Here is a 134234-nt window from a genome sequence, read left to right on the forward strand (position 1 = left end):
ATAATATCTGTCATTACTTTCTTTAAAAAAATATGTCAAAAAGTATAAAAAAAAATGCATTCACTTTATTGCATTATAAAAACTGCATTATAATAGTTATACAAATAAATTAACTGCACTATAAATTATTTACTATAACACTTATTTAGTAGATTAACAATTAACTAAATAAGTGCTTTTTAGTTACACAAAATTCCATGTGTTGCCATAAGTGCTTTGTTCCATTTTTTGATTTTCCAACTAAATATTTCTTACAATAATTGCATTGAGCTTTGTCTTCTCCATTAACTTTAACTTTTGTAAAATGCTTCCAACCCTCACATTTAAGCCTATTTGCCCTTGTTTGTGTACTTGTCTATTCCATATTATCACCTGTTATATCTTTTGAGGTTGAGGTTCAATTGTTTGAGTAGTACCAACACTTGAAGAATCACAATTTCCTTATGGAATATTGATTGAGGTATACTTTCTGGTGTCATATTAATATCTGTCATTACTTTCTTTAAAAAAATCTGTCAAAAAGTATAAAAAAAATGCATTCATTATAAAAATTGCACTATAATAGTTATACAAATAAATTAACTGCACTATAAATTATTTACTATAACACTTATTTAGCAGATCAACAATTAACTAGAATGTGAGGCATTCCTATTATTGGATGTAGTAGGTATAATAAAATAAAAATAGTTTGTCTTTATCCATCTAAGAGAACCATTTTTATGAGAAAATAAAATAAAAATAATCCCAAAAAACTATATTTCTAAGAATTTTTTTTAAAAAATAACTACTAAATATGAGAAATCAAATATGACAAAGACAAAAAGGGGGAAACAAATATCTTAAAATAAAAAAAATGGAACAAGAAAACTGGAGGCGTTTCTCATGCGTGCAACAAGCCGAACATAATATGAATTTTGTACATAACATAACATGTGTGCAACAAATATGCACTACCAACATCATTTTCAATGTAAAGATTTTAAAATGTCAAAGATTTGAAGTCAAGATTCTGATATGCAAGTCAAGATTCTGATATGCATATTTTATCAAAGATAAGGAAAGATTAAAAAACAACCTAAACGGACAAAATTCAAGATACTCTCACATGGCCTGTTTGACTAACCCAACAACAGAGTACCAGCACCAAATAAAAATGTTCTCAACCTACAAAATGAGTTAATATATATTATTCATCACGTAATTTTAAGATCCCGCACACAACCTCCTACAAATAAATTGGGAGTGCAAATTCTGCTATGCTTACCTTTAAATTTGATATAAGAGGAAGTATGTAATTAATTGAAGCAGCCCAATATTCACCTTCACACGTGGGATGAGCTCTTTGAAATAACTACAATGTGGAGCTTTCCAGAATGAACGATAGGGTAAAAGCAACTGATCTGTGGCAAGTCACGAAGATTCATTTTCTAAACAGGAAAAAATAGAGGAATCAAGCAAAAGAACAACTTTAATATCACAAAAATATGGCAATAATGGCAGCAATTTATCCAAACACACCCAATCTCACTTGAGCCCGGATGAAGAGATGAAAAAGAGAGAGTTGTGGCCTGCGTTTGTGACTCTAAGAAAGATGAAGAGATGAAGAGATTAAGAGGTGAGAGTTGTCGGCCTACTGTCGCATGAGGTGAACTTCGTGACTAAAAATGAAGCTAGAGTTTTTAATTTTGGTTTATATATATATAAAAGGGTAGTTTTGTAATTATATTATTAAGTGTGAGTAGAGACAGGGACGGGTACGAGTATGAGTGTGGGGGCGGGACGGGTTCCGCCCCGTCCCCAATTTTTCCAAGCAGAAAAAAACCCAAATCTAAACCCAGTCAATACAGATTTTCTTTGTTTAAATTAGGGCGGAATCGAACGGGTACCCACATGCATGTTCATGGTAACGTATTAATTTTATCATTCATAGTACATTAAGTTCGTACGTTATTTATTTATATACATTAAGATATTTTTATAAACCATAAATTATCTTATTAATTTTATATCTATTAGCATGTGTTCTTCTAAATAATAATTTGGCTATATTAATTTTAGTATAAAAACATGAAGAAAAATGGTCATGATTACATTACTGGAAGCCCAACAAAGAGAAAGATGGGATATAAAGCGCTTAAAAGTGAATATTTTGATGTTGGTTAAAGTGAATTTTTTTTTATATACACAGTGCAATAAAGATTCACTGAAAATGACTTTAACTGAACAAACATTTTGAAATGTAATAATTGTCACTTGAAAATATTTTTAACACCTAAAATAAAACTCTGCACTTAAGTCCAAACTTGCGCTTCAGCTGCAAATACAATTTTCTTAGAAAATTAATTAATCCTATAATGGAGAAATTAGACTTGTTGGTGTATTCAATTCAATGTAGAGCAATCTATAATGTTTTTGACTTCTCTTTTATTTCTCTTTTATCAGTGAGGTGCTAAAGTAAAGGAATTTGGATCATCTCTTGCAATTTTCTCTCTCCAGCCTCTTTCCTGTAACATTAATAACCATTAAATATATCTAATAGTCCAAATTTAATCTTATAATTAATGTAACTTCTTAAATGATTAAATTTGAGCTATTAGATATATCTGATGGTTATTAATATTGCAGGAGAGGGGCTAGAGAGAGAAAATTGCAGGAAAGGATCCAAATTGAAAGTAAAGAGACTAGTTTCAACCTTTACATAAGCTCCCAAGTAAATGGGTTGGATGAGATCAGATTGGCCCACACACAAGCCCATAATATAAATTACCAAATGCGCCTTGCATTAGCTGCAGGTTGGGAGGTTAGTTTGTGAACCCAAATAATTTTTTTAAATTTTTTTTTGAATAAATATCAAAAAGAATATGTAAAAAGTCACGTAGAAATATAGCATTTTTCAGATATTAAATAATGACAATATTTAAGAAAATACAGTTTTGATCATTTAAACATCTATATAATTAGCTTTTTTAGGGGAAATTAGTTTATCAGGACTAAGGGATAGTGAGTTGCATGAAAAGCATATTTTGTAACAAAGAAAATCGACCTAGCAACATTTTGGCTAGATTCAATATATGCATCAGGTCACAGATAATTTACATCCCATTTCCATTTTGTAATGTGAAAATAAATAAATTTAGGAAATGCTAACAACTCTCTCTAGTATTTTTTTTCAATTACTTTTTATTATTAACTAAAAATTATTTAAAAATACAAATTACTCTCTTTCTATCGCTCTTTTTTTATCATTAACTAAAATTACTATAAAACACAAATTTTGTCAATCTCACATTTTATTTATTGAATTTATTTTAATTTAGTGACAAGATTCACCAAAATTTATGATTTTTAACAAATAAAAAAATGTATATTAATAAGACAGCGGTAACATTATAAAAGGTGTAATTAACATTTCTCATAAATTTATTAATCGTTTAGTCTTTTTGAAGGAAAGCAAATTAGAAAATGTAGATAATATACTGTAGCCTTTCAGATTATCCAGATTTGGAAAGTTGCTTCAAAACATTAGCTATGTTTTCGGGTGTTATTTCATTGATGTATGCAACAAGAGGACTCTCATTAGGGACAATATCATCTCTTTGGTAGCTTCCTGGACCTCTGAGTAACTCTTCAGAACCCTTAGACACCACTCCCTTCATGATTATGGTCTTGTGAGTTCCAGAAATCATTTCTTCATAATCAGTGTCCCCGGTTTCTCCAAGGATCACATACATGTTTGCAACATTCAATCTCCAACGTACGAACAGATACCTAACATTTACACGATAAGCATTCAATTACTTAATAAGAACTGTTTGCAAATATTTATTAGAAAGCATCAAGTGTTAATTATATATATATATATATACCTTAGTGCCTGGGCTCTAGATGCAAGAAGTGGAATAACATGCATTCTAGATGATCCCCTGCAGTACATAGCATGACAACGTAGACCTCGCATCCTAAGCTTCTGCCTCAATTCATCAACCTTTTTTGCCTGAAATTAGTACACAATTAACTAACAGGGTTACAAGTATCGCCAACCATTATATGTACATTAATATAGGTTAAACTATTCACTTAGTCCTTATCATTATTTTTATTTTTCAGTGTTACCGTTAGTTCTCATACAAGAAAATTGTAAGTTTTAGTTCCTATTTAGAATGGGGTCAAATATATATAGTGACCAAGTGTTAGTAAATGTCACGTGTATATATAAATATACCTTGGTATGATCCTTTATTTTGTAAGAGATGCAATGAGAATTGCTGGATTTCGGATCTTCCTCAATGGGGTAGGAAGGTTTTTCAGCATTTTCTTCACCATTCATAAGTTTCCAAATGGTTTTCTTAAGACCTTCACACCCCCAACGATAGTCAATATGCACCTCATAATCTGGATCAGGCAAGAGCTTTCCTTCGTCTGTATTGATACCAGGTCCTGCAGGGTAGTAAACTTGACTCCCACTACTGCAAATTAAAGCATCAAACTCATTTACTGGAACATTGCCTGATGTAAGGAACTCTATTGTTTCCACCACTGGCATAGCAGTTGATAAAGCAAACCCTGTAACTCTAGCAGTTTGAGGGTCTAACTGAACAGCTTTAACTATCTTTTGCATTATCTCAATCATCTTATTCTCTGGAGCTCCATTTTTGTCATACAAATCAAGTGTTATAACAATCAACCTACGCCTTCTCCTCAATAGAGGATATTTGCTACTGCTAGTGCTGGTGCTAGTTGCATTGTCAAGAACCATGTTGATATTTCCACCACCGCCATTACCATTTGAACCAGAATCTGGCTTCCTTATCTTGCTTAGAATGCGTTTCACTTGGTCTTGCACATCTAGACCGCCACTTGCTGCAGCCAAGTCACCATCAATTGAGAGCCTTAGGGACATGTCATGTTCATCCTTGAGAGAATCATTAAGTGACTCTTCTTCTTCAACAGCTTTATCATCCTCTGGAGTGTTGGTTTGCCATTGTGGATGCCTCATCCGGCATGCAGCCACCCGGGTCAAGTAAGTGCGGCAGTGTTCAGGCCATGAGAAAAGGTGTATGTTCTTCCAACCATTTTTCCTGCACTCATGCCACAGGTTTTTCTCTGACAGCAACTTCACCAATGCATCAGCAATTGCTTTTTCATCATGAGGGTCCACAAGTAAACCGTTGTTCAGGGCCTAACATCACAATTGACCATATAATAAGGTGTTGATCACGTTTTTTTTTCTCTAAAATAAATAAACCACGAAAATACAAATTTTGACAACTAAGGATCTTATAGTGTAAACTTCTCCAAAAGTACTTCTAGAAAAGAAAAATAAAATAAATTTCTTCGTAAGTTAAAATTATCTTATGCATATCATATACTATTTTGTAGAAGCTATCTCCTATTAACTTCTCCATAATCTTATTTTTAACTCATGTATTAGTTAGTTTTAGTTTATAGAAAAACTTATTTTGATTTTCTTTCTTATTTTTATCTCCTATAAGTGCTTATAGAGAAACTTATCCAAACAGATCCTAATATCCAAATCACTATATATTGTTGCATTTTCTTATGACATCCTCATTCTGAGATAATCTTATTCGAAACTCACTTGGACATTAAATGTAAACACCTCTCCTGACAGAAATTTAAACTTTTGTTTGCATGACTAAGTTCTATGTTTACTTTTTCCAATGCCTTGATCCATATAACAAAATAATTCATGAACTTCTGGCATGCATCATGTAACTAACAAGAAAAACTCAATTCTTGAATTACCCGATGAATGTCCACAGGCCCCCCATTTTTAGTGGCCACCATTGGAAGTCCATGAGCAGCTGCCTGCATGAGTTTAAGCATATTCAATAATAACTTTGGCATTAAAATAAGAACAATATTACAAAAGTGTCTAGTTAGTTAGTTAGTTAAAAAACCTACCTCAATTAAAGTAAGACCAAAGGGTTCCACCAAAGCCGGATTTATGAAAACACCCTGAGAGAAATTTCAAATTAGTTAGCCAAGTTAGATCTCTAATATATATTAAAACTTGAATGAATTATATACCTTTGTTTTTGCAGCAAATCTATATATCTCCGGAACATCATATTGCTTGTGATGTTTTGGGTATGCCACTTGCCCGTAAAGGTCATACTTATCAATCAATTTCAACACTGTTGTGAGCACACTAGCATTCCCAGAGGACATTTCATCTATGTCATCCCTGTTTCCCATTATAAGCGTCTGTTTGAAAATATATTAGTTCTTTTACAAGTTCTCAACCAACCAAGTGAGCAGTTGAAGTATGTCAACTTACAAGATTAGCTAATTCTCTTAAGGGACGGCATTCTCCAAAAGCTTTAAGCAGAGTGGTTATGTTCTTTTTTGGATCTGGCCTTGACAAGGCTAAGATCATAGGTTTATGAGGATTTGTGAAGAAACGCATCACCTGTACAAAGTTATTAGTTGCAACTTGCTAGTCATGGTAGTTAAAATACGTAAGTTAATTTTGACTTATAGAAAAAGTTTAAAATTCTTTGACTTATAGACATGTTAGTTACTCACTTCTAACCAGATTGAAGGTAGAGCCTTCGGTGAAGACCCATCAGCACCACTAGTAAGCTGTGTGAGCTCGCCATCAACTTCAGGGCCATCTTCTTGTATCACAACATTGCTAAAGTCCATTCCAGGCGGGATAACCTATACAAGTTTGAACCATTAGTACTTCATATACAACATTCAAAGTTGGTACTTGTTAGAGTTGTTTCCTTCTCCAAAAGATGTTTCACCAAGGCTTAAAAAAAAAAAAAAAAAAACATTATGACTTTCCAGGATTGAGTAAATTGCATTCTTACCGCCATCCTAGGCATGTATCGACCATGACAATTGACACCACGTCTGACACGAGCACGCAAAACTTTCTCAAGCTTGACATCAAACCCATCATAAAGACCCCATTGCTCCTCAATTTCTTGTTTTGTACTAGTGATAACAAGTTCAGCAGCATCAAGGGAAAGTTCTTCTGCTTCTATTCTCCTCATTATCTTATATGTTGAATTAATATCCTCCTTTGATTGACGCCCTTGCTTAAGAAGCTGTTCTAGCTTGTTCCGTCCAAGTGAATGACCCGTGAGCACCATTGGCACATTCAAGGCACCTGAAAGAAGAGCAGCACTATCTCCAGCATCTGCATAGTGTCCATGAATCACGTGTGGCCACACAGGTTGTCCCCCACCAACTTGTTCACCCAATACTTTTGACATGTTGAGAATGTGAGCTAGAGCTCCATCCACAAACTCTTGAATATGGGGCCAAAGAAGTTCTTTCTGTAGATATTTATCTCGCGGACCAAAGGGTATTCTTATGATATATGCACCACTGCTCTCTCCAATGTTATTATCATCATCATCTGTGCCTGCTGTTAACATTTCTGTAGGCTCTCCGTAGCTCCAATCAATTTCGGGAGATGAGATTTGGCGTGTGAAGAGATCCACTCTATACACTCCCGGCATTTTTGCTAGTGCACGAGCAAGTTCTACCACATATTTAATCTGGTAATGCATTGATTGAATCATTCAAATTAAAAACCAATTAAATGGAGAAAAAACGTAGATACAGTACTACAGAAATTTTACTTTCATAATATAGGTTGACACATTTATTACTCATATTACTAAGTAAAACTCTAATACAAATAGTAGTAACGCTCTTATAGTATTGCATGAAAGTTTTATCATTAAATTGGAGGGTCAGAATCAGCTTATTCAGGTAAGAATGTCAAATAACTATTATAGTGGAGGTTGAAGTTGTATGATCAGTGTTTTAGTTTCAAATCCTGTTGCAATCATTGTAATTCCTATATATAATATAAAAGAAATCTAAGAATGTTAAATACCTGTCCACCAGTATCAGAATCTCGACCAAGCTCCATGTTTTCTCCTCGAACTAAACCATGCAAACTATCAAAGGGCAAGGGTCATAGTAAGGTAATTCATTTACCTTATTCATATACCTTGGTAAAACAATCAAGAAATTTGGCTAAACACATTTTCATTCAATGCAAAATGAATATGTGGATGTTAAGAATTGATGTTATTACCTTAAGAGGACAATGTAAAGCCTCTTTTCCTTTTTATCATCAGACCAAACTTCCAAGTTGGAAATCTGCTTATGGAGATTTTTCTTTGGCGTCTCAATTGGCATCTCTCCAATGCCATCCCCCTTTTCCCCTTCTGACAAATCTTCAGACATGTCTTCTGTTGCGTCCCTGCGTCCTTGTTCCCTCTCCCATCTCCGGTTTGCTAGTCTCTGCAGTTCCTCCCCTTCCAACTACACATTGTGCCCCCATTAACATTACTCACAATTCATAACTACATAGAGTCTGTTTGGATACAGAAGTATTTTTCAGAACTTCTCTACCAAAGAAAGCTCTCTATTTTCAGTAAAGAAGTTCTCAAAAGTTTTTCTAAACTTGTATCCAAACAAAATGATAATCAATCAATTAGGCATACGTGATAGTCATTTCAGTAAAGAAATTATCAAAAACTGTTTTAAACTTGTATCTAAACAGAGTGAAAGTCACTCAATTAGGCATACATGACTCAATGATGTGATGAAAAACAAAAGGGTGTTACTGATACCTGTTTCTTCTTGCGGGCAAGGTGCCAAATGCGCCAGCACATGTTCTCCAACCTTGAGCTACGTTCCCTGGTGTTACGAGTGGCAACCACCTTGATCCAAGTCCGGTGAAGATCAGACTCGTCAACACTGGTCACCACTTCTTCCACAAAGTACTTGGTGGGACTAAAATGTCCACTTTCTTTTGGAGTCACCGTTTTTCGCTCATCAACGGTGCCAGCCCCAGTGGATAGTATAGCCTCAAGGTACCCATTAATCCATTCATTGCCAGCCATAGCTGTACCGTCCAGCAAGCCGAGCTGACCTCCTGCGAATTCCGGTAACAACAATAACGATATCTACAAAGTTTCCTTTGATGTAATACTAGTGCAGTGCACAACACTCTCCACAAACACTCCTCAAATATTAGTCAGAACGTGGAGAGTTTCTTGAGTTTTACGTGAAGAGTTGTGCATATTTTATTAAGACATGTTCGGGAGAGAAAGAATGAAAGAGAACCACATGGTTGGTGCGGAACGGTGAGACCAGCATATTCTTCATGCTTTTGTTCATATTTGTGTCTTCCGTTGTCTTGTGTGGTTCATGATTTGCATTCTTTAATATTATTAAACTCAGATTTACGTGAGTCTCATTCATTAAAAAATACCATTCACAAGATTTAGTATGTTCTAATAGTCTGTTACTGCTCTGCTTACTCGGATTATTACTTCAACGTGGTTTTGTCGTATTGTTGCTATTCCTTATGATTTCTTCGATAATGATATGTGTAACAAATGTTTAGAATAAGTTAGGTAATATCACTAATATGATATGAATTGAGTGTGAGGTTAAATTTCCACTATTTTTTTCATTCTCTAATTTCCTTCATCTTTTATTATAAGTTCTGGCATCAGCTTTTCCTTGAAAAAAACAAAAAAAACAGAAAATTACTGGTTAGCTCAACAGCATTCACTAGCACCAATTGTTTTAGGTTTCACAATCTATCTTTTTCATTGCTCCATGTTCATATGCAACTTATACAACTCCACTTGCTTCTAACAAGATAAAGTATACTTGGTTATATTCAGTTTTTTACTCTTTACTTTTCATTTGACAAATGGCAATCAACACACAATGCCTATTTCTCTCTCACATCAAAACTTAAAGGGTAGAAAATAAATTTAAATTCATTATTAACAAGTAAAGTTTTGCAATATCATCTGATGATATGTTATCAAATGATGTAATAAATTCGTATCTTAAGCTTAATAAATAAATGAGATGTGATGACAATTTATTGCATAAAATTCATACTTTTTATTTAGAAAAATGCCACTGTTGTCAGGCACTGACCGAAGGTTAAAAAAGAAGACGTGGCCATTCTGTGTTTGATGCAAAAGTTTGTGGCAAGTGAGCCATCATCCCTCAAAGTGGTAACCACTATCAACCAAACTTTATCTCCTGACATATTTCCCTTCATTGTTTTTGAGCCATTTACAAAACATGCCTTCCTTAATAGTAATGCATTGATTGCACCAAATTTTAGTTTCAATTGATTTCATTGACAAGTCCCCTACTAAGGAATCAAACAAACAACGTAGCTACTTGGGTAAGAGTTGGCAAAAGCAGACAAACTAGTGTTTGTGTCACTTCGTCATGCTTATCCTTTTGTTTTAGACTCATTCACTGAATCTGATTCCAATTAATAATTCAAAAGAAAGAAAGAAAAAAATGTTGCTTGTTGTCCCATTTCTTCTTTGTTATCCTTAATAAAATTTGGGATCTGTTAATGACATGAATATATTAATAACATTAAATTTGATGACATTATCCTAAAATTTATCCACGTTTATATGTGAAATATGTGAGAAATTTGTTTACGTAAATTGTAACTAACATTTATTATTTTGAAGAAAAAAAAGTTTCTCCTACAAGATGGCTAAAAGCTTGTAAACTAGTTGTGTTTGGTATTGATTTTGATGTAGTTATCTATGTCAAAATTGAAACTACTAGTTATAACTTTCACATTAAGGATGTGAAATTTTAGTTTAATTCACACACTAACTTATTCCATCTTGAGACTTAAACATGATTACACTCATAAATAATTAAATATTCATTCTCATCAACAATTTCTTAACACAAACTCAATATTAGGCATGTCAAATGAACTCGTTCGTGGGTATTCTTAATGAGTAAAACCTATGTTAACCATATTTGAATTTTTTTTATTGTTAAAGTTAAGGTAGGGGTTAGGATGTTAATATCTATCACACACCCACTCCTCTATTGTAATATATATAATTACAAGAATAATCTTATATACAATACAGTAATTTTGGAGACATTTTAACTAAGAAAGGAACTTATAGGTGACAAGTTTTTTTTTTTTTTTTTTTTACTTCTACTCCAACTTAGTTGCAAGTTGTTGCTAGACTTCATTTATTTATTTATTTTGTGTCTCTTTTCACCCTTTAAAAAAAAAAAGACGAACCTTGACGAGAGTTAAATAGAGATGATATCGAAATTGTAGCTGTAGAGAGAATTGAAGGCAGATATGGTTTAAAAGGTTGAGGTGGAAGTGGGCAACGTAAAAGCTGCCCCGTTTTCATGCCTATTTAATATGACACATTTTCTTTTTTGTCAAAATTTCCGCCCATTAAAACAATTGATATTGTTTATTTCCTCTAATTTTTTTTTTTTTTGTTTTTGTGTTGGTACAGCCTGTAAATACATAAATAAGACAGCCCATATATATGTACTAAAAAAATATAGGCTCATGATGTATACACTTCCTTTTTTTTTATATAAATACACCTCCTTTATTTTTTTTTAAATTATAAAATATTGTAATTTTTTTTTAAAATTTTACACCTTCAATTTTTAATTTGTTACTTTCTTCTTCTTTTTCATACACTTTTTTTCCCTTTCAATTTTTACATGCTACCAAAATAGGTGGGGTGAAAGAAAGGTAAGAGAGTACATGTAAAAATTGAAAAAAAGAGAGAAGATGTATAAAAAAAAGTACTAAATTAAATATTGTGGATGTAAATTAAAAAATAAAAATTAAAAATTAAAAATATTTTAAAATTTTAATTATTTTTTTAAAAAAGGAGGTGTACTCATAGATAAAAGGTGTATACATCATAAACTAAAAATATATATATACAACCCATAACAGTGAACAGCGTATTCTGGAAGCCCATTTCTGTTGGTAAGGCCCGCATTCCCAATGAAAAAATGGACTACTTTACTAATATATAGTTGCCTAAGCAGCACGCATTTCTTAAGATTGTAAACGAAATATTAATAACAAGTAACATTCTTTTTTGGCTCCTTCTTCTCCAAAATTTATTTGTACTTATCTTACTTTATAAATATTTATAAATATATTTGAATAAACTTATAAAAATGAGTAATTTATAAAATATTTTATAAGATGTTTAATATAACTTATTACTTATTTTATGTGAAAACTTATTAAAAAATACTTAAGTTTGAATTCTATCATCGATATAAATATTTTTTTCCATTCTTTCACTTAAAATCAATTATATATTTTTTTATTATTGTCTCCAAAGGTTTTCGTTTCTCCCTCCAAAAGTATAACACTTATGTTTAGTAGAGAGTGTGAGGCTTGTGTGAGGGACCTCTTTTTCTTCTCCTTGGCTGAGACCTCCCTCTTCCTTTTCTTTTATGTGAAGCTATCTAGTGATAGAAGAAGGTTTTTGGAGCTAGTGAAGCTTATATGACTCAATCCTCTTTTTTTTTTGCAGGTTTTGGCTCTCTAAAAAGGTAAGGGAAGCTCGCATTTTGGTTGTGACTTGCGCATTTTTTGATTTGGTACCCTTCTAAACCCCTAATTTTTGTGTTGTATTGTTGAAATTGTGATGGCTGAATAGTGGGTTATGGGAGTACCGAGTTGTACTCTTTGACTTGAGGTGACTCTCTAAATTAGGGGATGCATGTTGCTTGATTGGTGAAATTGTGAGGTGTAAATATGGTATAATTGTGGTATGTTGCAAATTGTTGGTTGTTAAGTTGCTAAGTTGCTAAGTGCAGGTTTTTTTTTGGCAAAAAATCAATTTTGCATAAGTGCAAAGTTAATGTGATGTTGGGCATGTCTTTATCGCGTCGAACGCAGTTCAACTAGAGAGGTTCTTTTTTCCCCACACCATGTGTGAGAAGAAGGAGTGGACTTAGGTTGGACTAGTGTCGAGCGTGATTAGAAAGGCACTAGATGTGAGAAGAGAAACTCGTCTCTACCTGGGTCCATGTCGGACACTAATGGATGTGACGTTGGGCTTAAGATAGGTTGAGAGCCCTCTACCTAATTAGGGTTGGGCATGGTTTTTGTTATGCTAGGTGCAAGAGGATGGGGCACTCTCTATTTTCAATCATGCAAGTGAGGCAACACCAGGCGTGGATGAGACAAGGAGTTCCCTGCCTTGATGGCGTTGAACACCATTTGAGTAACATCGAGTGCGACTTACATGCTGTATTTTGGTTGTTTCTTGATGAATTGTAGTTGAACATGGATGATTAAGTTGTATGTGTGTTGGTATACAATGAATACCTATATGGTTAATGGCTAGATAGATTTAATGGAGATATGTGTAAGTTGAAAGTTGTAAATTTGTATGATGTATAAAGTGATAAAACTGTGGACATGTGGTTGAGATACATGTCTAAGTTGAAATACATAAATGCTAAAGGTGAATTAAGTTGTTTTAAAAGTTGATTTCCTTTAGGGTCCATGTAATTTTGGTACGAAAATAGTCAAACCATACCTTAGCTAAATGACTAATCAAGTAAAATATTGAAATCAGGGGTTAAGATCTCTAACTTAGTATTATAGGGTTATGATATTTGGATAATATAGTCAGTGAACTAATATCACAGACAACTTAATTAAGTTGTCTATTGTTGATGTAGTCAGTCATGAGCAACACATGAAATACTTTTTTAAAAACATTTAAACATTTTAAAATATGAGGGATTATGGACTTATTTGGTAATAGGTAAAGATCATACCAATATAGTATATCGGTAAGTCTTTGTTGACAAATAATTTTCACCCTTAATTTTATGATAGGGGATTTAATTCATTTGAATTTGTGTGTATTAAAAAATATCTATAAATAATTTTCAATTCTCTTAAATAAATTCTAGCTTTAAATAGTTAATCTTTGACTTCTAATTAAATATATATGATTAAAAAAATAAAATCAAATTCATTTATTCAAATAATTAAATAAAATTAAGATAATAAACATCCAATCAAAATTGCTTAACTCTTCTTTTTTTTTTTGGCTATGACACCACTTTGACCAGCGAAACAATTAACATTAGTTGATTTTCACACTAATTTTTTATAAAATTAACTTCTATATGTTAAATAATAATTTTTATCTTACACTAAAATATTTTTTTTTTAAATTTTTATGATTTTTTTTAATTTTTTAATTTAATTTAATTTTTATTTATTATAATTATTTATAAATTAAATTTTAATAATTTAAAAACAATTTATTATTAAAAATAATATTTTATTACAATATAAATTTATTTATTATAAATCTAAAATATTATTTATATATTTAAAAATATTTATTCATAATTTTTTTTAATATATATATATATATATATATATATAAACATAATATTTATACATATAATTTATTATAAATTTAAATTATACACAATAAATATTTAATCTAGGCATCCACATAATAAAATACTAATTTAGAATAAATGTCAAAGAAATTATTAGAAAAAGAAAAAGAGTAACAAAATATTTATAGTGCCAAATGGCAAATGTCGTGTATCTTGCTACTTTTTTTGAAACGGTCATCTCGAAAAAGGTTTGTTTATAATATATATATTTATTTGTTAATGAAGTTATATATTTAATGGTATACTAGCCGTTATGCAATTACAAATTGACACATGTAGTAGTTGGATAACAAGTAAGCAACTTTATGGGACATGCCCCACCCCTTTTGGAGGGACCCTACCAAAGTGAAATTAGGGAACCAATGAAATAATCTCAAATTTTCTTTTTCTTCTTTTTCAACACACTGCAATGAGAAGAAAAAAAAATTGCTGAAAATTCAAGAGAAAATGACTTGGTGGATAAATAATTGACAAAGGTAGAAGGGGTATCCAACACATAACATGTATCTTGCACAATGTTGTTTCGATGAAAATAACACCCATGTCATCTACTGCTAATAATAATAATAACTACAGGAATGTTCTTGTACTTTACACGAAGAACAAAAGAAAAATATTCCAATCAATAATTCTAATTCTCAATACAAAAAAAAAAAAAACAAAGAGATGAAAAGAAACATCAAGTTTTAATGAAAAGAATGAAATCTGTCTATTTTATATATATCGAGATCGAGATAACATATAAAAGTAATAATGATCCAAAGATATTAATTAGATTTAATTTTTTAAAAATTTTATTTAATAGACTCACTTAATCATGTATTATTATTTCATTAAAAAAAAATCTTTCAGAACTATTATTTCAAAATATTGTTTTATATAATAATCTATATGACACTATGAGTAATTGATAATAAAAGTTTTTGCACCAAGTCGGTTGAAAAAAAACTCGGAGATATTTTATATAGATATTTTAAGATTTTTCTCAAGAAAGGACGTCATTGGGTTTTCTTTTTCTTTTTCTTTTGAGAATTAGATATTTTCTGAAAACATTACTATCTTTATTATAATAGTTATTTATTAATTCATAATATAAGGAGTATTTAGAAGAGCTAATTAAATTTACAAAAACATGTCATCATTTGTTTAAGTTCCTTTTAACTTATTTTAATGGTTTTTTAGTGTATCTTGTTAAAAAATATTTCAATAAATTTCATAGTTAAATTTATAGCAAAACTCTAATATAATAAAAGCTTATTGTTATTATTTCTACATAGAATAGACCGAGGGAGTGTTGATGACTACGTTAACAAACGATATATTATTAAAGGTACGTAAAAGATCAATAATATAACGATAACAACTATTTGGAATGATGAATTAAATATTAAGAATGCATGTTTTATTTTATCACATTGGTCACTTATTTCAATTTTGTAGGATAATATCCAATAAGCTCAAAGCGCGGAAGTGACCAAACTGTTGTGGCTATAGCTTTTGACAATCATTCTCCTATTTTGTATTAGTGATTAACATTAATCTCAGAATTTGATAAATAAAAAAAATGCAATATTTACGAGGATCGATAACTTTTTTAAAATGTAAATTTCAGCCCAACTGAAAATTATAAATACTCTTTGGTTAAAATGAATTCATGCATCTTATTTTATTTTATTTTATATTTTTAGATGTTGGATGAGTTATTAAAAAAAAATACATAAATTAATTTTAGTTAATAAAAAATATTTCATTTATTTTACCTTTTCAAGTTAATTTTTTTCAAACTCAGCCATAATGACAATTAAATTTGCAATTAATTCCGGTGAAGAATTTTAATCGCCATTGATCGGATTATGAGGCTCTAGCCTCTAGTCACGTCTTTCAAATGTCAAATTATATCAACCTCTAGTTGAGTAGAAGTAGGAACAATTTAACAAGGAATTAAGATATGCATTTGAGTAGTTTAAGAAGAAAAGATATTCATATTAGTACGTAATCCTAATTTAAGAATTGTTTAATAAAAGACGAAAGTTTTAGCATATACAGATGAGTTTTCTTATATTTCGTAAGATCATTGATCATAAAAAATAATCGGTCCATTATGTATTTTAATTTCTTGTTCTTGTCGTTGGATTTTTGTTTTGAGACTTCTCTGCAGGTATCCAAAACTGAAAGAGTGTGACAGGAATAAAGAGAAAATTACACAAAGAAAGATGAAAGCCTAGTTAGCTATGGTGTAATTTTCTTGATTACTCACTCCAACGTCATGATTAAAAGATAGGATGAAAAGAAAATGAACGAACAAAGTCTTATCATCATGCATTGCACTATCGACAACAATGCGAAAAACCAGGTGCTCCACGCAACTCAAAATCACTCACTCATTGATGTGGATGAACTATATATAAATTAATTAAATATCTTTGCAAAATGTTTTCTCCTAACAAATTTGTCTTAATTTATAAACAATTCATTTATACAAAAATACAGGGTTGAAGGATTTCATGTCTAAATAAATAAATTCATAAAGTAATAATATGTAGGCATAATAAATTCTATATTGGTGACATTTGCTGGAAAGATAACATTGCTTTCGGTTTTTGCAAGGGTTTGCTGGAAAGATCACATGTAATTTAGAGAGAGAGAGAGGGATCAAGTTATAAACATAACTTAATGTAATTTGAATCACTTCATATTCATTTATCAACCTCTCTATATATATAGTATAAATTTAAATCCCCCCCTTTTTTTTGTAAAGCGTGACTTAATCATTATTTAATATTTTTTCAAATATTAATTATTTTAAAATTTTGCTTTCATATTGATAGTTTTTCTCTTCCAATCTCAACTTTAATTACTACGGGTAATATGTACGTCTACAGTCTAATTTTTCTTTAAAAAAAATGTATCATGCATGTTCAAAGCTTGTATATGAGGAAACAAAATTCATTGAGTTAAGTCCAACACTCTACCATGCTGTCATGTCATGCTTACTTACCGTGCAAGATATTTATGATTAATTTGGACCCAAAATCTCAACTTCAATATTTTCAAATATTCATTTTTATATTAAATTCTTCCTTTTCATCTCAAACATTATTTATAATTACTTATATTCTAACATTTTTTTTTACAACAAAATAAAAACGTATGATTTCATATATGCTACTCAACTCCTCTACTTCTAATTTTGATATAGAATTAGTTATTCAAGAAAAGAAGAGTGTTACTATGTTATAATTATTTTAGATAGTAATTAAATTTCTTGAATTACATGTAACAAAAAAAGAAAATATGGAAAGCAACAACTCCACTCTTTTTTTCAAGATTCTCAACGTTTTTTAACGAAAAGCAAATATCTCATAGACCTTTCACATACCTTCCCAATTTTAAAATGTAGTAATCTACGATTATAACGGAAACTAGAAAAATGTGGAAGAAGATTGGTGCAACGTTGAATGATTGAGAGAGAGAGCAAAGAAGTGTCCATATATAACATAGAAAATGAAAAAAAGTGCAATGTTTTTAGGGTTGAACGGTCCAACCTATTGATGGGCCAGCCAGTAACCAGTAACCAGTAAGAACATCAACATGGTTGTCTTTTGAAGTATCCAAAGCAAAGCATGCCATGCCAACCTATCTCACCTCAGTATTCTATATATAAACAACACCTCATACCCCATTTGGCGTGTCCAAATTACATAGATAGAGTGAGAGAGAGAGAAAAGAGTTTTCAGTTAGTTTGATGGAAAAGATTGAGAAGAAGAAGAAGAAGAGCAAGTTGTGGCTGAAGAAGGTGTTTCGGTGGAAAAGATTGGACCTTCAAACGACCATCATGGACACCGTGGTTTTCAAGATACTCTCCGTAGCTGAGGCTCTAGTCCTTGTCTCCACCCTCTGTTTCTTCTACCTTTGTTGTGGCTGCCACTTCTGAATTCATCATCAATCTATATATACCCTTTATTTCATTTATTCTTTCTCCTTACTACTCTCTTACTAATTCATAACCCAATTAATAATTATATATACCTTCAAAGATTATGTTTCTAATCACTTCTTTTCTGCTTACTTTCTTATATATATATTTGAAGAGCATATATAGTCATACATGATGAATTCTGATGAATAGATTTCCCTAGCATGCATTACAATTTCGCCTCTTTCCTGCAACTTGTATTTATTTATTGATTTGGAAATTAATATGAAACACTGTTTGTTGAACAACTATAATTGGAGCGGTTTCACTTTTTTTTTTTTTTTTTTTTTATAAATTTATTTGGATGCCATGCGAGGAGAGGACTGGTTTCCTTTAAGCATTTTAACATCTTTTTTAATTGAAGACGGACGGGGTTTGAAAAATGGAAGTGCATTACAGTAGGGAGACAGTGATACTTTGTTTGGATTAGAAATTAATAAACAAAAATGAAATAAGAAGGAAGGAACTGAATGAAAGCAATAGAAATAAAAAAGAAATGGATCGAAAGATATATATTGTTTGAATAGATAAAAGTAAGAAGAAAATGAATGAAAAAATTTGTCTTCACTTGTTCGGATATATATATATAAAAAAAAAAAGAGAGTGGAAAAAATAAATAATTTATATCAAAGATATTTTTACATAAATTTTTATTTTTATCATAATTTGCAAGTATTTAAGTAAGCTGAAAAAAATGATTTCTTCTCCACAACTTTGGTAATAAAGATATTTATAAACGAAACTCTAACATCTAATGAATAATGAGTTAGGTTAAAATCTGTACTTGTTTATATAAGAAAAATATTCACATAGTGAGCTCCATTATGTGATCTATGAAGTTGGCCAAAGGATTTGTACCTTGATGCGAGCAAATACCAAGTCAAAGAAGCACTTAGGTGATCATGCTCATAACTCTCCTAACACCAAATTTATAATCTCTTCCCAAGACATCATTTAAAGGATAAATATGTGAAAGTCCAATGAGTGATTAAACATGTAAAATTTTAGAGACAGTAATATCTTAACATTATAAACAAATTTGAAATCGTTATTAATAAATTTGAGGTCAAAATAATTTATAGCTCAATGATGTTAATCTTGAGACCATTAGTTAAATTATAACACCTCATACTAATTAACATGTATACCTAATAAACACCTAAAATCAAGACTATCGGTTAGATTAAAACAATCTTAAAATTTTTTAATTGTTATTATTATAATCAACTTATTCAATTTTTAACTATTTTACAATTAAGTTTTTTCCTTCTTTTTTTTTTACTTAAAATTATCAAATTCTTATTTATATTTTCAATTTTTTTATATAATCTGAATTCATTAAATCACTTTAAACTTAATTTCACTTAAAAACCCACTAATAAAAACACCATACTCTATCTAAAATTAAAAGATTCTAAACATTTCATCTTCCAAACTGAATTCCACATCCAACAAAACCATATAGGACAATTAAAAATTTAGGAAACAAAATTCAAATAGAAACCATTAGAAAAAAAAATAAAAATCACATGGGAATGGTAAGTAACCAGTAACCAAGGAGCACAAATAATAATTATATTAAAAGAAAATAATTAGACACAACAGAGGGAAGAAGTTAATAATCAGAAAAACACACATGACACAAGGAAGCAGTTACATAAACAAAAGAAGGGGTGGAGACTAACGAAACTAAGTATCCGAGTGAATCGAAAATGACAATGGCGTCACCAGCGGCGGCAAGGTCGCCGGTCTCCGCCAGCGCTTCACCGATCCAACGGCTCTCCACCTTCAAGAACCCTCCCTCCACGGCTAGCGCCGCCACCCCCACGTCCTCCGCACTGGACTCGCTGGCCTCGGACCCCATCTTCTCGGCCTTCCTCTCCCCGTCCTTCTCCTCCACCTCATTCTCCTCCGCCGCCCTCTCCTCCGGCTCCCCCGCCTCCACCGCGGAGAAGCTCCACCACGCGATCCGCCTCCTGGAGAACCAGCTCCGGTCGGAGGTTCTCTCCCGGCACCACGACCTCCTCTCGCAGCTCTCCTCCCTCCACCACGCCGACCACGCCCTCTCCACCCTCCGATCCGCCCTCTCCTCGCTCCAGTCCTCCGTCCGCCGCCTCCGATCGGAGCTCTCCGACCCCCACCGCTCCGTCGCCGCCAAGACCGCGCAGCTCTCCAACCTCCACCGCACGACGGAGCTCCTCCAGCACTCCATCCGCGCCCTCCGCCTCTCCAAGAAGCTCCGCGACCTCATGGCCGCCGACCCCGAGAAGCTCGACCTCGCCAAGGCCGCGCAGCTCCACTTCGAGATCCTCAGCCTCTGCTCCGAGTACGACCTCGCCGGCATCGACGTCGTGGACGAGGAGGTCGCTTGGGTCAGGGACACCGGCGATTTGCTCCGGAGCGAGGCCATGAAGCTTCTCGAACGCGGAATGGAAGGCTTGAATCAGGCCGAAGTTGGGACCGGCTTGCAGGTTTTCTACAATCTCGGAGAATTGAGGGTTACTGTGGAACAGGTGGTCAACAAGTACAAGGGTTTGGGTGCTAAGAGTGTGAGTGTGGCGTTGGATATGAAGGCCATTTCCGGCGGTGGTGGAGGGTTCGGTCCCGGCGGGATTAGGGGCGCTGCCACGCCGCACATTGGCGGAGGGGCTAAGGCTAGAGAGGCTCTCTGGCATAGACTGGGGAATTGCATGGATCAGTTGCATTCCATTGCTGTTGCCGTGTGGCATTTGCAGAGAGTGCTCTCTAAGAAACGGGATCCATTTACCCATGTTTTGTTGCTTGATGAGGTCATTCAGGTGAGGCCTTGTTTTTGTTGTTTGTTTGCATCAGAAGGAGATTATGTTGTTGCTTGCCTTGGATTCATATATGCTCATCTGCATCCATTGCATAACACTAGAAATTATTGTCTGTCCTCTGAATATGGAGATAGGTAGATGCTATTGTGATTATATTGGGTTGGTTCTCCCCTGGAATCGATTTACCAATATAATTGTGTAACAAATACCTTGTGGCTTAGGTAATTGGCGAGCCAAATCTTGGTGGTTGAATTGGAGTTTGGAATTTGTAGAAGTTGTTATCTCAAATAAGTTACTTTATTTTCATTTTTTCAATCCTGGTGATTTGATTAGTTTATTGGGTGCTATTCTTTTCCTAAACAGATGGATGAAATAGAGGATTATGTTAAAACTTTGTATTGAGTCTAGGTTATTCTTAATTTCTGCATGCATATATGTTAATTGTGTTCCAAAGAAACTGCCATGACTAGATCTACGAATCTATTGCACTGGTGTAATAGATCTATAAATTTTAAGAGACCCTGGAATGCAATTTTTTTTTTTTTCTCAATCAAAGAATTTGCTGTGCAATACAAATCATTTGCCAGACTTCTAAATCTCTTTTTGTTGTCTTCTTTTAACCTGGTATGCTGTGAACTGTAAAGTGATGGTTAACATATGCCAAGGGGCAGGGGGTAACTTGTGCTATATTGTACTACAAATATATCAGTTAAGAGAGTGTGAGGAGATCATGGTTAATTTCTTGTTGTTTCTCTTTTGTGTAGAATTATTTAAATAGGCTTCTAGCTTTTCTGCAACATTATACTGTCAAAGGCGATTCTCTCTTCAGTGTGCTGTATGGGATGCAGGGTAGAGAAATTGTAAAATTTCTTGCCTAACCATACTCTTCTGATGCATCAAACACCGCTAAATGGATTGCATTGAATTGGATGAGATCAATATGCAATCTTTTAAAAATCTAATCATCTGTATGTATTCAGAGTGGAATAAAGTGATCAATGAGTTGGATGTATGGAGAAGTTGCCATTTTTTTAGTAAGGTCTGTTGTCCTAGGTTTAAAAAATGATATGATCTTATACATGTGCAAATAAACAGATTCAATGGACTTCTTAGGGGGTTTGGTGTTTTCATGACCCATTATACTTTACAGTATTGAGCTTTCTTACTGAGGAACATCTGTTGTTTGCACTTTTTTCTTTTCTACGGGACTTCTTTTCTCATTTTCTGACTATGACTGCTGCTGATAGGAAGGTGATGCCATGCTAACAGATCGTGTGTGGGAGGCCATTACGAAGTCTTTTGCAAGCCAAATGAAGTCTGCTTTCACTGCATCAAGTTTTGTTAAAGAGATTTTTACAATGGGATATCCAAAGCTTTACTCCATGATAGAGAATTTACTTGAAAGAATTTCACATGACACAGATGTCAAAGGAATGTTACCAGCTATCAATTCATCTGGAAAAGAGCAGATAATTTCAGCTGTCGAAATATTTCAGAATGCATTTTTGGCACATTGCTTGAGTCGCCTGTCAGATCTGGTGAATTCTGTATTCCCAATGTCCAGTCGTGGTAGTGTTCCCTCCAAGGAACAAATATCAAGAATCATATCACGCATCCAGGAAGAAATAGAAGCTGTTCAGATGGATGCCCGGTTAACTCTTCTTGTTTTGCGTGAAATTGGCAAGGTTTTAATTCTTCTTGCAGAACGAGCTGAATACCAGGTAAGCAGAGATGTTATTATATTGAAGGTGTTGTATGCTTTGTATTAGATGTTTTAGCGCTATGTTTATTGACTTAGAAATGAATTCAATGCTATCTAGTTCATAGGTTTTCAGGAAGGCTATCAAGTTAGTTGTTATATACCTTTTATACTTTTTGATAAAAGGATATTTTATTACAAGGAAAGAATGGACACACAGAAGGGGGAAAATCATGTTGACTGCTGTTAATCATGACATTGTTTAACTGCATGCACATATTAATGAATAACAATTGTGTGTTCTGTCATTGAGGAAGGAGTTTATATGTGTATTGTATTATTGGTCTTATACTCTGTCACGTTTCAGTGATCAGCAATCATTGGATTGTTTAACTTGCTTGTTCATTTTTCTTTTTCAGTGTATTGAATACTTAATGTTTTGCCTAGACTTATATGATATTTTACTGGTATTACTAACTGAAGTGTTGTCACTTGTCATGATATGGTCAGACATAATGTCTTAAGATAGGTAATTACTAACATAGTCATGTTTAAATGGTAGAAATTTGAAGTTATAGAGGTTTTCAATTGGTTCTTTGATGTGATATCTGAACTCAGTTGATCAGGGATCTAGCGAGTTCGTTTGGCCTGGGCCTTATTGTTTTAGTCTTGTGATTAAATTTTTAATATCTGAAGATTTGTTAAGTTACAAAGAAGATAACTGCTAGGCCAGTGCTCTGTCGGTATTTTGGCTTTGACCTTTGAGGGTTTGATTTTAAGAGATGCACACTTCGAGGCTCTGGAACATGTTTGTCAGGTTCATTCCTGGGGAGGAGAGCCTTAATATTTTTTTCCTTTCTGATTTCTGTTTGTCAGTTTCGTAATTTTAAAGTGCTGTCGCTGTATGTTTTCTCTGTAACCTAATTCGTGTTCTTTGTGTATCAGTTTTGCATTATTTAGAATTCCAAAATCCTTTTTAGTCAATAGAAGGAAGGGAGGACTACAAATAATAGAAGCATAGTTTCTAATCATTAAATTTTTCATTTGCATTGTAATGGCAGATATCCACTGGTCCTGAATCACGGCAAGTAAGTGGTCCTGCAACATCGGCACAGCTCAAGAACTTTACATTGTGTCAGCATCTGCAAGATGTTCATGCACGAATATCATCTATGCTAAAAGGAATGCCCAGTATTGCTGCAGATGTGTTGTCTGCTTCATTAGGTGCAATATATGGTGTTGCCTGTGATTCTGTAACATCTTTATTCCAGGCAATGCTGGATCGTCTCGAGTCTTGCATATTGCAAATACATGATCACAACTTTGGAGTTCATGGAATGGATGCTGCTATGGACAATAATGCATCACCTTACATGGAGGAGCTCCAAAAGTGTATTCTTCATTTTCGCAGCGAGTTTCTATCTAGGTTGTTACCTTCCAGAAATTCTACAGCTCCAGGGACAGAGAACATATGCACCAGGCTTGTCCAGAGTATGGCATCACGGGTTCTAGTATTCTTCATCCGACATGCATCTCTTGTGAGACCCCTTTCAGAGTCAGGCAAGTTGAGGATGGCTAGGGATATGGCTGAATTGGAGCTAGCTGTGGGCCAAAATTTGTTCCCTGTGGAGCAACTTGGTGCACCATATCGAGCACTTAGAGCATTTCGTCCACTTATTTTCTTGGAAACATCCCAGCTTGCATCATCTCCTCTTCTTCAAGATCTGCCACCAAATGTCGTACTTCATCATCTGTATACCCGCGCCCCTGAAGAATTGCAGTCACCCCTGCAAAGAAACAAACTAACACCATTGCAGTATTCATTGTGGCTGGATTCTCAATGGGAGGATCAAATCTGGAAGGGCATCAAAGCAACACTTGATGATTATGCTGCAAATGTGAGGAGCAGGGGAGATAAGGAGTTTAGCCCTGTTTATCCTCTTATGCTTCAGTTGGGTTCATCTTTGACTGAAAAGGTTCAGAATTCCTCGAAGTCTTGATCCGGTAAATAATTTGTAGCCTAGCGAATTACATCAGCGACTTCTCATATTGTTTCTCGAAAGTTGTTGAAAAGGATTTGGTTGCGGAAACATGACGAAGAGGCCTGCTAGTTCTGCTGGCATGAGGTATAAACGTTTTAAATGATTTTATAATTTTTTTTATATCTTATCGTCTTTTTTGAATGGAATTACTGTTGTTGATTAATCTTGGTTTTCCTGATTAATTGTTGTTATATTCAATGTAGAGATATATAGCTTTTTGATGGAAGATAGAAACAAATGCTGTAATACACTCCCCACAATTAATGGACATGTAATCGATTATTTCATCATGTCTTACGTAGGTCTGCGAATATATTAATGTATAGTGCAATCTTTATTTATCTAATTATTCATCAGTTTATTTTTCTCAATAAGTTTGTGGCTGATTAATGCAACAATTCACGTTATAAACTTTATTTTTGTTGTTAAAATATACGTTATTATCTTTAATCTAAACTAGTAGATCCTGTCAAAGTATTGGTAATATATACAACTGCTATGATGTCTAATAATATAGGCAAAATAAATGGATCTTAAGATTTATATCAATAAAATTGCCAATAATCATATAGAAAATTCGAGTACCTCAGTATGTGAAAGTGAAAGATTATTTTTGAGACTTCAGTTGTTTTTCAACTAAAAAAAGTATTAGCAAAATAAGTTGTGTTTGTACAATGGTTGAAATTTGTAAATAAAAATAAAAATAAATAAACTGTTTGCATTTAAAATTTAAAGCTTATGATTATTTTTTCAATTTTTTTTAAAACCGATTTATTATGTAATTTTTTTTTGTATTATTATCTAAATAAAATTAAATATCTTAGAATTGATTTTTGACAAATTACTTAAACAAAATTTTATTTTAATTATAATTAATTATTAAAATAATATAATTTTCAGTTTATCCTAAGATTCTTATTTGGTTGTTAGAATAATGGAGTTCAATATTGACCGGCATTTCTTTTGTAATCGTTTTTTTTGTTTTTTAATAAATTTTCACACATGGTCTAAACAGCGGCAACGGAGTTGTGAAGAACAGTTTTGCCTTTTCATTTGGGAAATACTAAGTCCACGATTGGATTAGAGTTTGGAAACAGAAGTTTGTTAATTGGGTTTGTAAAGGCAATCGCCCTTTACATTTTAAGCATTAAACAAAATAAGTGGTTACTAAAAAAAAGCATAACACAATAAGTTAGAAAATTAAATTAAAAACTAATACTGAAGTAATACACTTTAAATAAAATCAAAGGATGAAAATAACATTAATATTTGAAAACGTGAAGGAGGCCCGTTTAACATTAAAGGGAAATCACGTTGAGATTAAACGCACAATAATTAAATGTTTTGTTCATTCTACACTATAATATATATTCATCAAACATAGTGACTATCTTACATGAAAGTATTTTTAAGAATTTTTCAATGAGACAATTTTTATGAATTTTTTAAAATTTTTATTAGATTCATTTTTTATTTATTTTAATTATTTATAAATTAAATTTCAATATTTTAATAAATAAAAATAATTTTGTGTTATAATATAAATTATTTATCATAAATCTAAAATATAATTTATATGTTAATAAATATATACTTATATATTTATAAAATTTAAATATAATTTATATATTTAAATTCAATATTTACTTATATATAATTTATTATAAATTTTAATTAAATATAATAAATATTTAATAAGCTATAGACAATTCTATTTATCTTTACAAGGTAAAATAGTAGTTAGATATAAATAGTTATTTTGCACGTTTCATTAAGAAAAATGCTATAAACACTTCTATTTAATGGGAAAATTTTTATGGAATTTTTTTTTTTATAAACATAAACTCACATTATTTTTTTCTAAGTTAAATTTAATAATTTTAAAATAAATTACAAATAATTATGTACGATATTTATTTATACATATAATTCGTTAGAGATTTGCACATTCGTTGTCTACTTTTTAAACAATAAAAATTACAATAACAATTTTTTTTATATATATACTGTACTAACCGTACTTCGTACCCGGGCTCCGAGCCCGGATTAGCAATACAAAATAACCCCGGGCACGCGCTGCATGATGTTAGCCCGGTATTTGAGCAAATCATATCGGATTCCGAGGATCTCGTCCCAGACCGGATCCGCCCTCCAATTATATCATATCATGATATATCTTATCTCAAGCCCAAAAGCCCAAGGCAAACCTAGATCACCTCAAAGTACGTGCATTATATATATGAGACTATTACTCTTGCAAACCCTAACTTTGGCATCGGAGTCTCTTTTGCAGGTACCTCCCCCATCTTGGAGCACCAATACATCAGGCAAAGGAGGCTCACCGATCTTACTGGACGGATCACCTCTACGACCAAATTCCGGTAAGAACATTTGGCACCCACCGTGGGGCCGATCGAGACAGCCCTCATCAGCCACCTGTATGGTTTCTACTAGAAGCCACATTAGACGAGCAACAGAAGACGCTGCACACTCAGCCACCATGGACAGCGACGCTGCGACCTTGAGAAGGCTAATCGACCAAGTCGAACAGATGCGCCAGCAGCATGACGCTGACCTGCGCAACACGCGTGCCCAGCACGAAAGTGACATAGTGGCGATACGGACCGCCAATGAAGCAAACCTCGCAGCATTACGAGCCGAGAATGAGTACATCCGCGCCTAGCTCCCTCGACACCTTGGTAACGTCTCCGACTCTCAGCTCAACCTCAGCGGAGCAGCGCGGAGTGGGGCAAGTCGGGAACCCGGATCAACCCTCTCACGGGAGGTAATCGGTGCGATCGCAGGAGGCTTCGCAGGAGGGGGAGCCAGCAACTCGGCCCGCAAGAAACACCTGCGTAAGGTTAATCGCGTACACTCCGCCACCTGCGCTTTACGCCGGAACCCGCTAGTGATAACTTTCACCGACGACGACTATGTCGGGGTCAGCCGAAATCAAGACGATCCCATGGTCATAGCTGTGGCATTGGCCAATTGGGAAGTTCGCAAGACCTTGGTCGACCAAGGAAGCTCGGCCGACATCCTATACTGGCCAACATTCCTCAGGTTAGACATCCCCCACTCTCTCATACAACCTCATACCGAACCTCTAGTCGGTTTTGCAGGAAAAAGCATTCATACTCGGGGATATGTAGACCTACTGACAACTTTCGGAGCACCCCCGGTTTCCAGACAGGTCCTGATACGATACCTACTTGTGGAAGCCGACACCTCCTATAATGTTATCATTGGCAGACCAACCCTAAATCAGCTCGGGGCGGTGGTGTCCACCCCACACCTCACCATGAAATTTCTAGGGCACGATGGGAAGATCATCTCCATCAGAGCAAACCAACAGGTAGCGCGACAATGCTACGCAGAAAGCTTGGAAATCGCCTCACCGAGCGAACAGCGCAAGAACGACCTTACCGCCCTGGCTCACACTGACCACGAAAAAATCACCGATCTCGACCCGAGATCCGACACTCATGACGAACGACCAAGCCCCGTCGATGAGCTTGACGACCTTCAAATCGGTAAACTCCCCGGACAAACCACGAAGATCAGCCGACAATTAACCCCCGAACTACGATAGCAACTCTAAGCGGAGATCCTCAAGAACCCTGACCTCTTCACCTGGTCTAGCGCTGACATGCCCGGTATAGACGCAGACTTCATCTGCCACAGATTAGCAATACATAAGGAAGCAAAACCAGTCGCCCAGATAAAGAGGAAGGTTGACGGCGAAAGACGGGAAGCCGTCATTGCTGAAACGTAAAAGTTGCTCAACGCTGGCTTCATCCGTGAAGTCAGGTACACCACATGGCTGGAAAACGTGGTCCTAGTAAAGAAGCACTCGGGAAAGTGGCGTATGTGCGTTGACTATACCGACCTCAACAAAGCATGCCCTAAGGACTCATACCCCTTGCCGAGCATCGACAGGTTAGTCGATGGAGCCTCCGGACATGCCCTCCTTAGCTTCCTTGACGCTTACTCTGGGTACAACCAGATAATGATGTACCCACCTAATGAAGTGCACACGTCCTTCATCACTGACCACGCCAACTACTGTTACCGGGTGATGCCCTTCGGCCTCAAAAATGCGGGAGCAACATACCAGCGGCTGATGGACAAAGTATTCCACCACCAAATTGGGCGAAACTTGGAAGTTTATGTGGACGACATGGTGGTTAAAACCATCTCAGCAACGGACCACGCCTCCGACCTCGCCGAGGTGTTCGCCCAGATCAGGAAGCACAACATGCGCCTCAACCCGGAGAAGTGTGTCTTCGGTGTTCAGGGGGTAAGTTCCTCGGCTTCATGATCACCAGCAGAGGAATCGAGGCCAACCCCGAGAAGTGCCAAGCCATCATACAAATGCAAAGCCCACAAACGGTAAAAGAGGTTCAACGCCTGTCCGGACGGCTAGTCTCGCTATCCCGCTTCATCCCCAAACTTGCGGAGAAAGCAGGGCCAATCTTTACCCTGCTAAAAAATCCAAAAAACTTCATTTGGACAGATCAATGCGAAGAAGCTTTTCAAAGCTTCAAAAACTTCCTCACAACTCTGCCAGTCTTACAGAGGCTGGATAACAATACCGACCTCTTTCTCTACCTGGCGGTAGCAGAAAATGTCATCAGCGTTGTCATCGTACAAGAACACCAAAAGACACAGACGCCTATCTACTTCATCAGCCGAGTCCTCCAAGACGCGGAAAAAAGATACTAGATGATCGAGAAGCTGGTGTTGGCACTGGTCACCGCAGCCCGGCGACTCCGACCCTACTTCCAGAGCCATCAGGTGGTAGTCAAAACTGACTACCCCATCAAACAAATTCTACGAAAACCTGAGCTCGTCGGACGTATGATTGCCTGGTCGATAGAACTGTCCGAGTTCGGCATCCAGTACGAAAACCGTGGACCCCTGAAAGCCCAGTGCTTAGCCGATTTCGTAGTCGAGCTCACGCCAGCTACTACTGAGGAATCCCAGGCATGGACCCTGCATGTTGAAGGGTCCTCCAACTCCAAAGGTGGGGGTGCAGGCATCATTCTGGAAGGGCCAAACCAAGTCACCCTGGAGCAATCCCTCAAGTTCGGTTTCAAAGTAACCAACAACCAGGCAGAGTACGAGGCGCTCCTTGCCGGTCTGAGGCTAGCCCACGACCTCGGAGCTCGAAGAGTGAACTGCAACAGCGACTCGAAGCTCATGGTAGAACAACTCAGTGAAACATACCAGGCAAAAGACACCATCCTACAGCGGTACTTCCACATTGCATCCCGCCAGATCTCGTCTTTCGACGAATTCTCTATAAAACATGTACCACGAGAGCAAAACGCCAGAGCAGACCTCCTACCAAAACTCGCCAATACTAAACGGTCAGGTCAACACCGAACCATCATCCAGGAAACCCTGCACTCACCTAGCCTAGACGACAAAATCGTCAATGTCAACGACATTGAAGAACGGGGATGGATGGCAGACATCTGGAACCACCTGAAAGAGGGGACCCTGCCCAAAGACAAAGACGAAACACGAAATGTGAGAATGAGATCAGCCAAATTCATCATCATCGATGATGAATTATTCAAACGTGGGATTTCCACTCCACTGCTCAAATGCCTGACCACATCTCAAGCAACCTACGTCAAGGAAATCCATCAGGGGATATGCGGAATGCACTCCGGAGCGCGCTCAATGGCAGCCAGGGTACTCCGAGCTGGATACTACTGGCCCACTCTGAAGTTGGACTGCCAAAACTACATCCAAAAATGTAAAGACTGCCAGCAATTTGGCAACGCACACCAACAACCCCCTGAAGCCCTTCACCACATGATGTCAGCGTGACCTTTCTCCTAGTGGGGAATGGACATCCTCGGGCCATTCCCCCCCGTGAAGGGTCAGCTAAAATTCCTCCTAGTGGCAATCGACTATTTCACCAAGTGGATTGAGGCGTGCCCACTCGCCAAAATCACCACCGAGAACGTGCAAAAATTCACCTGGAAAAACATAGTCTGCAGGTTCGGGATCCCCCACATCATCATTACCGACAATGGACGACAGTTCATCACAGAAGAATTCGAGAACTTCCTCCAAGAACTCGGAATCAAGCATCTCCCAACCTCAGTTGAGCACCCCCAAACCAACGGCCAGGCCGAGGCAGCCAACAAGGTCATCCTCCGAGAGCTTAAAAAACGGCTCGGGAACGCAAAAGGGCAGTGGCCCGACATGCTCCCCAGCATCCTCTGGGCATATCACTGTACCCCCCAGTCGACCACGCAAGAAACACCCTACAGGCTAACTTACGGAGCCGACGCAATGATCCCTGTTGAAGTCGGAGAAGCGTCCCACCGACGCCAAGTCTTCAATAGCGAACAGAACACCCAAGAGCTGGCAGCCGACCTCGACTTGGTGGACGAACTTAGAGACGAGGCCCAAATCCATGAAGAGGCCTGCAAGCTCCGAGCTTCCCGGCGATATAACTCCCGGGTGAAACCCCGCTCCTTCCGAGCAGGCAACCTGGTATGGCGACTATTAGGAGAAGCACGGAAAGACATGTCAGATGGGAAACTCGCACCTACTTGGGGCGGCCCTTTCCGAGTCACAGAAGACTTGGAAAATGGAGCATATAGGTTGGAAGAACTCAGCGGGAAACCCATACCGCGAACTTGGAATGCTACGCATCTCAAGTTCTATTTCAGTTGAACTTTGTACCAATGAGCCGTGCACTCTTTTCCCGCCTCAGTCTTTGGCTGAGAGGGTTTTTAACGAGGCACACATTTTCATCAATAAAATGACCGTCCCCTTTTATTCATACTCTTACTTTCATCATTTTGTCCACGATTACTAGAGGTCGAGTACGAACCTCGCCACGATTATTAGAGGTCGAGAACGAACCTTTTCGTGATTACTAGAGGTCGAGAACGAACCTCATCGTGATTACTAGAGGTCGAATACGAACCTCGCCACGATTATTAGAGTTCGAGAACGAACCTTGTCGTGATTACTAGAGGTCGAGAACGAACCTCGCCGTGGTTACTAGAGGTCGAGTACGAACCTCGCCACGATTATTAGAGGTCGAGAACGAACCTTGTCGTGACTATTAGAGGTCGAGAACGAACCTCACAGTGATTATTAGAGCACGAATACGAGCCTCGTCGCGATAACTAGAGGTCAAAAACGAACCTCATCATACCTATACTCAATTAGAGGTCGAAAACGAACATCGTTACGTTCATTAGAGGTCGAAAACGAACCTCGTTACGATCATTAGAGGACCTCGTCACGCTTATTAGAGGTCGAATTCGAACCCCGGCATTGCAAAAGATAAGCTCGAACCCTCGCAACACGCCATCAAACAAAGAGCCGAAGCCGACTTCGAGTCTCGATACAATAAATTCAAAATAAAACCACCTACGCAACGGGCACCGAACGCACGCCCTAAACCTTGAGAAAAAACCAAAACCAAACACTAGTGCAGAACAAAACTCGTATACAAAGGTCACGATCCATACATAAACACGAATACAAAAATGTATACACAACAAAACTATCCTATACGGAGATGTCGTCGCTAGAACTCTCCTCGACATTGTCCTCCCGGACTAACCGCCCGAAGCGAACAACCTTTTCCAAATGCATACCGGAAAAGTCGCACCCTGGCGCGAGGAGCCTAGCCTGCCGAGCAGCCTTGAGGAAGCCCTTTTTATGTTCCATTACCACAGAACGTTCAACTTCCTCAAGCCTCCTCTTCAACACCGCATTCTCGGCCTCCAAAGCCGAAAGACTTACCCTCTGGGCAGCCACCTCCTCCTCCTTACTACTGAGGACCACCTCGTCGCAGAGACGCTCCTCGGTTACGGACACCAGCTCGCCCTTCAAAAAAGTCACCTCCTCTTCCAAGGAGCGAACCTGGCTAGCGTAACCCTCATTAGTGCCCAAGGCGGCCTCCAGCGATTTTCGGGTCTCGGCGAGATCCCCCCGGACCGCCTGGAGCTCAGCCCCCTGCATCTTCGCCTCAGACAGGGTGGTGGCCAAAACCTTGTTCTCCTCCACCAAAGGCCGCACTTGGCCCTTCAGCTTCACCAGATCTTCCTACTGCCGCGACCACTTGTGCTTCCATTAATCCACAATGGTCGTGCCCCTCTGCAGGAAGATCTGAGCAGCATCAAAACTTCCCATAGGCCCGGCGGACTCGAACATCGCCTGGTCGGCCGCGCTCAATGACCCCCTCGAAAAAAATTTCTTGGGCGTCAACGAAGCACTCCACAGTGAATCAATCTCCTCCGACGCGCTCAGGTGCTCCAATCGCGTCGGGGCGCCCTCCTGCGCGTAGCGGTACGCAAGATAGGGACGTTTTGGAGGCCCCCCTCGCCGCAGGTGCAGAGGCTAGGACCCCAGAGCTAGGACCTTCCCCACGAGGATCGGCCGAAGTAGCAGCAGAAGCCCCCGGCTCTGCCCCAGGGACATCGGCCCCCGCCGCCGTCGACCTCGGAACCTTCAGAACCCCGAGGGGCCTGCCCGCCTGCAGAAGAGATATGAGAAAAGGTCTAAGCCCCGCCAGACAACAAACAACCCGGGGAATAACAAATCAAGAGATCGCAAACACACGTTGCTTACCTCAACAACACGGGTAACTCGCCCGACGGTCAGAACTTCCGCTCTAGAAGTCGTACTGACCTGGCCAGCAGCCCGGGAAGTCGACTCGATGGCAGCCTCCACCTACAATAAACAATCGCAACTCAGGGAGCTAAAAGAGAACGTACAAAGAAAGAGCAAGTCATCGACAAGCAATCCCAACCGCTCGTTCAGAAGCCCGGATAGATACCTCGGCAGGACGGACGAAAGGCTCGACAGCCAACGCTGCCCCCTCAGAAACCACCCGAGCTCCCCCCTGGGGCAGGAGACTCCCGGACAAACCCGCCACCCCAACAACCTCCTCCGCCTCGCGAGGAACAGAGGCTCCCCCAACCTCCCTCGGGACCCTCTTCCTTTTCCGATTGATCTTCAGGGGAGAGACCTCTACATCCCCCTGAGCCTTAGAAGCCTCAAGCTCAACAACATTGTAGCAATGGTACTACTTCCAGTCACACCACAAGTCCTTTCCCACAATACCTGACAGCAAAGGACAAAGCACGTTAGCAAGCATAAAACCCTAACACATAAACAAAGTTACCAAAGACTCACCCTCCAAATCTCTTTCTCTGTGCGCCGAACGCTCGAGCGACAGAATGAGCTTGCAGTCTAGCAGGCGAGGAAGCGCCTTCAAAGCATTGACAGCAGCCGTCTCCGACGGCGTCAGCTGCGAGGGGTCCACCCCATGAAACCCAGACGAGTCACGGCACCAGTAGAAGGGAAACCTCGGCAGCCCGCCAAAATAGAACCTTCCATCCTCTAGAGGGTCGACATCGACAAGAGTAACCCGGAAAAACTCTTGCCTATAGTTTTTATACGATTGGGAATAAGGAGTAAATAAACCCCCTTCCTTACCCCCATTCAAAGAAAGAGTCCCGTACGGCGGGGCGCCCGCCTTCAATTGGTAGAAAGAGAGAAAAACCCGAAGGGACACCTCCACCCCTAGAACCGTGCATAATGTAACGACCCGCCATGATCTCTACACTTAGTGGAATCGCACTACTACTAGTGAACTAAGGAAAATATTAAATTGGATAACTCATACATACAGGTATAGATAAGAATAAAAATAACCAAATTCTTTAAATACAAAATAAAATGTCATATATGTACAGTCATCCCAAAAATAATATTCCCTAGTGCCGGTCAAACAGACAAAAATCGCTACCCAAAATGGTAACCCTAACACGAGGATCAAACTCCCCGTCTCGCAGCGGTCACCTCAACTCCAAGCTAGCCCTGACCTGCTCCCATACCAAGTATGATCATCGCAGTTCCACCACATGGAAACAGAAGGGTAAGCTAGAATTCACAAATGAATCATAACAATCTATACTACACAATCATATTCATAGAGTCACACCATACACTCTATCCAATACTACTCATGCATAAAATACAATCCACCAATCATGAAGTCAAACACCACACTTCATCATATTAATAGTCATGCAATAAATGCATCTCATGACAGATATCAATGCATATCAATCATCTAATGCGTCGTCACGCATACACCTAGGAGATCTCCACAACAATAGAGCTGTATAAGTGACATTCCATCCTACCGAAACCACCCCAACCGTTTTCACGCCCAATGCGCCCGCTCGGTCACAGCTAAATAGGATATATAATCCTCCCTCGGGTTTACTCGGATGATGTCACTTACACAATTGGAAGTCCAGATCCACCGTCAGGTATAGCACAGCTGGGTACGGGCTTACCACGACCTTGGCATGCATTAACCAAGTCAATTGTGGAGTTCGCCCACCAACTATCCGCAAGGATCCACGCACCTTCGGGGAGTACTTGGTTAAGGGAATAACCCTCGACCTCATACCCCGCTCCAACACTAGCTAAGGACTTAGAGGAGACTCACCCAACCCAGTGGCCTATCTGAGCACCACTCTCCCAAATCCAGTAGCCTCCCAGAGCACCACTCTCATATATCAGTGGCCTATCCAAGCACCACTCTCAAGAGACTCTGTGTGAGCTCTTCCAGTTCGAAAACATTTTTCCTCTCCTCAAGTCCTAGGCTAGACTCATGCCATAAGGCATCACATGCAATAATGCATCATACATCATAATGGTCTGCCCACCATCATGATCAACAATCATACACATGTCATAAGACATCACATGCAATATTGCATCATACATCATATATGGTCTACCCACCATTATGATCAACAATCATACTCATATTCAAACATTCATACGTATCATCACAAAGCATACATATGAATCACACCGCACCCTACATCATATATCACACATATATGATCTAACATTTTAACTTTTAACATATTTACGCTCGGCGTAGCCTGAGCTCGCCCAGCCTAATCCCAACCTGAGAGCCCTAAGCTCTTCCATGTCTGACGCACTCAACCTGCGCCTAGTCTAATCCCAGTCAGAGAGTTCAGAAACTTTCATCCAAACCAACAAATCCAGTCACATGCAAACACAAAACACAATACATAGGCTCCATACAACTTAAATAAACCTAGAATCAACATGCACCCATCTGATGCATCAAATTCACCAGAAACCCCATTTTTTTCCAAGACTTTGAACAATTAGCGAATTCTCCGATCCAGCCATGGATCCTCAACTTTCATGCATCAATTGAGTTTCTAAACTCACATGCAACTTAAATAACAAACATTCTAGCTTCCCTTACCTGAAGATTGGCTCAGATAGCCAAAGACTGAACAAAAGTATAATTTCCCCTCGAGGCTCAACTCGGAACTTCAGTCCTCCCAAAACAAGCTTTCTAATCTGAATTTCAAGAAAAGTCAGAAGGAGTTAGTGATCTAGAGGAGAAAAGGAGTCAAACAGAGAAATTTGGGAGAGAAAGGAGCTCACTGACCCAGAGACCTTCTCTCTAAAACTTCTCTCTAAAAACTCCAAAACTCCTGAAGGCCCCCAACCCCCTATTTATAGACTTTCAGATTGGCCTAGAACGGCCCGTACCGAGTTCGGAACGGCCCGTTCCGAACTCCCAAATCGATCACAACATTAACGCCCAGAACGGCCGGTTTTGAAATCAGAACGGCCCGTTCCGGGATTCATCCGGAACGGCCCGTTCTCCCTCCGGAACGGCCCGTTCTCTCTCCGGAATGGCCCGTTCTCCCTCCAGAACGGCCCGTTCTCCCTCCAGAACGGTCCGTTCTCCTTCCCAGAACGGCCCGTTCTCAACTACAATATGTAGTTCAACTCAGTAGCTTGGAACGGCCCGTTCCAGTTTGGGAACGGCCCGTTCTGGGCTACTGAATCAGCCTCTTTTTTTTTTTTTTTTTTTAACAATGTTACACATAAAACCTCGAACGCCCTCAAAAAACCCCAACTGTTGAGATGCAACTGACTGGGGGCCGCATTAACGTAGTTCAAAAAGTCGCATTCAAACTGCGTCAAAGGAAGGCAGACACCCAAGTCCCTGAAAAAACTCTGATACATCTAGAAGGAGGGGGAACCAACGGACCTCTTCATATACACACCTTCACTAGCCGAACAAGGCTCCAATCGGATCATCTGAGAAATAGAGGGGTCACAAATCCTATGCGTCTCCCAGAGCACATCAACCTCCAAACTCGAGTCAAAAACGCTTGCAAACTTGGCCATTTCGCGTTTTACCCATTCGTAGCCAGGGACACCCAACTCTAAGTCCCCGGGCGGAGGCACCTCCTTTCCCTCAGCGACGCCCTTTCCGGTAACCACCGCCTTACCGCGTGCTTTGCCCCTAGCAGGGGCAGTAGAACCAACGCCATGACCACCAGCCATCAAGAAAACTCAAAGAAACACAAGAAAGACAAAGAAAGCAGAAATAGGGAGCAAACGAAGACGAAGCGTGCATAAGAAGCTGAGGGGCCAAGAAAGAGTAAAGCGAAAACGAGAAGAGGCGCGGGAAAAGGAAAAAACCTCTTCCCAAAGTTCAAAACGGCCAGGCCACGTGTCGACCAAGGGGCACGCTTGATGACACATTAATTGCAACCCATCATTGCATAACCGTCATTTCCCTTAATGCGCCACTTGCACGTTCCCGGGAAATGAACAGTCGCGACACATTGCAGACCCTCAGGTGGTGCACGTGGAAAGCTACTACTCATTGGCGAGCCCGGTCTCAGCTCCTCGACCTACGATCTTCAAAGCTCGGGGGGCTAGTGTACTAACCATACTTCGCATCCGGGCTCCGAGCCCGGATTACAACCCCGGGCACGCGGTGCATGACGTCAGCTCGGTATTTGAGCAAATCATACCAGATTCCGAGGATCTCGTCCCAGACCGGATCCGCCCTCCAATTATATCATATCATGATATATCTTATCTCAAGCCCAAAAGCCCAAGGCAAACCTAGATCACCTCAAAGTACGTGCATTATATATATGAGACTATTACTCCTGCAAACCCTAACTTTGGCATCAGAGTCTCTTTTGCAGGTACCTCCCTCATCTTGAAGCACCAATACATCAGGCAAAGGAGACTCACCGATCTTACTGGACGGATCACCTCTACGACCAAATTCCGGTAAGAACATATACTATTTAACTTCACACCACTATTTCTATATTGCTACTTAAATTCATATAAATCAAAATTCAAATACATTTTCCAATTGCATTATTTATTATTAAAGCATATATTCCCTTAATGAAACATGATACCATCCCGTGTAAATCTAAGTAACACAAGTAAAGAGAAAAATAAAAAATGACAGAGAATAGATTAAAAGATTAAATAAAAAAAAAGGTGAAAAGTTGAAGTAGAATGTAAAACATAATTAAAGGATAAAAATTCTAGAGTAGTCTAAAAAAAGTGATAAAAGTTTTTGCCCAAATCCACACATTGAATACACTGGTTAGATAGGTTATTGGATGAACTAAGAATTCACGCAATTGTAATATTTAATTAATTAATCGTGAACCCTAGCTTAATGGAGGGTTATATATAGCAAGTTTGATTGTTGGCGCAGTTGTATCGGTGGCGCCGTGTGAGAACTGAGAAGAAGGTATGATAGTGTAACAAGTCCCACATCGGGGAGGTCTCCTTACCAGGGAGGCCTTATAAGGCGGGAGGTTCTCCAACCTCTTGGGCCGGCTTTTGAGGGATGGTTCCCCTCCTTAGCCTTATGCTCGTTACAATGGTGCTTTCATTGAGAGCCAGCCAAATCGAGAAGGGCTACCCACGGAGGGTTCTGACCATCGGAGGGTTCTGACCGGCAAGGGCCGAGTGAAGTGCCGATGAGTGAAGTACCGTGGAGTGCAGCCATCGAGGACGCTGGCTTTCGAAGGGGGTGGTAATGTAACAAGTCCCACATCGGGGAGGTCTCCTTACCAGGGAGGCCTTATAAGGCGGGAGGTTCTCCAACCTCTTGGGCCGGCTTTTGAGGGATGGTTCCCCTCCTTAGCCTTATGCTCGTTACAGATAGTATAATATGATAATGAGTAATCTGAATTGATAGTTAACATTTAAGAAACCCTATGATATGATAATGAATCTGTTGATTTGTGAGCGCAGCGCAGTCAGAGGATCAACTGAAGCCGCTGTTTGTGTAATCGAAATGGAGACGAATAGGATCAAGGATGCTTACTTGAAGAAACTCGTTTCGGAGACATCTATAATTGGCCATGACAAATGGAGAAATCAAGTGTTCGAGTATTTCAGATTTGACTGCTCTACCGTTGGTGTTGGTGTACTTGACAGGTTGAATTGTGGTGAGTGTATGGAGATGTTCGACGCGAATACCCGACAAAGCTTTGGGGATTGGTTCCAAAAGTTTAACAGGGAAAACTTTTCATTAAAAACTCATTTTGAGGAATTGATAACTCTTTTGGATGGTTCTCACGAGTTTACGCTCCTCAGCTACTATCTATATTGCTCACCTTTTACTTTCATTTGGGGGTGCAACTATTTTTCTGATGATTCAGATAATTTCCATGTGAAAAGTTCCAGCGGGGATGTGTTCGAGACGAGGACGAGCGCTGCCACCGCTCTGTCTGGGGTTCTGCGGGAGCTGGAGCCTGGAGGAGTGTATTCCCGACGCAGGTCGCGGTGGGAATGCGATTCCTGTTCCCCAACTCTCTAGCCCTGTTCTCTCGCAGGTAACTGCCTTCTTTAACATGAAACACGACTACACCAAGAGCGTCAACACCGCTATTGAGAGCCTTACAAGCAACATTAATGCCACTATTGAGCACATTAAGGCCCTTGGGAATGATTATCACGCGGCTGTCACCAACTTTGTACAAGCTAATATATCTAATTTCCCCTCCTTGCAACAAGTCAGTTTACTTTACTTTATTACTAGTTTCTTTGCTGGAATTGGAATTAATGGAAGCATTAATTGCTGACGCTTCTTTTGCAGGCTGCCGATTATCTCGACATTCCAACTCTCGCTCGCTTCACATCAATGGCCTTGGGATTTGGATTCGGAGATAATAATATGAAAGAAAAGTCGGTTCAGGATATATCCAACTGGTACGCAGGAATCTCCAAACTAGGAATGCTCTCACCTCTCCTCTCAACCTTCACCAAACAAATTCACTCCATAATTTCTCACCTCGATTTCTTTGCTTAATCTAAATTCCCTAAAATCCAAAGGTGCATTAATGAACTGAGTTTGTGTTTGCGTTTGTGTTTCTGTTTGCGTTTGTGTTTGGGCCTTTTTGTGGTCCCATGTCATACTGAAGCTGTTGTCAGGCTTGATTTGTCAATGTATCTTTAGTTAGTCCTTGGGAATTGAGATAACTGTAGAATAACATTTCTATGGGATGTTTATTCACATGATTCCCAATTATATATGTGTTGTATATCCGTATAGACAGATGGCCCCTCTTAGTGGGTAAATAAAGTAGTACTTTTGTTCTCACATGAATATGATTCTTGTTAAACCTCATTTTACTTTCTCACTTTTCTTTTCTTTTATCATCTATCTTCTTTCTAACTTGCTTATTTACAGAGACAAGAACACAACATTTCACCTGCCTGCAATGTAAATATGTAGGACTTTTGTGTAATTTTTAAGAAGTCATAAAAATATTTTTTAGAATAATTTTGATACATTTATGAAAAAAAAAATGCAAGAACGCCCCCTGCTTATCAATCACTTTTTGTATAAAAAAAAGGAGAGAGAAATTCTAATGAGTGTTCTTTTATTTATTATTTATTTTGTTTATGTAAACGGTGAGCTTGAATCCTCTGCAACGGTACTGCCTCGCAGCAGTGATCTTGGCTATTAGAAATTGGAAAATAAAAACATTTTTATAAGTTGCTGCACAGCTGCAGTAGAGAATCCGTTTAGGGTAGTATTAAAAAATTAGTGTCAGAAACATCTTTCTTCCTTTGTGTTTTTCCCTTGTATTCCTTCATTTTCAGTTTGCCCCAATATTTTAGACTTTGTCTTGAACTGTTGATCAGGGAACTAAGAGGAACCTGACACATCCTAACTCCCAAGTCTTTTATTTTGAACTGTTAATCAAGGACCTGCTTCACATATTGTATCCCAGACAAATTATCCTTTGAGAACTATATCATTAACATATAATCATATATCATAAAAACTGTGAAGGAGATACTAGTGCTCTTAATGAACTGTGAATGATCTACTGTACCATTGACCATAGTGTAGGGACAGTAACGTAGTGGACAACTTAGAATACCTCTGCTTACTTGCTTGTTCATGTCATTACAAGGAATTTTCAAGTTTACGGACTTGTACCCTAATAGTAGTAGAAGGAACACTAGGTGGCAGGACAATGTATACCTCATGCAAATCTACTCTGAGGAAAACGTTACATTAAGTTGCTCCAAGTAACCTCACTGTGGCCAATTGGTCACTGGTGAACATGTGTCAAAGTAATTAATTCTTTCTAGCTGAGTATCCTTCGACAATTAATATTGCCTTGTAGTACTCCTCAACCGTGCCATCAGTCCATCACCATGATACTTTAATTTGTAAACCCACCTATAATAAGAATAACAACCAATGTCCAAATATTTGTTTTAGGGCAGCTATCTCAGCAGCCATTACCTTTTATTTTTCGCTGAGCAGGACTGCCAAACGCGGAGTAAGAAAGTGAACTACAAGTGAGTTACATTGTTAAACCAAAGAGGCTCAAGACAAAAATTGGGGGAGAGGGCGGGGGGAATGGAAGAAAGAAACAGAGACAAATAGGAAGATAATCATGAGAATGCCTAGTCAAGCAATTTGCAATTGTGTTAGCCTTCTGCATAACATGTTTGATTTTGACCAGTCATACACGGTTAATAAGCATTAGACCACCACAAAGTGTATTATTGGAGGGATGATTTATCATGAGGCCAGAATTGAAAGTTGATTTATCATATGTCACGTCAATCAATCTAATATGAGATGAGACCCGATAATATCTAACTAAAAACGAATTAATTTTTCATTAGCAAATCGACATCAGATATTTTCGATTGGCCTGAGCATCGGTCGGCCACGGTCGGTTTCGGACAAAAATTCTTAAAATCATCCAAAACCGATTAAGAAAAATCAGGAGTCATTTCCGACCGACGAAGAACTCAGGTTTTAGCGGGTTCAATCCGTGCGGGTTACGGTTTCATCGGATGGATTCATCGGTTTGAGAAGCTTCCTCTAACGTCTCGTGCCGCCATCCTTCGTCACTCTTTGCCGGTCTCTGTTACTGCTTCATTTGGGAGAAATCACGGAGTTTCAGATCTCCACATCACCACCTTCATCAACCAGAACAGGGAGCTTCTCAGTGGCGGTAGCCATGGCAGGAATAAGTTGAAGAAAAGAGGATGTTTACGGAGTGAAGAAGAAGAAGAAAGAAGACACTATGAAGAAGAAGAAAGAAGCAGAAGAAAGAAGACGGAGTGAAGAAGAAGAGAAAAGAAGACGGAGTGAAGAAGAAGAAGAAAGAAGACGAAGTAAAAGAGACGGAGAAAATAAACGTTGAAGACGAACGGTCGGATTCGGGTGCATCGGATGAGAAAATTCTAACACCGAATCCGACCGTTAAAACCCGTTTGAACCCAAAATTTGCTTCAGAAAAAATCCGAAATACCTGAGAATTAATCCGCTTCACCCGATCTGATCCTCGGTTTGGCCGGTTTCGGATCGGCCGGAAGTTTTTGCCCAGGCCTAATTTTCGATCACTTGATCTCACACTATTACAATTCCTTTCTAAAAATGAGAATTAATTGCGTTAGTTTTAACACCATTTTAACATGTCCTAGCATATGATTGTTGTTTAGTTTAAGGAGTCACATTAATACAACATTTTTATTGGCTGGACAACATTTACATCCAGTGAGTACAGAACAAAGGTAAATTGCAAAGTCACAATCTTCATTTGGTATTATACGAAAGGAATGAGTATTCAAAAGAAAACTACATCTCTATATGTGAATATTTGCCTTGATTTGAGGTTATCATTAATGTTAACGTTTATTTGAAATTAGATAGTGGAAATTACATCTTATCATTAATGGTGTATAGAAACTAAAATGGAATATATAAAGATTAAAATCAACGTTTTTAACAATAAAAGTTAAATAATAAGATTTATGAAAGTATAAGGAAAAAAAGTAATTAACATAAAGTATTTTTTCAATCCACTTAATAGTCCTATTTTAATACTTATATCTTCATAAATTTGTGACTGTGGCTCCCGAGTATTGTTAACGTTCTATTTGGATCAAAAGTAAAATAAAGGGGTTGTAATGAAAGTTCTCTTTGCTTATTTGGACGAGGGGAAAAGTGATAGGAAATTGATTAATAAATAAATCATATAAAAAAACATTTCGTAAAAAAATAATTGTAACTCAAATATTTACACATTTTAACTGTACTATTTTTTCTTAACATAAAAATATTTCTTAATTTTATGTTATGAAAAATAATATAATTTTTAAAAAATTAACAAACTGCTTTCTTCAAATTTAGGTATAATATATATAACATGAGTCACTAAATAAAATAAATTTAAGTAGATTTATTTTTAGGTAAAGTGAATCAAATTACTTCAAAAATAACTTACTCTTAGTAAAATTATTCTACTGAATAATTTATAATGTATATTAAATTTCAACGATTGAACCGTTAAATTAAATATTTTTAATGCATAAATTAAGTCTAAAATTTAAATTTTAAAAATTATCTAATACTTCATTTCATTAATTCTAATTTATGGATATTATAAATGCATTTTATACATAGATATGAATCTATATAATGAAGTAACATGATTTTCAAATTTTTTAAAGATTTGTAAATTTTATATGTACTCTCAAAAATTTTAATTTAATAATTAGATCGTTAAAATTCAACATTCATCATGAGTTATTAAGTATAATAATTTTACCTAGAATTACTCTCAAAATAATTTGATTCCTCATCTATATATAGAGAGATCCATTTATTTTTAGAATAAGTCTGTTTAGACTTACTTCATTCAATAACTCATTATCTACATGAAATCTTAATGATATGACTGTTAAATTAAAAGTTTTTAATACATAGAAATTTGCAAATTTTTTTAAAAAATGAAAATCATTTTAATATTTTATTTTATTAATTCAAATTGATGGATAATCATAAGAATATTTTATATGTTAATTTGAATTTATATAATGTAGTATCAAATAGTTTTCAAACTTTTTAAAAATTTACATATTTGATCTATACATTAAGAATTTTTAATTTAACGGTTAGATTGTTAAAATTAGACGTAGAACATAAGTTATTGAATAAAGTAAGTTTAGATAAACATATTCTTAGAATAAGTGGATCCCTTCTCTCTCTCATACATGTATGCACACACACATACATATATGAGGAATGATCCATTTATTTTAAGAATAAGTTTACTTAGAGTTATTTTACTTAATAATTCATGTTTTATATCAAATTTTAAGACCCCACTATTTAATGAAAAGTCCTTAATGGATAAATCAAGTCTCCAATTTTTTTTTTAAATTGAAAATTATTTGATAGTGTTTCTTTAATTCAAATCAACGTATAAAATATTTTTATGATTATTTGTCAATTTGAATTAAAGAAACAGAGTATCAAATTATTTTTAATATTTTTAAAAATTTGTAGACTTGATATATGTATTAAGAACTGTTAATTTAATGATTGAATTGTTAAAATTTGATGTAAAACATGAATTATTGAATGAAGTAAATTTAAATAAACTTCCTCTTGTAGTAAGTAGATCCCTCTTATATATGTGTGAGAGAGAGAGGAGGGATCCACTTACTCTAAGAGTAAGTATACCTAAATTTACTTCACTCAATAACTCTTGTTCTACATTAAATTTGAACAAAATAACCGTTGAATGAAAAAACTTTAATGTATAGATCAAGTCGGATTTAATCTACACGTTAATAAATTTTAATTTAATAGTTAAATTGTTAAAGTTTTACATAAAACATGAGTTATTGAGTAGAATTAGTCGGGGTATACTTAATCTTGGAGTAAGAATATCTCTCCTCACTCACTCACACACACATATGTTTAAATTCAAATTGATGGATTCTTATAAAAATATTTTATACATTGAATTGAATTTATAAAACGAAATACCAAATAATTTTCATTTTTTCTTTAAATTTGGAGACTTGATCTATGCATTAAGAAATTTTAATTTAATAGTTGAATTATTGAAATTTGATGTGGAACATGAGTTATTGACTGAAATAAGTTTAAGTGGATCCCTTCTCTCTCTCTCTCTCTCTCTCTCTCTCTCTCTCTCTCTCTATATATATATATATATATATACACACACACATGAGTAGAAATCCACTTCATTCAATAATTTATGTTTTTCATCTAATTTTAATAATTCAACTGTTAAATTAAAAGTTCTTAATATACAGATTAACTTTACACATTTTTAAAAAAATTAAAAATCATGATACTTAGTTATATAAATTCAAAATTATGTATAAAATATTTTTATGATTACCCATCAATTTGAATTACTAAAACAAAGTACCAAATAATTTTTAACTTTTTAAAAAATTTATAGTCTTGATATATGCATTAAAAAAAATTATTTAACAGATGGATTATTGAAATTCAACATCAAAATGAAATATTGAGTGAAGTAAGTTTATCTACACTTACTCCACTTAATAACTCATATTTTACATCAATTTCAACGATTTAATCATTGAATTAAAAGTTCTTAATACATAGATCAAATTTTTAAATTTTAAAAAAATTAAAAACTATTTAATACTTTATTTCATTAGTTCAAATCAATATATAAAATATTTGTATAGTTATTCATCAATTTTAATTAATGAAACAAAGTATCAAGTAATTTACAATTTAAAAAAAAATTGTAAATTTAATTCATATATTAAGAATTTTTAATTTAATAAATAGATCATTAAAATTTTATGTAAAACATAAATTATTTAATTAAATAAATATAAATAAACTTATTTTTGAAGTTAGTAGACTCTACTCATAATGTAAATATATACAAGGCACTTGAATTAAAGAGGTGCTCATAATGTCACTGACAGCAATTTAATAGAGAATATTGAGACTATATCCATTCTTACTAAAAAGGCAAACATCAACACAAGACTTAAATACATGCAAATGCATGCTGCATTACTAAGATTGAAAACGAGTCATTTTGCAAACTACATAATACATATAGAGTAAATCCATTGTCAACTTGGCTTTCCCTGTGCTACTTCTGAAGGACCAATATTCTCCACGTCATCCATCTTCTCTGCTGGGCCATTACTCTTGTGAGCATACAGTTGTGAAATCCACTTGCCTACCCCATAACCAGCATCCTTCAAGCCAGATAATTGAGGTATCCAACTCTTCAAACCAGTTTCTGAATTCTTACCATTGCTTACTTGATTTTTGCAGACAAGTTCTGCCTTTTCTTCAGTATCTTTGGGACTCATGGCTGGTAAAACAGAAGTTAGATTAAACAGATGTGATACTTGAGAAGGTGTACAAGAGTATAAAGATCTAAGTTGCCTGCTGATATAATCACTGTTGTTACTATACATATTAGGAACCCATTTGCCCACAGCCAAACCAGCATTCTTCAAGCTAGATAATTGAGGTATCCAACTCTTCAATCCTACATCTGAAGCATTGTTTCTCTCATTACTAATGCTCACTTGTGTTTCACTACTAGAAGGAAGCATAGATTTAAGACTATTCCATTTCCAGACAAATTCTTCTCTTTCTCCAAGATTACTGAGACTCATGACAAGTGAAATAGAAGGTGGATTTAATAAATGTGTTACTTCCCAAGATGTATTGCTGTATAAATATCTAAGTTTCCCGCTTATGTGTTTCCTATTATGGATAACTTGCACTAGTTCTGCTTCACTTGGCCACCATTGTTTCAAGCCATGAGTTGCAAGAAATTTTTGTTTCTCCTTGGAGACAAGAAACAACATTTTCCTATTTGTTGGGTCCTTGTTCACCTTGTCAACCATATTTTCTCCTGAGCCATCATTCTTGTAAACATACAGGTAAGAAACACATTTCCCCACCCAACAGCTAGCACCCTTCAAGACAGATAGTGAAGGTATCCAACCCTTCAAACCTACACTTGATGTATTGTTCCCATCATTGCAGACTTGAGCTCTTCCAACAGATAGAGGCATAGATTTTAGTATATTCCAGACAAAACCAGTTGTTTCTATAATGTTAATGTGACTGATGGCAAGTGAAACAATATGTGGATAAAGTAAAAGTATCACATGTGAAGGTGTAGCAATGTTCAAAGACCTAAGTTGCCTGCTTATAAGTTTGCTATTATGGATATCCTGCTCAAGTTCTGCATCACTTGACCACCATTGTTTTAGGCTATGTGCCTCAAGAAATTGCTGGTTTTCCTTAGAGACAACAAACAAGTTGGCTGCATTAGGACCCACATTTTCCTTGTCAGTGATCTCCTCCTTCCATCAGTATAAAAGTAAAGGCAACTGATGTAGTCATTGCTGTTAATGTACAAATGAGGGACCCTATTTCCCACACCAAAACCAGCATCCATCATGCCTAAGAATCGATGTTTCAATCGCTTCAATCTTATACTATACGTCATGTCTCCATCATTGCTGACTTGAGCTTCACTACCTGAAAAAAGCATAGATTTAAGTCCATTCCAGACATGTTCTACCTTTTCTCCAATATATCCAATACTCATGGCTAGTGAAACAGAAGGTGGATTGAATAGGTGTGACTCCACATTAATCCCTTCTTTTGCTAGTTCCTTTCCCACTTGAAGACCAAATCCAGCCCCCAAGGAATGCCCTGCAATGCAAACATTTCTTCTTCCATGTGTATCAAAAACTGATTGTAGTGCCTTTAAAGTTACTTCAAACCTGAAAGAGCCCTTGAGGCTTTCCCAAAGAGCAAAACGGATGTCATCTTCAATATCTCTTCGCCTTGTAGGACTTTTGAGTAATGTTCCTCTGAGTGCCAAAACAGCTTTAGGTGCACCACTTGGCCTAATTGGTAGTAAGTCAGCCAATGCTGCAGATCGATCCCATTCAAATATTGCACCAAAAATGGATCCATCTCTTTCATCAATCAGTATTTTTGTGAGCTTGTACTTGAAGGGAATCCACCAACTTGGAGCAAGAGCATTTTCTTGTGTTCTGTTCTCCTGTCTATCAAGTTCAAGCAAGTAAACTGCATGCACAAGGCTTGCCATGGCAACTCGTTTATAATTTGTATCCTTCCTGCATACAACAAAATAATCGTTAGCAACATGCCATACATTACTATTAGTGCTTTTCCATCAGATATAAGATGACAAATGAAGGGTAAAGGACCCTTTGCTAGAGTTAATATCATTCTCTGGTTCACATGTCATATAATAGAAAATCCATGAACATTTCTACGTTATAAAACCAATCTTTGTTTGACAGCACAAGGCAACTAAAAGAAGATAAATATCACAGTGTTTTGGAAAGCCTGATATTCCTTGGAATCCAAAGTTCAAAGCAACCCATCTTCGGTTTATTACAATTGATAGAATAAGTTCATAAATTGAAAAATCATGCAAACCCATTTGGTAAAGTTTGCAACTTTATACTCGTGTTAGAAGTTAGAACCCATTGTGGGTACATCTTCATAACTGATCCACCAAAACTGAAACTTAAAAACAAGAAATCAGGCATGCTACCAATATTGCTGTACTAAAAAAATTCTACATCTAAGGTCAACATCAACAAGCACCAATAAAGTGTTGTGACTTGTGATGGATAATCAAATACATGAGTGAAAGACTAAATTCATGGGTACTGACCAACAAGAATTGATAAGGTCCCTCCAAGTGAGGGTTCTCAAGTTGGGAGGGCCAGATGGTTTGCCATCAAGGTGAGTTTCACGTGGAACCACCATCACAGCTATGTGCAGGATGAACAAGAGCTCAACACTAAATGTATACCATCACTAAAACTTCTTTTGCTTTTTCTGATCCTACACTCTTTGTATTATTGCATGTACAGTACACTGATGAATGTATTCATTTTTATATACATTCTTCTTAATCGGTTGTTGATTATGAGTTACTTCTTTCAATTTTCCGATAATGTTAGGTCGGAACTCCCAAGGCTTTCCTTCTTATTAGTCTTCGTTTTCCAATAAATAAAATACAACTTGAGTATCCTGATGCATAAAAAAATTATGGTTAAAATATATATTTTTTCTTTTAATTTTTAGTCCTTTTAATTTAAAATATTTTTTAAAGTTTTATATTTATCTTTTCTTTAATTTTTTAATTCTTATAATTTAAGATAAATCAAATCTTTATTCAAGTATTTTTTAAATTTTTTGAATCTTTATTATTAATTTTTTTTAAATATTGTTTATTTTATATTGACGTGGTAAAAATATTAATTTAACTAGATATTAACTTGTACGTTACATAGGATATAATATAATATATTTAAAAAAATTAAATTTATATTAAATTTTATATTTAATAAATTTGTAAATAATTTGAATTAACAAATAGAAAGAGTTTGAGAAATATAATTTTTCTTTTACTTTTCAAATACTTTATTTTATATGAAAAAATATAAATATTATCGGAATTTTTTAAAATTTTAAATGACAATTTGATGTTATTATTATTTTTTAAAATGTAGAATAATGTAACAACTAACTTAATATAAATTAAATGATTATAGATAAGTTATAATAAATGAATTTAATTAACGTAATATAATAAATTATGCATAAAATGCTTAAATCACAAATCGAATCATATAAATTGATTTGATTTTGTTATAAAAAACATGCATAATACAAATTGATATAAAATAAAATTAAAAAATAAAAATATTTTTTTTATATAATATACTAATTTGATTGTATTGTAATTCTATCTTTTAAATTATGTTTCTTTATAACCAAGCTATTTTTTATAATATTGTATGAAAAAATCATACTTTATAACATATATTAATCTAATTATATGTGTAGGTATCATACGTTGAAGCAGATGAAAAAAAAATAAAGTTTTTAGTAGTTATTTAATTAATAAAATTAATTTAGACAATTATATCATAATAAAAATGAAACAATTGTATTAAAATATATATTAAGTAAATACTATTTAAAATTTTAAGAATTAATAAAAATGTTTTTATAGTTTTTAACAATTAACTATTACATATTTATAATTGATTTGTAATTAAGAGGCCCTATTTGATTAATAGATCGATTAATAATAAATATTATACTTAATTTACTAAATAAAAATTAATCAATTATTTGAGATATATAAAACTTGATTTACTTTCATATTGATTTTGCTATTAATATGAATCGATAATTTGAGATTCAAATTAAAAGAAAATTTGGAGATATTTTGATTTTATACAACTTTATTTTAATAATTAATTTGTAATTAAAAGACTTGATTTACACAAATGTAAAAAATATTATACATAAATGATTATATTTTAAATGTAGAAAAACATAACTAATTCAATGTTAATTCAATGTTAATTTAAATGATTATACATAAATTATAATAAATAAATAAAATTAATATAAAACAATAAATATAATAAATTACGCATAAAAATACTTAAATTATAAATCAAATCATATAAATTGATTTGATTCTCTGTTATCAAAAAATTATGCAAAATATATATATATATATATATATAAAGAATAATTTTTATTAGTATTAAATTTTTTTATATAATATTTTTATTTGATTGTATTTTAGCGCTAATTTCTATAGCATTGTATAAAAGAAAAACCATACTCAAATAGATATGTTAATCTAATTAAATGTGTACGTATCATACTTTAAAACATATGAAAATAAAATTATTTGTAATAACTATTTAATTAATAAAAGTTAATTTATATAATTATGTCATAATAAAATGAAATAATTATTTTATAATATATATTGAGTAATTACTATTTAAAATTTTAATTAACAGTTATATATTTATAATTGATTTACGATTAAGAGACTCAATTTGATTAATAACTTGATTGTTAAAAAATTAACACAATAAAAATTATGTTTAAAAATAATAAATATTATACTTAATTTGATAAATAAAAATTAACTAATTGTTTGAGATATATAAATTTTGATTTACTAAATAATTTCATATAAACTTTGGTATTGATTTAAAATAGTTAATTATCATGTATAAATTTAAGAAAAATTGTAATAAATGTAAAAATGTAACAAATAACCAAACTACACCAAATGCAGAGACATTGGAAAAGGAAAGAAATAATTATAGAGAAAATGTAAAAAATGTGTTGTCATTAAAACAGGTAAAAATAGGAATCAATCACAATATCATCTACAAACATGAAATCTCTTTATTCCTTGATTCCATGGGATCGCAATACAAATTAGTGATAAAGAATGAAATTCTTAAGATAACAAAATGAAATTTCATACATTTAATGAAATTTCATTCATAATGAAGGTCAACTATTACTTCCTTTTGATATAGATATGGTTGCTACAAATATGATTTCAATGTGGTGAGGAGTCGTAGATGGCAACGAAAAGGATGTTGGTACAAGAGACAGTGTTAGGACAGACGAGCTCGAGAGAAAGAGATTGATGTCAATGGAGGTGAAGGCGGTGGAGGAGAGAGGCAACAACAATGACGGGTCTAACGTCATTGTGGAGAGTGAGAAACTCAAATTAAAAGAGAGAGAGAGAAGGGAGGAGGAGGTAGAGAGAAGTGACGACAATGACCGGATTGATGTCATTGTGGAGAGTGAGACTTTTAGGTTTTGTAACTTTTAGTTTCTATAAATAGAGACTGTGGCGGATCTTGGTAGTGACAGGGGGGAGCCACAGCTCCCCCAAACTTTTCTAAATCTTTTTTTTAATATATATATATATTCATATATATATATATATATTATATTTATATATTATTATATCATTAATTATAATAAAACTAAAAAAATTAAGTTAAAAAAAGAGAAATTCTATTATCTTTTTAACTAATAAAAAATTAATTTATAATTTTATATATATAAAAGTAATCTGGCACCCCTAAAAAAATTTTTCAAGTTCCTCCACTGAATAGAGATATAGTAGAATAAGGAAAAGATTACAAAATGACACATAAGTTTTTTCACTGAGCGTATAAGATTCATTTAAAGTGATGTGTCGATGTATTAAAGTGTAGCTCAACTTTTATATTATAAATAGATAGATAGATTTTGTGAGAGTAAAAAAATATCTTAACAATAATCATTTTAAATTATTACGAAAAAAAATAATAAACTCTTTAAATGAGAGTATAAAAAAAACACAAAAAGTCAAAAAACTTAACGCAAAGTAATTTTAACAAAATAAATTAACATAAGACATACAAAGTTAAATTAATACATTAAGAAAAATAATGTTACTAAAAAAATTAAAATTGTTAATATAAAAACTTAAAAGATTTATCTTAAATTATAGGAACTAAAAATGATTTGAAATATAAGTAAAGGGACTAAAAAAAATTATTTTAAACTACAATAACTTATAAAAACTAAAAAAATATTTTAACCAAAAATTAATCTCACATTTTTCAATGAGAATTAAAATGTGTGTTTAAAATAAAGAATATAATAATAAGACTGTTGACACATAAAAATGACTTATGTGACTTAATAAAATGGTTTAGAATTTAAATTCTTTTTGATTAGCTATAAAATAAGTTACGTAGAAAAGACAATTTCATCATATAACTTTTTAGAAGAAAAATAAAATTAAAAATTCAATCATTTTATAAAATAGCTTAGTTAATTAAATTACCTCATAAAAATTAATACCAATTGACATAAAGAATAATGATTTGTGTCCTTTAATTAAATATTTACTTGGTTTCACTAATTTTTTTTTTCTATTTTCAAAGAAAAGAGGAAATAAGATTGAAAATATATTTAATTTTAATTTTAGAAAATATTTTATATGAAAACTTTTTCAAAAATAATTAAATTTTGAAAACATTAAAATGTCATTTTCAATTGAAAACGGATGGTAATATAATAATTATTGGATTCTTTTTTCTCTTGCCAACTCTTTTCTCCTAATTTTTTTTCTTCTCAAAATGGTTCATAACCATCTTAAAACTACCTTTTTATACATATAATTGAAACTACCTTTTATTTTTTTATTTTAATCATAATTTAATGGAATTATTTTATTATTATTTTTACAATCATTTTATTTTTCTAATAATTAAACTCATTAAAAAAATTTGTTATTTCATATATATATATTTTCATTTATGTTATTTCATATATATTTTAAATTTTATATATAAAACAAGAACCTCGAGTGTTTTTAAGATTTTTCCTTCAATGAAAAGATTTATAGAAAATTTTTCAATTTCTTATTTAATTTATTTTTTTATTTTTAAAAATTATTTACAAATTAAATATTAATATTTTAAAATAAATTATCAATATATAAAAATATTTTTTTTATAAAATAAATTATTTATCATAAATCTAAAATATAATTTTGTATTTAAAAATGTTTATGTATATTAATTTTAAATAAAATTTATATATTCAAGCATAGTATATATATATATATATATATATATATATATATATCAATTCTTGTATATTAAACATGAATTTTTAATCTTGTGCGGAAATATTTTTAAGGATTTTTCTTCAAAGAAGGGATTTGTAAAGATTTTTTAAAACTTTTTATCTAATTCAATTTTTTATTTATCTTAATTATTTATGAATTAGACGTTAATATTTTTTTTAAAAAAAAAAAACTTATCAATAAATAAAAATATATATTTTTTCAATACAAATTATTTGTATACAATTATTTATTTGTAAAAGTTAAGATGTAACATTAATTATATTTATATCTATTTATTTATTATATGCAAATAATAAAATAATTTAAATAATATTAAAATTTTATTATTCAAAATTTGTTTATAAATTTTATGTTATAAACATTTTATGAATTTTTTTTGAAAATAATTAAATCAAACACATTTTCAAAATTTAAAAATTTAAAAATAAAAAATATTTTCTAAAAATAAAATGAAAATATTTTCTAAAAACAAACTTACTCTAAATTGTTCACTCTATAATTTGAATTATAATTTAATTACAAAATAAACTATATTAAAAACGAAATAATGTACTTTCACACTAGTTAGATCGAACGAGGACGTTCAACTTTAGTTCCAACTGAATATTTTAAACGTGTTATTATTAGGTTTAAAATACTAACTTAAAAGTCATATTAAGAATTTGATATATAGTATTTTAATTAAACTCTTAAAAAAATGAAACGGTACCTATATTTGAAAAGGCAACGGGGCAAATTTTATTTTTTGATTAAAATCTAAAGGATGAGTGAAGTATTTCTTTTTTAAAGGATTTTAGCTTGAAAAGTGCACAAAGAAAGCAGAAAAAGTTAGATGGTGATGCAATCAATATCCCATAAAATTCAGTAGTTGAACTTTTGAAACAATCTCATTTTTGTAGTAAAACAAAATATTTTTGCCCAAATCCACACGTACAAATGAATTCATTGATTACATGAGAAACAAACTTTAGTTACATTTTCTTAGTTGTGGTATGTAGTTTTCGATTAAAGTTAGAGTTTTACATAAATAATAAACATAAATATATATTAATGAGATTTGTATTAAATATTAATATAAAATTTACACCTTAATTAGAAAATAAACTCTTTTTGAGGATTTCGTAACCATTTTGATCGATTCTCACGATGCTTTTGACAAATATGAAATATCGTTTGTTTTATTTTAGATTACATTTCAGCACTTGCTTATGAGTTAACTTGGGAAGGAGTAACAGTGTATAAAGATCTAAGCTGTCTGCTTATGAGTTTGCTATTATAGATAACCTGCTGAAGTTCTGCATCACTTGACCACCATTGTTCAAGACCATGAGCCTCAAGAAATTTTTGTTTCTCCTTAGAGACAACAAACAACCTTGCTGCAACCTGTGCATTTGTACTTCCGACATTTACCTTTGTGCCACCACCATCATTGTAAGAGCAACATATATAGTCACCATTGTTAACATACAAATAAGGAACGAATTTTGCCACCCCCAAACCAGAACCAGATAACTGAGCCATCTTACTCTCCAATCCAACACCTGAAGTCTTGCTTCCATCATTGCTGATTTGAGCTTCACTACTTAAAGGAAGCATGGATTTAAGTCTATTCCACACAAACTCAGCCTTTTCTCCAATAGTTTTGAGACTCATGGCTAGTGAAACAGAAGGAGGATTGAACAAATGTGCCTCCACATAAGTACCTTCTTTTGCTAGTTCCTTTCCCACTTGAAGAGCAAAACCAGCCCCCAAGGAGTGCCCTGCAATGCATACATTTTTGTTTCCATATTTATCACAAATTGACTTTAGTACCTCCAAAGCAACTTTAAACCTCACAGAGCCCTTCAAGCTTTCCCAAGTGAGAAAACGGAGGTCATCTTCAATATCTCTTCTCATTGTAGGGCTTTTGAGTAATGTTCCTCTGAGTGCTAAGATAGCTCTTGGGGCACCACTTGGTCTCATTGGTATTAAGTCAGACAATGCAGCAGATCTGTCCCATTCAAGAATTGCACCAAAAATGGATCCATCTCTTTCATCAATTAGTGTTTGTTTAAGCTTGTACTTGAAGGGAATCCACCAATTTGGAGCAAGAGCATTTTCCTGTGTTCTCTTCTCCTGTCTATCAAGCTCAAGCAAGTATACTGCCTGTATAAAGCAGGCAATGACAGTTCTCTTATAACTTGCATCCTTCCTGTATAACAAAAGCATTATCAACTTTCATATATGTTGTAAAAGAATGTGAATGAAACTAAACTAAGGGTGTTTTCCTTTAGATTTGACAAATGAAGGGTAAAGGGCTCTTATTAGAGTTCATGCCAACAACAAAATTCATAAAATAAAAGATCCATAGCATAGATTGAAGGCCGTTCCAAACACCCACTAAGGCAATCCAAACAGTAGAAGTCATTTTAATTTTAAAAACATTTCCACTATCCAAATCTATGAGGAAATCTTTGATATACAACAAAAAATTGTGTTTAGAATTATGATTCATTCAAATCATAAAAATCTGAAAATTTATTTAACTAATCATAAATATTTCTAGAAATGTTTTAAAATGTTAATTGGGAATAAAAAAATTTACAGCATTAAATAAACAAATAAAAGTAACATGATATTTTTATTGTATTAAAATTTTATTTTTTATCTCAAAATAGTTAGTTGTCCACCTCCTTTTATGGAAAAAAATTTCTTGTGAAAAACTTATGGAAAAACCATTCTTAGAAGACAATATTTTCTAAAAATGTTATTTTTAAATAACAAACTAAACATGAAGAATTAACATTCTTAATGATAGATTCTTAGAAAAGTAAAAATTTTATATGTATCAAATCCTCAGAAATCATGAATTCATAAAAATCATAAATCCTAAAAATGTTTATAAATGATACTGAGAATTAAAGATTTTTAATGTATTAAATAAACAAATAAAAGTAACATGATATTTTTATCATATTATAATTTTATTTTTATGTTGAAAAGATAGTTTCTTAGAATATGAAAATATTTCCATAAAAAACATATGTAAAAACCAATTTCAGAAACAATATATTTTTAAAAATATTATATTTTTAAATAATAAATCAAATATAAAAAATTAACATTTTCAACGTTAAATTTTTAAAAAGTAAGAATTTTTCATCTAACAATTTTTCTTTAACGCCTAAATTTTTTTGGTGTAACAATCGCTCTGCAGACGCCTTTCTTTTATCCCGTAGTGTACATGTTTGGGAATAAAATATTTATGAGAAGTAGTTATTATTATTATTTTTGAAGTCTCTATCAGAAAGCTGAAAAAATATGCCTAGAGAAAACCGAGGTACAGCAAATTAAGCTAATTCATAACGCCAAGTGATCGCTGTAGAAAATAATCATAATGATAATACTAAGTTTGGATGAAAAAAAATATATATATAGATGAGGGAGAATTCACTTAAAAAATAATTAGTCAAGTTGTCTAAATTTAATGAATATTTCAAGCTAATAATATGATAATTAAAAAATTAGTTCAATCTTTATCCAAGCCAAATCCCATTAGGAAATAATCATAACGACAATACTAAATTTAAGTCCCCAAAATTCTATTCCAAATGCTTAATAATTAAGGTAACTAAGAAACTGGGTATCATGTTGAAGATTACAACGAACAAACAGATAGATATACTGAATGAACAAGTACCAAAACGATAACTTGGAAATTAAGAAAAAGGTAGTTCTTGATTGTATCATTTACATCTCGGAAATCGAAACAACCCATCTCATAGATGTGAAACCCAGTTAGTAATTTTGCTATCAGTTTCCATTTGATGATAGTTGGTAAATTCAAAAACTATGCAAACCCATTTGGTAAAGTTCACAACCACGCACACTACCAACATTGCTTGCTTTCTTTCAACACTCCAACAACGAATGTAGCAAACTTAAAAAGTTAAAAACATTTTGGCATCTGGTAAAGGGATGAAATGCAAGAATGAAAGAAGAAATTGAAATGGGTACTGACCAACTGGAAATGATAAGGTCCCTCCAATTAAGGGAAGTGAAGTTGCGAGGACCAGAGACATGAAAGGCATATGGGTGAGATTCACGAGGAACCACCTGCTTCGCCATTGTTAACGTAGTACTACGAAACAACCCAACAAGCTTAAAAGGGTCGTTGGCTTCGTAATTACATCAAACACAACATGTGCATCTTCTTAGGAAAGGTGCCCACACGCTCAATCAACGATCACTTTTCATTTCAATGCACTTTACGCGTACCTTTTATCTTTTTTTTTTTTTTCTGTATTACGCTATTTTATGGTTGGAAATAATTGAAAGAATACATGATGCTGCTGCTGCTGCCGCTACTTTATTTCATTCGAATACGAACTTATTCTCTTCATTCAAAACAAACATTGGCATTCTATTCTTTCAAATCTATTTTTATAAGTGGTTCATTTAAGAAGTAGTTAATTGACTTTATAAAATAAATCAATGTTCAAGATTATGCTTAGTATATTGCTAACTAAATACTATTAAATTCAGTTAATTATTAACTTTACTAAAACCTATTTTAAATATACATCAACTGATATAAAATCATTTTATAAATATCAGCTTTAGAAATATCAAAATAGTTTAACGAATTAATTTATTTTACATGCCAAAATGAATTAAGTTGGGCCGGGTTGAATTTCAATATCCAAACGGGTCCATTCAATCTATTCTGTTTTTTTTTTTAACCAATTGTAAATGATGTGAGATAATAAAAAAATTATAAATTTACACAAAGTGACAATAGTCTATTCTGATATAAAATAAACACAAGTGACTAAATAATAATAATTCCGTAAGTCAATGATTTTTGTAACTTGACACAGAGCCTTTATTTAGTTGAAAGAAAAGATTGTTTTTAACGGTGGCGTTTTGATGGTCCTACATAGCACTAGAATTCTCCTCTCCACAGATAATATTTGTGGCAGAGAGGTGCCGACTTTGGCCAATTAACATAGAATAAACTGAAAATGCAAAGCTGAAACCAAAATGTATGGCATTAGCGACTACTAACTCCAAACCTTTGAAGCAAAACTATATGGCCATCAATCTCACCACTGCTTCTCTTCACTCAAAGCCTTCCTTTCTGACTCACAAACAACACAACAACAACAACAATCCCATCAAATTCTACCATCCAACATGTGCTCAAACACAAGACACTGGAGTTACACAGGAAGATGCTTCTGCTGGTATAGTATATATGCCTACCCACTTTTTATTTCTTTATTCAATTCAATATATATGAGCTTCAAAGGATAACCATGAATTTTCAGGTTAGTTGTTTTTATGCATAATAAAATAATATAATTTCTACTTTCTTGGATGATTGGCCCTCCACAAATATTCAGAAAAGTGAGAAATTATGTTAGTTATATTATTTTATAATGTTTGCACCCACGTGGCTGCAAGGGAAAAAATGAATCAGAACTTCTGTTATATTTGAAATATTTGCAGGGAAGTTATGTGTTTAATTTCTCAACCATAGTTCATTTTTTATCTTACCAGTTTAATTTTCTAGAAAATAGTTCATTTTTTATCTTACCAGTTTAATTTTCTAGAAAATACTTCTAAATGTTACAATATGATATTCTCCTTCATGTCTGACTTCTGTTGTTAGGATCTTTATCTTCTTCTCGTGCACAGCTGGATCTTTTGGAGCAACTTACATCCACAAGCTCACCTAATAGTGGTATGTAAACTAATTTCTCCTTCTCTTTGAATCAATGATATGTGTAGGGGAGACAAATTAGTTGTCTTCTGTTTTTGTAATGCCATTTTATTCCTGTTAAAAGCCCCTTCTCTGTTTTGTTGTTAACTCGAGTGGTACCTTGAAATCACAAGTTACTACGCGATTATGTTGCTGCCACATCATTAAAATATCAATTAAACTATAAAAGGGCTTGCTTTTGATGTTACCTTATCCTTCCCCTTGTTACCGCATAGTATACAAGTTCATCGTAAAATTTGTGGGGTTGTTAAATGATTTGTTCGTTCAAGATAATGTTAGCAGAAGTAGTTGTATAGGAGGAATATTGTTAGCATGAACGTTTGAAGAGTGAAAATTTGGCTACTCTAAGGTGAGAAAATGTGTAAAATGAGAAATTAAGGGTGTATTTTATCCTTAATTTAAAGTGGCCTAAGATTACTAGTTATTTTGATTCAAATCAATTATGAATGCACCCTTACTTTCTCCATCAACGTATTTTCTCACTTTAGAAGAGTAAAAACCTTATATTTGGTATGATAATATGTCTATTTCTCCCCCATATTGTCCAACTTTTGAAATTCTTCCATGCCTTTCATCTCTATGTTATGAATCACTCCTGAAATCCATGTTTGTCTCAATGATTTTGTTAAACGGACAGAAATTTTGTAGTCATTTCTGTTTACAATGTCTTTCTGTTGTTCGGTTCCTCTTCTTTCATTAAATTTTGGAAAAGGATAACAAAGATTTTTGGAACATTTCTGGTTTATACTTTATAGGTTATGAAAGTGATGGTAGCTCTCCCAAACTTACAATCCGAGAGCAGCTTGCGCAGTTGGTTGGGGAAAGGGATGATGATTTCAGCATACCCCTAGGTAAAAACTTGAAGAAAGTGAGTGCAAAGTTCTTGACCATTTCACAGAAGAGAAATATCAGGAGACAAGCTTACCTAAATGAAGTGTCTCAGAGGAATGATTCAGTTTTCTTTGCAACCATAGGAGCATTTGTGATTCTTCCACCTTTTATAATACTAGGAATAGCTATATTAACTGGCTATGTACAGCTTTTTCCTTGAAATATGATATAAATAACAATACTTACTGATGTATCAATGTAATATTAATAGAATTTCTTAGCTTATTATTATGTTTCTCCTGTTTTAGTGCTAGAGAGTCTGTCTTTTCTTTTGGTTAGCAAATTCTTTATATTTTGAAATGCTTATAAACACTGGCAAACGATGTCCGCAAACATTGGGAAAAACATGATGGATACTTGGTTTGGAAAAAATATCAGAATTGATTGTTAGGAGATTACAACAAAAAAAAAGTATCTCACAGGAAGAAATGACAAACTTCTTCTCAATGACTGTGCCTTCTCTGAAAAAAAAAAAAAGAAACAACAACAACAGCAAACATTTTATCTCTGGAAAGAAATTCACATCCATCAGTGCTCTTATGTGTTTCAAATACCTGTATCCATGGAAAGGCATTGATTCATCTTTCTTAGCATGACTTGGCTTCTTGATAAGTAGGAATCAGTAGTTAGTACTTAGTTGTCCCAAATCACTCCTTGGTTTCGTATGTAGACCCATTTTTCTTGAAGAAGGTAGAAGATAACAATCAAAGATATCTGAACAGTGAAAAGTATACTCCAAGTTCTTATGCTCTTTGATGTTTTTTCTTGGTAGGATTGTAAACCAATAAATACATTCAAGACACCCAGTAATGACACTGAAGTTCCCATTACCCAGTGTGCAAAGAACCATAGACTTCTTCTTTTGGATCCCCTGTGAAGAACAAGAAAATAATTGTATACTAAATCTTTAAAGAAAATTGTAACAGTTAAATAAGCTGTCTCTCTTGAACACATGAACATAGAACATGCAAAATCTTTAAATAAATTTAAAATACAAGAAAATTGTGACTGCATTGTCTAAGTTTGGTATTTTAGCCATTGCAAAATTGCCTAATCCAACAGATTGCATATATTTTCTTAATACAAGGCAATTCATTATTCACCTTTGTGGTCGAAAGATACCAACTAGAACTTGCAGCCAGATAATACCATATAATGCCACTCCTAATCTTTGATGATTATTGTCGAAGGAGTTGTTGAAATTTTTTATGGACATGATTGCTCCGGCAGTGGCAAGAAGTACGGCAAGCTTCTGTTGAACAAAAAAACAAAAAAACAAAAAGGTGCATATAATTAATAAATGGCAAAGTTCAATTCAGGAAAGCTTTCATTAAAACCTATTTATTATTGTTAATAGTAGAGATATATTCACTTCCTGCTTTTTTTTAGCAAAAACTTAGTTAATGTTACAGCCAACAGCATAATTGCATAGTTCTGTTCACATGCTCTAATAAAATATAAGACAACTTGTAATCACCAAGAAGACTATCATAAAGCTCCTTTCTTTTCTTCAAAGCATTCATTATAGTTTTTTTCAATAAAAAAAGATGCAATACCCCTCACTTGACCTTATGTAGTGACTAACAAGTTTCAGGACTAATAAATTAACTGTGAAACTGGATTCTTGCTATTCTTATCTCCATTCAACCATCATTAGAAGTTAATCAGTGGGGCAACTGACCCTCTCAAACTAAAGTGAAACCATAAAATTAATTGTTCTTTTCCTCTACAAGTATGGGTTACCAAGTAAAGAGAAAAGAAACTAATAAAATATACAAAAAGTTAGTGATCTTGGATTTAAAATTATAATTGTAATGTAACAGGGGTTTTAGGTTTAGATACACTTACCTGCAAAACTGCATGAGCATAGAATATAATTCTAAGCCTTCTTCGATTCCCCTCTCTGTTGGACAGTCTAATGACTAGTATGCCAACAGGCATCAAGAACGCCATTGAAGCCCACAAGAGAAACCCATGTAATGTGATTTCGAACTGAAGTCTAGAACTCATCTTCATACATAAAACAACCACAAAACAAAACTTTATATTTATGAAATAGAGGATTATAATAGCAATGTAGACAAGGGTAAGAATAAACAAAATGATGTCACCAAGTTGATTGATCCAAAATAGGAAGAATACACACTGCAGGAATGGAATACCTTGATGTGATGATCTTTTTTGCTTGAATGCCTGCCTTTAGCTTTCTTGTGCTCATGAGATGCACTAACAAGGAGAAAGATGAGAAAAACAATGCTTACTTGAAAGAGGAAAGCATTGAGCTTTTGCTGAATTCCCATTCTTCCTTCTTTTGTTGAAAATATAATGATGACCAACTTAATGTCCAATGCTAGTGAAGAAAAATTGAAGGCAGAAAAACTATGACATCTGAAATGTGTTGTGCTTCTCTTCAAGCTGACCAAAGCGACTATATGTATATGTTTGTTTGAGGATTCATAACACACTTACTTTTCTTCTCAGATAGCACAACTAGACGGTTGAGTCCAAATTTGTAAAGAATGCTACCAACTTGAACCGAGAGAGAACTCATCAATACGCCGAAAATAGATAGAGTTTTAACCTTCTTAAGTATATATTTCACAATAAAGTGACTCTTTGAATATGTGTTGCATGAAAAATGATGGTTATGAAAGTGGGGTGTGGGGATATATAATGAAATGAGATTTAAAACTTTTGGTTGTGGAGTTAACTTTCACAAGCTTTTGAGATTATGGTGGAGAATGTGGAGTTTCAGAAAAAAGAAAAAAGCATGTCAGATTTCAATGGAGGGTTCTGAAAGACAAAGTGGGTCACGGAGGGTAGTCTTCCCTGGTAAACACTATCTTCTGTTTCCCACTGCTCAACACATTATTTTAACATGCTTGAACAGAACATTGAAAGTATGTGAATTAAATCAAATTCTACCAAGCTTATCTCCTTTCTTAAAAAAAAATTAGTTTTAGAAATAGCATTCTGGCTCATACAATTATATAAATCATATTCCTTTCGTGCAGCTTCGAGGTTAATATTTTTCAATAATCTTAAACGATCAATCCATCTCAAGGAAACTGTATAATAACCCTTTCTTTGTGATTACTCTAAATATTTCTCATTGTTTAAAAAAATTTAGCCAAATCTTCGACAGTGTCCCTCTAATTATTACCAGACCTGCAATTATAAGTTTTTCAGAATTTTTTCTCCTATATTTTTATTTCATGCTTGTATCTGCGTGACAATGGTAGGTCACAAAAATGATGATAGGATATGGAAAGCACGGCTGACAGTCACAATACGCATTAACCTATGTTTCACCAAAAATAATAAATAAATAAATAAATGCGTTTTGACCTATTTACCATTCCAAGTTAAAATTATATCCGCGCATGCACTGAGAATATAATAAGTAGAGAATGAGCAATTGCCTAAGGCTGATCTGTGCAACGTAGGTTAATGTCTTCTGGAACATGAAGTCTGCAAATAGTACTAATAAGATTGTTAAACAAAATGTCTTCCATAAGCACTTGAACTCATGTTAGCCATTCACCCTTGCTTATTATTGGTTTATTAATTATTACTATTACAGCCATCTTCAATTTATTATCTTTTGTAGTAAATATAAATTTGTGTTACTGCAACAGTAAAAATCCTGCAAAGCATTAATAAACATGTTTAGTTCATGGAGGAATGCTACGAAGACACTAGCAATACTCCCATGAACACACTAATATTACATAAAATTTATTGAAAAACACAATTGTGTAAGTCACATTTCTTATTGAATGATCCTCGTTCATAATATTGATCTCTAGCGTGACAATATTGATGTTGAAGTATAATCTTACCTGACATGATGTAACCTATATAAATCACATCAGTACTAAATGGAAGCATATTACAGGAATTATTTCAAAGAAAATAAAAATAAATAAATAAATAAAATGTGTATTTATAGAAAAACTAGAACCATGATTATGCCTGAAAGATGTATTAACGGATGAAAATTACAGATTTATAAAAGTTGGCCTTCTATTCGAGTCTACAGTTTTCATTACTTATAAGAAATGATGTTTGTCATTCGAATTAACAAAAACTATACTATTTTATTAAAATATAATGTTAATAATTTATTTTAATTGTTTTACTTAATGTTAACCTTTCATTATCTCATTTATCGCCTAATAAGCTACTCAAGAATAGTACGGTAATGACACCCTACTCCAATAAATAACAAAGCAGCAATTAATGAATAAGTAACAACAATGCCCTCTTCATTTTTCTTTCGAGGAATCAAGTTTACTCGCAAACAAAACTAAGGTGCATTTTTAGGTATTTTTTATGATATTCTTCAGTTTTACTTCAATAACATATGCAATTACGGTCTGCAATAGAAATGAATATAGATGTTTTTTTATAGATAAAACTAATTGAGTTAATCACCTATACACTGTCAGTATAATTTTTTTTTACACTGACAATCAATCATATCTTTTAATAGTGTCATGTCAGTTGCTTATTTGATGAAATAATAATAAAATAAGTAACTTTAAAAAATATGATTGGTTGCCAGTATAAAAAACTTTATACTAATAGTGTATAGATGATTAACTCAACCTAATTTGAATAGGAAAAAAAAAAACTCTCGCGACTCTACACGTAAGCCTTGTCCTTTATTGGCCATGCATGTCAGAAAATACTTATTACCAGATATCAGAGAGAAAATATCAAATAACAAATGATAAACCCAGAATCGAAACAAAAAAGTAACCACTAAATTCAAAAACAACCTTGGAACAAATACACCAGAATGAGTAAAATAGAAGACTCTGCAAAAAGATAAAACTAAATAATCACCATCTTCCAAAAACAAAATCTTGAGAGCATGAAAGAATGCAAACTGTGGCTGCGGTAATGATGTTTGCCACCTACACGATCACCTTCTCTACACTCTTCCTATGTATACTACTAATGAATCAACGGCTCCAAAATGAGAATCATGGAAGTCCCATCAACTGAATCACTTAAACAGGTTTGGCCTAGAAGCCTTGTATGTTGTCTTCAGCTTCCTAGTTGGGGGCCTAATCTTCTTGAACACCAATGGGAACTTGATTTTAGAATTGTGGAACTGCTTGGTGCTCTCCCTTTTGCACAGCTTAGCTGGGATTGTGGCAGTCTTAATTATCTGAATGCATGGCTGCCTCACCCTATGACGAGATGCCATTTCATTGTACAAATATTCAATAGCACCATTTAGAGTAGTATCTCGGTATTCCTTGTACATATTGTGATAACCAGTACGACTCTGATAACGCAGCCAAATTCCGTAGTTCTTAATCTTAGTAGGATTTTTCTCAAAAATCTGCAATCAGAACAAAATATTATACCTCCATGTCCATTGTCCTATAAAGACTGCAATGCGATCCTATCCCTCTACCCCCTACATTTCTAGATTCTAATGTTCTATATAACCTAATCAAATCATGTTCCCCCTCTAAACAAAAAAGCACTTAGTAGAATATGCAGAATTCTTCAAAGTAGAAATCTAGTTCCATTGCAATCCTTTTAACAAGTAACTAACGCTCAAAGAAATTCATTTTTGTGAAATAATTGATACACTATGACAATTGAGAAGTGCACACCTCATTGATGGCTAGCACTTGCCCGTTGCTTTTCTTGACCTTCTTTAACTTTCTCAAGAAATACCTGAAAAAAGTAAAAACAACAACAATGTGATCAATGGCTATCGTTTTCAGAAACATAAAACATTGCAAATTTCTTAATTGAATTGGTACGAATACGAATAAACAACATTTGAAATAGAGATAAACATACCAGAACTTGGATTTGGCACGGACCTCGTTGGTGGCCCATAGTTTCATGCGGTAGATCTTGGGATGTTCATCGGTTAAGGTAGGAAGAGCCCTTCCCACCACCTGGTACTGGTGAAACTGCTTCAACCATAATCACAACAACGTTAAAATCAACAAACTCATCCTCCAAATTAAATCAAACACATAACACGTTAACCTTGACATTACTCACCCTCATCGCAACCATTTTCACCGATTTCGATTGCCACCGCCGATTGTTGTTGCACTGCTAAGTGTAAACCAACATCGGATTATAAGTGTAAAACCCTAATGGATCGGTGCCTTTCCTTAGTTGGGCCTAATTGAAGCCCAAGGCCCGGATTGACCATTTTTACATTTGACCCTTATTTCTTGGCCTTTTGGCCGTAATAAATAAATATAAAATAAAGATTACGAAAACAAATTAAATAAAAATAATTTACCAAAATAAATTATTTTGACCACGACCACGTAAATGAATAAAAAAAAATATTAAAAAGGTTGACGTTTTATGAATTAGCAAAATTTACATAAAAGTCGTCATGAGAGTTGACCTCTTCTATATAAAAAATTTTACATACAAAACATCACACCTTTTAACATGTTTCATGCATGTCAAAATGCAGGAATCAAGTATACGTGAAATGAATACAAAAATTATAATTTTAGACACATCACGAAAATTTGCATACTCACCTCTAATTTTAAAAATAAAAATATAGAAATGTAAAAGTTATTTTATTCTCAAATATATTTTATACTCGACTCGTTTCAGCCAGTAGTGGGAGTATTCAAAATGAAAGTAAAAAAATTTAACAAATTATTTTTACACAAAACGTCACCATTTTAAATATTCAATAATGTCATTCCTGTTATTATATTCATGGGAATACTATTCTCATAAATATAAAAATTTATAAGCCAAAATAAACATCCCTATATATAAAAATAAAGATAGATATGCAAATATATAAATATAATTATATAAATAAATAGACGATATAAAGTTGTATTAATATTTTTTTTCAAAAAATTAAAAGAAGTTATAATAACATACTGTTCTCGTAAAAAATTATATAGGGAGACCACTAATAAATTAAAACTGTTTCTTAATATTGTTGTGAAAAGCTATATCAGATTAACTAGTATTTAGGTAGTTCCAATACAGGTGTTTATATTGACTTTTCTTATTAAGAACAATATTGTGTTTATAATAAGATTTTATTATTAGATTTTGTATTTATTAAGTACTTCTCAAGCTGTAAATGTTTAAATAAGTATTAGTTTTATCTCTTATTTTTCAACTCCATCCGCCCAAATTTAAAGAGAAGGAAGTAACAAGGCAAAGTATGCATGGAACACGTTAGAGGGTGTGACGTTTTACATGTAAAATTTTTTATATAGAAGACGTCAACTCCTATAACGACTTCTATGTAAATTTTGTCAACCCGTAAAACGTCAACTCTCCTGACGTTTTTCTTTTACACATAATCATCTAAGTGACCAAAATAATTTATTTTGATAAATTATTTTTTATTTAATTTATTTTATAGTAATTTTTATTTTATTTTTATTTATTATGGCCAAAAAGTCTTATTTCTTAGACAAAATTATAAATAATTTTAAGGAAAAAAAATGTTTCTTTAAAAAATAATCCGAACCAAAAATGTGCTTAATAATTGCTAAATACCCTTGTTCAGTGTTTTAATTTTTTTATTTTCTTTAAGAAATGTGACTAGTTCACCATCATCCACCAACCCTTGTAGCATCAATTTATTGCATTCATATATAGTTACTAACTTTTATGAGAAAAATGTTTCTTTATCAAAACGAAACATCAATAATCATAAGATGCGTAATAGAAGGATATGTTTGAGAATATAATTTAGGAAGGAAAGAGAGGAAAAATTATTTTTTAAAATTAGTAGAATTAACTAATATTTATAAAAATAAATTAAAGTTTAAGACATTAAGTTGATATTAATTTTTATTTTAAAATTATCAAATTATAATTGTAAAAAAAATGTATATCAAACGGGTTGCTCTGAATCAGACGGGTTGTAATCTTTTGAAATAGAGTTACTCATAAGTCATAAGGGTTGCTCACTCAAGTGAACATGATTTTCATTGAATGAAATCAATGAATTGTAAAGAAATTTTTATAGCATTTGGAATAACTTTTTTATGTCAGTTTAGTGTTGTTTAATTCTAAATAAATTTCACAGTTACAATGAGAAATCTCAGTAGTTTGTTGCGACTGGATGAAACTATCTAATATTGAGAGTAAATCAGTATAATTTTTTTGTGTTATTTTATCTCTCTTGCTCTTTTAAATTCTTGCATTAACATTTGTCATGGCATTTGCATAAAAGAATTTATCTTTAACTAAATATGTGTATTGTGATCAATTGCTTGTTACATTAAAAATAGTGGTTTTATTAGGATTAATAAGGCTTCTCTCATTAGTTTTTTTCTTTTCTATTTTTTCCTCTGTACCTGTATTTGTCTTACTTAGTTTTACATTAGATAGGCCTAACCATGGTTAGTTAGCTTATCTTTTCTTTGGCCACTTATACTTGTATATATAACAATAATCCTGCTCTCTGTAAAGGGTTGATTGTTACATGAGAGAAATTATTGAGCACTTTACCCGCTATCATGGTATCATCGTGTGACTATTCTTCGCTTCCGCATTGTTCTCTGTTCCGATCAGCTTTTCTTTTCATCCATTGTTCTCTTTTCTGATCAATAATGGAAAATTCAATTCAACCCGCACTTTCCGATCACCTCGTCAATCCGGCGAATCCTTTGTTTCTTCATCCCGGAGAAAATCCAGCTTTAATTCTTGTAACACCTTTGCTTTCTGATAACAATTTTCCGCAATGGAAACACGACATGCTCGTAGCCCTTGAAACCAAGAATAAGGATCAGTTTGTTCTTGGAACCCTAACCTGTCCAAATCTCTCCGATCCTCTTCACAAAGCATGGTGCCGCTGCAACAAAATGGTTATGTCATGGCTTGCACACTCAATGACTCCTTCAATTCGTCAATCTGTTATGTGGATCGAGTCGGCTTCCGAAATTTGGCGAGACCTTTGTGATCGCTTCTCTCATGGCGATAAATTTCGCATTGCTGATCTGCAAGAAGAATTGCAAAATTGTAAACAAGGTGAGCTTACTGTTTCACAATATTACACTCGTTTGCGTATACTTTGGAAAGAATTGTCAATATATCGCACAGTTTTGGCTTGTTCCTGCCCCGTTGCATGTTCTTGTGGAATATTTTCCAAGATTCAGAAGGAACGTGATGATGATTGCGTAATCAAGTTCTTGCGAGGACTCAATGATGAATTCTCTCAAGTTCGTTCTCAAGTAATGCTTATGGAACCTATGCCTGGCCTCACTCGCACTTTTTCTCTCGTTCTTCAGCAAGAACGCGAGTTTGGAGGTCCAGTTCCTCCAATTCCACAAGAATCTGCAGCTCTGGCTACATTCAATGATGATTCTGCTCGCAACAACTCTTCTACTCGTGGTGGATTCTCTAACACTCGTGGTGGTGGTCGTTCTGGTAGAGGCAACAATACAGGCAGATCTACCAGATTTTGCACTAAATGTAAAAAGACAAATCATACCATTGACACATGTTTTCAGATTTATGGTTTTCCACCAGGGTACAGGACAAATGGCAAGAGTACTTCCACTACTTCAAACACTTCAAAGTCTTCTGTGAACAATTTTGATTCTACTACTTCTCTTGTATCTGCCACTTCTGCTAAGGATGACGTCACGTCTCAGAACACTTTCAATTTTTCCAAGGATCAATATCAAGCATTATTGGGCTTGCTTCAACAGTCCCAAGATCCCTCTCCCTCTGTTAACAGTGCTCACAAATGTTTTGTGAGCACTCCAGGTATCAACTTGTTCCAATCCTCTTGGATTCTTGATAGTGGTGCTACTGACCATATTTGCCCTTCAAAATCATATTTCTCTTCTTTGATTCCTATAAAACCTGTTTCCGTTAAATTGCCTAACAACCAATCTGTTTTTGCTTGTTATTCTGGTACTATTCACCTTGGAAATCTTACTCTTTATAATGCATTATATGTTCCTGATTTTTCTGTTCACCTAATCTCTATTCCAAAACTTGTTACTACTCTCAATTGCATTGTTATTTTTTGTGAATACGACTGTATCATTGTGCAGAGGCATACCTTCAAGATGATTGGAGCAGCTAAACAACAATCTGGCTTATTTCAACTCTTACAACACAATGATTCACTTGGTTTTTCTACTACTGGCAACAATTGTACCACTGTTTTAGCAACTACTCTTAATGATAACTTTAGTAACTCTACATCTGTATGGCATGCAAAACTAGGACATCCTTCAAATAAAGTTCTTCAGACATTGTCTTCCCAATATACTTCAATAAAATTTCCTTTAGTTCATGTATGTGACATATGTTCTTTTGCCAAACAAAAGAAATTACCTTTTCCTGACAGCACTAGTATTACCAATTTCTTTTTTGAACTTATACATGTGGATATTTGGGGACCACTTGCTATTTCATCCATTGAAGGTTACAAGTATTTTTTAACTGTAGTTGATGATTATAGTCGTTTCACATGGATTCATTTGTTAAAATCTAAGCAGGAAGTCAAATCTTTATTGCCAAATTTTATCATTCTCATTGAGAATCAACATGATTGCAAATTAAAACGTTTAAGATCAGATAATGGTAAGGAATTTATTCTCACTAATTTTTATAATGCCAAGGGCATCCTTCATGAAACAAGTTGTGTTGAAACCCCTCAACAAAATGGTATTGTTGAGAGGAAACATCAACACTTATTAAATGTTTGTAGAGCATTACTTTTTCAATCTCAAATTCCTAAAACTTTTTGGTCTTATGCTATAAAACATGCTGTCCACATTATCAACAGACTTCCTACTAGATTTCTCAAACAAAAATCTCCTTTTGAAATGATTTATCATCATAAACCTGATCTACATGACTTAAAAGTTTTTGGTTGTCTTGCTTATGCCTCAACTCTTGCTGCCGGCAGAACAAAATTAGCTCCTCGAGCTTCTAAATGTGTATTTCTTGGATATAAATCTGGCACTAAAGGATATGTTCTTTACAATTTACATTCCAGATTTTTTTCTTTATCTAGGAACGTTATTTTTCATGAAACTGTATTTCCCTATTCTGATTTTCATAAATTTTCCTCTAATTCTGATGCCATACTCACTGAATCTACTAATGATTTTGCACATTATGAACTTTATCCCATTACTGTTTTGGAAACCACTAACACACACAACCCTAGTGAACAATTACAGCAACCTTTAACAGAAGAGATGCAAGACATTCCTGTACAACCAAGAGTTTCTACAAGACAGAAGTTTAGACCCAACTACCTTAATCAATATCACTGTTACAGTGCCACTTCTTCTAACTCTGCTTGTCTTTATCCATTGCATTCATACCTATCTTACAATAAGTGTTCTTCTAACTACACTGCCTTTTGTCTTTCTATCTCTGCACATGTTGAGCCTTCAAATTATGCACAAGCTATTACTCAAGACTGTTGGAAGCAAGCCATGATGACTGAACTTGATGCGTTGAATCGAAACAGAACCTGGTCTTTGGTTTCACTTCCTCCTGGCAGAAAGTTGATTGGATGCAAGTGGGTATATAGAATCAAATACAAGGCAGATGGTTCAGTTGATAGACATAAAGCTCGTTTGGTAGCCAAAGGATTCACTCAAACTGAAGGCATAGATTATTTTGAGACTTTCTCACCAGTTGCTAAGTTGACAACTGTAAGGTTTCTCCTAGCTCTAGCTTCCACTAACAATTGGTTTCTACATCAATTGGACGTAGACAATGCTTTTTTACATGGAGATTTAGAGGAAGAGGTTTACATGAGGCCTCCTCAAGGACTACAATTACCTGATTCCAAACTTGTTTGCAAATTGGAAAAATCATTATATGGCCTAAAACAAGCTAGCAGAAATTGGAATCAGAAATTGAATTCTGAATTGCTTCATTTGGGTTATAAACAAAGTTCAGCTGATCATTCTTTGTTTATCAAGAAACAAGGTTCTTCAATCACAATTTTGCTTGTCTATGTTGATGATGTCGTTTTGAGTGGGAATAATTTTTCAGAAATTCAAATTGTTAAACAACATCTCCATCAGAAATTTCAGATTAAAGATCTTGGTCCTTTGAAATTTTTCTTAGGTCTTGAAGTGGCTAGATCTAAGAAGGGGATTATTCTAAATCAAAGAAAATATTGTTTAGAGCTTATTGATGAATCTGGTTTACTTGGCTCTAAACCAGCACCTACACCAGCTGATCCTGCTATAAAACTGCATGCAGACCATGGTTCCCTCTTAAATGATCCAACTAGCTTTAGAAGATTAATTGGCAGATTACTTTATCTTACTAACACAAGGCCAGACATTAGCTTTTCAGTCCAACAGCTGAGCCAATTTGTTTCTCAACCCCGAGAACCACATCTACAAGCAGCCTTGAGAATTGTTAGATACCTTAAAGGAGCACCAGGCCTTGGTCTGTTCTATCCTGCTGAAAATCATCTCAGAATTCAAGCATTTTCTGACTCAGATTGGGCCACTTGTTCAACTACACGAAAATCAGTCACAGGCTATTGTGTTTTCCTTGGCAAATCACTTGTTTCTTGGAAATCAAAGAAGCAGTCTACTGTCTCAAGATCTTCCTCTGAAGCTGAGTATAGGGCTTTAGCTTCCCTTACTTGTGAACTCCAATGGTTGAAATTCCTATCTGACAGTCTTTTTGTTAAGATTCCAGCCCCATTTTCTGTATTTTCTGATAGTCAATCTGCTATCCAAATTGCTAAAAATCCTACCTTCCATGAGAGAACAAAACACATTGAGGTGGATTGTCATCTGATTCGTATCAAACTTCAAGAAGAATTACTACATCTTATTCATGTTCCTTCAGCAAATCAACTAGCTGATGCATTCACTAAATCCTTGTATCCAAAGCTTTTCCTTCATGCTATCTCCAAGTTGGGTTTATCCAATATACATGGCCCAACTTGAGAAGGGGTATTAGGATTAATAAGGCTTCTCTCATTAGTTTTTTTCTTTTCTATTTTTTCCTCTGTACCTGTATTTGTCTTACTTAGTTTTACATTAGATAGGCCTAACCATGGTTAGTTAGCTTATCTTTTCTTTGGCCACTTATACTTGTATATATAACAATAATCCTGCTCTCTGTAAAGGGTTGATTGTTACATGAGAGAAATTATTGAGCACTTTACCCGCTATCAGGTTTAAAGAAAAGTTTTTAAAAATTCAAGAGAATTATTTTTAAAGAAAGATTTTAATTCACCCCTCTTGAATTAAAGTTGTCTATTTCAATACGTATACATTACTACTTTAAATAAAATTTTGTTAGACTAATTTATTTTCACTCCTTACCACGATCAAAACTTAAAAGGGGAGGAAAAATTATAAATAAAAATATCTTTAAAACAGAAGAGACACATGTGGTCCAACGATAGGTGGAGTATAAAATAAAATTTTTAAAAAGAATTTTTTTCCTTAAATAAGAATGTTATTTATTTTTTTGTTAATATACAAATCCTTTTTGGCCTTTTTACTCTACAAAGTTACTATCAAATATATTTTTGTTTGTGAACTTAAATCTCAAGTTTTAGTAGTTGTACTTGTATTCTTGGGCCGTTCCTAAAGATACTAAACTAATATCTTATCAAAAAAGAACTAATGGTTAAATGGATAATTAAAATACATACGTGTCCATAACACTTTCAAATGTAAGATATTTACTACCCAAAACTCTCTTCATCTCTTTCATTGCATATTTTTAAAAGAGGGAGTTATAATTATATCAGTGTAATTTTTATTAAGTATTATACCACTTAATAATTTATATTAAATATAAATTTTGTAAATTTAACCGTTAGATTAAAAGTTCATATCACTTTATATATGTATATCAAATTTTGTTAGAGCATCTCCAATGCTAGGTTCTTATTCGGTTCTTAAGTTTAAGCTCTCATTACTTATAAGAAACCTACATTGGAGCATGCTAACATGGCAAGTCAAATTGCTAAAATTTAAACACCGTTGCTTATATAAGAGACGATTGCTTAAGAATAAAAAAATAATTTAATATTTCCTTCCTTCACTGATACCAACAACCATAATAATTAAAAATATATAAAATTTATTAAAAATGAAGTATGAGTAGGGGTGGGCAAAAAAAACTGAACTGAACTGAACTGGTGGTGAACTGTACTATAAAAAACTGAACTGTTTGTAAAAAAACTGAACTGAACTGTTTAAAAAAAAACTGAACTGAACTGAACTGTTATAAAGTTGAACTGTACTAAACTATAAAAACTGAACTGAACTATAAAAATTGAATTATTTTTATAAAAGAATAAAAATTAAATGTGTTTAACATATTATGTCTTAATGGATTAGCTCGATAGTCTAATAACCAAAACTTAAAAAAAAGTGATCTGAAAAAAAATTGTATCAATTTTGTCGAACTTAACGGATCAATTGAGCTATGTTGAACTACTTATTTTTAGGCTTAAAATTTACTGAGTTTGTTTGACTTAATTTTATATTTTTTCCTTTGAAAAATTTAAATAAAATATAAAATAAAGTAAAGTTGGCAAATGTGTCCTATTTTGATAGATCAATGAGTCAAAATTGTTCAATTCAAAATATCATAACAGTTTAGTGCAGTTTAAATTGTAGTTCAGTTCAAGTTTTTATAGTACAGTTCAGTTCAGTTCAATGACACAAAAGAATAGTTCAGTTCAGTTTGTCTGAACTAATGTTTAGTTTAGTTCAGTTCATATGAACTACTTTTAAGTTCAGTACAGTTTTTATAAGTTCAGTTTAGTTCAGTTCGTTTTGCCCACCCCTAAGTATGAGTGATTAAAAAGTGGAGGTGCTTATAAGCAACTTTCATTAGAATAAAAATTATAAAAATGTAATATAAGTTGCTTATGAGTGACATGCCAGTGTGGGATCCATTTAAAGTGGACGAGAGTTGCTTATAAACAACTCTCATTGTAGATATTCTTAAAATTAAACAACAACTTGAAGATAATCAAAGTGTTCATATTTTAGTATATTTTGAAATGAATATATTACGTCAATTTTGTTTTATAAGAATGAAGTTTCAAATCATCTTTGATTAATATAAAATTTTATATATATGATTTAAGAGTAAAGAACTTTCAATCTAACGGTTAGATTTACAAAATTTATATTTAATATAAAATTATTAAGTAATGTAATATTTAGTAAAAACTATATAAGTATAATTATAACCTCTCTTTTTATAATATGAAAAATTGACATGAGATGAAGCATTAATAACATAAAATAAAGAGTGAAGCATGAATGTTGAGTTTGGGTCAGTGAACGTATGCAAACAATACGCATTGAACCTACAATTTATTTTCTGGACTCGCCAACCTCGCATCACCATGACACCATCCATTGTTATCCATGGTGTGTAACACGTTTCTGTAGTAAAATCCACATATGAATTTATAAAATATTAAGTGGGGGGTAGATGCTAATAAAATAATAGATACGGTAGATAAGTAAGATAATTTATTTATATCTAACATTCTATGCAATACTTTGTCAATCCAAACTTTTAAAATATAATGTTCTGAATCCTGCTGTAAAAGTTATATCCTAATAAAATATATATTTGAGGGACGGATTCACATGAAAGACCGTGCATCCACTATCATTTTACAATTTTATATAACATATATATTTGTTATTTTATAAAAAATAATATATTTAAAAAATAAAAATTATATCTTAATAAAAATAAATTTGCATATGCTTAAAATATGTATATATAAAATTTAAGTTCAAAATAAATGTGAATTTATTTGATGTTTGTCAAATTTTTGAAAAAAATTAATTTTTATATGAAAAATTATCTTTGATAACAAATTGATTTATTTTTAAAGTTTAATTAATTTATATATATATTAATATTCACGTATATAATGTAATATATTAAATTTTGATAAAATGAAATTTTTGACATGTATTTTTTATTAGATATTAAAAATATATTTATATAATAAATAAATTAAATTTATTTTTTTTATAAAATATAATATATTTATTTTTATATTTTTATTAATGATAAATTACTATAAAATAGGCCTTTAAATAGAGAATTGTAGTTCTAACCAAAAAAATTTATAAAATTATATTTAAAACATGTATTTTTAACGGTTAGGCTCAAACTTACTAAATCATATTATAATCTAATCTAGCTTAATTTTTCACTCTCAATTATAGTCGTAAATATAAAAATTTGTAAAAAATTATGATGTATATTTATACTTTTAAATGTGATATATAAAATTTTTAATGTTACAAATATATGAATAAGTATTACTTTCACTATTTTAGATCTCTCTATATATATAGAGTTAATCATTCATACACTGTTAGGGTAAAGTTTTTTATACTGAGAACCAATCATATTTTTTTAATTATTTTATTTTATTTTTTTATTAAATAAGCAACTGACATGACATAATTAAGAGATATAATTAATTATCAGTGTAAAAAAAACTTTACACTAACAATATATAAGTGATTAACTCATACTATAATCGCTCGCTTTTTTTTCATGTAATTTGAATGGATAAAAAAAAAAACTGTTAAGCAAATCTGCATGCACATAAATTTACATTAAAAATTATTTCATCTAATTAATGTCTCATATGGTCACGGTGAAACACGGGCCTCACGTTGAAAAACAATACCGCTTCATATTTCAACCCTTGCTTTGAATATGGAACAAAAAAGAAAAAGAAACAAACTATAACACTGTTGCTTGAAATTTGGAGGAAAATAAATATATGATTATAATCTACGAAAATTATTCGCCTTACAGAGACAAGTCCAAATGCAAAAACTTAAATATAGGCTTCACAGTTAACACTGGTTGCTGATGCTGATGAAGAAAATGATATTGAAAAATAATAAATAAATGTACCATAACATTTGTGGAAATAGGCAAACTGCATTTACATTTGGGTATTCAGACCAATTCATCACAGAACAACTGTCAAATACTTGTTGGCATCTTATTATATAGAATCTTACATATAAAAATTATATTGATAGAGAGCTATGTCCTCCTTGGGAGTTCGGAAATTCCTTTACTATGATGGCATAATAAGAAGAAGGAAAAAAAAAAAAAAAAAAGTTTCTCACAGTGTACAAAATATACATAAATTAAAATAAAAATCTTTCAGAAGAAAACAAACAGAAATGCTTATAACACTTTATAATTTATTTTTCTTTACCACATAAGTCTCTTCTTTTGTTTAATACTTTGGCTTCAGAGGGCCGAGACGGAAAAGATTAGGGGTGGGCAAAACGAACTGAACTAAACTGAACTTATAAAAACTGTACTGAACTTAAAAGTAGTTCATATGAACTGAACTAAACTAAACATTAGTTCAGACAAACTGAACTGAACTATTCTTTTGTGTCATTGAACTGAACTGAACTGTACTATAAAAACTTGAACTGAACTACAATTTAAACTGCACTAAACTGTTATGATATTTTGAATTGAACAATTTTGACTCATTGATCTATCAAAATAGGACACATTTGCCAACTTTACTTTATTTTATATTTTATTTAAATTTTTCAAAGGAAAAAATATAAAATTAAGTCAAACAAACTCAGTAAATTTTAAGCCTAAAAATAAGTAGTTCAACATAGCTCAATTGATCCGTTAAGTTCGACAAAATTGATACAATTTTTTTTCAGATCACTTTTTTTTAAGTTTTGGTTATTAGACTATCGAGCTAATCCATTAAGACATAATATGTTAAACACATTTAATTTTTATTCTTTTATAAAAATAATTCAATTTTTATAGTTCAGTTCAGTTTTTATAGTTTAGTACAGTTCAACTTTATAACAGTTCAGTTCAGTTCAGTTTTTTTTTAAACAGTTCAGTTCAGTTTTTTTACAAACAGTTCAGTTTTTTATAGTACAGTTCACCACCAGTTCAGTTCAGTTCAGTTCAGTTCAGTTTTTTTTGCCCACCCCTAGAAAAGATCGTGGTCCTAATACTTTTCTCTCTTCTTCTTCTTTTCTTGTAAACTGTAAATTCTATCATAAATTTGATGTATAAGTAGTATCATTCTTTAGATTACTATTAAAGTTCCTTGGCCAACTATAGAGTTGACCTGTTCTTTGGTTCCATGAACTTTTTTTTTTTTTTTTTTTTGGGTTAAAAAGTTGGCAGTTTACCTAACAGAAAAGCCATTGAACAATACATTGATGCGACACATAGGAAACAACCATGTAATATTTGAATTATTTTCTTCATTTAAAAGTATTTTAAAAGAAAAGAAGTACAAATTTTAAAGGAAATAGTCTACAAGAATGTAGAATAGTAACAAATGTTGCAGCAAACCATGAACTGATAATATATACACAAAGCAATTTTCCTTCGAAAATATATAAAACAATAGAGAGAACATCAAATAGAATAGAAAGAACAAAGTATTAAAATTAAATGAGACAAGCTCAAAATTGAAGCAGTCAAAATGTGTACAAAACAAATATTTGTGTCTGTCATGACCCAGTTTCTGTAATTACCTGAATCCTAGTTCTATAATCACCTTTTATTTATTTCTTTTTCTGTGTATATTACATTCCAATTTGCATCTAAGGGAAACCCCAAAAATCTACCCCCGGACTCACCATGTTTACAATTATGAGACTATACACCTTTCAACCTCCAATAAAATGTTAAACATCAGCACACTTCATGGGTGCATACCCAAGTCTAGATTTCTTCATGTCATACAGTATGTGAAAATTCTGCTGCTGATAGTTTCCAATTATTGAAAGAGCAGATCTAGGAGTCCCCAAAATAGCCAAACAAACAACATCAGGATCAATCTGGATGAAGTAATTTTCCACCGGAAAATTCCACACTGCCCCATCAGCAAACGAGATCCCAAAGTCAGGTAGCTCCATCTTTTCAATTCCAGACACATTGTAACATGGCTTTAGAGGAGGAAGGCCTTCAACAAGTGCATAGCCCTTAATTTTCTTCACAAAAGCCTCCTTGATGATCTCATAAGCAGGCTCAGCAAAATATGTTAATGTGGTGCCAGAATCAATTATGGTTCCACCAGCACCTTCTGCTGACAAATGCCAAGTCTCCTCAGGTATCTTCAGCACCTCATCATCAACCATAACAGATTTTATCTCCACATAGTAAAATGTATCAACTGGATTCTCTTTGCCACCAGCAAAAGAAGTGAAATTCAAATTGGGGTGGCTGAGAAGTTCCTTGTCCTCACCAAAGATCAATTTGCTACTGACACTTGCATTGCTGTTTCTATCCACAAGACAATAGGAAAAGGAATGACCATAGAGAGATTGCATCTGAGAAGCAAATGACAGTGGTCCTCTCCCCAATCCTAGCAAACCAGCAGCACCGTGAAAAAGGCCTCTATTCCAATGACCACATCCAAACATCACATTCTCCACATGCTTCAATTCTGACTTCCCATAAGGAGTGGTTAGATTAACAGTAAAAGTCTCCAATGCAAAATCCCCAGTTGTGTTTGAACCATCCCCATACCAATAAAAGTAGGGACAACTCTGATTCTCACCCTTGCAAGGCTTAGGTGGATCCGGGGATGAAACCAATTGGCACCTTGGATCCTGACAACTTATATTCCTAAAAGAGCTAGAATCTTTAGGATCATAATATGGCCCACTTTGCTCAAAACATGCAATGCAAGGAACACATTGAATCCAATTTAGGTCACTACCAGTATCAAGTATCAGAGAAAAATGCTTCGGAGGTGTTCCCACAAACACATCCATTAAGTACTCACCAGAGCCAAGACTCACCCCAGATTCCAAGGTTGCCACAAGCTGCCCGGAGACCCCACTTGCCGGCGAAACCGCCGGAGCAACCGCCGGCTTGTAGGACTGCTTCTTTGGTTGATCCTGTGATTTTTGCAGCCTTGAAACTGTGTTTTGGTTCTTCTTTTCTATGACCCTTCTGTGAAGGTTCTGAATTCTGGTCAAATCCCTCACAATAAGAGACTTTTTAGGCTCAGAATCTTTGCTCCCTGACCTGTGTTTCAAGTGGAATTTCACCAAATGCTTGTTCGGTTTTGATGCTGAAAAAGCATCACCCTTTTCTTCACCTGATGTCATGGTGGGAAGTTGCTCAGAATTTGAGAGGCTACAATCAGTGTCCCCTGAAGAAGAGACATCATTGAAACTTGGATGATGAGGAAACTTTATGGCAGCAAGAGAAGATCCATTTTTGTTGAAACTGTTGTCATTGTGATTCCCATAAACGGCTTCCACGTCACAAGAGCATATCACAAGGAGAATCAAAATGAGAGAAACCTTAAAAACCATAGTAAAGATGCCCTCTTTCTTGGACCCAATGAAAATCCTAGACCAAGCACCTTACTTTCTAGGGAGAAAATCTATTTTTTTGTGTGAATTTCTGAGCTTAGCCAAAAGGGGGAAAGGCTTGAGTTCGCAAGTTTCTCTCAAAGCCAATCAATCAGAAGGACAATGAATGAAGATGGGAATTGAGAAAGCAAATGGAAATTGAATGAATGTAAAGTTGTGAGTTTTGAGGCCAAAAAACTTTGGTTTGGTTTATGCAGATGGGGATTTGTGTTGAGAAGGTGAGAGAAGGAAGGAAGAAAGAAAGAATGAAAAGGAAGGTGGAGAGTTTGAGCTTTCCATCATGTGACTTTATTAGTATCAAGTAACAACGAATGAGAAAGACTTGGAAGCCTAATGTCAAAGATAGTGCCCAACAACGCGCTTTCATTCACAATAATAAAGTGCTACAGTAATATTTATTAACCTCTTCAAATTAATTATAAACAGACTCAAAAAACACACATACAATACTAATATTAATACATTGCTGTGACCAGAATGTTCTATATATCTTAAACAAGATTTTGGATATTTCTATTTATGGATTAAAAAAATATTGGAAAATCTGCCCAGAAAGAACAATCAAAATCTTTAATAAAAACTCTATTTAGAATGACCAATCAAAATTATTAAAGATCGGTTATCATTAAAACTTTTATTTTTTTTCATCTATAATATAGTTTAAGAATTAAATATATTTTAGTCTTTCAAATTTAATTCTCTTAAATTTAAATTTAATATTTTTATTTGTATAATTTCAGAAAAACTTATTTTATTCCTATGATTACATATAACATTCTTAAAAAAAAAATTACATATAACATAACTAACGGGACGAATTGAGCCGATTGTTTGATATTCATTGAGTTTAATGTAATAGTTATTAATAAAAATATTGTAAGTGAATTTTGTAAAAGTGATTTCATTGATGAATTTTGTGTAACAAATTACTTAATATTGTTAGACATGCAGATTGAAATAAACTTTTTCTTCTTCGAATTACATAGATTAAAAATTAATTTTGGATTTGAGAGATAAAAAAACATGTTTACATGTATTTGAGAAACTAAAATATATTTAAATAAATAGATGGTGTTGTTGTTGCAGGGGATTTTCCTGTGTGCTTCGTGGTTCACATTGGGTTGTGATTGTCGCAGATCACGTTACTCTTACCTTACGTGGCTAGGCTGCAACTTAAAGAACAAAAAGTCAAAGACATTGAGTTTGTTAGGACCCAAAAGAAAAAAAACAAAAAAAAATTGTAGCAGTCTCTGGTCGCTGGTCAGAGTTTTGAATGAGTCGTTCTTCTACTCTTGGTAATGAAGTGAACGATGAACATGGAGAATGACAAATCCACCTTTGTCTTTTAAATAACTAAAAACAAATGCTACACTTATACGCTGGAAAGTGGAAGAGAATTGTATCTACTGATTCAGGAGAATGATATCATTTTGGACCCTCTTTTACGGGATTATCATTTCTATTTTCAAAATCTCCCAACAATATTTTATTTAGTTAAATTCAGATTTCCATCCTTCAAAAATGTGTAACTTTCATGCTTAGTTCCTCGTTTTTATTTTTGACTGAATTATACTTTTCTCTCTTATTTAATTTTCTAAATATATTGTGTGAATCAATTCACATGTGATTATATGCTTATCAAGAAAGGAGTTTCATTAATTCACCCATATACTTCTTTAATTTTTAAAATTAAAGTTTTCTCTAATCTATCATGAATTTCTCTTTCCATCATATTTATTACCCGAATACAGTAGTTAGTTTATTTTCTCTTTTCTTTTTGTTGTTTCTTTTTCTCACTTATAAAAAAAAATGAGTAATATTAAATTATTAAAATCACAACATGAAAAAATTCTTCTTCTAATTTTATACAAGTTGAATCTGGCGTATCATTATGTTAAAATTTTCTAAATAAGTGTATACTACTCTTTAAGAAACGAGAAAATATGATTAAAAATTAAAATTATTTGTGAAAGTCCTTAATCAGATGTAAACGCTCATTAGAAAAAAAAAAGTTTTTTTTTTTATATAAAATAGTTGCATATAAAGTTTATTAAAAAAAAAAAAGAGAGATAAAATATTTAATTGGTGATATAACTTTTCAAACCAACTATTAATATATATAATAATATGTCAAAGCAAAATTCAAACAATTTTATATTTATTCAATATATAAAATGATGCACATCAATAACTATTTATATGTCAAAGCGAAATTCAAGCAATTTTATATTTATTCAATATAAAATGATATCATATCAATCTTTTGTCAACTTAATTATCATATCGAACTTAATTTGCACGAGTTATAGGAATCTCTGGACCGCGTATATGTGTATGCGTAAAAAAAAATATATATATATATATATATATATATAATTAAATTTTAATAATTTTGTTTTACTTAATAATTAATATTTTATGCTAGATTTTAATAACCTAGTTATTAAATTAAAAATTCTTAATATATAGATTAAGTTATGTAAATTTTAAAAAAAATTAAAAATTATTTAATATTTTGTTTTATTAATTTCAATTAACGTGTAAAATATTTTTATAAATATTTATCTATTTGAATTAAAGAAATGAAGTATTAAATATTTTTTTAATTTTTTAAAAATTTATAAACTTAATTTATGTATACTTTTAATTTAATAATAAAATTGTTAAAATTTAATATACAACATAGATTATTATGTGGAGTAAATTTTAGTATACATTTTTAAAATAAATTTATAAGTGATTTCCCTCTCTTATATATATATATATATATATATATATATATATATATATATATATATATATATATATATATATATATATATATGTGTGTGTGTGAACATCAATTTTAATTTGAAATTTGCATATTAGTTTGTATCTGCCACTAAAGAACAGTGTCCACATAATCTAACTAGCTAAAAACTCCTCTAACAAAAATATCCAGTATAAGTATATATATTTTGCACATCCCCTTTCATGTATCACAATTTCATAAGAAATATAAATTTTTGCATTGAGTCTGTACTTAGATACATGATTTGTTTTAATTAAGCCAATTATTGCATACATGTAAAACATGCATAATAAAAAATTGTAAAAATTATTTTTGGAATATAGACACATGCATATAAGAAAGAGACCAAAAATACCATCAAGCTTGACGTAGTTAAAAAATAACCTTATATCTAAAACATGCTGTTAGAAATCCTATTGCTGAGTCTATATATATAAAATATATGAGTTATATCTCAGCTTTCAGCTAAATAGTGTCAAATTTAAGGTATCTAGAAAATAGTGTGGATAAAATAATTCCCAAGCATGATAAATACTATCTATTATTTAGTGTAAAGTGTGGTTGCACAGTGAGGCAGCTTTATCATTGAAGCATGCAGAAAAGAAACATATGAATACGTGATTTTGTTATTGTAATGTGCAAAATGGGTTCCTTGCTTTAAAAAAAAAATAGGTTCCTTATTACTTCCCTGAACTATTTATGAATACCCAGAAATCTGAACCACACGGCAAAGGCAAAAAGTGTAAAGGAAAATTGAGATCATAGAAAAATGAGTAGAGTTGTTGAAATTTGATGCAAACATACGTGCCCAAAATCAACATCAAATTAGTGTATTTTTTAGGTAGAGAGAGGTACAATGTACCTTGAAGATGCACTATTTCATTTATGTTCACATGCTTCTTTTTATAACTAGGTTATTTGGAATAAGAAGTTAAGGATCAATTATTTAAAATATTGATATTTATCTTTCAAAGTTATATTTTTTAATACACACGAGAATCTAACTTTTGATTATATTCTTAAATACTCAAAATTATTTATTAATCATATGGCACCATGTTAGTTTTATATTATTATATGGACAGAACAAAGAAAAATTATTATGGGCACAGAAATTAAAAATAGATGTTAAAAATATACTTAAAACGCTAGTTAAAAAGCACTAAGTTAAAAATCTGTGCAACGTTATCAACTCCTTTAATGAGTGGGATTTTCCACAAACTACAAACAAAGAAACTTAGTGATTTAAATCTAAATATTAGAAGAGGTGAGTTTTATTTTTTATCTGTAATATGGTAACAAAATTTAAATTTTTAGGGGAGATTGCCCTGTTTTCGGGTACCTAAGCCCGTTCATACTTTGTGTAAAAAAAACAAAGTCGGTTCATACTTCATACTTATGCCACTGCTTCTTAGATTTTACCATGTTGTAATCTTTCTTGTGCATGTATATACTTTCTCACCCCGAAAAAAGAAAAAAAAAATTAATATGTTTGGACTGTATAAAGTTTTTATGGAATTAACGAAGATGTTGAACATTTTTGAGGCATGACCAAGTAGCAAATTTCCATGTAATCTATCTAATCGATGAGTGGTAACATGATTGGTGGGTTTGAGTGTCAACAAGCTTAAAATGAAGGAAAAATATGTACGAAATCGTTTCACTGGTGACGCTATCCATGAAGATTAGAATTAAATAGAGGAAAAGAAACCTAACTGTACGATCGATCATTGTCTTCAATCTCTGGTATTTTACTTGTGGTTGTGACATGCATTGAAAGCAATGGTTTGTGGAACCTTTAGCCAAAACTACGGTTCACACTGAAACCCAATTACCTTCCATTTTATGTTCGGTATCTGTATTGTATTAAAAAAATTAAAAAAAAAGAATGAGAAATTATTCATAAAAAAATAATTATTAAAAAATAAATAAAAAAATAAAATAATTCATGTAAAAATGAGAACCAAAAGTAATTATTGTAAAAATAATTTATTAATTTCAAATTCTTAAATTTGATTAAAAATATTTTTTCTAATTTTTTAACATAAAAGGGTATAATGGTCCAAAAAAGTAGAGACCAAGGTAGTTACCAAAAAAGGTATCATCTTTATATATTAGTATAGAAAAAAGGGTATCCCTTTTATATATTAGTATAGATTACTTGTACAAGTTGTAGTGTTATATAAATAGTACATGCTAGATATGTAATAATAGTCTATTTGTTTTTAAAAAAAAATTAAAAGTAGTGTTTTTCAACAAATATTTTTTTAAAAATAAGTCTATATAATCAGATAGAATTGCTTCTTGAAAAAGAAAGGGGTAGAGAGAGGATTGTTTAACAAAAATTATAATTTAAATGTAATTGTGGACTGTGAAATTAATTAAATATTTACAAGATTAAATAAAAAATTAAGAGATTTTACATTGAAAAAAATTAGTAAATCAATTTATAATCGTAATTATTATAAAGTCAATTTCATCATAAATTACTGATTTATTTTATTTTCTGCTAAATTTAATAATTTTGTCAAACAAATGAAAATTCTTTATAATTGTTTAATACAAAAATTTTATTAAACAATTATAAACTCAAGTTCTCGTAGATTTGATAATTTAGGTTTTTTTTTAATTTACTATTATAATAATTGATATATTAGTTAAATACGTATTAATTACTTAAATATATAGAAAATTATTAATTTATTCTATTATTTATACAATAAAAACAACAAAATTAAAACCCAGGACATTATGTTTATTATTTAAATAAAACAACAACAATAATGTTGAGAAAGAAAATACTATTTTATATATAAGTTAATCACCTGTACACTGTCAGTATAAAAAAATTTTACACTGACAACTAATCATATCTTTTAATAGTGTTTTTTTAATTTTAATTTGATTAAATAAGCAAATGACATGATACTACTAAAAGATATAATTGGTTGTCAGTGTAAAAATATTTTATACTGGTAGTATATAGGTGATTAACTCTTTATATATAAGTCACGTTTTCAAACATGATTTACTCTATTTCAAGTAATTTTTTTTAAATCTATTTATTTTGATTTTTTTTAAAATGCCTCTCTAACAAAATAATATATAATTTTTTTTATTTTTATTTATAATTTACAACTATAATAAAGGTCACGTAAACATTTTATTTTTAATTTACCTTGTAACTCTTCCTTAAATTACTTTACAAATTGTACACCTTTTAATTAATTATCCACTAATATATAAGTTTCATAACTTTTTTAACCTTTGAATTAATTATCCACTAATATATAATTTTCATAACTTTTTGAACCTTTTAATTAATTATCCACTAATTTATAATTTTCATAACTTTTTTAACATACCAAATACCTCATTTCCTTACTAGTATGTAATATAGTAATAGTAACAATAGAATCTAAATTCTTGTATCTACCAAACTTCTTACCAATTAATGGACTCTAGTATATTGTTTGTTTGCCACCTGTATAAAACACAGCATCATTAATAATAAATATTATCTGATCTCATTTGTCAAAGCACGTTGTATTTTGCTTGGACTATGAAATGAAAATCGCCATCGTCTGCACGATCCGTGTCTGTCTTATCACGTATTTGAACGAGTCTCCTATTATATTACTGCCCTAGGTTTTCAAGTGGGAAATTCATCAACGTTACATCAACTTAACTGGAAACACAATAAGCATGCATATATTATAACTTTTTTTTTTCCTATAAAAATTGCAATTTATCGCAATTTTAATTTAACTCTATTCAACCAACTCTTGAAGTCCTAAATTATAAGTAAGGTAACAAACTGAATTTATCATAATTTCATTTTATCTATCATCCTTTGTTTGATTCCATTTCTTTCAATCATGTTCTTATTGATCTGTCCAAACTAGAGACTACCATAGTTTCAATTAAATTAATTAACTCTCATACGGCAGAAGACCATGAGAAATAGAATTGACATCTTGAAAGCTGCAGAAGTCACTATTTCAAGAAAAAAGGAAAGCAGTATGGCCAAGTTAAGAACTCATCACTGTAGGGTCAACAACATCAGCGGAAGACAAGATGAAAATTTTGCAAAAATAGTGTCAATTCAACCTCAACAACCGACTTGGAGGTATCTCAAAAGAAAAAGAAAAAAAAAATTGAGTTGGAGGTATAACATGTTCTGTTCACACTTTCAATTCATAACGTAAACAAAATATTTCTATAGTGTGTTTGGATAAAGAATTTTACAAATTCAAGAAATTTTAAATTCTTAGTATTTGAATTACTTTGATTTCAATTTCTATCATTTTTAAAATATTTTGTTTGGATGAGTCAATTCAAATTTTTTAAATTTTAAATTATTAAGTTGAATATGATAATTTGATTCCATCATAGTAAAATTGATTTTAAAAATATATTTATATGTTGAAATTTTTAAATTAAATTTTATAAAAATAAATATTAATCCATTTTAAATATTTAATAATTTTAAAAATTAATATTAGATAATATTTAATAATTTTAAAAATTAATATAAGATAATATTTAATAATTTTAAAAATATTTTTGAATATCCAATAATTAAAAGAATGAAGAGATAAGATAAAATATATAGGTGAAATAAGAAAAATAAAATTGAGGAATTTCAAATTCTCCCACTTTTGAGAGAATTTGAAATTATACTATTTTAAGGAATTTCACAAATACTTGAATTTCAAATTCTTTGTAAATTTCTCATCCAAACAAAGCATTTCACTTCAAGGAATTTGAAATTCTTCAAATAAATGAATTACCCTATATAAATTCCTCATCCAAACACACTACTAAGGTTTGATACATGTTTTCTTCAAGGATTGTCCACCCCTTTCATTAATCGGTTGCTTGAGATTCTATAAAATTAAGAAACAAAATGTGAAGAATTAAACATCTTTTTCCTCCAGTGGGATGACAATTAGGAAATTTTATGTCATCATTTTTTTATTAATAGAATTTTAATTTAATTATCACTTAATTTTAAGTGGGTTCAAAGTGAAAAATTCATAATATATAGAGATTCTTCCGCTTCCTCGAGATATTAGGGTTTAAAGAGAGATTTTACTCAAAAGAAACAAATGGACCATTATTTTGATTCCTGAAAAATTTGAAGTGTCACAAATTAATATCAATTGAGATTGTAAATTAGAATCTAAATTTACATATTTTTAGTCAAAATAATTTAACTATTAGTAGACATTAGTGATGCCTCAATTATGAATTTTTAATGTCATTTACTAAATCATTATATGTAACATCCATCTCATTAGGAATTAAAATTAATTTTATAAAATTAAAATCACAGTAACAAAAATATTTTTTAATGTCCATGACATAACATGTCGACATGATAACAGCTGTTCATTTAATCTTTTATGTCATTTTCATTTAGTATTTTATCTTCGTATAATGGACAATAATTATGCATCTGCATTATATTGATGGTTGCGTTACATAAATAAGTATTTTTTTATAAAGTTAAATATATTTATAATTATTAGAAATTAAGGAGTTTTAATTTAAACATGTAAAAATGAAAGCATTTAAATTTAAATTTAAATTTTAGATTTTGCAAAAGGAGACAGGATGGAAGGAAGAGAGGCATGAAGCCCTACTGCCCTAGGAAGTGGCGGTGCATGGAACCTGAGTTTGAATGAAGAAAGGGAGGGAATTGTTGGTTGGCATAGGCAGTTACAAAACCCTTCACCAAACCCCCTCTCCCCAAACCATGTCGCATTCCGATCCTTCAGAGAACCGATACTCCTTCACCCCCACTCTTCACTGGAACCCTAAACTGCACCAATACTTCCTCAAAGCCTATGGCGCCGATCACTTCTCTCGCATCTCCGCCGCGCTAACGTACGCCAACACCTCTTCCCATTTCTCAAACCTATTTCACTTCTAACTTCTAACTCTTTCGCTGCTTCACTTTGCAGCCGTCCTTCTCGCTACTCCTGCATTCGAGTCAACACGCTCAGGTCCACCGCCGACGCCGTCGTCCACAAGCTCCGCTCGCTCGTGCCGCCGCCGCCGCCGCCGCATTCCGATTCCGGCGGTGACGTGGCGAATCCCTTGAAGGACTGCTCCGATGCTGATGCTGCTCCTGCTCCGTTTTCCAGGTGTCGGATTCCTGGCCTCGATTACGTGGTGTTTGTTTGGGGCTCGGGACCGCACCGCATCGATTACGGCGACGCGCCTCCCAAGGAGGTCATTGTTAGCAGGAAGTGTGCTGAGGCTGTTCTTCGCGGTGCTCAGGTTTGTAATGTGTTTGCTGATTGCCGAATTCTGTGTTGTTGTCTTAGGGATCTTGAAGTTGATGCTGAAGGAATTGATTGTTTTGGTTTTAGATATATGTTCCTGGTGTAATGGCTTGCAGCGCTCATGTTGAGAAAGGAGATACAGTTGCTGTTTCGGTTGCGGTGGAGCAGCAGGGTGCTGATGGAGGATGGGGGATTGCTATGACACGTGGCACTGTTCTCCAAGGGTCACAGACAGGTAGAAACTGTATTTGTGTTAAATGCTGAAGGTATTTTCGTAGAGTTTGCTTTGAAAACCGTTGGTGGATGTAGTCATCAGGGAGATGGATTGTATTTTTAAAGAGACATGATGAACTTGTTTTATGGACAAAACTCAGATGCATTTTTTTAAAATGTTTTTGATGCTATTCTCCTATTAGAATAGGAGATTCACCTTGACGATGTGCATAATAATCATTTACATTAAAGGTCAGGATAGGTTGTTGAGGTAAAACTCTAATTTTGATCGGAGAACACTAAAAGCACTTGAGAATTAAGTTTTGGAGTTTAATGGTGATATACCGGCAATTTTATACTATCATCCAATCACAATCCACATAGATGATAAGTTTGTTGATTTTTATAATAATTACCTTAAAAGTTTTATACTATCATCCAATCACAATCCACTTAGATGATAAGTTCGTTGATTTTGATAGTAATTGTCTTGAAAGTCATATAAACTGCGATGTCTGATTGGTTGACTATTTAAAACTTTTTACACTATCAGTGTATTACCATTAAATCCTAAGTTTTGTACTTTTTTTATTAACAGAAATAGTTTCAAGTTGTAAGACATAAGTGGATTCTTCTTTTTAGAAATTATGTGATGGATGTTTAGTTTATAACCAAAGTGACTTGTTTATGAGGAGGATAAGTGTTTCCATTGAAATAAAATTTTAGGAATATGGTTGATAGAAATGTGTATTTTTCCTTGTTTTACAGATCCTTATTATTTTGAACGAAATGGGCTTTATATTGGGCAAGGAACAGCTATGTTGTCAAGGGCTGGAATGTTCCGAGTTTCTGAAGGAGTTGGTGTGGATATGAAGGATAGAGTATATGAACTTCATTCTTTTCACAGTAAATTTCATCTCTTGTTCATGTGCAATATTGTATTCTTGTCTTACACAATATTGAATACTTTAGTATTTCCTTTATCACTTAATGATTTTGTAATTTATGTTGTGTTTAAGCATCTTTGAATGCTGCAGCGGTTTCATGTACAATTAATGCCCTTGTAATTATTCATTTTTCTGTATTTTTTTTACTATATGTATCATTTTTTATTTTATTATATATACCTGATTCGTTGTTCCCCTATTTAAACACATGGTTGTGCTGATGTAGTGATGTAAGATATTGAAGCTTGCTTGAGTTACTTTTTGTATTTTTTTGGCTACAGTTGAATTGGCTTGAACCTTGAAAGTTATGAAATCTTTCTATTATGATGTAATGGGGCATGACAATTGACAATCTTTATATTTGTGCTAAAAATATATCTTTACTTTGATCTATGATTAGTTTAAGATTACCATAATCTCATTAGCTGGTGCTATTAATGATTGTTGCTTTTGTATGGAGTTGATGAAGGAAAGGAATACAGGAAACCAAATATTACATTTTTTGAACGAGTTTTGAAACCTGTTTCTCTGCTTTTGGAATCCTATATTCAAATTTTGTCTTTATATTATGCTGTTGGGAATGTTAATGAAGAACATTAGATATTGTATTTAATAAATTGTTCTTTAGGAGTTTCAGCAAGTGTTTATGGCTGGATCTTTTTGGAATTACTCAAGACAAATATAAGAATTGGCATTTGTTAGACTTATGTATATCTGAGGAGATTATCTTTCGGAAATTAGATTTTACATGGTTTCTGGCTTGGGAAGGGGAGAGGTGGACACTTGTATAGCTTTATTCAGCCTACAGATTTGTGATTATAGGTGTGAGATAGAATCTGGTGTGCTGCGGATGTTTTATTTCCCAGGGATCTTATGTAATTTTTATGGTCTTTTTTTGGTCTTCCTGTGTAGTCATTTATTTGTTGTTTTGCTCTTCGTTTTTGTATTGGTTTTTTCCCCTCTATAGAGGCCCCCACTTGGCATAGTCTAGCATTCCTGGCTGGGTTAATCTCCTTGTTGGCATTTATCTTTGCTCTTTTAATATATTCAGAATTTTTGTAAAATGTTCAATTATTCATGGTTTTGAATGCATGTGTAGCTGATGTATTATTGCTTCTTTTTTTGGTTTCCAGATGTGCTTGAGGGAGAGATATTTCTTCAAAACCTGCCAAGCATTATTGCTGCTCATGCTTTAGGTATGAAAATTGGAGTCTCATTTACAATTTTCTGACTTTGGAGTGATTTACATGTAAGGATATTGTTGCCCGCTTGTTTTCCTTGGTAGTAATTGCTTTTTTACTTTATTCCTTTTCAAACACTCCTGATTAAAATTCAACTGTGAGAATTTGGATTTGAACCATCATAGAATAATGCATGCCCTTTTAGTGGGGCTAGGTCTTTCTATGATCTCATCCACTACTGTCTACAGACTAAATGTTGATTTTGCACTATTGATTGCCCCCCCCCTCCTCTTTCATTTCTGTTTTAAGTTTTTTCTTATTTTAAGAAGGGTTCCTTATCCTCTCATTTCTTATATTTTTTTTGTCATAAATAAATTTCTTCTTATAGATTAATTTTCTATATTCAGATCCACAAATGGGTGAGCGGATACTAGATATGTGTGCTGCACCTGGAGGGAAAACGACTGCAATTGCAATACTTATGAAGGATGAAGGAGAGATCATTGCAACAGATAGATCTCATAATAAGGTGGGAATTCTGAACTCTAGTAAAATGCTTGCCATCCCTATTTGCTTGCATTAACATATTGTTGTATTTTCTAATTTATTTCAGTGTTTCATTGGTTGCCAGCTTTCTGAACCCTGTTTTTGATACACAGAATATTGGTTTTGTTTGTTATGATTGTGATAAATTAATGGTATGAATCTTGGAGAATTATAATAAATTGATGGTGTGTTAACATATCAAATTTTGATGACTGTCTAGGTGCTGGATATTCAGAAATTGGCAGCTGAAATGGGCTTGAGTTGTATAAAGACATTTAAATTAGATGCTCTTAAATCTGTTTGTCGAACAGATGATGTTGATGCTTTTACTGATCCATGCTCTAGTATTGCGAAAAATGATGTGACAAATCAAGTGTTTGATTCACCGAATTTGCAAGTAGAAAGAGTGTCACCCCTTGTTACAGAAGGTTTAGAATCTCTGACTCTGGAAGAAAGTTAAATGCCTTTATTTGCTACTTGCTGACCTGTTCATTTATACATGATAGGAAGCACTATCAGGCCCTTTAGATACATGAATTAAGATTTTGTTCAATGCTAAAGCTGTACTATCAAGTGTGTTGGAATTGTATTTTGGTTTACACCTACTTCCTGTTAAACATCAAATTGCCCTTATTGTCTAACATTCTGTTTTTCATTGACAATATTGTTTGCTAAATGTGAACATCAAAGAAACTTATTCTTACATTTTTTAGATGAAAGAGAAAAGCATTGGCATATCTACTACTTACATATGAGACTCTGAGTTGCATGTTGTTTGTTATACCCATGGTTCTTTTACTTGCGCATTTGTTACATGTTTCTTGAAGGTTGACATATAGCCTGCCTCATCATCATCAAAGTATCATTTAGTGTTAAGAAATGGTCTGGAAAGTGAATAATGATGTTAAATATTATGTTTGCTTAGACATAAGTGGTAGACATGATTTATTGGATTTCTATTGGCTTATTTCTTTGGTATGGTTTTTCGCTTTCCTGTTTTATATTTGTTATGGACACGAAAATATTTCTCTGTCAACAATTTATAAATGCATTTTTAAATAATTTAAAGGTAAAGGCGATAATACAAATGGAAAAGCTTATGTTAGCAAAGCTGACATCCGGAAGAACATGCGAAGAGCGCGAAATGGACCTGGAAGAAATCAGAGTGTGGGTGGTCGGGTTGATCGTTCAAAAGGTTTTTCTCCTGACAGTTTTGACAGAGTTCTTCTTGATGCTCCCTGTTCTGCCCTTGGTTTAAGGCCTAGATTATTTGCTGGAGAGGTAGAAGTGGATCTGTCTATTGAAATTTATTCTGCATTAACTTAAATTTATACTCACACACATGCTCTGACCAATCTATATTTATTGGAGCAAATATAGATAGGTTATGGGGACTGGCTTATCTTAAAGTGGAGTTGTGTCCTCATTTTTCTTTTCTAGATTTAAACCACCATAAATTTTCTGCTACTAAATCCTGTTCAAATACGTGTGTTTCTTAACATTAAACTGAAATATAGGAATGTGTAGAAGTAATGGTTATTTCAATGTGATTGGGGAAAAATAATCTTCTATGGTAAATTCACCCTTCTTGCCCAGAAAGTGTAATTTGTGAAGTTGATCAATAAGCAGGAGTTATATAGATTTGCCAGTGATGCTTAGTCATTGTCGTCTGGGTGGTTAAGTTAGCTTTTATTCTTCTTTTTAAACAAAATAAATAAATTTAAACATGCAGAAAAAAATATTGTTTTAAAGAAAATAGTAGTAACAGTGCAAAGCATTTGTTTTTGGCAGGAAACAATTGAATCTTTAAGAAACCATGCAAAATACCAGAGAAGGATGTTCGACCAGGCTGTTCAATTAGTTCGACCAGGAGGAGTAATTGTCTATTCCACGTCAGTATGCACTTTTTGTTGATCACATTGCTCTATGCATGCTTACAAGTTTTCTATTAGGATGTGATCTTGTTTCTTCTGTACTGTCCATGACATTTTTATTATATTCCCTGCCAACCTTATTTTGGTTTCTAAATTTTAGTTTCTCTTTATAGGAAAAATTATCATGCAATATCAACTTCTCCTGCCCTCTTCATGTTATACATATACTGTTAGAATTTGCAATTGCATTTGTTCGGTTGAATTTAGTTTCTTATCAGTCGGTGTAAACTTTATTTATGGTTGTCTTTTACATAATCTTCCTACGCATATTTGTTTGTGCTGACACTTGGTAATTTTGATCTGCTGTGTATATCTAATACGCAATATTCTAATATTGCATTAATTTTTGTAATGGTCTGAACTATATTTTATTAAGTCTGTAAGTTGCTTTTTGGAATCTTCTCCAGGCTTCCAGCCAAACAGTTTGTACTGGTCAACAGCATATTACAATATTTAAGAGATTTTTTTTTCCCAATTATAATGAAGTTTGTTTTGTCATTATGCTGCTCTCAAACCGTTATGTTATAAATGGCTTGGCTCTACTGAAGTTTATTTACCCTTTTTTATTTGTGACACGTTTCTGTAAAACTGATTTGTTGATGCTATTGTCCTGTAATAGTTGTACGATTAATCCTGGTGAGAATGAAGCATTAGTTCGATATGCTTTGGATAAATACAAATATCTGTCATTGGCACCACAGGTTTGATGTTAATACTTTGCAGTCTCAATTCCCCCCGCTTTTTATTTTTTTATTTTTTTTTATTTGGTTAGGCTTCTATAATTCTAATTATACATGAGATTAACAGAAGGATGATCATTCTTAAATAGTCTTGTAATTTTTAAATAAAATGGTTGGTGTTGAGTACAAAAAAATTTGATGTTTAGTTTGTCTGTAATGAACTATTAGTTCCCTTGGCTGAGTTATTCGTACTTGCTATTTGATTTATTCCAGCACCCAAGAATTGGAGGACCAGGTCTAGTTGGTAGCTGTGAATTTCCTGATGGATATATAGAGTAAGCCCTTCATCCATTTTATCCATGATAGTATATCTCTCATCTCTCCGTCACACACGTATACACTCATCAGTGATGCTGTTTAGTTGTGTTTGAGGATATACCTTTCATTTCTTTTTATCAAAAAAAAATAATAAAAAATCAGTGCCAATTTTCAGTTTCACATCATGATATCGTAATTATACAGGGAGTGGTTACGACCTGGAGAGGAAGATCTTGTTCAGAGGTTTGACCCATCATCCCCCCTTGATACAATTGGATTTTTCATTGCCAAATTTCGCGTCGGGTCTAAAGATGCCTGACAGCTATTGATTAGATGTTGGCGTGCGTGGATCTATGTTTACTTCATAATTGCCATAGAAGGAAGCCATCAAAGATTTTTATGGTTGGCCTCTGACAACAGTCTGGGAGCTTCACATATGTCCATATGAAAAATTAAGAAAGCATGAGTATAACTGCTTTATTTCAATGTTACAATCTAGATGGACGCCAAATTTTGTTAAATTTGAGGTAATTTACTTGTAATATCGGATTTTGCCTTAGCCTTTTGGAAAGAAGGGAAGATTTTGTTGAAAGATACTTCTGGTTAGACGCGAGTCTGTGTCCTAAATATTATGGTTATGGTGATGTTAATCATTATATCTCCCATTTTGCATCTGTTTTCTGTCCGCGTGTATTGTCAACTTGTTGTAGCTCCTATTTGAAGATCATTGAGCGTAACTTTTCGGATGTAATAGATACCTAGTTTTTCAGTCTCAAATATATACTTTGCGCTTCAAATTTTTTAAATATGAGGGGAAAAATGCATTAATAATTATCAACATGTCAATATATTTTATGTTCATCTTTTTTCACCCTTTTTTGCGAGAATTATCACAGAATATGTTGTCAATAAATTCTGCACATTTATCGTGAGTCTAACAACTAACAATTTTCTGATGACTCGCCAAAATATCCTTAGCAACAACACCCTGTTAACCATATAATGTCAACCAATCACTTGTTTTAAAGGGTTAATGTGAATATATTTAGAACTTCAAAACCATTAATAAGTTCACAGAAAAGGCATGTATCCAACCATTTGAAGATTTATGTTATCATGTAGTTATCACATTGCCAATTGTACATAGCTAAATTAGATCGTAATGTATAGATATTGTCCAAAATGAGGCATTAAAGGCAAGGTTCATCGCACTAAATTTTATTGGTGTTGAATTTACGAAACTCGCTGAATACCTGGCTACCCGCTACGTGTTATATTCTGCTTCATAATTGGTATGCTACTATTTTTTCCTCTCATCAACGAGTTTGCATATCACCCTAATTTTTGATCCTCTATTTTACTATTACTTTCTGAGCATCTTTTTTTAGTTATCATTTAAAGTAAATAGAATGAAAGAGATGGAGAAAAACAAGGAAAGTATAAAGGAATAATCCATCTAGACATGCAGCAAATAATTTGAAAATCGACTCTTTAAACTAATTATTGTAAGTATTTTTCTTTCACTTATGTCTTAATAGAACTTGATCCAAGCAGCATCAGAATTAGACGGTTACACAGGTAGTCCTACTAACATATATGCTCTTTATTTTACAAATTATTAACCAGATTCTTTCACACTTGAGCTGTTTTTGCCCTTTCCCCCTTTTCTCTTCTAGAGCTAGCTAATAGGTAAACTTTAATATGCTCCTAAATATCACAATCTTCCCACAAGCAACCATAACTTGCCTCATTAGAGACAAGCCCATCACAATTTTGAGAGTAAGATTCTTCATTAGCATAACTAAAATCCACCATCCCAACATAGTCATCTGAAAACCAATTCATTCTCACATCATTTAGTGGATTAGTTGGCTCCATGATGTCCATCATATTGAGCCACTCAAAATCATTCATAGAATGACACTCATACTTCTCCAAACAACTCAGCTCCTTCTGCTCTTGCTTCCTATCCATCATGTCAGGATGAACATTATTTTCTTCCATGTATTCTACCTTACCACGATCCTTATCATCCTCGCCCTCTTGATCTTCTTCTAGCAATTCTCTTAGGAGGGCCCCATCAATTTCAAAGACCTCTAAATCCATTTCTGATAAGTTCATATCATTGTTCTGATATGAGGCCATAAAAGAACTAGATATATATGGAAGAGGGAGAAAAGAAGAATGAGAAGGTTATCTTACATATTTTGAAAGGGTGGATACATGTTTCATATATATACACCTAATTGCAAAGATAAGCAGTAAAAGGGGCCATGACATGAAAATTACATTTACCTAATATTGCGGAAAACAAGTTGAGAAGGGGACTGAAAGACACCAAATTAAAGGGTGGTGAGAAAAGATGAGAAGGTTCTAAACATGTAAATGTGCTTATCTACTAGAATACGGCATTAATGAGTCACAGGAAGTGACAAGAGTGAGGTATTGAAAGGTTACGTGACTCACGGTTTTCATTGCCATTGATGGAGAATTAAGACAAAGCCAAAAAAGCCAAGGACGCCTCTAATATTAATTTGGCCAACATCTAAAATATAGGCACATACATATATATAGATTATAGAGAGTGTCTGGTTGTCGTGTTGCTAATTGCTATGCCATGGTGGGAGTTTGATTGCACCATTTACTAGAATTTCATGTTAGGGCATCTTAGTTTGGTGCAACGTATTAGTATGGTTGTCATTTTCGATCAATCCCACTCGTGACTTGTGCACCTTCTTTTATCTTCTACAAGTATTCCATTTAGGACAAATGCTTCCTTAAATAAAAACCAGACAGCCAGACACAGTCACAGACATAGTGAAGTACATTTACATCATATATCAATGCATTTTCAAACATTACATCATTCTCTCTTAGAGATTTTTTACATTTACGTCTATTCTAATATAAACAAGCTGCGTAACGAACCATGAATAACTATAAATAAGTTTCTCATCAATGTTTTTTTTTCCTTCTTTTTCTCCTCTTACGTGACTTTTGGTTTTCAATTCTTTGGACTGGAAATTGGTAAAGTCACCTGTCAGAAAAATTCTCAGTGAAGCAAAGAGTTGATTAAAAATTCTTAGTACAGAATATACATCATTAAAAACTGAACAACTTGGTTAAGGATAATGTCAATATCACTTATGCCGAATAAAAAACCAATACTCTTGTAATGTTTATTTATGTAATAGTCATTATTTAACTTATTATATATATATATATATATATATAATTAAATCAAAATTAATTTTTATTTAATTATCCAATTAAATATATATTTTAGTATATTTAATTATTTTATGAAATAGTTAGCTACTTTAATTAACATCAAGTATATTGAGATATTTACAGATTATTATTTAAATAATATTTTTTGGCTTAAATAATATTTATAGCAAGTAATTTTAGTCTCTGACATGTTATAATTGTATAATTTTGTATCTCAAATATCATAATTATACATTTTTTTTTACATATTTAAGTTATATATATTAGTAATTTTAGTAATCATAAATATATATATTAGGTAAAATAATTATATAATTATTATACTAGAAGGACTAAAAATGTATAATAACAATATTTGAAACACTAAAATTATTTAATTAAAATTTTGATACCAAAATCACTTAATTGCGATACTTGAGCAACTAAAATTATTCAATTAAAATTGCACAATTGTGATACTAATATATATATATATAGAGGGGGTTATAATTACACCGGTGTAATTTTTACTAAGTATTACACCGTTTAATAACTTTATATTAATTGTGAATTTTGTAAATCTAATCGTTAGATTGAAAGTTTATATTACTTTATATGTGTATATCAAATTTTGTTAAAGTTGAACAACAACTTCAAAGTAATCAAAATGTTCATATTTTAGTGTATTTTGAAATAAATATATTACGTCAATTTTGTTTTATAAAAATGAAGTATCAAATCATCTTGGATTAATATTTTGTATACATGATCTAAAAGATATGAACTTTCAATCTAACAATTAGATTTACAAAATTCATATTTAATATAAAGTCATTGAGTGCTGTAATACTTAGTAAAAATTACATCGGTGTAATTATAACCCTCCTCATATATATATATATATATATATAACTCAATTAAACTAATATTTTATTATTTAATTTGATTTTTTATTGTTGATAAAAAAAATCTTACTCAAATTAAATCTGACATATCACCTACAAACTTACTATATGATAGAGTTGGTAATTTGATTTGATTCAAGGGACTAACTTGTATAATTTTTTTTTATCCATAAGAATTATAATGACAATACTAAGATTTGAAATTAAGATTTTGGATATTTTATTCCAATCACTATGTCACTCTAAATTTTTCAAAGAAATTCTAAATTTTTTTAATTGCTTTTTGAAATAAGGATTATTTTGAAATTTATCTTTTTGTTCACTCACTCTTCTTTCATCTTTTTTTTTTCTTCTTTGACTTCATCACTTTCTAACCAATCTTTGTCCAATTTTCTTTTTTATTTCCTACATTAAATAAATGTTGAAAATTTATGTGTTAAATTATATTTTTATTGATAATTTTTTGTGATTTATTTAGAATTATACGTAAAAAGTAATTAGTCACGCAAAATAAATTGATGAACTTTTTTTTTAATACGTGTGGTGGATTTCATTAGGCATGGAAAGTTGATAATCGGAACAAATTTGTCTTCTACATATTTCTTAGAAGTATTTTCCAAAATAATATATTTAATGTTAAAAAAAAGCATTTTTCTTGAAATGTTATAATATAAAATTTCAAATTATACTTTTTAGAAATGTTTCATAACATAAATGTTTACTGTTTAGGATATTTTCAGAATAAATGAAGAAAAAGAGAGTTTATGATTTAAAATTTAGAGTCAAAATATATTATTAATGGATGAATGTGTATTTAACAAAATTTGTACAAAAAAATAAGTTAGGACAAATTCTTAAATTATACGTTAAAAATATTACTTATTTGATCCAATTCTCTCTGTATCTTTATATATAAGGTGAGATTAACTTACTTTACTTAATAAATTATGATTTATATCAAATTTAAATGATTCAATTATTAAATTAAAAAATTTGTAATATATAAATCAGTCTACAATTTTTTAAAAAAGTTAAAATTATATGATACTTTATTATATTTTATGTTAATATTAACTGTTTGAAAAATCAACAAATTCATTTTAAAATTTAATTTATATCATTATTTTTTATAGATTAATAATATTATATTTATATTAAAATATCAAATAATTAAAATTTATTTTAAAATATTTAAATTTTTATAAAAATAAAAAATAATTACATTGATCCGATTAACTCAATCTAATTTAACTCTTGATAATTAAGATGAATTTTACCATTAAAAATATGACCCAATTTGACTTATAAATTTTGATTTTAAAATCCGTAGACGCAACAAAAGTGATAGCGTATAATGTGATATCAGATAAATACCATAAAATAATCCCATCAGTGGTATCAGAGCCGCTTGGTTAGATGCGGTAACAACTCTCATAACCCCTCATAACATATAATGTGATATATAAAGACAGATTCCGTTGCATGAAAGGTTAGGTCCCTTATTTGAAGGGAGGATTGTTGGGATACAAACAAGTCCCACATTGATAAAAATAAGACAAGAAATAACAACTTATATAACACAAACATACTTCAATGATTGAGAGACCTTTTGGATGATGACCAAAAGCAAAATCGTGAGAGCTTAGGCCCAAAGCAGACAATATTTCATCATTGTGGAGTATGCTTGTGTAATAACCTTATAAAAATAACCCTTATAAAATATTCCTTCAAACAAATACCATAAAATAACCTCATCATTGATATCTAGAGCTAAGGTTACGACCTGTGGAGATGGAAGCCGAAACAAACTTTTCACAAATTTTCCCACCTATTTTTGATGGAGAAAGTTATGATCTTTGGGCAGTGAGAATGGAGGCATACCTAGAAGCTTTAGATCTCTGGGAAGCCATAGAAGAAGATTATAATGTTTTCGCGTTGCCAGACAATCCTACTGTAGCCCAAATGAAAATTCACAAGGAAAAGAAAATCAAGAAGAAAAAAGGCAAAAAGTTGCCTCTTTGCCTGTGTTTCACAAAATGTTTTCACCAGGATTATGACTCTCAAATCGGCAAAAGCAATTTGGGATTATCTAAATGAAGAATATGCTGGAGATGAAATGATTTGAAGCATGCAAGTATTAAATTTAATGAGAGAATTTGAAATACAAAGAATGAAGGAGACTAAGACAATCAAACAATACTTTGACAAACTGCTTCGCATTGCTAATAAGGTACGATTACTAGGAACACAACTTCTTGATTCTAAAATTGTTGAAAAAATTCTAGTAACTATACTTGAAAGATATGAAGTTTCAATAGCGGCTTTGGAGAACACAAAGGATCTAAGTAAGATCACTTTGGTAGAGGTGTTACATGCATTGCAAGCATTAGAACAAAGGAGACTTATGAGAGAAGAAGGATTTATGAAGGGTGTATATTTAGCCAAATGGAAGAACAACAATGGTGGCAAAAACAAGAAGAAGGAATTGTTCCAAAAGAACCGTCAAAATAATAGCACTCAAAATTTTTCACTATGTCCTTATTGCAAAAAGACTAATCATCCACAACAGAGATGTTGGTGGAGACCTGATTCAAAATGTGACAAGTGCAGAAAATTAGGACACCTAAAACATGTTTGCAAATCTCATGAGCAACAAGAAGCCAACATTGTTGAAGACCAACAAGAAGAGGAAAAAGAACAACTACTTTCAATGTCATGCTTTATGTAACGACCCGGCTGGCCACTACACTTACCACCATAACATACCGGAAACCCCAGACAGAATAGAACAAGTATATAGATATAGAGTCTAGAATATAAATATATACATATGTCCCGAGTCCGACTAGAGTTAGGGCATGCAATACAAGAATTACATCAAAAGTCACTATGCCAAGTGACCAAAACAAGCAAAGCATCCATAGAAGTCAACTCCATCTACCAGCTGTCGACTCATCACTATCCACCACCTATCCCTGCTCTGCTCCCGTACATAGTACGATCATAGCAGTCCAACCACATGGAAACACAAAGGGTAAGCTAGCATAAAAAGGGACAACATATATAAAGGTTTAGGAAATATAAAAACTACAATTATCAACACTTCATCAACATACATTCCGCTGGTTTTCAACATGATCATCAATAAGCATGCAATGCGTCGTCACGCATATCAACTCGGAGATCTCCTACAACAACTCAGCCTTGCGGCCTACAACAACTCAGCCTTGCGGCCTACAACAACTCAATCTTGCGGCCTACAACAACTCAGCCTTGCGACCTACATTAACTCACATCAACATTCCAACACAACACAACACAACTTATACAACTCAACATATCAACTTGCAACTCAACGCAATTGTACATCTATACAACTCAACACATAAGCTTCACAGCTCAACATATCATCTACAACACAACACCACTTCTCAACACATTCACCAGATACAATTCAATATCAACAACAACATTATCTACTAGACATCATTTCATAACCTTCCATTTCAATTCAACTCAACATAAAACATTATACACAACAATCTCATCTCCGCGCCCGACGCATACGTGGTTGCGCCCAGCGCAGCACAACCAGAGAGCACCAGGGGGGTCAGCGCGCCCAACGCAGGTGTGCCCGCGCCCGGCGGGACTCAGCCAGAGAACCCAAGGCTCCCTCGCGCTTGGCGCAATAACCAATTGCGCCCAGCGCATGCCAGGCAGAGACCCCAAGGGCCCCGCGCGCCTGGCGTGCCCAAACCCGCGCTGGGCGCGGGGAAGGAAGAGACCTCCCTTGTTCTCGCGCCCAGTGCAATTCAAATTTTCGCCCAGCGCCCACAAGGCAGAGACTCCTAGGGAGTCTCACGCCCAGCGCAACAAGGGCCGCGCTCAGTGCAACCTCAAGATACCAAAAACAAGTTACAACGAGTATCGCGCCCAGCGCGGTCCACGTCACGCCCAGCGCGGGCCAACCAGAGACCCACATTCTCAAGCGCGCCCAATGCACTCATCATCGTGCCCGGCGAGCTTGGCCAAATGGGGTCCCCTGGTGGCCACACGCCCAGCGCGATGAACAGCGCTCAGCGCGAAGCTCCGCAGCAACCCTCCATTTTTGAAAATTCTTCAAACATCTGCAAAATGACCAGAAACTTCACATGCAATCGGTTCAAATTTCTACATTTTCATTCGAGAGTCCAAAAATACAACCTTTTTCAACATGCAATAACAGATCAAGGATCTTCCCCAAAATTTCTCAACAACCCCAAAACCCCAAAAAAACAAGTTTTCTTTCAATCCAGCCACGAACCAGCCATCAACAAGCATCCAAATGAGTTTCTAGAACTCGTCCACAGCCAAAAACAGTGAAAAAGAAACAAAAATACTAGCTTCCCTTACCTCGGCCAAAAATCCGAGCTTCGGGAAAGGAAATGGAGAAGAGGAAGAGAGAACGGACGGAGACCAAAGGAGAATGAAAATCTTCAGCTAGTTTCCACACCAAGCTCAACACCTTCAATTCAAATAGAGTACCACCAAAGTTCAAGAACAAGGAAAAAGGGTGAAAGAGACAAAGAGAGTGAAGGAGAGAATTTTTGAATGAGGGGGAAAGGAGGTGTATATCATTTACGGGTCTCACACTTTATGACCAAAAAACCCTCAAAAGCTTGGATTATCGATAGTAGTTGTAGAAACCATATGACTTATGATCGAGAGCTCTTCAAAGAACTCAACAAAACTAATATCTCTAAATTTCAAACGGGGAATGGAGCACACCTTACAGTAAAAGACAAAGGAACACTGGTTATTAAAATTCATTCAGGTTTGAAAATAATATATGATGTTTTATACCTTCCTGATATTAATCAAAATTTGTTGAGTGTTTCTCAGTTGTTGGGAAAAGGATATAAAGTGTTATTTGAAGATAAAAATTGTGTGATTAAAGATATACATAACAAAGAAGTGTTCAATGTTCATATGAAAGACAAGAGTTTTGCTTTGAATTTGGAGAAGGAGGAGCCAATTATAAATGAAGATAGAAGTGAAGAACACAAAGATACATGTCTTCAAAAGAAGTTTGATGATCAAGAGGAGAATGAAGATGATGAAAAACCACTTTCAAAAGAGAAGTTTAAGACAAATGCTAAAGTGGTCCCACTCAAGAAGAATTGTAACAAAAATCACAAAAAGAAGAAATTGATCAAAAAGAGAAAAGCTAGATTATGAAATTCAAATTTAAATTAGGTGATAAAGATATTCAGTCAAGGAGGAGTGTTGGAAATATGCCTAAATATCTTTAGGAGAATAAATTAGTTTTTGATAAGAATATTTTATTTATATTTCAAATATTTAGATTTAATATATTTTGATTATTTTAAGATTTGTTTTTTTTTTAAATAGGATAATATCAATATTTGATTTTGTATAACAAATTTTCTCTATAAATAAAGACCTCATGAATAAAATTAGATTATACTCATCTGATAAAAAAAATAACTCTTACAAATATCCTCTATGACAAATATCATAAAATAATAACCTTATTAATTATTTAAGTGAGAAAACAGCTTGGATTCTATCATATAACTTTGGAATCACCAGACGCCAAACAAAAAATATCAACAAAATCAGTACATATAGAAAAATTTATGAAATTAATAAATATATGCTTTGGTGGGGCGTGAGAGATGAAACAAAAAGAGAGAAAAAATGAGTTGGAAAAGAAAGGATCATGGAGAGGAGAGAGATTTTTTTTTAATATTACATTCTTAAATTATTATAATATCTTTTAATAAAATTATTATAATACAATTTCAACTTGTATCTTAAATAAAAATATAGACTTTGATTTAAAAATTACGAAGCATAATTTAAAAATATTATGACCTATATTGAATTGACAACTTTATCTTCTTCCTCTCAATTACATTCTTTAAAGATACATGACATAAATTAAAAATTTTATTTTTATTTTGAGGATTTTTACCATGACCTGCAAAGCCTTTTTAATATATGTTTCAAAATTTTATATTTCAATATTAAATTTTATTTAAACTAAGCAATTATATTTTTATAACTTAAAAATTTAAGAATAGATAATATTTAATCATACAAAAAACATTTCAAATATTTAATAAATAAAAAATAAATATTGATACATTATACATTAAATGATAGATAAAAAGAAAAAGATAGGAAGAGAATAAGAGATAAATGAGAGAGGTGAATAAAAAAAGAGAGTAAAGAGATACATAAGAAAGAAAAAGGGAAACAAGAAAGACGAGAGAAAAGAAGAGAAAAAAATGAGATGAAAAAGAAGAAGAAACAAATAAGAGAGATGGATAAAAAGAAAAGGAGAAAGAGAGATAGAGGAAAAAAAGAAGAAGAGAGAAATGATGAGAGGAAAAAAAAGAATATGAAAGAGAAGTAAGAAAGGTGTGAGAAAATATTATTAATTTGATGAGTGAATTACATGTAAATTATACTAAAAAGTCTCATAAAATTCGGTATTTAAAACAATTTATTGAAATTTCTAAACTTTTGAATATCAATAAATTTTTTTAAATAGAATAGTCTTAATTGAATACCACCAAATTTTGATGTACTTCTAAAAATATTATGATCGTCTTAATTAAATATCACCAAATTTTGACAAACTTTTAAAATAATCTTGATTGTAATATCTCATAAGTTTTTTATATTAAAAATAAGTTTTAGTTAAATACCACAAGACTTTTTATAATAAAAAAAACTTTTAAAATTCATTGAAATGTTAACCCAATAACATCATAGTTTTAAATTAGTGAAATAACACATTCAATATTTTCTTGTTGAATGTAAATTTGACTGATCTAACCGTTATATTTGATGATTTTATATTCATGATCATGAATATCAAATTTCAAATGATTTGTAATCTTCTAGATATATTATCTAATAGTTTATATTTACAAGTATTTTGAATATCATTTTATACATTAAAATAAAGTGATTTGATGAACCAGAAAGTAATTTTATAATTATATGAAAATTTGTATAGTTGATTTAATTAATGAATATAATATTATCAAATACAACAGTTGAATTAATCAATTTTACATTCTATAAATTTTTTTTTGGTGGTTGACTTTAATCCATAGTCATATTTTGTTATAATATAAACTTTTATTTAAAAATATTTAAAAAAATGTATTTTAAATTTGTTTAAAATTATTATTAATAAAGATTGATACAGTTTACTAACTCAATATAGGATTAGGCTAAGTCACTGAAATCTCAATCTTATAGAACTCCTGTTTAGTTTATTCCAATCCAACTTTATATTTTGGTGAAATGTGCAGAAATCAATCCTTCTTAAAACCTATTTGTCAAAAAAAAAATTATAATAATTATTGATCAGAAAGATTATGACTATAATATAGAGAATCAAATATAAATTTTCATAAATTTACTAAAATTCTCATCACTAGAAGAACTATAATTACATATTTGTCACATTTATTATCAAATTAGTGAATTTTAAAAAAAAAACTTTTTTGACCGTTAATTTTAATGCAAAATTCAAAAGTATTAAACATAAAATATACTCTAACTAATATAACTACAATAAAATATTCAACTGAAATCCACCTAATTTAAAAAAGACTCAAATTTTTTTATATCTTTTTTTATGTTTTACTTTTGGAATAAAGTGATCGATTGTAATGCATATTTAATTTATATAAACAGGAGCATGATTTTTGAACATATATCAAAATAAAAAAAGTTAAATGTTTAATCCTTTTATATTTTATTATTAATAAAATAAATAAATATTTTTATTTTTATTTTTAAAATTTTAAATATGTTTGTGTACAAAATCGTGCATTGTGCTGTATACTTATTTGTTTTCATAATTCTTTTAACATCTTTAATATTTAATATTTTAAGAATAAATTGAAATTGTAAACAAGAAATAAAGAATTTGGATTAACGCAAGTGAGAAGTGATAAATGACTCATGTTACTTAATGAAGTAATTAATGTTTAAATTTTAATTTTTGTAAATGTAAAAAATTTAAGTTAAGAAGAGATGTCACAATTTTTGACAAAAAAAAATCAAGAATTAGATTACAAGAAATTTAGAAATAATAAACATAGAGTATCTTACTAACTACTAAAAACAAAGGTATGCTTATGTAAATAAAATAAAATAAAATAACGATATGTTTCAATAAAAAAAATTTAAAAATTTTTTAAAATAAAAAGTAAGAAGAAAAATAACAAAATAAATTTATTTAAAAATTAAAATTAACTTATACATAAATTATTTCTTATTAACTTTTATAAGATTTTATTATTCACTTAATCATAAATTAATTTTAACTTATTAGTCTATTTGAATAAGTTTCTTTAAAAATGCTTAGAAGAGAAAAATAAGAAGATTAAAATAAATTTTTTAATAAAATAAAATTAATTTATATAAGTTAAAAATAAAATTTAAAAAAGTTATTTATTTTTCTCTTCCAGTATATGAAATGTTTTTCTAATTTGCACACAACTAAATATTAAAATATTAAGTATCATAGCATCCCAAGTAGGGATGACAAATAAACCCGTACTCATGGGTAATATCCGAACCCGTCTCAACTTTGACGAGAAATACCCGATTTAATCGAGTACGAGTATATACATACCCGTCCCGTACCCGTACCCGTACCCGATTGAATTATGTTAAAAATAATTAATATTTTATTATATGTAATTATTTTTTATTATGTGAAACATTTATAGTTGTTTAATTATTAAGAAATCTCTTGATTAAAATATGAGATAGAAAAATAATTTAATTATAATTATAATATAATTAAAAAATAATTTAAAAATATTGTGTATTTTTTTAGTAAAAAACAATAATAATAATTTTTTACGGCTATGGGTATGAGTATACCCGATACTCCACGAGGACGGGAATGAGAACAAAAATTTCATATCTGATGAGTACAGATATGGGTACGAAGATGGATTTGAGTCACAAAAACAGGGACGAGTGTCATAAAACCCATATCCGACCCGCGCCCTGATGTCATCCCTGATCCCAAGCAAGCAATGGAAGTTTGAGTGTGGCAGAAGCTAATACTGCTGTGCCTTTCAACCAATTTTTTGCTTTTCACAAGCAGCGCCTACAAAACGTATCGGATTCAGATTAATTAAGAATTTATTATAATATTTATTTGTATATAATTTATTATAAATTTTAGTTATATATAATAATATTTAGCATGTGTAATATACTAATATAAATGACTAAAATTAAAAATGACTTAAATGACTAATTTAAATGTCATATCCAATATTTACTTTTTTTAATTTGATAATTCAAATACTATTTATAAATATTATTTCTCATATTAACTAGAAGCTCTCAAATGATCCTGACTTTATCTTTATGGACTTAATCTTAGGTATACATTTATACATAAGCAATCAAGATTGTTTTAATAAATTTTAATTTTAGCAATCTATTTGAATTATAGATTACCTAATGATAATGATACGTTTTGATTTAACAAAATTAGCTAATCCTTTCACTAAATAAGTAAAAGATCACGCTGATCGATTTCTTTAAAATAATATAAAAATGTGATTAAGTTCCATGATTTCTAAGATATGAAATTATAAATTTATGAAATCGATATCCCAGTCTAATTAGAATCCAGACTAATACTGAACTATTTAATTGTATTCAATTACGATCTGTTCCAAATTCAAATCATATCTATATAAGTTGAGAAGAGAAGAAATTTAAATCATATAAGTTGAGAAGGAGGAAGAGGAAGAGGAAGAAGTGCATAATTCATACCTGGTGCTAGAAAAACATGTACAACAATACTGCTAACAATGGTGATGACAGTGGTGAGAATGTTGCTAGTAGCATTTGGATTTCTGGCTTGAAGAAGCAGCAAAAACGTCCAAAAATTCCAAAAAGAGGACCTGGAGTGGCTGAACTTGAGAAGATTTTGAGAGATCAAGAAAGCATAGACATGACTGACACCAAAAACTCCAAAGAAATTCGTGGAAATCAATATGAATCTGTCAATTTTATGACCAGAAATTTATCCAATGAATTCAATCCTGTTTTATCTTATCCCGGAACTAATCAAGAGAGAAACAACCAGCATTCACCTTCTATGGTAAAGCTTATGACAGAATTTGTATCAATCAATATTTTCTAAATTGGAAGAAAGATTGTGGTTTGCTTACATTTGTGTGTAAAATGTGTGTAATATTTATTTGCAGGTGAAACAATTTCTTGAGAGACCTACTTCATCCAGATCATTATCAATTGGACTTCAGAATCACTTTGAGCAACCTTCAATTCAAAGTTCATATTACAATTCAGAAGAATACAAAGTAATTCACATTCTTTTAGTGTTTTTTTTTTCTTTTTCTACATAGACAACATCAATAATAGTGATTTTATATAGTTTATCTAAATAATTTATAACTTATGACAATAATTTTTCTAAGAATTTGATTTAGATATAATAATGTCACAAAATTGATTTATGAGAGATATGTTTTAAAAATTAGATTGAATCATTTAATTTAACCAAATAATTTTTTTTGTATTTAGTTCATTTGAACCGGAATGAGTGAGTGCAAAGTAAAGTGTATGAATGCTAAAGAATGTTAATGAATGAGTATACATAGTAATTTTATACAAAATATTTATAATTGATAACATAACTAGTTTTATTAAGAAAAAATGTTTGTTTTACAATAGTGATTTGTTATCAACTTTTAGTTATATAAAATTATAATATTTCTGTAATATTATTTGTACGTATTAATTGATTATTATTATTATTTTATCAATATTAGTTTACTGTTTAGTAACTAATACAGATTTGAAAATACTAGATGAAATTTGTATGAAAGTAACCTACATACATTAATTTGGTTAAATTGAAAGTAGGTGGAGTGTTTCTATTTTTTTTAATAGAATAATTTAATTTAAATTTTTAATTTATTTTATGTGAATTCTACAATGAAATTATTATTATTATTATTTTTGCAAGAACTTACTTCTTACATATTTTTTATAGAAGCTAAGAATCAGTTTTACAAATGAAAGCTATATCATTATACTCTAATAATAATAATAATAATAATAAAAGAGCTGATTCTTATTTTAAGAACTTCTTAACAGAGATGTCCTAATTCCACTTTTTATAGGATAAACATTATGCCTAAAAATAAATAAATAAAAACTATAATAGTTGAAAACAAATATTACATGATACTCAAATTTTCTATGAGTAATGGCACTTGTATAACAAATTTCTCAACTAAGAAAGAAAAATAAAAAAGAAAGAAAGTTGAAATATAATAAATGATAAATAAAGCAAGACAAACATAACAAATAATGATGTAATTAATATTGTATGAATTGTTGTACATCGTCACTCATTATTTACTTAAAAATGTCTTTCATAATTGCAATAATTGTGTTTATAAAAGTACTTTTTACATAAATACTTATATAATAAGCATTTGTTGAAAAAGTAATTAAGTTGTTTATTTTTAACCTCATGAGACATGCCTTGAACAGGAATGGATTCTCTCATGTTGGACTTAATTCTCCTTCTGAAAATCTCGCTATCAAAACCTCATACCTTTTATTTTATTATTTAAATTTTCTGTCTTTTGTTTTTAATTAAGAGTTAAAATTTTACTGAACAGAAATGTGACATGAGAGAATCCAATCCCGTGGTTGTGCAATGCCAAATGAAATCAGAAAAGTGCACTTTTATGTTGACAACCAAAACCAATGTGTTGTAGATGCTTGGCATGAAGCCATCTCGATCTTCAATCTTGGAAAACTCTCTGATTCCGCCATCAAACTTTCATGTTCTTCCAAGTTTTTCTCACTACAGTAGGCTGCACCAATCATCCACCAAGGAGTCCTACAGGCAAACCCTTTAATCATCACTAAAACACTAAATTTTGCCTTCTCTGTTTATAGTTTCTTCTTGTGTTACAAAATTATCTTGGTCTTTCTCAGGGATGCCCAATGGGGGAGAACTTTGCAGCTCAATAACACAAAGTACAATTCAGACATTACAGTGCCTCATGAAGATTTCCCACCATTTACTACTCCTGAAGTTCCTGCACCTCCTATGCATTTGTTTCCTGCTGCTCTTTCCAAAGGGAATGTGCTCCCTCGCCAAGTTACTGAAGTAAGCTGCAAGTTATTCTTTACTCTTTTTACTTTTCTTCAGGACTTAGCAGCTATGAACCACCTACTCTAACATAAACACTAGACACGTCACAGATATTAGGACACCCAACTAATGTTCAAAATATAAAACACGAGGACACGACATACTTATATATAAGCTTTCTAATTTTTATGTGATGATGATCCTTAGTATATGGATTATATCTCTTAAAAGGTAAAACAACTAATAATTCTTAGAAATGGGCTGAATTTTTTAAATATTATAATAGGAATGTTAGCTAAATGTTTAACAATAACAGGTGTCAACTCATTATCTTAGCTCATGTCCATCTCGTGTTACAAAATAGTCCAACTTGTATTGGTGAGGATTTTGAATCAAAAAATAATTATTTTTGATTGTGACACCGTAAATAAGTGTTAGACACATATTCAAGACATGTTTGACAAGTGTTATGTCTAAAACATGTCAAATATTTTGATAGTATTCAACAGATGTGTCAGTGTTTCATAACTTAACAATGCTAATGTTTATTTTAATTAGTAATGAAATCTTATTCACTTATAAAAAACAATTGCAAGTTATTCAAGAAGAACAAATTATATATTAGATCTCTAAAATATTATTTTCTCTCAAATAGTTCTTAAACCATTGAAATTATATAAGTATTCTATACAGTATTAAAAATCATGCTACATAATCGCTTAAGAATTGAAAATTTCTTCAAATTAGTCCCTCAATATATCAATTCAAAAACTAAATTGATAATGTGATACTTTAGAGATTACTTATATATATACTTCTATTAGTTTAAGGACTATTTAGAAGAGAGAGTAATACTTCAATAACTAAATTAATAGTTTATTCTATTGGGGAAGGTCCAATAGTCTTTACTACTTTGTTTGGTTAGCTGAGTAGATTTGTATCTTGCTTCTAAAACTTTTTAGGAGAAAGTGGAGTCATACCATTCAGAATCAAGTGGACCAGATGATAGACCTTTCTATAACTTCTTAGGATTGGAGGACTCAGAGGGGCTGATAGATAGTGCAAATAGTGGGGGACGTGAAAAAGGAAGAGTTGGAATTGATCTAAACTTGAAGCTCTGAGTTTTTGTTTGCATTTCTCAATGACTAGCTCTCATGAGTATGTGGTTTCTCACTTAATGACACCAACTGAAGGCAATTTCTTCGTGGGAGAGTATGCATACTCTTTGATTCATGAAATTGGGATTATGGATGGAATGGATGGAATCGGCAATTTCACCACTTGGCGGGGGATTTTTATTTAACTTATTGTCAATTGTCAAGGCTTTTGATGTTCAGACTTGGTCTAATTGTAATTTTGAACTAAAATCATGAAGGATTGTGGAAGCTTGTTTTTCTGTTTTTGCAATCCTATTTTAACCTTTTGTCTTTATCATTGCAACAGATGTATCTCATAATACGGTGGGAATTTTAATCTTTAGTAAATGCTTGCCATTCTTATTTTCTTGTTTGAACTTGGTATATTGCAGTGACTGGATGTTGTGGAATCATAGCTTTACTTGTGGGAACAGTGTTTTATTTTCTGATTTATTTCAAAGTTTCATTTGTTGACAACATTCTGTACCTCGTTTGGATACACATGATATTGGTTTTGTTATGATTGTGGTAAAATAATGGTTTTAATTTGCAGGATTGTGATAAATCAATGGTTTGTTAACATATCAAATTTTGACGGACTTGTCTAGGTGTTGGATATTCAGAAATTGGCAGCTGAAATGAGCTCGAGCTGCATTAAAGACATTTAAATTAGATACTCTTAAATGTTTTTCATGAAGAGATGATATTTGATACTTTTGTTGATCCATGCTCTAGTAATGCCAAAAATGATGTGACAAATCAAATGTTAAATTTGCAAGTAGAAAAAATGTCATCCCTTGTTACAGAAGGTTTAAAATGTGGAGGAAATTTATATGCCTTTATTTGCTACTTGCTGAGTTTTACACACCCAAACACATGCTCAGACCAATTTATATTTATTGATTCATTTATAGATAGGATATGGGGACTGGCTTACCTTAAAATGGAGTTGTGATGTCATTTTTCTATGCTAAATTTATACTAGGGTGATATTAGTAGGATTGAGATAAATGCATGAAAATTTAGGTTTGATTTTATCTAGATTGTCGTTATTGTATTTTTTTTTTATCAATAATAATACCATGATTAATTTTCTATATATTATTAAATCTGATTCAAATATATCTATATCTTAACATTTACTTGAAATACATGAATGTGAAAAAGTTAATGGTTATTTCAATATGAAATTTACAAAGTTGGTTAATTAGTGTAAATTATATATAAATTGGTCAGCATGATATTTAGTTGTTTTTGTTGAAGTTTAAATGTAAAGTGAGTTTTATATTGATTAGAGCTAGATTTGTTAAATAATATATAAATAAAAAAAACTCATCTATCTAATATTTTAAACTTTTAGGTTATGTTATAAAATCAAATTCACTTATATAATTTGCTTGTAATTTTGATATAATACAAATTAATTCTTAATTATTAACTTTAAAATATTTCGTAAATTATAGCTATAAAGAAAAAAATTATCACAATTATTTAATATAGGTGCATACTTGTTACTCAAACTTGAAATATCTGATTAAGCTGAAACTAACATAAGTTGATTTATGGTGGGTGATTTTTGTTTTCTATTTACATGTTTGAGAAATATTCCAAAAGAAAAATCAAATACATATGTAAGTTGACAAATAGTTGTTGGATGCATTGTGAATTATGTCTTTGAAGATGTTGACATCATATATGATTCTGAGCACACCTTGCTGGTATCCCAATTCATCTGCAGATTGATGAAGCAACTGAACAACGGTTGGATGCTGAATTGCTTCGATGGATACCCATATCTTCTCTGTAGATTTCCCTTTGCCCACTAACACAGGAACGTACCCTTTGCGAACTTGTTCCATTTTTTCTCTCCTATTCCTATACACCTTGACCATGCTGTCTCCAATATAGGAGGTTCTATATATTTATATACGCACTTCTCTTGTTGGATTAAATTAAACTAATTAAGTCCCAGTGGCATGCAATGGGCATTTTGTCACTGCCAGTTGCATGCTTCAGTGACGCTATTTAATTTTCATCAAGTACAGATATAAACGTACATACACAGCGATGAAAAATGCCTATTTATTATCATTATTTAATTACAAGTTACTTGTAGTGAGTTTGTTTTTTTTTCTTTCTTTTTTTTCTTTTTCTTTTTGAGTCTCAACTCTCAACCAACTTGATAATTTAAAAGTCAATTTTTGTATTCTTAAAAATTAATTCTAAAAAAATATATAAATATAATTACTTTTTCAAGATTAGAACATTTTTTATTAAAAAATTATTATTAATTTTAAAATCACTTTAATATTTTGTTTTAAGTTCAATAATGTGTTGGATTGACTTTGATTCTTGCTTAAAAGTGGGTGATGATGGATGTAGAAGTAAATATGTATAGACTCTAATGACTCATTTGTGTTGAAAAAGAAATACATGCATTGAATTGAAGAAAAACAGAGGTGATTTCTCAATGACACTTTTGTTTAAATTAAATTTTTAACATTTGATTTTTTTTCTCCAATATGTTATTTTATTATTCTTAAAAAAAATGTACATTACATTTGTTTTTTCTATGATAGGTTATTTCTCATTGGGCTTAGAAAATATGGCCGGAGAAATTGAAAAAACAAATCAAAATTATATGTTTTTTTTTGTCTTGATTTCGTATGATTTTGTATTATTTTATTACTTAAAATATTATATTATACTACCCATTTAACAACAATCAATCACGGTTAAATTAATAAACTATGAAACAATGTTTTAACTTTTAATGGATTCAATTTGCAATTACCAATCTCGCTTAAAACATAGACCACCTTAGACTTTAAATTGTAACGTCCGATTCTAACGCTTAATTTATATAATAATAATTATATATTTCTTATATAATATTTTCGTAAATATATCGTTAACAATATTTTTTTTTATAAATAAAGATAAAGAAGCAGAATATTTTGTGAATTTAATACATAACATAAGTATTTATAATAATGTATTATTTTACACAATATTTTTTTCTTTCACTTCTATTACAAACTTTACATTGATAATAGAAATAAATTTACAATAACAATTATAATAGATTCATCAAATAGCTTCCACATTCCAATTTCTTCCAAGAAAAACAACAGCTATAATCACTGCAAAATGCTCTGGAATCCCAAGTAGATTCATCTATTTTATAATATATTTAATTTAAAAAAAACAAAGAAAAGAGAGGAGTAAGAACAATATCCAATAAATACAATAATTCAAAAGAATAAACAGAATTATTTATAACCATTATTAAACATATATATATATATATAGAAATATAAATATATATACAGATCATATATTAAATTTTCATGATACAATAAAATTTGAATTATACTTATAGTGACTAGTCAGGATAAATGAGCATCATCATAATATCAACCAATAAAAGGATATTTCACCTTAACCAACAATAGGATATTTCACCTTCATTCTTTACTCATTTAAATCCTCAAGGTCAAACCTCCAGCTACAAATAATTCAAACTTTATCGTTTATGGCCATAGAACAATATTTATCTTCATAAATACATGAAGAAATAATAACAATATGAGTCAAAGAGACTTTAACAAAACTATATCATAGTTGATTATAAATATATTTACAATAAATATATTTACGTAAAAAGAATATATTAATAGTACCAATAATATAAATAAAAATGACAATCATTATAAAATAATGAAACAATATAAAATATGAACACTTTAATAATTGATATAGATAAAAATAATCAAAGGTTAAGTAAATCAATGAGGTTAGGGACACCCCACTAAATAAATACACATAAAAAATAACATAAATAAATAAAAATAGTAGTAGATAAAATTTTAAAGAGATAAGGTTCTCCTCCCCCTTACCTGAATAAGCAGGAACTAAAACTTGAGCAAAACCTCCTCCTCTAGATTCCCTCTTTCTTTCCCTCTCTTTCTTTCTCTCTCTCTCTCTCTCTCTCTCTAAAATTTTCACCTTCTCCCTCAGTTATAATTTTTTCTTCACCCTCTGCCTCCTATTTATAGGCATTATAGCGTACCCGGAACGACCCGTACTGATTTCGGAACGGCCCGTTCTGGAACCTTCAAATATACGTAAATTTCTCAACTAGAACGGGCCGTTCTGAAATCAGAACGGCCCGTTTCCAAAAAGCAGAATGGCCCATTCTAGAGTTTACTTTTACACAGGTTGACCATAAGGAGAACGACCCGTTTTCAACTTTGGATTTTAGGCCATTTTGTTTATCTGGAACGGCTTGTTCCACTTTTTGGAACGCCCGTTCCGCTTTTAGGAACAGGCCGTTCCGCTTTTCGGAACAGGCCGTTCTGGGCCTAAAAAAATCAGAATTAATTTTTTATAAATAATTTAAATTATTACAAACCTTTAAAATATTCTATAAAGCCCCTTTTAATTAACTAAAATAATAATCTTCATAAATATATAAAAAAAAAATTAGTAGCCTATTAGTAAAAAATTCGGGGTGTTACAATTCTCCCCTCCTTTTAGAAATTTCGTCCCCGAAATTTACCTGAAAACAGAAATAGATAAGTTTCTTCCTACAATTCTAAACCAAAACAACTCACATATTTAACACAAATGATTTAAAAGTTGAAATAGAATCCTCATGTAACTTAATAATAATAATTAACATGTAAGCATCAAAACTCAAAAATTATATTAAAACAAATTTAAAAGTAATAAAGAAAATTATAAATTCATTCCAGTAAAGGTGGCAGAGCCTCCTAGTTAGGAATAATTTATAACTTCTAAATCATGTAAAAAAAATAAAAATAAAAATAACAGAGATGCACACTTTAGCCTTTCATCAAAACATTCAAAACCTCATTAGATTCAATCGCTAAAAATTATAGACTTTGTCTACCAAACAAGCATAGTAAACTCATAACTCACGGCCGATTGAATCGACCTGCTCTGATACCACTTAATGTAACGTCCGATTCTAACGCCCAATTTATATAATAATAATTGTATATTTCTTATATAATATTTTCGCAAATATATCGTTAACAATATTTTTTTTATAGATAAAGATAAAGAAACAGAATATTTTGTGAATTTAATACATAACATAAGTATTTATAATAATGTATTATTTTACACAATATTTCTTTCTTTCACTTCTATTACAAACTTTACATTGATAATAGAAATAAATTTACAATAACAATTATAATAGATTCATCAAATAGCTTCCACATTCCAATTTCTTCCAAGAAAGACAACAGCTATAATCACTTCAAAATGCTCTGGAATCCCAAGTAGATCCATCTATTTTATAATATATTTAATTTTAAAAAAACAAAGAAAAGAGAGGAGTAAGAACAATATCCAATAAATACAATAATTCAAAAGAATAAACAGAATTATTTATAACCACTATTAAACATATATATATATATATATATATATATATAGAAATATAAATATATATACAGATCATACGATAAATTTTCATGATACAATCAAATTTGAATTATACTTCTAGTGACTAGTCAGGATAAATGAGCATCATCATAATATCAACCAATAAAAGGATATTTCACCTTAACCAACAATAGGATATTTCACCTTCATTATTTACTCATTTAAATCCTCAAGGTCAAATCTCCAGCTACAAATAATTCAAACTTTATCTTTTATGGCCATAGAACAATATTTATCTTCATAAATACGTGAAGAAATAATAACAATATGAGTCAAAGAGACTTTAACAAAACTATATCATAGTTGATTATAAATATATTTACAATAAATATATTTACGTAAAAAGAATATATTAATAGTACCAATAATATAAATAAAAATGACAATCATTATAAAATAATGAAACAATATAAAATATGAACACTTTAATAATTGATATAGATAAAAATAATCAAAGGTTAAGTAAATCAATGAGGTTAGGGACACCCCACTAAATAAATACACATAAAAAATAACATAAATAAATAAAAATAGTAGTAGATAAAATTTTAAAGAGATAAGGTTCTCCTCCCCCTTACCTGAATAAGCAGGAACTAAAACTTGAGCAGAACCTCCTCCTCTAGATTCCTTCTTTCTTTCCCTCTCTTTCTTTCTCTCTCTCTCTCTCTAAAATTTTCACCTTCTCCCTCATTTATAATTTTTTCTTCACCCCTGCCTCCTATTTACAACCATTCTGGCATACCCGGAACGACCCGTACTGATTTCGGAACGGCCCGTTCCGGAACCTTCAAATATACGTAAATTTCTTAACTGGAACGGCCCGTTCTGAAATTAGAACGGTCCGTTTCCAAAAAGCAGAACGGCCCGTTCTAAAATTAGAACGGCCCGTTTTGGAGTTTACTTTTACACAGGTTGACCATAAGGAGAAAGGTCCGTTTTCAACTTTGGATTTTAGGCCATTTTGTTTATCTGGAACGGCCCGTTCCACTTTTTGGAACGCCTGTTCCGCTTTTAGGAACAGGCCGTTCCGCTTTTTGGAACGCCCGTTCCGCTTTTTTGAACGCCCGTTCCGCTTTCTGGGAACAGCCTGTTCCGCTTTTCGGAACAGGCCGTTCTGGGCCTAAAAAAATCAGAATTAAATTTTTATAAATAATTTAAATTATTACAAACCTTTAAAATATTCTATAAAGCCCATTTTAATTAAATAAAATAATAATCTTCATGAATATAAAAATAAATAATAATTAGTAGCCTATTAGTAGAAAATTCGGGGTGTTACAATTCTCCCCTCCTTTTAGAAATTTCGTCCCCGAAATTTACCTGAAAACAGAAATAGATAAGTTTCTTCCTACAATTCTAAACCAAAATAACTCACATATTTAACACAAATGATTTAAAAGTTGAAATAGAATCCTCATGTAACTTAATAATAATAATTAACATGTAAGCATCAAAACTCAAAAATTATATTAAAACAAATTTAAAAGTAATAAAGAAAATTATAAATTCATTCCAATAAAGGTGGCAGAGCCTCCTAGTTAGGAATAATTTATAACTTCTAAATCATGTAAAAAAATAAAAATAAAAATAACAGAGATGCACACTTTAGCCTTTCATCAAAACATTCAAAACCTCATTAGATTCAATCGCTAAAAATTATAGACTTTGTCTACCAAACAAACATAGTAAACTCATAACTCACGACCGATTGAATCGACCTGCTCTGATACCACTTAATGTAACGCCCGATTCTAACGCCCAATTTATATAATAATAATTATATATTTCTTATATAATATTTTCGCAAATATATCGTTAACAATATTATTTTTTTATATAGATAAAGATAAAGAAACAGAATATTTTGTGAATTTAATACATAACGTAAGTATTTATAATAATGTATTATTTTACACAATATTTCTTTCTTTCACTTCTATTACAAACTTTACATTGATAATAGAAATAAATTTACAATAAAAATTATAATAGATTCATCAAATAGCTTCCACATTCCAATTTCTTCCAAGAAAGACAACAGCTATAATCACTGCAAAATGCTCTGGAATCCCAAGTAGATCCATCTATTTTATAATATATTTAATTTAAAAAAAAAAACAAAGAAAAGAGAGGAGTAAGAACAATATCCAACAAATACAATAATTCAAAAGAATAAACAGAATTATTTATAACCACTATTAAACATATATATATATATATATATATATATATATATATAGAAATATAAATATATATATATATAGATCATATATTAATATTTCATGATACAATAAAATTTGAATTATACTTGTAGTGACTAGTCAGGATAAATGAGCATCATCATAATATCAACCAATAAAAGGATATTTCACCTTAACCAACAATAGGATATTTCACATTCATTCTTTACTCATTTAAATCCTCAAGGTCAAACCTCCAGCTACAAATAATTCAAACTTTATCTTTTATGGCCATAGAACAATATTTATCTTCATAAATACGTGAAGAAATAATAACAATATGAGTCAAAGAGACTTTAACAAAACTATATCATAGTTGATTATAAATATATTTACAATAAATATATTTACGTAAAAAGAATATATTAATAGTACCAATAATATAAATAAAAATGACAATCATTATAAAATAATGAAACAATATAAAATATGAATACCTTAATAATTGATATAGATAAAAATAATCAAAGGTTAAGTAAATCAATGAGGTTAGGGACACTCCACTAAATAAATACACATAAAAAATAACATAAATAAATAAAAATAGTAGTAGATAAAATTTTAAAGAGATAAGGTTCTCCTCCCCCTTACCTGAATAAGCAGGAACTAAAACTTGAGCAGAACCTCCTCCTCTAGATTCCCTCTTTCTTTCCCTCTCTTTCTTTCTCTCTCTCTCTCTCTCTCTCTAAAATTTTCACCTTCTCCCTCAGTTATAATTTTTTCTTCACCCCCTGCCTCCTATTTATAGGCATTCTGGCGTACCCGGAACGGCCCGTACTGATTTCAGAACGGCCCGTTCCGGAACCTTCAAATATACGTAAATTTCTCAACTAGAACGGCCCGTTCTGAAATCAGAACGGCCCGTTTCCAAAAAGCAGAATGGCCCGTTCTAAAATTAGAACGGCCCGTTCTGGAGTTTACTTTTCCACAGGTTGACCATAAGGAGAACGGCTCGTTTTCAACTTTGGATTTTAGGCCATTTTGTTTATCTGGAACGGCCCGTTCCACTTTTTGGAACGCCCGTTCCGCTTTTAGAAACAAGCTGTTCCGCTTTCTGGGAACAGCCCGTTCCGCTTTTCGGAACAGGTCATTCTAGGCCTAAAAAAATCAGAATTAAATTTTTATAAATAATTTAAATTATTACAAACCTTTAAAATATTCTATAAAACCCTTTTTAATTAACTAAAATAATAATCTTCATGAATATAAAAATAAATAATAATTAGTAGCCTATTAGTAGAAAATTCGGGGTGTTACAATTCTCCCCTCCTTTTAGAAATTTCGTCCCCGAAATTTACCTGAAAACAGAAATAGATAAGTTTCTTCCTACAATTCTAAACCAAAAGAACTCACATATTTAACACAAATGATTTAAAAGTTGAAATAGAATCCTCATGTAACTTAATAATAATAATTAACATGTAAGCATCAAAACTCAAAAATTATATTAAAACAAATTTAAAAGTAATAAAGAAAATTATAAATTCATTCCAGTAAAGGTGGCACAGCCTCCTAGTTAGGAATAATTTATAACTTCTAAATCATGTAAAAAAAATAAAAATAAAAATAACAGAGATGCACACTTTAGCCTTTCATCAAAACATTCAAAACCTCATTAGATTCAATCGCTAAAAATTATAGACTTTGTCTACCAAACAAGCATAGTAAACTCATAACTCACGGCCGATTGAATCGACCTGCTCTGATACCACTTAATGTAACGCCCGATTCTAACGCCCAATTTATATAATAATAATTATATATTTCTTATATAATATTTTCGCAAATATATCGTTAACAATATTTTTTTTTATAGATAAAGATAAAGAAACAGAATATTTTATGAATTTAATACATAACATAAGTATTTATAATAATGTATTATTTTACACAATATTTCTTTCTTTCACTTCTATTACAAACTTTACATTGATAATAGAAATAAATTTACAATAACAATTATAATAGATTCATCAAATAGCTTCCACATTCCAATTTCTTCCAAGAAAGACAACAGCTATAATCACTGCAAAATGCTCTGGAATCCCAAGTAGATCCATCTATTTTATAATATATTTAATTTATAAAAAAAAAAACAAAGAAAAGAGAGGAGTAAGAACAATATCCAATAAATACAATAATTCAAAAGAATAAACAGAATTATTTATAACCACTATTAAACATATATATATATATATATATATATAGAAATATAAATATATATACAGATCATATATTAATATTTCATGATACAATAAAATTTGAATTATAATTGTAGTGACTAGTCAGGATAAATGAACATCATCATAATATCAACCAATAAAAGGATATTTCATCTTAACCAACAATAGGATATTTCACCTTCATTCTTTACTCATTTAAATCCTCAAGGTCAAATCTCCAGCTACAAATAATTCAAACTTTATCTTCTATGGCCATAGAACAATATTTATCTTCATAAATACGTGAAGAAATAATAACAATATGAGTCAAAGAGACTTTAACAAAACTATATCATAGTTGATTATAAATATATTTACAATAAATATATTTACGTAAAAAGAATATATTAATAGTACCAATAATATAAATAAAAATGACAATCATTATAAAATAATGAAACAATATAAAATATGAACACTTTAATAATTGATATAGATAAAAATAATCAAAGGTTAAGTAAATCAATGAGGTTAGGGACACCCCACTAAATAAATACACATAAAAAATAACATAAATAAATAAAAATAGTAGTAGATAAAATTTTAAAGAGATAAGGTTCTCCTCCCCCTTACTTGAATAAGCAGGAACTAAAACTTGAGCAGAACCTCCTCCTCTAGATTCCCTCTTTCTTTCCCTCTCTTTCTTTCTCTCTCTCTCTCTCTAAAATTTTCACCTTCTCCCTCGGTTATAATTTTTTCTTCACCCCCTGCCTCCTATTCATAGGCATTTTGGCGTACCCGGAACAGTCCGTACTGATTTCGGAACGGTCCGTTCCGGAACCTTCAAATATACGTAAATTTCTCAACTGGAACGGCCCATTCTGAAATCAGAACGGCTCGTTTCCAAAAAGCAGAACGACCCATTCTCAAATTAAAACGGCCCGTTCTGGAGTTCACTTTTACACAGGTTGACCATAAGGAGAACGGCCCGTTTGCAACTTTGGATTTTAGGCCATTTTGTTTATCTGGAACGGCCCGTTCCACTTTTTGGAGCGCCCGTTCCGCTTTTAGGAACAGATCGTTCCGCTTTTTGGAACGCCCGTTCTGCTTTCTGGGAACGGCCCGTTCCGCTTTTTGGAACAGGCTGTTCTGGGCTTAAAAAATCAAAATTAATTTTTTTTAAATAATTTAAATTATTACAAACCTTTAAAATATTCTATAAAGCCTCTTTTAATTAACTAAAATAATAATCTTCATAAATATAAAAATAAATAATAATTAGTAGCCTATTAGTAGAAAATTCGGGATGTTACATAAATCAACAAAGGTTAGGTTAGTTTTGTAATGTACAATTATTTTAACAATGAAGTCATATAATATAAACATGTATGATGAGAACAGAAGGGTATTTTATGGTTCTTGTCCCAATCACTAAGATATTGACATTACCCAATAAATTAATTAGTATATCCACCTCCGAATCATAAGTTAATTGCATGCATGCATTCCCGCGCGCTGAAAATATACCTCCTTACGTGGAAATTATCTAATTCTTAATAATTTAATAAGAAACTTTTTTTAATTCTACTGTAAAGTGTAAATTTTACGCATTATTATTATTATTATTATTGAGTTAAGGCAAATCACCCCTTGAAAAATAAAAATATATTAGTTAAGAGTTATTGTAATGAACTCACATTCTTCAGTCTTTCTAAAAAAAAATTTATTAGTTAAGAGTTATTGTGCTAGCAATCAGCACTATGACTAAAAATGATTTTTAATAAATTAAAAAATATGTCTGATTAAAATTTATATTTATGATAATATGTTCATAATTCAAATCATAGAAGAATAAAAGGGAAAATAAATAGACATGAATTGTGTGGTATATTATATGGAGTAGTTTGTAAATGATGTTAGATTCAACTCTTGTTGTCATTATAACTTCTATGATCAAAATATATATTGTTTCTGGTATTTTTAGATTGAGTTAAAATAGCTAAATATTACTGATAAAAAAAAGTTAAATATGAGTAAAATATTATTAAATTTATAAATAAAAGCAATCAAAGATGACAAAGTATAGTTAATCCTTTCTTTTGGATTGCATCAGTGAAAATCCTATAAGTCACTATGTAGAATTATCTGCATAAATACAAAGTTTAATTTACTGCGAAAGAGAATAATGTAATGAAAATAACACTTACAATGTCAAGCTGTCATACGTATATTTATAATTTTGTTGATTGCGTTAAATAAGACTCCGTTGTCGTCCAGCGGTTAGGATATCTGGCTTTCACCCAGGAGACCCGGGTTCAATTCCCGGCAACGGAACTTTTAATTTTGGAACTTTTTTGTCTGGGACCTGTGTCTCTCTAACATATTATTTTAAATATTTTTTTATTATTAAAATTTATTAAAGATTGTAAATAAAACTCATTAAACACATTGCAATGATATGGGTATGATACAAGTACTAGGTACAGGTATGAGATTAAATTGGTCAACATAACAAAAAAAATCTTTTAATAAAACTATTATAAGATGTAAATGATCACTCTAATAATTTCAGTCTCCTTTTTTTTTAAAAAAAAAAATCTTTTCTCAATGAAAAAACATTGTCTCTAAATATAGTTCATCAAAATAAAGAGTAATTAAAAAAATGTTAATTTTGAAATATTTCTTATTCATTTTTACTAACATTTCTCAATTTGTTGTTACCTTTATCCAACTTGTAACTTTTTTTTAATTGAAGAGATAAAGATTTTAATCATCAAGTTATAAGCATATTTTAATTTAGAGTAGGATAAAGAAAATTATTGAAGTTTAATATACTAAATAATCTATTAGATTTCAGACAATTAGTAACATTTGTTTGACAGTCTCGAACATCGAAACACCTTCGTGATTCCATGTAAATAGGATAGTTCATTTGACTATTGACAACTAATAACACACATTTGAAAACTTTAAATATCAAGGTACTTTTATGAATCTAGGTACTCCTATTTGAAATCCTTAGATGGACACCCATTCAGCGCTATCAATTGTCAGTTACTTGTGTCGTCGAATGAGGTCTCACATGTTTATCTAGGAACACCTATTCAGTACCATTGATTGTCGATAGCTTGGTCGTTGGGGTCTCAATTGTTTATTTAGGAGTACCCATTTGATACATTGTACTCATTCAATGTCCTCATCTGTCGATTACCTGGGTCGTTGGATGGGGTGGACAACTTTTCATTTTGTGTAAAGATAATTAAGGTAATTTAAGTTTAATCAAAGTACAAAGTAGATTGTTAACATATTACCTAATTGATAATCTTAAGTTGAACTCTATTGAAATTTGGGTCTATCATGGTTAATATAAGTAATATCAAATATCAAGGTCATGTTATTGTTCACAATATATTCGCATTTATTATATCGAGCGAGTTACTTACTTGGGTGTCAAAATGTCTTTTGCAAATACATCCCATCATTACAATAATTCAAATTGACAAATAATCATAAAATTATTTTATACGTGGATTTGAATTACTAAAATGAAATATCACATGATTTTCAATTTTTCTAAAAATTTGCAAACTTGATCTATGTATTAATAACTTTAAAATTCAATGATTAGATTGTTGAAATTTGACGTAAAACATGAATTATTAAATGAAATAAGTCTAAGCAAATTTACTCATAAAATAAACAGATTTCTCCTCACACACACACACATATATATATATAATTTACTTATTTTGATTATTCATATTCTACATTAAATATTGACTTTTCAATCATTAAATTAAAAATTTTTAATATATAGATCAAATTTATAATTTTTTAAAAATTTAAAAATATTTAATATTTATTTTCATTAATTCAAATTAATGGATAATTATACAAATATTTTATGTGTTGATTTGAATTTATATGACGAAATATTATATGATTTTCATAAATTTTTAAAAATTTATGAACTTGATTTATACATTAAAAACTTTTAATTTAATGATTGAATTGTTAAAATTTGATATAAAACATAAATTATTAAGTGGAAGAAGTACCAAAACTTAGTCTTGGTATAAGTGAATCCCTTTTCATATATATATATATATATATAGAGAGAGAGAGAGTTATAATAACACTGGTATAATTTTTACTAAGTATTACACCGCTTAATAATTTTTTTTATCTCTCTTTTTTTTATAATTTTTTTAACGAGTCAATAAGAAACTGAATCGAAATGAATGGGACTAACCGGTGAATGGGACTTACCTGTTTCCCATCAATAATCGTTTTGTTAGAAAAACTTTTGATTCATAAAAAATACTACATCTAGAAAGTTTAATTAGGACTGTTATTTGATGCCATTCAAAGAACTACACTTGAATTTGGTATCCTACTTAAAACTGGCAAATTTTATTTTAATGTTGCTATGTGTATAGATTTCTCAATGGAACTTTCTTAAAAATAATAATGTTATATAGCATGAAACCAAAAAAGTTTATTTGGTTTTATGCTATTTAAGTTTATCCGGAAGCACCTCTAAAAAAATATCCATTTGGTTTCACACAAGGGAGGAGTATCCTCTTAATTCCATTATCTATTATAAAAACCCTATGTTACATCAATTCCTCACAAAGCATGTGAATGAAGGGTGGCCAAGTATACGACTAAACTTTGTTGGAAGGTCTGAAGCAACTCCCACAACTAGTCTAACAGGGATAATTATTTTCCTTTGAGTGTGTACTTTGATTATTAATGTTGTATGAATGTGCTTAACAAGGCGAGATAAGGTGAAAGCAGAGACTATATATAGAAGGAGATGATCACGCAGGTCTTCTAGCTTCCAAAGTCTTCTCATATTCTTCAATTGATTTGAAAAGCTCAGAAAAGTTGCCTTTCCCAAAACCCCCACAAGCACCCTTCTGGTACACCTTCCCTTCCTCATCCTCCACCATGCACCCAATCCTCTGAATTATCTCTATAAATATGGTGGGCCTGCCAATTTAACACAAATTATTTAATACATTCAAACCACTCTTAATTGCACTTTGTTTTGGTCAGCCATCTACTTCACTATTCAATCTTGCTCCCCATCACATCAACATCCATAGCCATAGGTACTAGTATTAGTTTAAAAACGTTTAAACCAATTAAAAAAGAGTTAATCGTTTTAATTATGTTATGTCATGCTTGAATAGAATTATATGCATAATATTGAAAAGCGAAAAAAGAGATACCTATCCCCAACAGGCTTGGTGAAAATCTGAAGCAGAGTGCCCTGGTCATCTCTGTCAACGAGAATTCCAAGCTCTTCACAGTCCTTAATCTGGTCGGCGGTCAACACATCAGAGACACGTTTGTGAAGGTTGGCGTAATAGGTGGGAGGAGGAGAAGGCATGAACTCAAACCCACCAATCAAACTTCGCTTCCTCATCTCCCTAAGAGTACCGAAAATGTCTTCAGAAACAAGCGCAAGATGCTGAACGCCCGGACCTTCGTTGTGTTCCAGATACGTCTCAATCTGGCTCTTCCGCTTCGTTCCATAAACCGGCTCGTTCAGCGGCAGCAGCACCGTTTCCGAGTTGTTCGCCAGAACCACCGAGTTCAACCCGCTCTCACTCGTTCCCACGTCCTCCGCGGTGAACTCCGCGAACTCGTGAAACCCGCTCAATCCTTTCAGGTACCTCACCGCCGGCGCCAGCTCCGCCACGTTCCCCACGGCGTGGTCCAGCCGCCGGATCCCGTAGTCCAGCTCCGGGAACGACGCCGCCGCCTCGAATCCCGGCAGGAACCACCGCGAGGGGCTGGAGTCCGCGGCGTCCGACGCGTCCTTGTAGCTGACGAAGCGCAGGACCACGTCGCCGTAGAGGCGGACCTCCGCGAAGCCGGTGCGGCCGTCGAGGAGAACCGGCGGAGACGCCGGCTCGGCGCCGTGCTCGACGCTGGCGCTGAAGGCGGCTTCCGCGTCGGCGACCTCGAGAGCGATGGCGCGGACCCCGAGGCCGTGGTTGGCGGCGAAGGCGAGGCAGGCGGCGGCGTCGAAGGTGGGAATGGCGGCGGTGGAGGCGTGGGCATAGAGAGAGGGAGAGTAAGGAGCGGAGAAGAGGAAGGAGAGGTCGCCGGAGCGGAGGAGGTAAGAGGCGTGGACTTGGTTTCCGGTGGAGAGATCGGATTTAGCTATAATGGGCATTCCGAGGCCCCAGGAGAAGCGGGAGGCGGCGTTGGTGGCGTCGGTGCACCAGAACTCGATGTGGTGGAAACGGTTCACCTGAAAACGGTCCGATTTAGGGTTGGTTCGGACGAAGTTGTTGAACCCAACGAGGTTGAAGCCGGATTGGGCTTGTGTATGAATACCCATGGTATTGCTATTGGTATATTGGTATTGGGAGTGTGATTGTGTTGGTGGTTTTATATCATCGGGATGAGGTTGTGACGTGGCAGGATAAGATTGGAGTGCATGTTGGTGGATGAGGACTAACACATGGATAGAGATTAGAGAGACAATACACGTTTCTCTTCCCTACCTTTCCATTGGCCTTTATAAATCAAACCAACTAAATTAATTAATTCAATTAATGCACAAAATTTAAATTTCTTAAATTAATTAATTATCAAATTATGAATGCCACTGTCATATGAAATCCACGTGGGCTACCAGTTTCGGCTCACACGCTTGTCTTGTCCTTATCACTCTCTTACACGCATCTCATGACGGATCTAAAATTTTAAATAGCAGGGACAATACTTATTCTTATATTTATAATATTAAAAATTTTATATATAACTTTTAAAAGTAAAAATATATATTATAATTATTTTTTACAAGTTTTTATAGTTATAATTACGATTAAAGATAAAAATAAACTAGGCTAGACTATGTTATATTATAATTTAATAGGTTTGAATCCAACTTTCTTTAAAAATACATGTACTAAATATGACATATTTATCTCTTATAGATATTTTTTAAATGTTTGGTTAGAACTACAATCTTAAAGACTACTTTATAATAATTTAACATTAATAAAAATATAAAAATAAATATGTTAAATTTTATAAAATCAAGTTTAATTTATTTATGATATGAACATGTTTTTAATATGTGATATAAATTTTTAGATGATAATTTATTTTAAAATATATTTTATAATAAAAATTATAAATAGAACATAAATTTTCCAATCTTTCCTATTGTCATTTTTTAAAATTAACGTATACAACCTCACAACTTTTACAATTTTTTTTTATTTTTATCAACATATACAATAAACAGAAAGTACAAAAGGTAAACATGCATGTTACAAATTTTATTTTATCATATATGAGAACTAATCTCATTTGAAAGTTTGACAAATATTAAATAAATAAACAGTTTATCCGAATTTATATTTTATACATATGATGATTTAAATATATATTATTAGAATATAACTTATTTTTAAAATATATTATTTTTTTGAATAAAAAAATTGTGTATGTTTAAAATGGTAGTGGGGCCAAGTGCCCCCACTTAATTGTATGTAGATCAGTCCCTGACTACCACTATCTCTTGTCTTCAAATTTTACTTTTTTTTTATTTTTTATTTTTATTGTTGAGGCACCTTAAAGGGTGGGATAAGTGGTCTCAAGATTTAACGCGGCTGTATACATAAGGCAGGATTCAAACCCCTAACATTGCTTAAGCGTGGATCAACCTCTACCACTGAACCACAAGCTTGGAGTTACTTACTTTTTCTTATTATAACTACTCTTTTAATATCTAAAATAAATAATATTTTCACCTTTTAATATAATATTAATTATTTTATTTGTTTTTTACAATTAAAAATTATGTAATTAGTGAAGATAATTAATTATACTCCAATGATTCATGTTTCCATTAAATTTAAATATTTTTGAACGTTGAATTTATAAAAATCACTCCAATTATAATAGATTGAATAAATAAAGAGAAATATGTAAAAAAAAATGTAAATAAATCAAAATAAAAATATTTTCTAAATATCTAAGAAATGAAAGCATTCATAACCTACATCAGTTATATATATGTTTATGGTAAAAATTGGATTATGCCGTGTTTTCCATAAAATAGTTTGTTCTTGGAAAGGTATTGAATTGATGGAAATTTGCGGTATTCAATGATTAAACTTCCAAAATAATTACATTTACATATATAAAATATAGAATATTTTTTTTACTAATTTAACGAACGTTCCCCTTTACGTCAATCCTTTCATCCTTTGCAATATTCTTCACTCTATAAAACAATAACCCTTTTTTTTCAATGCAAAACCGGTTTAAGAAAAAAAAATAATGTTGAAAGAATGTGTTGATATTCTTTTCACTAAATAGTAATGTATTAAGTAAAATATAATATAATATAATATATTTTCTCTGTTATATTTACTCTCTTTATGGTGGACGGAAGAAAATATTTTATAAAGAATGTAATACAGTAAGTTTTTAATTATTAACTTTTAATAATAATTATATATTTAGTGTTTAAGATGTGTTGTCAGATTCAAAGAGTTAAAAAAACTCTCAAGAGTCTAGTGAGTTTTAAATATATAAATTTTTTGTTAACAATTAAGTCTTAAAAGTTCAAATTCTTATAGAGGAAAACTTTTAGAAAGAAATAATTTGATTCTAAAATTTTTATTTTCTCTTCTTCTTTCTAAGTTCTTCTAGTGTATCATGATCATTACTAGACTATAAATTCAAAGCTTAAAGTTGAGAATCAAGTTGGTAATTTGGGCAAAACTTCCCTAAAACTTAGAGTTTTCTACTTCCTGTTTTCTCTTTTTCTGAATTGATTGTATGATAAGGGAAGTTAGATCATATTTTTGTTATATGTTTTAGCTAAATGCATTGATTTGGCTATTAATTTGGTTGCAATTGCGTTAGTCAATTGCATGATTTAATTTGGGGTTGTTGAATTTTGGAGTTGTTGAACCTTAAAATTTTGATTTATAAGAAAAGAATTTTGTGGAATTGTTATTAATTTTTTTTATTAGCTTAATGTTATGTATTGTCAATATAAAATAATTTTACAAAAAAAAAAAACATTATTAATATAGCTTTTAAGATAATTAATATAAAAATTAACAAAATTAATTATAAATGATAATTTGTTATAGAATGAGTGTATTTTATTTTTTCAATGCATAACATGTTTTCTCTCTCTAAAAACTACTAAAATATGTTACCAAGTTATCGAGAAGTTTCTTTGGCCCTATCTTTCTATCTTCTTCCACCCATCTCTCAAACATGTTTATCAAAATGAGTTAATCATCTATACACTGCTAGTGTAAAGTTTTTTTGCAATAGTAACCAATCATATCTTTTAATAGTGACATGTCAGTTGCTTATTTAATAAAATAATAATAAAATAAGCAACTTTAAAATATATAATTGGTTGTCAGTGTAAAATTTTTACATCAGTAATATAAGGATGATTAACTCTATCGAAATTACTCATCATCTTCCGTCATCTCTAAATCTCAATCCTTAGGAGTTATCCATTTCTTATTAATATCAAGAATATCTTAATCCTTCCTCCATCTCTCAAAACTTTCGTGTATGAAGCTTTCTTCTCTTGGATCCCTTCTCCATAACCTAGATTTGTCGTAGCTCTCCAACACTCGGTCTCTCAACCTTTCATTCTCCCAAAAATGGTTTTTTAATATAGTCCGAACTGACCAGTGGTTGTGCATGCCGACTCAACGTTAAAACATCAGATCTTTATATTTTTAATTAAATATATTTTTAGTTCATAAACTTTTCTCAAATTTTATTTTAAGTCTTTGACCAAATTTTATTTAATTTTAGTCTTGAAACTTTTTTTTTCATATTTTTCTTTGGAATTAGGAGCCAAAATGTTAATGAAATTTTTTTTGAAAACTAAAGATTTCTTCATAATAAAACAAATTAATAATTAGATGAAAAATAATATTTTTATAAAATTTATGTTATTATTTCTTTTGTCTCATAATCAATGACATAAAATAAAAAATTAAATATAAAGATAAAATAATTTTTTAATGTAATATTAATTATTATTATTTATTTATATTTTAATAATATTATTTTTAAAAATTATTGTATTATATCTTTTTTTATCTATTTGTTATTTCTTTTATTTGTGTAAAAATTGAGGACGACACAGGTATTGATGTTCATAACCTGTATTGGAATTATCGTAAAATACGCAGATTCGTAGCTTACTTTAAACTAGCTTTCGTATGAAACACAAACTCTTCATCCCATAACAAAATCACGACACTTTTTGAAAATTTATGTCATGTCTAACTCTTCCTTACAACACGACACTTGAAATTTCAATATAATAGTGAAACAATTTAAGTTATGGATTTAAAAGTGATGAAATGTTTCTACTGTGCAGATAATTGAGAAAAGCAGTTAAATTTTCTTTTTACCCAAAATAATTACACTTATTCTAAGAAATTTACAATAATTCAAATATACTACTTAACTAATTGAGTTAGATTCTCTTGATAAGCAAATGAAGAATTATTAAAAAAATTTAAATATATTTTTAGTCTCTTAAATTTAAAATAAATTTATTTTTAGTTTCTTAAATTTAAAATTATTATTTTTAATCTCTATAATTTTAAAAAAATTTGTTTTAGTCTCTCAGGTCATCAATAATATATCTAAAAGTGACAAATTAAAACGGTTATACAATATGAACTGGATTTAATATGATGTTTTTACTACCAAGGACACCAATAAATAGATTTTGTGCAATAATATTTGATAATTTTCTTAACAAAATTTGAATATAAAGATTAAAATAAGATTTTTTGAAATTATAAAGACTAAAAATAATAATTTTAAATTTGAGGGATCAAAAACAAATTTACCCTAAATTTAAGGGACTAAAAACATATTAAAGCAAAAAAAAAAAACTATTTGCAACTTAAAATTTTTTTATCACGATAATTTTTCTTTCAAAATATTATAAGTGTTTAAAAATAAAAAAATAAACTATCAATTTGATCCCTAAAATATTACTCTCTTAAATTATCCTTAAAACAAGAAAAATTACTGAAATAGTCTTACAAGTATTAAATATCAGATTAAATAGTCCCTTAAATATGAAGAAAAATCTCTCGAATTAGTCCAAAATTTTTACTTAAAAACATCAACTAAAGGACTGAACAAGTGGATACTCAATACTCAATGTTTTCTTAAACAATTTTATTACTTTAGAGATTATTTAAGAAAGACTAATAATTTTGGGACAAAATTGGTATTTTATTTTAAAAATTAAAATAAATTATTAAGTGCTCTCAATTTTAAAAGTAATATAAACTTAAGTCTTAAACACAGTATTAGTCCTTATAAAATCTTATAAAATAAATAAGTTTTTTATTTTAACGCATATAAAATTATTTCTTTA

General features: G+C 31.9%; 13 protein-coding genes, 1 non-coding gene and 1 pseudogene across 19 annotated transcripts; 8 read left to right on the forward strand and 7 right to left on the reverse strand.

The window, feature by feature from the left end:
- Positions 1-3385: 3385 nt before the first annotated feature.
- On the reverse strand, positions 3386-9206 carry LOC109816247 (putative sucrose-phosphate synthase 2). 2 transcript variants are annotated; one of them, XM_020381176.3, is made up of 12 exons: positions 8628-9206; positions 8087-8316; positions 7883-7946; positions 6843-7538; positions 6553-6687; positions 6305-6436; positions 6055-6231; positions 5929-5982; positions 5770-5832; positions 4226-5182; positions 3870-3997; positions 3386-3771 (listed from the first exon to the last, which is right to left on the reverse strand). In XM_020381176.3, exons 1-12 carry the CDS (start codon positions 8898-8900, stop codon positions 3495-3497), a joined length of 3186 nt encoding a protein of 1061 aa, XP_020236765.1. In that variant the 5' UTR covers positions 8901-9206; the 3' UTR covers positions 3386-3494. The 2 variants fall into 2 exon arrangements, with proteins under 2 accessions (XP_020236765.1, XP_029131080.1); XM_029275247.1 differs by lacking the exon at positions 8628-9206 and having other exon boundaries at positions 7883-7999; positions 8087-8224.
- An 8568-nt stretch (positions 9207-17774) lies between these two features.
- Positions 17775-18330, forward strand: LOC109795357 (uncharacterized). Its single transcript, XM_020354827.3, has one exon. It carries the CDS (start codon positions 18026-18028, stop codon positions 18212-18214), a length of 189 nt encoding a protein of 62 aa, XP_020210416.1. The 5' UTR covers positions 17775-18025; the 3' UTR covers positions 18215-18330.
- Positions 18331-19578: 1248 nt separating this feature from the next.
- LOC109814191 (Golgi transport complex protein-like protein) lies at positions 19579-25082 on the forward strand. 2 transcript variants are annotated; one of them, XR_002241056.3, is made up of 4 exons: positions 19579-21054; positions 22302-22775; positions 23815-24879; positions 24999-25082. XR_002241056.3 is itself a non-coding variant. In XM_020378566.3 (3 exons), exons 1-3 carry the CDS (start codon positions 19969-19971, stop codon positions 24751-24753), a joined length of 2499 nt encoding a protein of 832 aa, XP_020234155.1. In that variant the 5' UTR covers positions 19579-19968; the 3' UTR covers positions 24754-25082. The 2 variants fall into 2 exon arrangements, 1 of the variants encoding a protein (XP_020234155.1); XM_020378566.3 differs by having other exon boundaries at positions 23815-25082.
- A 4573-nt stretch (positions 25083-29655) lies between these two features.
- On the forward strand, positions 29656-30636 carry LOC145951697 (uncharacterized). The gene has a single exon (XM_083063561.1). The coding sequence runs from the start codon at positions 29656-29658 to the stop codon at positions 30634-30636; it is 981 nt and encodes a 326-aa protein (XP_082919687.1).
- A 7658-nt stretch (positions 30637-38294) lies between these two features.
- Positions 38295-40294, forward strand: LOC109793940 (uncharacterized). 3 transcript variants are annotated; one of them, XM_020353423.3, is made up of 4 exons: positions 38295-38428; positions 38938-39134; positions 39367-39701; positions 39785-40294. In XM_020353423.3, exons 2-4 carry the CDS (start codon positions 38981-38983, stop codon positions 39995-39997), a joined length of 702 nt encoding a protein of 233 aa, XP_020209012.1. In that variant the 5' UTR covers positions 38295-38428; positions 38938-38980; the 3' UTR covers positions 39998-40294. The 3 variants fall into 3 exon arrangements, 2 of the variants coding, with proteins under 2 accessions (XP_020209012.1, XP_020209007.1); XR_014429723.1 differs by lacking the exon at positions 38295-38428 and having other exon boundaries at positions 38435-39134; positions 39348-39701; XM_020353418.3 differs by lacking the exon at positions 38295-38428 and having other exon boundaries at positions 38435-39134.
- Positions 40295-45833: 5539 nt separating this feature from the next.
- On the reverse strand, positions 45834-49008 carry LOC109792745 (uncharacterized; annotated as a pseudogene). The gene is made up of 2 exons (XR_014429581.1): positions 48714-49008; positions 45834-48144 (listed from the first exon to the last, which is right to left on the reverse strand). The product of XR_014429581.1 is annotated as an uncharacterized LOC109792745 (transcript).
- A 5511-nt stretch (positions 49009-54519) lies between these two features.
- LOC109792755 (GDSL esterase/lipase At4g10955) lies at positions 54520-57900 on the reverse strand. Its single transcript, XM_020352188.3, has 2 exons — positions 57529-57900; positions 54520-55719 (listed from the first exon to the last, which is right to left on the reverse strand). Exons 1-2 carry the CDS (start codon positions 57633-57635, stop codon positions 54735-54737), a joined length of 1092 nt encoding a protein of 363 aa, XP_020207777.1. The 5' UTR covers positions 57636-57900; the 3' UTR covers positions 54520-54734.
- On the reverse strand, positions 57227-64785 carry LOC109819197 (cytochrome b561 domain-containing protein At4g18260). The gene is made up of 4 exons (XM_020384833.3): positions 62346-64785; positions 62032-62193; positions 61287-61435; positions 57227-61054 (listed from the first exon to the last, which is right to left on the reverse strand). Exons 1-4 carry the CDS (start codon positions 62481-62483, stop codon positions 60817-60819), a joined length of 687 nt encoding a protein of 228 aa, XP_020240422.1. The 5' UTR covers positions 62484-64785; the 3' UTR covers positions 57227-60816.
- On the forward strand, positions 58476-60414 carry LOC109819204 (myosin-G heavy chain-like protein). The gene is made up of 3 exons (XM_020384846.3): positions 58476-58753; positions 59182-59253; positions 60048-60414. The coding sequence occupies exons 1-3, from the start codon at positions 58555-58557 to the stop codon at positions 60341-60343; spliced, it is 567 nt and encodes a 188-aa protein (XP_020240435.1). The 5' UTR covers positions 58476-58554; the 3' UTR covers positions 60344-60414.
- A 145-nt stretch (positions 64786-64930) lies between the features above and the next one.
- Positions 64931-66376, reverse strand: LOC109789129 (large ribosomal subunit protein eL20). Its single transcript, XM_020348014.3, has 4 exons — positions 66223-66376; positions 66013-66128; positions 65820-65883; positions 64931-65539 (listed from the first exon to the last, which is right to left on the reverse strand). Exons 1-4 carry the CDS (start codon positions 66235-66237, stop codon positions 65198-65200), a joined length of 537 nt encoding a protein of 178 aa, XP_020203603.1. The 5' UTR covers positions 66238-66376; the 3' UTR covers positions 64931-65197.
- A 12238-nt stretch (positions 66377-78614) lies between these two features.
- LOC109792027 (aspartic proteinase nepenthesin-2) lies at positions 78615-80880 on the reverse strand. The gene has a single exon (XM_020351411.3). The coding sequence runs from the start codon at positions 80520-80522 to the stop codon at positions 78882-78884; it is 1641 nt and encodes a 546-aa protein (XP_020207000.1). The 5' UTR covers positions 80523-80880; the 3' UTR covers positions 78615-78881.
- Positions 80881-88972: 8092 nt separating this feature from the next.
- Positions 88973-96157, forward strand: LOC109792028 (NOL1/NOP2/sun family protein). Its single transcript, XM_083063256.1, has 12 exons — positions 88973-89265; positions 89343-89661; positions 89754-89901; positions 90648-90785; positions 91960-92022; positions 92415-92536; positions 92774-92981; positions 93623-93834; positions 94345-94445; positions 95107-95188; positions 95441-95502; positions 95690-96157. Exons 1-12 carry the CDS (start codon positions 89060-89062, stop codon positions 95802-95804), a joined length of 1776 nt encoding a protein of 591 aa, XP_082919382.1. The 5' UTR covers positions 88973-89059; the 3' UTR covers positions 95805-96157.
- An 11594-nt stretch (positions 96158-107751) lies between these two features.
- On the forward strand, positions 107752-113916 carry LOC114915379 (uncharacterized). The gene is made up of 5 exons (XM_083063564.1): positions 107752-109783; positions 109851-110024; positions 111414-111544; positions 111637-111811; positions 112759-113916. The coding sequence occupies exons 1-5, from the start codon at positions 109448-109450 to the stop codon at positions 112915-112917; spliced, it is 975 nt and encodes a 324-aa protein (XP_082919690.1). The 5' UTR covers positions 107752-109447; the 3' UTR covers positions 112918-113916.
- Positions 113917-125074: 11158 nt separating this feature from the next.
- Positions 125075-125146, forward strand: TRNAE-UUC (transfer RNA glutamic acid (anticodon UUC)). Its single transcript has one exon. It is a non-coding gene; the product is annotated as a tRNA-Glu (tRNA).
- A 2220-nt stretch (positions 125147-127366) lies between these two features.
- On the reverse strand, positions 127367-129204 carry PDS1 (4-hydroxyphenylpyruvate dioxygenase). The gene is made up of 2 exons (XM_020351410.3): positions 128050-129204; positions 127367-127807 (listed from the first exon to the last, which is right to left on the reverse strand). Exons 1-2 carry the CDS (start codon positions 129168-129170, stop codon positions 127636-127638), a joined length of 1293 nt encoding a protein of 430 aa, XP_020206999.2. The 5' UTR covers positions 129171-129204; the 3' UTR covers positions 127367-127635.
- Between the last annotated feature and the right edge of the window lie 5030 nt (positions 129205-134234).

This window comes from Cajanus cajan, chromosome 9, assembly GCF_000230855.2.
Source record: "Cajanus cajan strain Asha chromosome 9, NIPB_CcT2T_4, whole genome shotgun sequence".
NCBI classification, from domain to species: Eukaryota; Viridiplantae; Streptophyta; class Magnoliopsida; order Fabales; family Fabaceae; genus Cajanus; species Cajanus cajan.

Excerpts from the sequence above, each read along its gene's own strand:
- LOC109816247 (XM_020381176.3), bottom strand. The coding sequence starts at position 8,900 with ATGGCTGGCAATGAATGGATTAATGGGTACCTTGAGGCTATACTATCC. Across the intron at positions 5,983-6,054 it reads GATTTGCTGCAAAAACAAAG|GGTGTTTTCATAAATCCGGC; the intron begins GTATATAATTCA and ends AATTTCTCTCAG. Across the intron at positions 3,998-4,225 it reads AAATAAAGGATCATACCAAG|GCAAAAAAGGTTGATGAATT; the intron begins GTATATTTATAT and ends TACTAATTTCAG.
- LOC109792028 (XM_083063256.1), top strand. The coding sequence starts at position 89,060 with ATGAAGAAAGGGAGGGAATTGTTGGTTGGCATAGGCAGTTACAAAACC. Across the intron at positions 89,266-89,342 it reads CGCATCTCCGCCGCGCTAAC|CCGTCCTTCTCGCTACTCCT; the intron begins GTACGCCAACAC and ends TTCACTTTGCAG. Across the intron at positions 95,189-95,440 it reads ATCTGTCATTGGCACCACAG|CACCCAAGAATTGGAGGACC; the intron begins GTTTGATGTTAA and ends GATTTATTCCAG.
- LOC109819197 (XM_020384833.3), bottom strand. The coding sequence starts at position 62,483 with ATGGGAATTCAGCAAAAGCTCAATGCTTTCCTCTTTCAAGTAAGCATT. Across the intron at positions 61,436-62,031 it reads ATGCTCATGCAGTTTTGCAG|AAGCTTGCCGTACTTCTTGC; the intron begins GTAAGTGTATCT and ends TTTGTTCAACAG. Across the intron at positions 61,055-61,286 it reads GGTATCTTTCGACCACAAAG|GGGATCCAAAAGAAGAAGTC; the intron begins GTGAATAATGAA and ends TGTTCTTCACAG.
- LOC109814191 (XM_020378566.3), top strand. The coding sequence starts at position 19,969 with ATGACAATGGCGTCACCAGCGGCGGCAAGGTCGCCGGTCTCCGCCAGC. Across the intron at positions 21,055-22,301 it reads TGCTTGATGAGGTCATTCAG|GAAGGTGATGCCATGCTAAC; the intron begins GTGAGGCCTTGT and ends TGCTGCTGATAG. Across the intron at positions 22,776-23,814 it reads CAGAACGAGCTGAATACCAG|ATATCCACTGGTCCTGAATC; the intron begins GTAAGCAGAGAT and ends TTGTAATGGCAG.
- LOC114915379 (XM_083063564.1), top strand. The coding sequence starts at position 109,448 with ATGTACAACAATACTGCTAACAATGGTGATGACAGTGGTGAGAATGTT. Across the intron at positions 110,025-111,413 it reads TTTTTTTTTCTTTTTCTACA|ATGCTTGGCATGAAGCCATC; the intron begins TAGACAACATCA and ends AATGTGTTGTAG. Across the intron at positions 111,545-111,636 it reads TCCACCAAGGAGTCCTACAG|GGATGCCCAATGGGGGAGAA; the intron begins GCAAACCCTTTA and ends GGTCTTTCTCAG.
- LOC145951697 (XM_083063561.1), top strand. The coding sequence starts at position 29,656 with ATGATTGCCTGGTCGATAGAACTGTCCGAGTTCGGCATCCAGTACGAA.
- LOC109819204 (XM_020384846.3), top strand. The coding sequence starts at position 58,555 with ATGGCATTAGCGACTACTAACTCCAAACCTTTGAAGCAAAACTATATG. Across the intron at positions 58,754-59,181 it reads ACAGGAAGATGCTTCTGCTG|GATCTTTATCTTCTTCTCGT; the intron begins GTATAGTATATA and ends TTCTGTTGTTAG. Across the intron at positions 59,254-60,047 it reads CACAAGCTCACCTAATAGTG|GTTATGAAAGTGATGGTAGC; the intron begins GTATGTAAACTA and ends TATACTTTATAG.
- LOC109789129 (XM_020348014.3), bottom strand. Across the intron at positions 65,884-66,012 it reads CGTGCCAAATCCAAGTTCTG|GTATTTCTTGAGAAAGTTAA; the intron begins GTATGTTTATCT and ends TACTTTTTTCAG. Across the intron at positions 65,540-65,819 it reads AAGTGCTAGCCATCAATGAG|ATTTTTGAGAAAAATCCTAC; the intron begins GTGTGCACTTCT and ends TTCTGATTGCAG.
- LOC109793940 (XM_020353418.3), top strand. The coding sequence starts at position 38,906 with ATGATAATGAATCTGTTGATTTGTGAGCGCAGCGCAGTCAGAGGATCA. Across the intron at positions 39,135-39,366 it reads ACTTGACAGGTTGAATTGTG|TTCCAGCGGGGATGTGTTCG; the intron begins GTGAGTGTATGG and ends CCATGTGAAAAG. Across the intron at positions 39,702-39,784 it reads ATTTCCCCTCCTTGCAACAA|GCTGCCGATTATCTCGACAT; the intron begins GTCAGTTTACTT and ends CTTCTTTTGCAG.
- LOC109792755 (XM_020352188.3), bottom strand. The coding sequence starts at position 57,635 with ATGGCGAAGCAGGTGGTTCCTCGTGAATCTCACCCATATGCCTTTCAT. Across the intron at positions 55,720-57,528 it reads GACCTTATCATTTCCAGTTG|GAAGGATGCAAGTTATAAGA; the intron begins GTCAGTACCCAT and ends TTTGTTATACAG.
- PDS1 (XM_020351410.3), bottom strand. The coding sequence starts at position 129,170 with ATGGGTATTCATACACAAGCCCAATCCGGCTTCAACCTCGTTGGGTTC. Across the intron at positions 127,808-128,049 it reads ACCAAGCCTGTTGGGGATAG|GCCCACCATATTTATAGAGA; the intron begins GTATCTCTTTTT and ends TTAAATTGGCAG.
- LOC109792027 (XM_020351411.3), bottom strand. The coding sequence starts at position 80,522 with ATGGTTTTTAAGGTTTCTCTCATTTTGATTCTCCTTGTGATATGCTCT.
- LOC109795357 (XM_020354827.3), top strand. The coding sequence starts at position 18,026 with ATGGAAAAGATTGAGAAGAAGAAGAAGAAGAGCAAGTTGTGGCTGAAG.